The sequence below is a fragment of the Haliaeetus leucocephalus genome, unplaced genomic scaffold (assembly GCF_000737465.1).
Source record: "Haliaeetus leucocephalus isolate CR32 unplaced genomic scaffold, Haliaeetus_leucocephalus-4.0 Scaffold984, whole genome shotgun sequence".
Classification (NCBI taxonomy): domain Eukaryota; kingdom Metazoa; phylum Chordata; class Aves; order Accipitriformes; family Accipitridae; genus Haliaeetus; species Haliaeetus leucocephalus.
In genome coordinates, this window is record NW_010973420.1 from 180,829 (window position 1) to 320,579 (window position 139,751).

Consider the following 139,751-nt stretch of genomic DNA (forward strand, 5'->3'; position numbering starts at 1 on the left):
TTTATCTCCCCCCCCCCCCCCCCCCACTATGAGGGAAAACAGTGCGACATGTCATGAAAGGTGACTGTTTTCCTTTAAAGCTCTAGTTCCAGATTCAGATAGTTACTTATAGATCTCAGATTGCATTTTAAAGAAAAAAAAAGTAATTTGACTACAACTTCTTTTATGTCTTTGCTGGAGACATACAGTTTTTTAGTAGCTTTCTGAATGCTTTTTAGTAGCTTTTGGACAGTAGGTCATAAATAACTCGTTTCCTGGTTTTCAGTGAGGTAAGTCCATCAAATCCCCAGATGTGTTATGAGAGTCTTATGGCTCATCCTCTTCTAAACACCTGCACCTGATAGAGGTTTGTATGTCTATTATTTGCATCTCTGAGGTCATAGGTAAATATTATCTCAGCTTTGTTTATTTTCACTTCCCTAGTAAAATCTGCTCTAAGGAAAGGTTAGTTTCCGTGCAGTTCTGTGTCAATCCACCAGATGACACTTGATGCTTAAAGATGAAAAGATGAGTGGTCTTGCATTAAAAATTCTGTATTCCTTTGTTGATTTAGAAAAGGAGGAAAATTCAGAACATTTTATTTCCAAAATGTTTTCATATGGTACTTGTAAATTTTAAGGGTGTGTGTATCAGAAATGCTTATATGCTCTATTTGGGCTTTTCGTATGTACCCATAAGAAAAAAAAAATTGAGGGGAGATGTTTTTACAAAGGCTTTGAACAAAAGTGTGCAGAAGATAAAACCACAATCATCATTGCCTTCCGATGAACTGTTGTTAGAAATGATACTCTTGTTGAATGAGAGGTTAATGGTGGGAGCAAAGACACTCAGAGGAGTGTATTCTTACACTGTTAAGCTCATCTGAAGGGGAGTGTTTTTGTGATCCATTTGTGGCATGGAGTCCTGTTGCCTTTGCAGGCTTTACCACAACATTGACAGTAATTACAAATATGTAAATGGTTCAGACACAGCTTTGTCAATGCAAAATGTTCTTGAACACATACCTGTCTGTGCAAGCCAAGCTGTGATGTAAAACCAAGGGAAGGTTGTTCTGTTTTGTACCAAGGCAGAGCTGAACTCACTGTACAGCAATGGTGTGATAAACCAGAGGATTAAAGTCCGGTGTTAGCATACATCTCCTTTGTGTATTTTTGTGTGTCTAGAAAACAGAGTAGAAAAATGAGCCAGAAAATTTTGGTGTAGCAATATTTCTTTTCTTCAGTCATTAAAATAGTATGTTTTAAAGGGTTCTGGGTGATGTTTTTTATCAACCTGGACTCACAACATCAGATACCGAACTTGGGGTGAGCACCAGAAGGCTTGCAAGTGATAAGAGAAGTGGGGCTCGGTCCCTCTGCGGCAGAGCCTGGAGGCGTGTACATCTGCAGCTTCGCGGTTGTACCATATTTATCTCGGCAATACTTTTGTACACGTGTAACAGTTTCTCACTGCTGTTCATCCTAAGAAGCAATTCATAATTAGAGAGAGGGAAGTACAAGATGGGTCGCACTAACTGTTCCAGTTCAAACGGTGTGGTATTTGGCAGGCTTGTAGATGTGTAAAAAGGGTTGGTGGCTGGTTTGTGAGTAAAATGCATCATTTTATATGAAGTAATCCCCCTCTCGCCGAATAGCTTGCTTTGTTGCAGCTTTTGCTCTTTTCATGTCTTTTTCTTTACCCTCTGCTGAAGATACTAATAAGGTACTGTGCCTAAGCAATGTGATTAATTACACCACGATTTTGGAAGTAACGTGCCTCACTTGAGGCTTTACAGCTTTAAGATTAGTTTAACATTTTATTGATACTATCTTTGAAATAATACAACTTAAGTAGCTAGCACACGAACTATGTTTCTTCTCCCAATGGAAAACATAAATCCGCGGCTGTGCCTTACTTGTTTTCCAAGGTAACTTATTTGTATTTCCTTTTTTATTTATTAAGCAGCTGGTTTGCCTTGCTCAGCAAAGTGTCTGCTTTGAGGCCCTCAGTCCCGTGAAGCACTTTTGCTTTATGTGGCTGTGACCAGGCATTAGCGGTTCAAGTGACTTTCTCCCAGACACTTGACATTCTTGTCTCTTGATGCCATTCGTGGTGATTAAAGGAGCCACAGTGTGCACAGACATTTAACAGAGGCATTTTCAATCTGTCACATCGGGGTATGGTCCCAGGATTTGGGAATTGTACTGGATTGAATGAAGTGAAAACTGGGCATTTCCTGATGGATTCCTCCCCCGCCCCAGTTGGAAAATACCAAATCATGGCACCTGACATAATTCCTCCAAAATGCTTTGCACTTAAATGTGCTCAGCATCCAAGGTGCATGCAAGGGGGTGGTGGCAGCACCCATGGAGGTCTCTGCAGACCCACCAGGCAGGGTGACCTCCGGCACCCCCCGGCTGCTGGCTTCGCTGCTGGAGCTGGGAGAGTGCAGACTGCAGGATATCCTTGCAATCTTGAACACTCAGTGCTGGTTTTTGCTCTTTGAAATCGCCTTTTCTGATGAGCAGTATAAAGTCTGAAGAACTTAGTTTTATGGGGAAATTTTGAAATCTCAAATTCAGTGCCAATATTTTTGTTTGTTTTATTTTTTAGTAAAAATAAATCAACACCACCCCACCCCACACCCCCCCCACCTGATAAACCTAGTCTACCTTGTCTGTTTTAATACAATATAACCTATTACTCTCTCTCTGGACAACTAGTAAAGGGCAAGAAAATCTGTAGAACAGAAGTGAAGGGGAATGATATTTCATGCTGAAGACCTGGGAATCATCTGCCTAGCAGATGTTTAAAATAAGTCTTGCAACTATTCTGCTTATAGATGTGTGTGTGTGTGTAGCTCATGGATTTATGCACATTCTTGATATAATGACTGAGTTCCCCTGATAAAATCCGTGGTCAGTTAGTGACATTGCAGTATATATGTTGGCAAGTCCAGCTGTGTTTGAAATCTGTCCTAACATTAATCTTGGGAAAATTGGGAATGGGTCATTTTCATTAGTGGACCCTTGCTCAGGAATTTCGTTCAGTCTGCATAGTTGGAAAGATTGGGTTGCTTGTCTGTTCACGACTGCTAATTTTAAGGAGCTGCAGATTTATGCTACGTGGCCCACCCTGTAGGTTTCAACTGCCTCCCCCCCGCCCTTAAGTTGAAGAGAATACGGAGAAGGCTTGGAGAATTGCTTATGGATATTGAGCTGACCTAGTGATAGGTTTCTTTCTAAATGATTGTAGGGAAAAACAAAAAAAAAGGAGGAAGGACTGGACACATGGAACTGCAGGCACCTCCTGAGGGCAGACCAGAGTGGCAGGATGGGTGTCTTCTGGAGAGCTGCTTCTTAGAGCTGGATTAAGAGCTGCTGGAGCTGAAGGAAGGTGTGCATGGGTAGCAGCATTGTCTGTCAGCCTAGCAATTCCTTGAGCTAAGGTCCAGGTTTGTCATGTTCAATGTAAATGAACAATATTTTATTTATAGTGCAGGATTTAAGCTGACTTTTGCAAGTCTACAATTCTACATTTTTCAGGTGATATACATTGTCTTCAGCCCAGGCAGAAGTTCAAATGTTGTCTAATTCAGTCAAAGGGTCAATCTGGGATCAATTTGGAAATACAGTTAAGAACGGGTCACTTGTCACAGAGCTCTGTGACCTATCTGGGTGAGATGCTACAAGACCTGACTGTCAGGGTACCTCCATTTAGATGAGAAGTGGAAAGCCCTAAACACAGCTTGGAAAGCTCTTAAATGACAGGAGGAACATTAAATTTGTGTTTGGAGGGTTAGCAAAATTGAATTAAATGTTCGGTACCCTTTGTAATTTAAATCTGAGTTTCCCTTTGTCTTTTATCCTGTGCACAGACTAAAAACACATCCTCACCTCTTCCCGTTTTGCTTCCTCCACCACTCATACCTGGGTAGTACATTAAAATAGAGGAATTCCACATCTGACTGCACAAAAGCTCAGCTGGGATGAAATAGTTTACAGGCCATGGTATGCATTTGTCATGTTCCCTGCTGCCCTCCATCTTCCCTTTCCATCTGTTATCCAAATCCTTTGTTTTTCACTTTCACTCTTTTTTCCTTTCTTTTCTTGTAATGCTTATGATCAACTCTTTTGTTACTCTTTTCTTCAGTTTTGTCTCAAAACCCTATAAAAGAATTATACCAAAAACATAAAGCAGTAATTCTCAGAGAAGCCGAACTTCTAAACTGTGTGTTCAAAGGAGGTTTGAAATTAGGCAATAGGAGTTTATGCATCCCTAATTAGAAGCAAAGCTAAGCGAGCATGACAAATTTATTGATGATAAACCTCAGCTCTGATTAAACATCTGTTGAAGCTCAACTTAATAAATTACAGCAGATTATTGCTGCCTGAGATGCAGTTACTGGGTGTTTGTGGGGGTCTGGAGGAGCCACATCACAATGTGTTTGTGGGACCAGCAATGGCAATCCTGGAGTTCTGTCCACTGTGCAAGGCTTGCTGCAAGAGTTAAGAAAGTCCCTTGTCCTTCTTAAAATCAAAGCAACTTGTTTCACTTAAAAAAAACCCAAACAAACAAACACACACACACACACCCCCCCCCCCCCGAATCTTCTCAAGGTGTACTACTGAAGGGGACAAAAGATAGCGCACAAAACTTAATTTTATTTTTGATTAAAGAGGATCTGAACAGATCCTGAATGCAGGCAGAAGGCTGTAGAGTTCCAAGGGCAACAAATTGTTTAGCTTAATATGAACTTGATCTTACTTGTGTGGAAAATCATGTTTTACAGGTTGGAGAAGAGTACAGCGGGACAGCAGTCACAAGGTGGTTCAGTGAAGCTCTGGTTTAGTACCATTGGAAATAACCCAGGGGCATGGGTAATTTGTTTGACTCCACAGCACACACATTTTCTCACTGTGGGAAACCTGGGTATTTCTTGAATATGGTGTTTTGCCTTTCCTTGCTTCACTTGTGCCCTACTTTTTTTTTCCTGTAGTCCAACAGGTTCAAGTTGCATTTTGCTTTCTTTTGTAACCGGTACAGTAGTTTTCCACCTTTTCCATACAGGGATCCTCTTTTTTCATATTCATTTAGCAATATGGAAAGATATTTCCTTGAGAAAATGGGTTTCTTGAGCCAAGAATGCATTGCCAAATGTTTGTCTAAAGCGTGTCATTAGTATGGACGAAACAAACGATAACCAGCCCAAATCCAAACCTCTTGGCAGCAAGCTAGAACAAAGAACTCTTTCGACTGTCTTGTGCCAGACATTTAAACCCATGCAAGAGACACTGCGTAAAAGAACAACATTCAAAATAGAAACCCTGGGTGCCATAAAATAGGCAAGTTAGTGCAAGACAAGCGGGCCTGGTAATTTTACTCCTCAAGCCAGGATGTAGTTTCATGGCTATTCGAAAAATAAGAGAACAAAAGTAAATCCTTCTCCTGCAAATACTGAGCTTGTTCGGGGCCCAAAGCATCTCAGGCCAGGCTCTGGTCATGGAGCAGCACTCCTCCAAAAGTCGTGCTCAGCACCCCATAAGGATGCTGCAAGATAGCAGCTGACAAAAATTAAAGAATTCAGTCTGTTGATTTATATTTCATTGTCTGTTTCCCTTAAGCAAAAACCTGCTAAATCTCAGCTGGGAGGTGACTGAATTTCTGTAATTGATATATTATTCCATGTCAATAGAAATGTTACTTCATAAAGTGCTTTGGGATTTTTTTTTTTAAAAGTCTTTTGTATAATAAGATTATCATTAAACCTGATTAATTATGATTGAACGCATTCCAGAATCCAAGATGAAGGCTGTAGAAACTACAGGCTTGAGTTAATGGTAATTTTACAGATCTTTGTACAGACACTGATTTTTGATTGCTGCAATACAGAAATTAATAGGAATGCCCAGATTTTTATTTTTTTTAATTTGTGTCAATACAGTTTTAACTTTTCCCTTGGTGTAGCAAGATGCACTGATTTGCCATGCCAGGCAAGTGTGCTGCTGCTGGTTCCTGGCAAGGAAACTAGGTCATTTGTACCTCTTAAGCCTGGTAGAGAAATGAGCAATTGAGTGAATTGTAACCTTTCTTTTTACAGCAAAGGATAAAATGAAGGGGAAAATTAAAAAGACTTTTGCTTTGTTTTACATGAAAGCATACACATGTACAGATAATTGCAAAAGCTGCAGAATAAAGCTTTGAATGCAAAAGCTTTTTTCATACATCAGATGTAGAGTAATAGTCCATACTAAAATTTCTAATATAATCATGGTCTCTTTGTTACTGAGCAAATTTCCACAGAGTAATTTGTCTAACACCATTTTTGTTGTTCCTGAATCAGTTTGAAAACAGAGTAAGAGAAAGCAGAAGACCTCTGGGTCCGGTTGGGTATTTCATTAGAGGAAAGCAGTGTAATGTTCTGCCTGCCCCAGCAGGAGATGCTTGTGCCGAGCCTGAAACCAGCGCGGAGGAGAAGACTCTCCTATTGTGGGGTTCTGTCACCTTTACTAGTGAAAAATAGCTGTTAATTCAATTATTCAATTAAACCTTTCAATTTCTTTGGCTAAAACTGCTGTATTTTGGCATGTGGATGAGAATCGGTCCCTGTTTAGGGCATCCCATATTTACGTATAGATCCTTATAAAAATACGATATCTGTTCTGTATAATACTACTTTGATATAAATCTGTATATGAGCCCACCTGCCTCTTTCCATGTGCCAATGAATACCTTTAAAAGCAATTTTTAATAGAGTTGTGAAAGTAAATCCCGTGCGCTTCCACTTCTGGAGGACAAGACCTTTCAAATGTTAAATCTTGTAATGGCAGCTGCGGAATGACCCTGCTTCAGCGTAGCATGAAGAGGAAGCATGTTCTTTGCAAGACTTGGAAGTTTTGCTTGGAAGCACTAATTTAAATCTTTTAAGAGAATTATTTCTTTGCAAATATACTTACTGCTCAGTGCAAATGAATCTGTATGGTAGAATACTATGTTCTTTTTACTACTTCTTGCATGAAATGCTATTATGGTACTAACTTCTTTGCACGGTGTCTATTCTCTGCATGCCCCCTTTTTTTTTTTCTGCAGAATTGCATATTCTGTTTGCGTTGGACCGTGACTAATGTACGGATTTGCTTTCTGTAGTGCCAGTGATGTTCTGCCAGTGTTTTAGCAGGGGATTCCCACAAGAATTTCCCTGCCTCTCCTGTGTGCCAGTGAGAAGTTGCGTGCATCAAGAATACACGTACATCATTTATTTGCTTTGGGGAGTGGGAAAACAAAGGCTCCCATTTACTTTTTTTTTTTCCTGAAACGATACTACCAGCTCAATAGCTGGTGCTGGAGGGGGAGGCAATCCTGTCACGGGAGCCGGATAGGACGACCACTGGCCAGGAGTCCATGCTACAGTTCTGTTCCCGCTGTGAAACCTTGGCAACACTTTCCTTTTTCTTTTTCTTTTTCTTTTTTTTTATTTCTTTTTTTCTTTTTCTTTTTCTTTTTTTTTATTTCTTTTCTTTCATTTTCAAGCATTCTTTGTTTGGACTGTGAACAAAGACTGTTTTTAGTAAGTATTTGTACACTGCCTATCTCGCTGCACTCTGCTTTCCTTTGGGATTGTTAGGTGCTTTTGTAGTAATAATAAAATTAAAACTAGACACTGGTCAAACAAGCTGCTATCAAAGTGCTCTCACCAAGAGCAAGGGCTGCCATTCCCCATCCCAGATCTTCCAAAAAACATATGAAATCCACAGAAATGCAGACAACGGGTTACCTACACCATACATATACACATATTTAGCTAATGGCAGAGATGCGTTCTCCCCACTACCCCTTCCCTTCCTTCCCCTCCCCGCACCCTCCTGCACCCCTTGAAGCACATCCAGCACCGCATCCAGCTGCAGCGCTGCGAGGAGGAGACCAGCTGCCCACCAGTGCAGAAGGCTCAGGGGAGACTACCTCTGTGTTCTGTGGGTGGGGGGATATCTTCCTTTTTTTTTTCTGTGGGGAGGATGATATGCCCGTGAGATCCTGCAGGACCGACTGTGGCCAGGATTTGGCAGGAGGATGAGTAAAAGTAGCTTTAGAAAATGCAGCCTCTAATGAAGGTGTCTGGTTGCAGTTTGCCCCATGAGCTGTTTTGGGAAGGACCCATGGATTAACTACCCCTCTTCTTACTTGGCAAAATATGTAAATGTAAGTGTTTTTCAGCTTGTCTTTACTGCTGGACTTTTTTTCTAGTTCCAGGATGATTTCAGAACTTCACAGACCTGAGCACTAGCAGTGTGCTGCTGTCTTGCACTGTCTGCTATGGCAGTAGAGATTCAAGTTTTTGGAAGAAAATTGTTCATTGGTGTGTTTTTGCGAAAGTTTTATTCCTATTGCTCTTAAAGAGATGATGCATAAAATTAATCATGAAAAATTACTGTAACAGCAGTAAACTAAACTACCTCTTTGTAGTTATTAAAGGGAATGATTGTCAAGGTTTGTATATATATATAGACATATGTATAATATGTGCATGCATGTGTGTATATATATAAAATTAAGAATTATATATATAAAAATTTAAAAAGAATTGGCCTGGTTCATGCTCTTCCTAAAGCTGTTCAGTGTTACGCACCATTCAAAGTACACAACTGTGGTTCCTCTTGTACAAAGGCTATCTTTGTTTTTCCTGTGAAGTCATGATCTATTTAAACCTCTGTGTTTTAATAATTAATTTTGCTGGAAACTGGAGGAAATGAGTCCATGGGCTTTTGTCCTGATAAAAACCAAATTGGAAATTGCAAAGTCAACTGTGAATAAATATACATTTCATGTTTGACTGTTTCTGCTTTCCAGTTTTGTTCCTCTTTTCTAAATGTTTTGGAAGAAATTATGAAGCTCACATCAGTGACTTCATACAAGTAAGTTCTTACTTTCAAAGCATATGCTGACCATGGAAATAAAAGGAGAATGGAAAAAGACACTTCACATCTTTCGTATTTGTTTCTGATAGATTTCATTTAATTGTACTTCCAGGACTAACCACGCTCCCCCCTTTCCCCACTTCTTGCTGGCTCCGTTCTTGGTTTTCTCCTGACACTCCCTGACATGGCTCTAGAGTAGAGCGCTCTGGTGACATGCCGCCCTAGGCTTGAAGTCTGTCATAAGTGTTTGTTGCTTAAGGTAATTATTAGCATTGCCTGTCAGTTGTTGTTGATGATGATAATAATACAATAATAACTTATTACTAGTACAACGAAATTTAATACACTTATTGAATATGCGATGTGAAAGGGATGTATCAAACATTTCTTATATAAAGACCCGTTCATCTAGTTTTATTGCTGAATAATTTTTTTCATTGTAGAAGAAAGATTAGCAAACTTAAGTAGCTAAAGTTATTTGGGTATTTAACCTTGTTTTGACACCAGTTGCACCCTACAAGTGATTGAAACTTCTCTTTTTCTTTTTCCTGCAGGATCTTAAGGGGAAGTGTCTAAAATAAGTTGCAGAAATGCATATGGCCAGGGCAAAATTTTCTGTCTAGTTTGTTTAAGCCTAAAAAAGTAAAGATGCTGAGTTCTCAGAGGAATGTATTTTGGCAGCAGAGGTGACCGACAGCAAAGCTAGTTCCATTTTCTCAAAATGTATTCGGTTTTCAAAAATTTATCTTGCAACTGAACAGTGATAAAACCCCATTGCTGGCTTAATGCCACCAAGGAAACTGTAAGTGGATTGGAACAATCATGCTTTAAAGTTGCAATGCCCCTGTAGTAATTGCAGATTCAGGGAGGGAAAAAAAAGATAAACAATGTTTCATAATTATTTTTTTATTGACATTTTAAACCAGCCTTAGTTTTTACAGTAACGTCTGTAAGCCTTATTAGTGCATATGAGGAATTTTTCTGCTCTTGTATGAGAAGGAAATGCTGGCCATCAGCAGAGATGGGTTTTAAAATGTTGAAAACTTAAGGAGGGCTTTGAAAAGTAATCTTTTAAAAAATCACTTCAGCTTCCTTTTTAGTGACTTGGACTAGGTTAGAATATGTGGAAAACCTGTATGGTTCACAAAAAGTATCCTGAGTTGTCTGTCTGTCCACACAGTGAGCTTTACGCAGGAGAAAATTGTAAAAATACCTTCCGCAAATCCCTGTATATAACAGATACCTCTATAAATCTCCATTTTCATGAGCTGGTGTACCATTTCAGTTCTAGTTATTTCACTTGGGAAGCTGTAACGTATTCACACAGTAAGCTTGTGTAGCTCTTGGACAAATTAATAATTGTGTAAATTTTTTGTTGGTTGTTTAAAAGTTATTACTCCATTCAAAAAAATAGCTCTTTTGCATAGTGTTACCGTATGGCTTGAGTGATTAATTGCATCTGCTGGGGTTTTTGGTGATTTTTTTTGCTGCATGCAGCTATTGATACTATTAATACACAGCAGTTCAAGTGTCTGCATCAGATATATAGTGTAGCAGTTAGGTGAGCTGACTGTTTTCCTTCGTTTCATTCGCAGGTGAATGTAGTTGTCAGAGTATTAAGTGAAGGGTAAACAAATAACAGGTATCTCCTTGTTCCCCGTTTTGCTGTGTGCATGATTTGAAGTGTTAGTTTATCCTTAACGATGGCCTTTTTTTTTTTTTTTAATTATAACTCTATTTTCTTCTTCCAGCAAGAGGTTATCAGTAATCTAAAAGCTACCAGCAACCAAGAGATTAATTCTTCATTTCTTTGAGTGTGAACAATTCTAATAAAAAGCTTCAAGAAGATTACAGGAGGATCACATAGTAATAAATAGCCATTCACTTGCCATTTTTGTTCTATTTATTCTTTCTCAAGAAAAGACTGAAGTCTATTTTTTTCCTTCAGCTTAGCACATCTGATATCTTGCCTTGTTACTAGGAGACGTGGTATGATATGTATGTTGCTTTCCTCAAGCACAGTGGTGTTAGCCACTTAATCACAGGAATGCAGGCTGGTAAGGGTCTATTGCTATTTAGCTGTTAGAAAGTCTAAAACAGTAGTGCTTTTTTATTTGTTCAGGGAGTCTTTGAAGAAACCTCCTGGCTATGCTTTCCAGACATACCTGGATAAGTGTGATTTTTATATACATATAAAAACATATATATTCTTTTTGGTAATCAATATGTGCTATGCCTGCAATTTCTTGGCCTTCTGCTGTGCCTCAGTTGTTACCTTTGTCTCCCCCTGGCAGGCCACCTTTTAAACAAAAGAATAATACATCTGAGCTGCTCCCATGTGAATTCCCCTGATCTTGCTGAGCTTCCTTGGTAGTCAACAGTGTGGCTTTTTAATCTGGTTTCCTGAGGAAGTGAGGTTTATGCAATGGTGTTGTCTGTCCCTCGCTGCTCTTGAGACTACAGGCTCATTTCAGAGCAGGTTGATAAAAGGGGTAAAGAGCTCCAGAATAAATTTTTGATCTTCTTTTCCTTTCAGTTTTTCCAAAATTCATTAGCAAAATAGATCCCTAGAGAGGAGGAGACGAGCGGGCAAAACCGTGAGGTTGGCAGCTGCCAGCTGGGCAATGGGCACGTGGGTTGCTCCAGACTAGCCCCATCCTGCGCTGCTCTGTGCCTGCTGGGGCTGTGAGCGGGGCGCAGTGGAAAGCTGGCATCGCCGTAAGGGAACATGGCCAGAAACGTGTAAGACTAGGCTAGGTGAGCCGTGCAGAGCTGCTCCTTGGCTTTTGGCTGCAGCAGTAGCTGGGCTACTCTGGTTTCTGGCTGTTGGGATTTTTAAGCATTTTTAGCCCTTCCCCATTGCTTGTTGTAGCAGTTGGTGTTTTATGGTGTTTTGCTGTGTTTGCATTGGCAGATTTGGTTGTGCTCTTCCTCGAGTTTGCGTAGGAATTGGGATTTTGCTATTAGTGGTTATAAAGACGTGACGGTGGGGGCAGCTGTAGGAGCACAGGAAAGCACGTTGAATCACGGTCTGTGTAATCTGGGTACCATGTAATCAGCAAAACTTATTTTTGTTGTGATGCCATAAAATAAATAAGATTTGCATTTTATTTGTATTAGGCTTTTTGATTTGTGGCCTAGTAAAGAAACGTTGAAATCCTGTTTGGCTGGGGAGGAAAACAGGTAGAAATATGTGGATTAGGCTGTTTGCTCTCTGCTTCACAGGAAGATGGGACTACCTTCCCTCTGGGGTTTCTCCACTCCTGTACCAGCAGTATGTCTTCTAGGGGTGATGTATGTATAAATGTAATACTACTTCATCTTCCTGCTGCGAGATGTTGTTCGGGAAAACATTTGTTCATACTTTTTTTTTTCTTCTCTCAAAGAAGGGGTGCTCTTGCACAAGCTGCATATTGTCAACTCAAACTGAGGCAGAAATCGCTGCAAGTGAGAGAGGAGTCGGAAAGGGACCCCATTTAGGATATTGCTGTCACCAGTTCTCCCCTGGCCCCACACAGGTGGGATCTATCAGCCACCTCTTCAGCGGCGCTGGGACCCTGGTGGTGTCTCCTCGTCCCCCACGTGGGAAGCGGGGGGATGAGGAGGGGGCTCCAGGGAGAAGGCAGCTGCTGCTGGGGCTCCGGGAGCAGCTGTGGGAGCAGCCACCGCCGGGGTTTTCTGCAGAGAGACTCTTCGGCCGGACGGGTCTTGCCAGCCTTGTGCCCAGCTGGCTTGTAGCTGTTCTCACAGTGCTTTCACCTCAGCTTTACTCCATGTCTGTCCTTTTGTATGGCCCATAGCTCTGTTCCCTTCTCTCTTCTTGGCTTAACTTTTTAAACAAGCCTGCTGGAAATGATAAGTAAACATGTAGAATCTGGAGTGGACCGCCTTTAGCTGCGCTGCTTGCAAACCCAGAATGGTCTGTTGTGGAACGCAGGCTTCTTGGTGTCCTCTGAGGAGAGAGGAGGTCTGGCTAGTGTGCCAAGGTGGAGCTCTCTATTTAATAACTATTATTAAAAAACCTTTCGCAATTCCTGTGTGTTCAGAGACAGTGCATGGGGACTTTTTTCACATGCAACATTTAAATTCATTTAAATACATTAGCTGTAGTTAATGGTAAACTGATGACTGTGGAAGTTGCTGTTGCTTTGTGGCAAATACTGGACAGTGAATATTGTGCTTCGGTCAGAAGCATTGCATTAATGTCACTGTACCTAGCAGCTCTTGAATTGATGCAAACTAAATTTGTACCAAATTTAATCAGTTTGATGAAATTGTACTGGTCATCCTCAGCAGGATTTTGGTGCCAGGCTTCAGCCTACCGTGGATTATTTTGGTTGACTTTTAATGGGAAGTCTGACAAGACCCACGGAGGGGGAGCGCGGTGTTGGCGTGAAGTCAGGGTCTTGCTGGAGGAGCAGCCGTGGAGCAGTGTGTCGCAGTGCCCGCCCTGCTTTTGCTGATGGGCTTTTCTCAGTTCTGCAAACAACAGCAAAATCATTGAGGTGATGTGTTTCATACTATGCATAATTGTCCATAAGAGAAATGCTATCCTGCGTTTTAACAATAAGCTGATGCTCCTTATCAAGCCTTCCTGAAACTAGTCATCCTTGCTACAGCTTCAGCTGTGCAACAGGTTCATCCTTGTCAACCAATTTTTAATTGCAATTGAGCATTAATTCCCATCTGTGCAAATTCCAGTATGTAAATAAAGTTCCAGTTCTCCGGCTCCTCTTTGGAGGGCTCTTACAGCGCACTTGTTTGAAACAGCATCCCCCCAGTGTCTTGGAGAAGTTTAATGCTTTTCACCTATGTGAAATTTGGTGGAAATGAAAGTAAGTGCAGGTAAAATTAAAGTGGTAGTAGTAAACCCCTTTTCTTCTCCTGGTGTACAGTCCCGTGCAGCCTGGCTTTAAAGCATCTCCACTGAGTAGCAGCATTACCATCAGCGAAGCCCCCTCCCCTTCCCACATTTATTTCCATGGTAACCTGGGGAGGGCATTCTGCAGCCTCAAAACTACTTTTGCTCTTTCATCATGCAAGCTGGCATTGTCAAGGGCTGAGTGTATTCCTACAGCTTTGAATGAATATAAAAAAAAAAAGGAAAAAAAAAAAAGCTGAATTTGGATGGGCAGTTGTTATTTGGGAGGCCCTACAGCAGGAAAGAACGGGCAACCTTCAAGTGACCTAGTGTCCGTACGTTGCTATAGTAAGGAAAAAACAGTCTTGCTTCATTAATTGATTAACTTGGAGGGTGGGGGTTATCAGAATTATCCTTCTGTGAAGCGAATGTGGCGATTTCCTGAAACGGCTTCGAGGTGGGGGGGAAAGGGGCAGATGGCTGGCCAGGCTGTGCTGGCGAGCTGCTGGTAAGCTTGCATGCTGTGATCTGTTGCAAATCTTGCTTTCTTATGGAGTCTTTAATGTCTTTTCAGGTATCGTTTAGAAAATGGTGTCTTAACAGATGCCTGCTCTTTGACTGTATTATGCATTTGCCTTTTATTGGTGTAGAAGTGGGGATCTTTAGCGGCATTTGGCAATGCGTGCTCTGTGTGAGCAATTTAGAAGCTGGTAGTGAAGCGTTTGCTGTGTTTCCGGCCGTAATGAGCTGGATTGATTTTATGATCTCTACGGTGCATGCTTTCTAACATCCATATTTATGCAGCATTTGCGTGTAGATGTTGAGAGGATTTTATTATATTTGAGCAGGCTAAGGCTATTTGATTGCTATGTGTGATAAGAGTAGCATGTGGAACTGGTAGTACTTGGTAAAAGAAAACCAATTGCTTGCAAACCATATCTGCAGACGGGGAAGAATGAAATGATGTTGTAAGTAATTATTTTTTAAATATTCTGAAAGCAGAAACCTGTCTGATACAAGCATGGTCAGAAACGTTTCAAAGAGTATCCTCATCTTGTATGATAAATGGATTGGACAGATTATTATTTTTAATTTTCTGCTTATGTCTGTTTACATGTTGTCTGAGTACATGAATCACAGTGCAGTAATAGTATTGATTGAAATATTTCAGGGGTGCTGCCTGATCAAAGGATTGGATTGCCATTTGATTGGTTTGTGACAAGCTGACAGGATTTTTTTTTCCCCTTCCTTGCATTATTTGGTTGGGGAGGGGTAAAAATGTAGCTTGCTTCTAAATGTGTCTGAAGTACATAATGGCTGTGAAGTCACCATGACAACATTGGGACCTGGATCAGATTTTTCCCTCCTTCCCTTTTCTGTTTTGTTGTTTTCTAAATATTTGTTATTTATGCATTCTCTGAGATGTTTGAGGGAGTATCTTACACCTCCTGTTGGTACGGGACTTTTAATGATACCCAGCTCTTAAAGTAAATTATGTTTGCAGGGTTTTCTTTGATTAAGCACAGTCCAATGTATACAATTTGCTGTACAACTAAGGTGGGATCTAAACAAGGACATGAGCACCTCCAGCACGAGATAAGAGTCTACCTTCCCTGCGATTCTGGTGTTGCAGTCCTGAAAACTTCTGCTGAGCTCTTGCATGGTCCTGGGGATTCTTGTATTCTTGTGGCATTGCCTTGTGGGACGTGGAGCCTGGGGACTTCTGAAAGTTATGTATGAGCTAAGGTGTAACAGCATCTTCATTCAGGCATGGCTGGAGTTTGGGGCAAGCTTGGGGACAGCGAGAAAAAAGTCTGATCACGGTCAAGAAACAAGCAGTTCTTCTACCCTTCTTTGCTAAGGGGTGCTGAATGCACCTCCCAGGTAGGAAGACGGTGGAAGTTTTTGCAAGATATGGTGCTAGCCGTTCCTTCCCACTCATTGGGATTTACTAAAAACACACCACCTGGGGTGGATCAAGATCTGTGTTTAGTTCCCCTCTCGGTCTGAGGCACTCAAATCTCACCACTCACAAATTTTTCCAGACTGCCAAGGGTTAGACCATAGAGGGTGCTTCAAGCTCTTCTGAAATGCTGACACTGTTTAGAAGGGAATGAAAGACTCACCGGGTTAGAGAGGGTGTGCACGAAAGGCAGTGGCTGCAGCAGAGTGGTTAAGAGGCTTTGTTGGGAAGTGCTGGTGGGAGAGCATCTGGCTTTTGGTCTCCACTGCCACAGCTGCAGGCACGTGCATGGAGTTAGGCAGGTGCTTACTTTGTGGTTAGTGTCTTGGGGTGATCCGACTCAGGAATCTTCTAGGTGAGTATTTACTTTGGGGAGTAGACATCTTACCTGGAGATCTATCCCTAGTGCTATCTTCTGCCTCCTCTCCGCAAGGTTTGTAGCATGGTAGGGAAGGTGTTTGTTTCATACTTGTAACAGCAACCTGTGTAATTTATAGTGAACTTAGTGGAATAATGAGTAGTGTTAGATGTTCTGTGGAGGTGATGTTTCAATGTCAGCAGAGGAAGGTAATTACATACTTCTAAGTTATCATCATACTTCTTGACAGAAAAAAAGACACTGTAATTTGGGTAAGTGGAAGTAAAAATCATTGCAGTTGTCACTTGTGCCTGTGTAAACCTGGAGGAGAAGTGTAGTATCTGTGACATTTTCTGAGAACATATGGATTTACTTGCCCTTGTGGCAAAGTTGCGAGCATGTTTCAGTATTGAGGCAATTGAAAAGCAACTACAACATGACAGTGATTTTTGGTTTTGTCTTATTACCCTACATGCTTGACATGAGAAAGCAAAGAACCAGACATTTCCCTCTCCACTCCCATCAACCTGATGTTTTACTTGCTTCCACATGAATAATATAATGACTTCTTTTTAATTTGGAAAAGTGTTCAGTTCTGTCTAATGCTGGGGCTGAAGTTCCAAGTAATGTTTAACAGGAAATATCCAGAGCTGAGTAGGATTGTGTCCTTTGAAGAACCGCATGTCTACATGACAACAGCTATTTCCCCTTCTCCTTAATGTTACCTGATGTTATCATTTCGAATATAGCAACTGTGCAGAAAATCCAGTCCTTTGGAAATTCATGTCAGATATCCGAGAAAAGATTTCATTTGAGCCAGAGGCTCAAAACAATGAGATAAATCAGTGATGAGCATAACAAGTAAGAGCAAAAGTCTGACGGAGTTAGGTTATACAGATTTTTGTGGTTACATGCCTTGCTTTCAAGATCCTTAAAGTTAGGAAACATACCATAAATGCTAGAGGCAAAAACTTGAGAGTCATGAATTTAGGAGTAGTTAAAAAACCAAAACAAACCTAAACCCACCCCCCATGTGCTGGTTTTGGCTGGGATAGAGTTAATTTTCTTCATAGTAGCTTGTATGGGGCTATGTTTCGGATTTGTGCTGGAAACAGTGTTGATAGGGATGTTTTAGTTACAGCTGAGCAGTACTTATCCAGAGTCAGGGCCTTTTCTGCTGCTCCCCCCACCCCACCAGCGAGCAGGCTGGGGGGGCACAAGTTGCTGGGAGGGGACACAGCCAGGACAGCTGACCCCGACTGACCCAAGGGATATTCCAGACCATAGGATGTCATGCTCAGCATATACAGCTGGGGAAGAAGAAGGAATGGGGGGACATTTGGAGGATGGCGTTTGTCTTCCCAAGTCACCATTACACGTGCTGGAGCCCTGCTGTCCTGGAGATGGCTGAACACCCGCCTGCCCCTGGGAAGTGGGGAATGAACTCCTGGGTTTGCTTTGCTTGTGTGCACAGCTTTTGCTTTACCTATTAAACTGTCTTTATCTCAGCCCACAAGTTTTTCTCACTTTTACCCTTCTGATTCTCTCCCCCTTCCCACTATGAGGGAGGTGAGTGAACAGCTGCGTGGTGCTTATTTGCTGGCTGGGGTTAAACCACAACACCCCCAGAAAAACCCCAACCACAAACAAGAAAACAAACCCCCTCTTATTCCCAAGGTTTGGGCCAAGCTTGGTGCTGTAAGGAAATCCAAACCAAAAGAAGCCCCTGTAAAGGTATGAAGGTCCAATGGGGATAGGACAGACTGGCAGGGAAGATGGCATTTACAGTATTCTTGGTACTTAAGGATCCTGGAGACTGAAATTATGCACTTTACTCCATTTGATGCTAGCAGTAGTGCTTTAAGAGCCCACTGACACTCACCTGAAATCAAGACATTTGTATTTATTTTTTTCCTATTAATTTTGTCCATTTCTAAGTGGGGAAAGACTTGGTTTCAGTCCTACAGAATAGGATCACGTTCATTTGCAGTATTTTATTAGGAACCACCTGGTTTTGCTCGGTGTCAGAGACTGGCACTAGCTTGCAGTGTAATCCTTCTTCTTTGTCTTTCCAAGTCCATGGGGAGTGTTGGCGTATGGACCGCCATGAAGAACCGCATTCAAGGTCCAAAGGTTCTTTCCAACATATAGGGTCCCTTCCCCAACCCCTCCAAAAAGGTTCACTATAGTGGTTAAATTCATTGTTAAATTGAATCCTGTTTTTTACAGAGCTATTATTCTTTGCCTCCCCACAAAAAAAACCCAGAAGCTTCTGCATTTGCAAGTTCCAATGGGAAACCAAAATTGAGCATTTTCACTTAAGCATGGGTTCAGTTGAAGTTTCATTTCCCCTATAAATGCAGATGTGGCCACAAAAATGATAGAGGTCTGGAAAAAACGCTTCACTGAAAAAGCTAAAGATCTCAACCTCTTTGGTTATCAAAGACAAGCTGGTTTTAACTTGGGTTAAATTTATCGAATGACTGGCCAAAATGCCATGGTCTGAGAAGGTGGGAAGATGAAACTGTGGTTACTTTGCTTGTAAAGGTAACTTTGTTTTTAAGAAGAAAGAGAAGTATCAGGGTTTGGATTTGATTCCCAGTGAAACTATTTTGTTGCAGAACAAGAGGTTTCTATATTTTTTGCCATGCCATTAGGCAAAAATAATTGAGACCCAGTGCTTCTGCGTACTGGCCAGCTGAGTTGCTGTAAACCATCTCATTCCCAGGGTTCTGCAGAGCACAGGACCTGTGAGGATAGCTGCCCTGTCTGTTGTACCGTGGTAGGAGCCGTCTCGGAGGCCAGTTCCGCTTCCTGCTGCCTCTGATCTTGCTGGCTTCCACCCAAAGCGCAGCCTGCTTTCACACCACTTCCCCAGGCATGGGATGAGCTGAATCAATTCAGAGTTGGGTCAATTTATTGACCTGACAAAAGCCTTCTAACCAAGAATAATACAGTGTCTGTGGTTGAGGGAGCAGGGCCGGAGGACTCCTTCAGTTGGAGGAGGTTAAGTGTAGTATAAAACTGCACCATTAGTCCCACCATCTGTATCTTGCACCCGTGTTAAGTTCTGTCCTTCAGCACAGGATTTACCATTTCTTTCTGCTATTGAGTGTTTGGTCTGGTTTGCTAAAATGTCCTTTTTGGGAAATGTTGCTGTGAGAAGCAGAATGAATGGCAATGGCCGTTAACTTGATATACTAGCATGGAAATAGATATGACACACAGAGCTGATCCTGCGAGATGTTGAGTTTCCCTTCCAAAGGAGCTGCCCAGTGCTCTTGTCTTCCCTCTGAGCAGTCTGGATGGAGAAATACGAAGGGCTTCAGGACTGGGCCCTTAAAGAGTTAAATGCACAGAAGTACTAATCAGTGAACATTTAGGTCATGGAGGACTGAGACTGGAGAAAGACTGAACATTACTGACAGCTGGTGGTTTTTAAGTTGGTAACAGAGAGACTGGAGAATATCTTCTATCTAGTATTTTGAGTTTCTAATAGTACTTTCTGTTGCGTTTGTGTTCTTCGTTGCATTTCTGTTGCTTTGCAAGAGGTAAGGTGTGCAATGGGTCTCTAAATGGGTTTTCTAGAACCGTTACTTGTGTCTTTCATCATGTCTTACAGCCCTAGTTGGAGCTGACCTCCTAATAATAGTAGAAGTTTTGAAGATTTGTCATCTTTTCTGAGGCAATGCTTACAAAATTCAGTGTCTTACTGACTTTCTGCAGGGCTCTGACCCATAAACCACTTCTCAACCATATGGGTAGTCCCAGCTTTGAAAACTGTGGATGAGTGTTTGCACAGTATGTGTTGTAACTGTAGTCCTGTGCGCAGTCCCCCTGAAATCCATGGGGTTGCTCACACACCTGGCCATGTCCACATTCAGGCTTGAAAAACTTTAATTTAGCATCCTGGGTAAGGTCTGCACAAGTCAGGTCTGGTCCGTCGTGTCCTCTCCCTGCTCTGGGCCAGATGCACCCCAGAAGCTCGGTCTGACTGTGCTTGCCTGCAGCTGTACCTGTGTGAAGCAGTTCTTCTCAGGGAGACTGTCATCCAAGCACAGCTATGCTAATATGGCTGGAAAAGAAAAGAAGGTGGATTAGCACAGAATTTTTAATAGTGTTGTGAGAAGGGCTGGGTGTCAGTGGTTTGGAGAAGAATCCACTGAATGAAGCTTACTGAAAATGCTATGTTAATAGGACTTCTTTTCTGTTATGGTTGGTGTCTGTATTTACATGGGAAAAGGAGAGTGGGAATGAGTAAGGGAACACTGAAACACTTGCTGCTGTGGCAAAAAAGTGACCGTGTTTCCGAAAGGGTAAGACTTGGGTTTGGAAATAGGTTTATTTCATGCCTTTGGTCATGGTGCTAGAATTTGTAAATTCTCAGTCAGCGGAAATAACTCTCAGTAATTAATTTTTTTTTCTTATCACTGGACTTGGTGTTTCTGGTTGGTTTTTTGTCTGCTTTAGGAGTGGATTATCTGTATTTTGGAATGAATTGGGGTTTTTGCTTGGCATTGCTGAGAATTGCTCAAACTACACTATTATCAATGTTCGTAGGAAATGAAAAGCAACTTTGTTGTAGGTATAAACCTTGAGTAGCCCCCCACATCCCTGCACTCATGATATAAAGGTAACTTTAAAATGTCGAGGAAAGACAGGCAAACGTTCCCATTAATATGGTATTTTCTCCTTGTTTCTTTTCTTTCCAGGGAAGTGGAACTACATGTTTTTTTAAGATAAAAATAGATAGCATATACTTTGCTGTATGCAATGGAACTGTCATGTTTTCCTACTTTCATAATAATTTTGTTTGGCAATGATTTTTAGCATGGGTAGATCAAGGCAGGGACATTGCTGGTTAGATTAAATGGTAGCATCTTTGCAATTGAGAGAGACAAAATGTTCAAATGTAGCTGTATCTAGTGCTCTTGAAACAAAGAGATTTGAGAGAGTATCTGTAACCTTGATTTGAAAGATTGTTCTCTCTTTTACATGAAAATAAGTCATTTCTACCATATGCATCTTCTGAGCAGCAGTGTCTTGTACCTGTTCTGAGCAGGGTATTCTGATGGCAACGTTTCATTAACTTTTTCCTATTATTATTTAAAAAAAGTAGAAATTGAATCTGACAGTCTGGCACCCTGATGTATTCAGCTGACAGCTAAATTACCTAACTGATACATCATCATTTATTCCTGCACTTGTCCCATGTTGTGTGCCCAAAGTAGAGCAGTTTGGATGAATGTTCGTTTTTATGATGAGGTAAGGTGAGAGAAGACTTAAGAGAATATTTCAAAGGAGGGAAAATCCTGGGTTTTCTTCCTCATCCTTATGTACTTGGAAACCGACTGAAGAGCTCTCTCAAATAGTATGTGAATCTGTTTATTAAATTAATGTGAAATGGGTTTATTTCTAAGCCACTTAATTAAACCTAGGGGGACATGCAAGTCTTTCAGGCTACGCATTTGCTGCCAGTTTGAAGCATGCCCAGAGAGAAGGGATGAACTCTGTGGGGTCAGGCAGCAATGCGGTACGCTGGGTGGTTTGGGTCAGAGTGCTAGCAGGTAAGTGAGGGGGAGAAAGTTGTCTTGACCTTAAAGAAAAAAAATAATTGAAAAAGGTCAGAAGAAAAGTGTTGAAGAAAATGAAGCTATGCATACCAGGAACTTTCTACAGACACATTTTCTGCTTAAAACAGTGGTGTCCAACATTGGTTTACCTGTTACTGAATGGGGCAAATAGAGGAAAAACAGTACAATGTGGTTTCTTCATTGACTTCAGCTTCATTTAAAAAAAAATATTTTTTTACTACATCGTGTTGTCTCCATGGTGCTGCTTGTGGTTTTAAGGAATTATTAAGAATAAGTGACTGAGAACCTACATTTAAAGTTTCCATCCTTGCATAATTTGTATTGTGTTTATGGATCAAAAAACCACAGTTCCATGGACAGAAAGATAGTTGTGCTGTGCAAATTAACAGTTGTCCTGCTGAAAGCAATGGCAACTGCCCCTCCTACCCCCATTCCCATGATCTATGGCGTGTGCCCATATGGTGTGTTTGGAGCTCAACTTAGGAAAGCAGAGAAAAGGAAAGTGAGGACCAAGAACACAAGTTTAACATGTCACCGACTTATCAACATGGTATCAATGGCTTCAGCGGTGAGGCAAAAAGAAGACATTACATCTACTGGTGGGAGAACAATTCCTCTGATGGGTATGGACAGATCCATTGCTACATGTAAAGTAGCTCCCAGTAATACTGTAAATCAGTAATTAGGGGAAAAAATAGGAGTATATTCAATATGTGAAATGCGGTAGATGTGACCATCGTCTCTCTTTAATATAGAGGAAGTTTGCTATCAGCAAAAGGAGTATCTTAGACAGGAGCTGCAGTAGTTGAAGTGTTTTTCCACCAGCAGGGCTAGCTAGTAGTTATTACAGGGCTACTGGCTGCAAATTGCATGATTGCGTTAGCCCCAAACGGCTTCCGTGCTGCCAGATCTGCTGAGTTTATGGGTTAAAATTTTGACGAGGGAAGTCAAAACATAGGAGGAATTCAGATATATCTTTTGGAGAGATGAGTTAGAAATACCTTTGCTGCAGGTTTACTTGTAGTAATAATAATAACAATGAGAATTCAACTGATATGAGTGAATGGCCTAATGATAGCTACCTAAGGATACCAGATTTCATATAGTTTCATTAAGCCCTGGGGGATCCAGCTCCCTTCATAATCAGTTTTCCACGTTTCTCAACACAGCTATGCATAACGTAGGCAACTGGGTTTTGCAAATCAGTACTGTTGTTTCATGCAATGATAAAATATTGGTTTCTTGTTCCTCCTTCACTGATCATACCACTATTAATACTTTCTTTGGTAGTATAGATTACATTCCTTTCAAGCTTGGTAATTACATCATCTTCAATGTGCAGCAAAATTTAAGCCATTGTCCACCCAGTGTGGACTGTCTGCTGATGAATAGCTGCATTCTCTGGTACTCAAACTCGCTCCAATTCATCTGTGAAGAATTGGATTTTGGATGTTAATTATCCAGACAAATCAGCAATTGGTTTAAAGCATTGTTAAGGACAAAGCGAAGAATAAATAGCTTCTGCAAAATATGGCATTGTGAATGGTACTGATACTATCTGCTATAATTTGTCTGTCTACCTTTGAAAGCACTGTGCAGAAAGATGAGCTTAGCTTTTTGGGATAATTACCCATAGTGAATATGCATACTAGCCTATTTCTTCCTTGATATTAAAAGACAAAAGAAAAATTCATCATGTGCTTCTGTAAAAATAAACAAACAAAACCAAGCTAATTAAAACTTGGCCTGAATCTTGCAGTCCTTCTCAAAAGTGTCACTGATTTCAGTATTTGTGTTCATGGTTTTGTGCTATACAAGGAAATGTTGGCAAGGTGGGAAGTGGGTGCTCAGAACTGTGCTGAAGTAAACTCACGTTGGAACAAGTTTGGGAGTTGATTATGTCAGATTGGGGGGACGGCTGTGTATATATACGTATGCACACACAGTATTTAAGCTACAGTAACAACAGCAATGAATACAGCACACAGATTTATTCTGGCTGTGAGAAAGGACATGAATGCACATATAAAATAGGGGTTTGACCTTATAAATGCCATGCTTTGCTGCTTCATAGCTAATAAATAAAGTCTCACTTGAGACATTTTCTACATCATAAATTCAAAAGTTTGTTCATCTGGAAATGCATGTTGAACATTTGTGTGACACATGCAAGATCTTTCAACCAATTTTACCATTACCCTTTATTGTTTAATAGCCAAAGATCAGGCCCTGAATTACTTAGGAATACCTTTCTTTCAAGCCATCTTGCTGCCCACGTTGTCTTGCTTAATCTGATCTGCTCCCTTATCCAAGTACCTACAAAGTGAAGTGGATTTAGAAATAGTGAAGTGTTGATTCTCTTTTGATTGTGGATGAGTGCTGCTTGTGGGAGTTTTATTTTTCCTTAATGAGACTTCCCTCTGTTAAGTTCTTAAAAGAAATTCTCATTTTTATTGAAAAACAGAACATTTGAAAAATCTCCACGAATGACTTCCACCCCTCCCTCCCAATTTTAACTTCTTAGTCAAGTGAGGAAAGAGGATTAAAGGCGGCTTCTGCAGTGCAAGATACAGAATCCTTTTGTGCTGTTAGACCTTGGGTCTGTTCTCAGGTAGACTGAAAATGTTATTTGAATTGAAGTAGTTAAGGGAACAGTACTGGCCTTTGATATCCTCCTATTGAAGTTTGGGGGTTTTAGGGTTTGGGGGTTTTTTCTGTTCTTTTTTCATTTCTCCTCAATTAAGGAATGTGCTAAATCAGAATAAGAATTTTAACCTTTTAAGTATCCAGGAATGCAACTGTTTGTGATCAAATTATGACAGAATAGTAAGTTATGATCTATCAGCTCAGATCCTCAGTGGTTAAGGTGCGAGCTCTTAGCCTGCCCCAAGTTAGAGATAAAATGTGTCAGTTTGAGGTTTCTTGTTCTCTGTGATCACACAGGCGATGAGGGCAGGTCTTCTGAGGAGGCAGTAGTTAAGTTACTGCTAAGCGACAGTAGCTGGGGGCGCCGAGTTAATCTGTTATGCTGGTGCTGCGTCCCGCCCGCCTAGAGTCTGCGTCGGAGGGGGAAGGCAGACAGTTGTTTTTCTTGGTGTTAAATGTTTACAGGCATTTCTTCCCATTGCTTGCTGACTTCTGGAGTGCTTATTGCTGATCCATCTTATGATGCAATGTCGGATGGAATATGGATTTGAACCTAATGAAAATGTAATGAAAAAATTATCTTTACTGCTCAATAGCTGGTGCCACACTGGGGTGACTGTCTGCATCTCTGTGAAATGGTGCAAAGTGCCACCCATAGGCAAATTAAAATACTAATTTCTACAGCCATCTTGCAAGGGAAAATAAAGGCCATCAAGGAAGGTTAAACGGGAGCAGAGTATTTCATGTTGTTGCTGCTGCTTACCTATTAGTGCCCCTCAGTCACAAGTTGACTTTCCTTCTCCTCAATTTGATAACCTGTTATAACTTGCCATTATTAACTGTTTGACCTCGTGGCTGTCATTGTAGTGTCTGAGTGTTTCCAACGCATCATCTGCTTATTCCAGAGAGTTCCCAACTTTGTGGTCTCTTTCCTTCATCAAACAAGGAAAAATTAGACACGGGGAGGGGGGATTGACCTTCAATTCAAGGTAGAATAGATTTCTAGACCTCTTCACTCCAAATTCTCCTTGCCATTACTCCTGATCACAAGGAGGACCACGCAGCTGAGTGCTTTCTCTGAGGATCTGTTCTTGCCTCCCCAACACAGCCCAAGCTCTTTGTGTTGCACAGTGAGTCAAATACGGTAGGAATGAGTGTCCTGACTGTGTCCTCTCTGCTTGCTGCTGCAAATGTGCTGAAGGGATGGGTTGCAATGTGTACGTAGTGTGTTTGGGCTTGCTCAAAAAGGCTTATGCAAGTTCTGCTCATACAGCTTTGCTCTGTCCTAGCAGATTTTAATTCCCAAGGGCAGGGCTTTCCAGTTTTTTATCTGTCTGTAAAATGTCATTGAACATCTATGGTGTGGTATAAATAATAATGGTAATGATGGTCTTGCAATGTGGTATATTTCCCTGGGGAGAGCAGAGACTCCTGCCCCACTGTTCCTGGTCCCTGACGCCCAGATGGTGGTGACTCTTAATAGACTTGTTTGCATCCTCTTTGAACGCTGAAACTACTTGATTTGGCAGCCTTTGCCACTTCATGTGCAGTCATTATAGATGCTACAATCTGCCTTTCAGGTGATTTTTTTTTGTGTTTAAAAATGATTTTTGTTTTCAAATGCCAAAGCCCAGTAATTTTAATTTAATATTATTATCTGTATTTCCAACAGATCGCTGAGTGGATTGGAATTCTATGCTGTTAAATGTAATTACTATTTAAGTTCTGTGTTCAAAGAAACTAATGTATTGTTATGGCTCTAGCTTTTATATTTGTAATTCTGAAAGTATTTTGAAATAAAATATATCTTACTGTGTAGAAGAATGAGGAACCCCAGCATATAATATAGTGTAGAATATGTGATAAATTGAATTTTAGTTGATATGAAAAATTTCATATAGTTTTCATGGCTAGAATGAATTATTTGATTTAACTGTAATCTAACCATTGTAATTCCATTGTCAAATGTGAACTGAAATATTTGGGGAACATCTCCGGTTGGGTCACTTATTTTGAAAACTGCACGTACTTTGTGTATGCGATGCGCTCTGACATTCAAATATTATTTAATGGTTTTAAATGCCATGTGCAGAATTCTAAGATTAAAATACGTATTGGGTGTCCACTAAATTAAACTTGTCAATGCAAAAAGAACCAATCATTAACACACTTAATGTTTGTTACACTTAAGCCAGTCACGTTTTTCTTTTATCAGATGCATCTATTTGTTTCAGGAAATGGAAGATTAATGCAGTATTCCTCAGCTGTACATCTTGTGCTCCATGCCTTTGTTTTAACATAAACCTGTTGCAAGGCACATTGCCTTTTTGTGCATCTGAGATTCCAAAACTGGCCGCTTTGTGGGGAGGAAGAAGTATCTGTTCAGTCAAGGAATGCTTTTCCTAGATACCTGGTTAGGAAAATAAGGCCGTAGAAGTTGCATTCTCGTATCTAGCCAGGCGGAGAAGGTGCACCACAGTTAGAAAGAAGAAATCCGCTCTGATCTGCGACCAGGAAATCGGAGAGATTAACTAGAATTTTTTCCATTTGTCTTTAGGTTTATTCGGGTTGTTTTGTCTGCAGTCATGTACCTTGGAGTGAAAAAAATATAGGATTCTTCCTGATCATTAGGGCAAATGAGCTTTTAAATTAAAAACCACCTCTAAGCAATTATTTTGCTTGACAGTTATGGTTTTTCCTCTGGCACAGTCCATAATATCCAAAATCTGACCAGAGTTTTTTCCATTTTGAGAGCACAGCTTCAGCTAAGGGAACCCGGAGATGAGGGTTGGTCGCGCTGAGCTTGTTCGTTTCTGCAGCGTGTCCTCAGGACGGCCGAGGGATGGAGGCAGGAGCGCTGAGGAGGGACGGCCGAGTGGCACAGCGTCCCGGTGCCCTGGCAGAAGGAGCAGCAGCGGGGAGCGCTGGGCTGCGTGTGCTAGCAGTGCCTTGGCTTAACCCCAGAAAACGCCTGCGGCTGCAGTCTTCCTCTTGGGGTTTCTCCGAAGAGAGCTGTCACTGCCTAACGAGAGGTGGGAAGATGTGGCTAATGCACTTTGCATATATATGAATACCAGATTTGGATGGAGGGGGTGATGCCTAAGCTCTGAGTATCTCCTAATTAGCCCCAGTTTATTTATGAGCAGGGTAACGTGACTTAAAGCACCTTCTGAGCGCTGACTTTGTTTGGTATCATGTATTTGGGGGGGGTGGGGGTTGCTGATCGTATGCAAAAGCAGACCTGTAGTGCCACAAGTCAGTGGTGGGTAAGTGACTCTGCCTGGCGAGTCGATGTCAGTCACTTGCGAAGTGGAGCAAGGTGGGCTGGAGCAAGCAAAAGGGCATAATCAGACTTTATTGCAATTTGTGTATGCATGTGCTTTTTTTTTTTTTTTTTTTTTTTTTTTTGGAAGGGCTTGCAGTGCTTGCTGACACTGAGCAGTGTGCTGTCAAGGAAGCAGAAAGTGTACTAGGGAATCTGGAGATGTACTAGTACTGCTATTTTATTGTTTATTGACTGATGCTAACTCAGGTGCTCTCTTCAGGTGTAAAGGTATTGCTCTAAAAGGTGTCTCATTCTTCTCCTTGTGATGTGACATTTGCAACAGTTAAGGCTAGCTGAAGCCAATATGCAATAATAGATCTGAAAAAAATCAAACCAAACCAAAAATCATTTCTCCATAACCCATTCTACGAAACTGATACAATTGTGATGATATAAATTATACTTTCACCGTTGATGATTGTAAGAGCTCAGAATTATTAGTTCATTACAAGAGTCATGCATTATCTGAAATAATCTTGTAATGATCTTTTTTTTTTCCACTATTTTTCTTCTACAATGAAAATTCTTTGTATTTTTCTTAATAACGTCTAAATTTCTGTGGTCACTTTTATTTTTAAAACCCTCCATTATTTCCAGTCATCCTTTCTCCTTAATAATGCAGCTTTGCCAGCAAACATATACTGTATGCGTTAAGTATTCTCCATCAATAAAAGGACAATATGGAATAATGATGCAGAAATTTTATGAAAAACAGTAATTATTGAAACAGTGACTGCCAAACAGTACATGCCATTTTATGCAATATAATTTTAAACACAAATATTCAGATATGTCCTGTGCAAGTAACATGGTTTATTATTACCCTTATTAGCTATACATTTTTATTTTAAAATGCTAGTTGCCAGTTACGTTTCATGTAATGATAGACCAGACTCTTTCTTACTTTATTTCAGGATTGAAAGCTTGCACCTAAGCAAGAGAAAATGTATACTATTTTCAGGGTATTAATTCAACTACATATTTTGGGTTAATGATATGATTCTGAAATTGTTACCTGTTTATGTTCACCTTGAGCTTCAGATTTCTTCAAAATTTCTTTAAAGTCATTACTGGCAGAGTTGTAATGCAATTTTGAGATGAAGTATGATATGTTTTTTCTTTAGAATGAAGATTTAACAGTCAGTCACAAGGATTTTATTGTTTGTGATTTGTAACTGTTGTCCCAAATAACCACCTAGGTGCTTACAAAATGTCCTTGTTTTCACATCTTGTAGTCACTGATTTGATGAAAGTGCAATTATAGATAACAGGAGAGATTAAATGGTTGCTACAGATACAATAAATTAACTGGAGTTTTGTTGGGAAAACTAATAATAGTTCCTTTTGCTGCAGCTTTTTTCTGTGGTCTGTGTTACAGGCCTTTGAGCTGGTGTTACTTTCTTTGGAGCTTGCCAGGCTGAAATAAATATAAAGGATGCTTTATATTATCCTGCATCCGCTCTGGGATCCAAAATGCTGGAGCCGGTTCAGTAGTTTTCAGTCTCTTCTAATTTATTTATCTGTGCGTTGTTTCTGCAGAACACCTTTAACCTTTCCAGGTTCTTTTTCTTGTTCTCGCTTTAGTCCTTAGAGATTGTGGATCACAGAGTGAAGAAGCATTGATCTAGGCTAAGGAGATGTTAGTGCAAGGGAAACGATACTTTGCTCTCTGTTCCTTCATCTGCAAAGCATAGAATATGCTTGCGTATCCCCTCGGAGTTGGAAGCGTGGAGTTTGACATTGGGAGCACCAGGCGTAAAGCACCTGTGGAATAACCTGGCAGGTTTGTATCTGCTGCGTGAGTCCCTGGTGGAAGCAGTGTGCAGAGCCTGAGGCTGCGTAGACGGTGGTAAGGATTGTGTTTTCTAGTTAGCTGAGAAACCAGTACAGTGTAGCATGGACCTTTGGTCATCACTGTAGGCTGCCCAGAGGCTCCAAAAAGTGGTATCTGCGCTCTCAGTGGCTGGACCACTCTGAGGCTTCTGCTGCGATGGCTTTGCAGTAGCCATGTGGGATTGCTTTGTTAGAAGTAAAGGCATGAGGAAGTGGCATAGAACTAAGGATGCTTTTGCTTTTAGCCTCTCCGTGCTGTACAGGCTTTTAAAGGCTTGTCTAAGCTGCGATTATTGTTGTGGCCCCATGCGGCGCTCGGTCTTCCAGTATGCGGCAGAGCGTACCGCAGTGACCTGTCTGCCCGCTCCTCTCCAGTTCCTGCCCATGTTCAACCTCAGCAGACAGAAATAAACTGTTTTCTTCTAACTCCTTTCTCAATAAGGTGCTTCTTTATTGAGAAAGAACAATTTACGTTGTTCTTTCATTACTTTTGTATCAAATAGGAAAAAAAAGTTTTATCATTACAGATGTCATACCGTTCGTTATATGTGTGTCCATCCCTGGAGACAGTCAAACAAGATCCTGAGCAACCTGCTCTGCGTGACCCTGCTTTGAGCAGAGGGGTTGGACTGGACAATCGCCAGAAGCCCTCTCCACCCTCAAACACTCTGCAGCTTCATCATTTTCTGTAAAGGCAGTAAACTGCAAGGAGGGAGTTACCAAGCAGCACTAAGAGCTTTCTCCTTTAATGATTATTGTGAACTGCTGGAAATACGCTATTGTGAAATTGTTCTGTATTTTGCAATGTGCAGCTCTGCTACCAAAATAGTGCATCAGTGTAAAAACACTCATTACATTTTTCAATAATGTAGTTGAATTTTCTTAACTTCTGCAGTATGGAGTGACAGGACATTGTGGTAACACAGAAGCTAGTCCTCCCCTGCAAAACTCAGTTCCGTAGCAAAAAAAACCTGAGCTCAGTTTTACCTACTTTTATTTAGTACCTAAATAGACTTTTAAATGAGCAGAGGCTAATTATTGGTTTATTAAAACTAATAAAACAATTCAAGATTAGGAAAGAATGTCAGTTGTTGGGGATGCTGTTGGAGATGCATGGTATTGTCATAAAATCTTAAGCGAAGGATAATTTTTACTCTCCTTACTGGTTAAATGAGAGTTTACTCATTGTAGTATGTGCCATTAAGAAGATTCACAAACACATCAACTGAGCAGTGTGAGAGAGTCTTGCATGGTGCTTTTGTCATTACCAAACAAATTTAATAAGCTTCTAGTAAAAGGAGGAATGAAGCACATGAAGCCTTTTTTTATGACACAGTTTTAAATGAAAGCTGGAATCTTGCTTATAGGGACTAGCATCTGGCTGTTTCTCACCTTTGTGTAGAATAGTCTTTTAAATCACTGGAAGGTGGGCAATGTAATGCTTTTCCCTCTTTTTTTTTTTCTTTTTTTTTTTTCTTCACCTTTTTTTTCCCCTTCCCTTGCCACCATATAAACAATTCTGGGAATTGCAGATCTGCCATCTTCCTCTTTGTTCTTGGGAGAAAATCCCCAAGACAGTAAATCACCCAGATGCAGGTAATCTGAAAGGAACAAATTGAAATGGCTTTGGCTGGGATAATTTGTTTGTGTCTAACCGGTATAAAATCTCTTTAGGTTTTTACAGTAATGGATTGCTCTGGTGTTATGATTCCTGTGTTAAAGCAGTACAGATGTGAAGTCCCAGGAGTGTTATTAGCTTGAAATATGTTCTTTGATTTGCATAATCAGTGTAATTATAAATCAGAACTCTTTCATCATAATGAAAAACCTGTTACCTGTCAAGGGAAAAAAGAAAAAAAAAAAAAAAAGCAAGCTCTGCGCTTATCTAAGAGGAAAGTCTCAGGAATGCTGAATAATGGTTCTGCCTGCATCCCTTCATCGGGTCCAGCGTGTGCGTCTTCTCAGAGGAGAGGCCGCGCTGCAGGCGTCTGGCATCAGTGAGGGCTCTGAGGTTGTCCGATAGTCAAAATAATAGCTTTAACTTAGGAAATCTGTGGTGCAAATGCATTTTTAGTTGCAGCTATGTACTCTACTTCACCCTCAGTGGCCTTTCAGCTGGTATCTGAGGACACTGTATAGGAATCAAAGACAGTTTTGTACGAGGTGTTCCCTTCTGGGGGACCAGGGGTGGTCCCCGGGTAAGCATCCTCGTGTTGTGTAAGAAACATCCAGGCTAAATCTGGAGACCAGAGCTAAACTGAGTTAATAACCGGAAAGAGATGGGATGAGAAGCAAGTTTGGACTGTGAAGAGGAAGAGAGAGGGAAAGGTAAGTTGAAACACGGCTGCTCTGTGGCAGGACACCGCAGTGGTGGTATGCAGGACTCAACTCTGCGGCAGAGAAATGCCCCTTCTTGTCACCTTGCTAGAATGAGAAGTATGATGGTAAAATTATGATGAGAAATGCTTGTCTGTCAATAAGACTTCCTTATAAAGTGTTCTAGTCTGTATCAAGTGCTTACCTTAATTTTTTCTTCAGGCATGTTGTCTGCCCAATACTGTGTAATACCACTACACTTTTTTGTAATAAGAAATCAGGAATAAATTAAGGAGAAGGGAGCATTATCTTCCATCTTCAATTAATCTTTTTGCAAAAGAGAAAAACAAAGCAAAACAAGGTTTTATAAATTATTGAATTCTGGGTTTTGCTATAATTGTCGTGAAATATTTGAATGAATATCTAGTTCTTCTTCCCTCTTCTAAATTAGTTATCTGCAACAACTTAAGCTGGATTTTTGATATCTGGACCTTGCCTGCTGCAGGAATGTCCTGGTTTCAGCTGGGATAGAGTTAATTTTCTTCCTAGTAGCTGGTATAATGTTATGTTTTGGATTTAGTATGAGGAGAATGTTGATAACCCACTGATGTTTTTAGTTGTTGCTAAGTAGTGTTTATACCGAGTCAAGGATTTTTCAGCTGCTCATGCCCAGCCAGCGAGAAGGCTGGAGGGGCACAAGAAGTTGGGAGGGGACACAGCCAGGGCAGCTGACCCAAACTGGCCAAAGGGGTATTCCATACTGTGTGACGTCATGCCCAGTATATAAACTGCGGGGAGTTGGCTGGGGGGGATCACTGCTTGGGAACTAACTGGGCATCGGTCGGCGAGTGGTGAGCAATTGCGTGCATCACTTGTCTTTCTTGGGTTACATTTCACTCTCTTTTTGTTATCTTCATTATTATTATTATATTTTAATTTTTATTTCAATTATTAAACTGTTCTTACGTCAGCCCATGAGTTTTACTTGTTTTCGATTCTCCTTCCCATCCTGCCAGGGGCAGGGGGGAGGAGCGAGCAAGCGGCTGCGTGGTGCTTAGTTGCTGGCTGGGATTAAACCACAACAAGGAATTAAGTCTGAAATCTAGTGCTGAGGTTAAACAGGTTGCTTTGCACTTCCAAACGCAAAAACAAGGCAAGACTTGTATGCACCACAGAGATGCATCTGGCTGCTCTTCTCTTCTCGCCCACCTTTCTGTGGTAGAGGAATGCCGTTTAACATCCCTGCGTGATGGCCGAATCTCCTGATGTGCGCCGTGAGCAGTTACTGGCAGGCCTTTTGTCACCTGCAATGTCAGGCTGGCTGACATCTGCCCCAGGCTACTTCTCCTTTACTTTGTCACTCATTATGCCACAATCTTTATACATCATTTAACCTGCTTTCCTTACTAGATGGAAGAGTCTCGGGGTTTTTTTTTCTTCTACCTTTGATCTTGGTGCCACAGAAAGTTACTGTGCTTATTATTTTAGCCTAGACTAATTCTGTTATGCCATTTGGGGGGAAAAGTCAGCTAAATGCTTCCTCCAGAAGAATGAGTTTTTCATAGCCTGTCCACTTTACTTTGTTAAATCATAAAAGTTCATAACTCTGTCTTCCAGTGATGGAGATTCAATGTTCAGTAATCCCCCAACATTTACTCTCTGTATGCCTATATGAAAAGTAGGCTGAGTGTAAATTTCGAGAAAACTATAGCTAAGCTACATTCAAGAATTGACTTCCCTGTGAATAGTCTCCAACACTAGAGTGAGAGATTAAACATGTTTTTTTAAATTGAAAATCTGTTTCCTGCATCCCTTGCATGAATGTCACTGGAGGCTTGAAATTATATTGTCAAAGTCTGGGACCAGATCTGGTAAGACACATCCAGATTCTGAGATGTGATAGAAATGCTGTTGCATTGGAAAGGTTACTGGCGGGCACCCGTGTCGGAGTCAGCTGTGGAGATGAAAGCTAAGGGCAGACTGATGTTCCCTGGAGGGGTACAAAATACGAGCAAAATAAGGAAGAATTACTTTGGTACAGGTTTGTCAGAAAATAGCAAGAAAGAGCCTGAGAGTTGCTGTTTGGATAATGCAGAGAAGCACACATTGTAAGGTTGGCATCGGTCAGGTCATTGTGTAGTTCGTTGTTATAGCTCAGATAGCAGTGTTATGGGTACAGGAACAGAAATCAGAGCTAGAAATTAAAATATTTGTATGAAGCCACAAGAAACAGCACACATAACTACTTAAAAAAGGCCCCCAAATCCCCCAAAATCCATCAGCCCCCACCTAAACTCCAGCCGAGTTTAAATTAAATTCACTTAGAAGTTTATTAGCCAAGCAATAATTACATGTGGAGTTTTCCACTCTCGGGACTTGCATCCATCCAGTGCTTGGGTAGTGGTGGTGCACAGTTAGGAGCTGCTTCCTCACGGTCCCTCGTCCTCTGAATGAGATGGGGTGAGGCTGGATGGTGTCCCTGGGGTGCCAGCCTGGAAGAGCCAGGTGCCTTCCTATGGAGAGGTTTTGGTTCGACTCTGACGTTCAGGGCTAACTCTTGTGACCGAAGGGAGGTTGGGGCTGTGCAGCGCAGCCAGCCATGTCCTCAGTGTCCATGTGGATGTTAACAGAGGGCTCAGTTTGGTTTAAAAAGACAACAGCTTTTTTCTTCATGTCACTAATATCCTCAGGAGACTAAGGTAAGCGATTGCTGACTGCCATACCGCATCCTGTTTCACACAGGAAAAGAAAATATTTTTGTTTCCGGGCTTTAATGTGCCTATTGTTAGTTCTGATGGAGAATGTATTCTGTGGTGCTTTACTTTGGCTTCTTTCTCACTTTCCTTTTAAGTAAGCATATTTTTATTCTGTTCTCAGTATGGTTTTTCTGGTCGCTACTTCCACTCCTACAGCTCCCTTGGAATTGCCAGGGTCAGGAGCTGGTCCTTACTCCCTTTAGCTGCTGGTTTTTTTCCTTTGCCTCATTTTTGGCAAGAATTGGCTTGGCAGCCTGCTATAAATTAATAATAAAATAATAAATACCACTTTTTTGCTAGGGAAAAATGACCTTCCATACATTTAATGCTAGATTGTGCCTTTTGTCCTGGAAATTAGTTTACATTTTCTCTGTCGGTGGCGAGTTGTGTTGATCCTGTATTACACCTCAGCAGATACTGTCCTTCCCACTTTGGTGGGAATATGGAATATCTGAACGGTCTTTTAAGAGTCCTTCTTTGTGTTGCCTGTGGGTGGTGTGGTGGCCAGTTGTATTCGGAACGATGTAAAAAGCCTAAAACTGGAAGTGAGTGCCTGCTTGCTTTTTTGTCTCTTTTTCTTTTTTTCCTTGCCACAGTGACAGGTTGTGTGTAATGACTTTCTAGCAGCAGGATTTCTAAGACATGCTTGTGTTTCAGCCTTTTCTTTACCTTGTCATGTAATAAGTATAAAGATCTTTGCAGGAATTTGGTTTACACACTTATGTTGCGTAGTGCCGTAATACAGAATTACATGTGAAGCCCCTCATTTCTGTCGCTCAGAGACCTTCTCCTGACTGTTGTACATTACATAAATGTATATAAATTCTATACTTACAAATGTGGAGCAAACATTTAAGAATCACTTTTATAGCTGATTTTTTAATAGCAGTTTGCCAGCTAACCCATGTCTAAAGGAGAAGCCCTAGTGACCAAGCTGCACCCAGCGATCCTGGGAGGTAAGAGAGCCCGCGCTGACACCTGCAGTCCTGCCTGCTGCCTTGAACTAACACTAGCAGCAGTGTTTCTTACTGGACAGATGTGGGTCTGGAGTGTGAGTTTTTTTAATTTACATGCAGGACAGAAAATGAGGACTGTGCCATAGTACCCTGTCCAGGCAGCGCTGAGTGGGACAAGAAGTGCTTTAGTGTTGTGAGGAAGGGGCTGATGTAGGTCCGTTGAAAAGCTAACTCATCAAATGAAATTCAACCAGATTAAAAGAATCATTAAAATTCTCTAATGATTTCTTTAAAGCAGTTACGGAGTAATCCCAGGCTGTGTGATCAAGTGTGCAATGTCCCAGAGGCAGAGGAGGGTTTGAGTGGCATTGCACAGGCACCTGGATTAGATGCTGTTCTGGATAGGATGGGGCAATAAAAACAAGACTGTAACGAGAGATATGGAGACTGCACTGAAATGAGCATGTTAAAACAGAGAAGCACTAGAAAGAGTTACAGATCAACAGTGAAACCTCAGCCCCGTCTAAAGACAGTAGTGAAATAGTCGGTGGTCAGACAAATATCCTTCATTTCAGTGAAAGCTGTGTCGCTACCTCCGTTTGCAGCTCTCCAGCATGAGCGTGCGGTATGGCTGTACTTGGGAGCTCACTACTAGGAGCAATACTCAGTAGAGGGACTGGCCTTTAGGACTGGTTTCAAGAAGAACAGAAAAAGTCAGAGCTGAAAACTGATTTCTCAAGAATATGTCTGTTGTGATTCAGATGATGAGAGGCGTAAGGGGTGTACCAGTGCCAGTAAAGCATAGTCTTGAATTATTTGGATTAGCATGCAGGAACTTGCTTTTAAAGAATCTGATGAGGTTAAAGGTGGGAAACCTTGATGCAAGTTTATGGAAGATACTAGGGTAATGATGATCAACAGTGACCCTCAGGACACTATAGAAATGTCTGTTAAAGGAAGCATCATCACCAAAGGCATTTAAAGGTAGTCAGAACAGAATAAAAGTACAGCACATCCCCAAATCCCAAATCCTAGCACTACAGGTCTGGGGAAGCTACCGATCCTTCTTGTGCTTTATATGCACAAATTTGTCTATTTTAGCTATTTGGTTCTTTCTGTGAAAAATCATCTTTTATTCTGGATGTATTTCTGTGTTGCTGTTAAGTGTGTTAAACTGAATTTACCAAATTTCTCACAGCCCTCCTCAGACTGAACGGTTTGGCGTGATTTGCAGGCTTTGTGTTTTTGTCTTAAGGACATAAACCAGCAGCCCTTCTGCAGCTCCCCGGGGACAGTGCTTGCTCTGAAATGAAGCATTTTATTCAAAAATTTTACATTTTGTTTCTTCCTTTATCATTTCCCGTGGTAGGATTCTGCTGGGAGAACAGGAGGAGGGGGAGAGGGAGCATTGAAAATAATCAGGACTTTTGATGGAAATCTTTTAACCAGCTCCATTCCATGCCTGCTGAATTGCATGTCTTGTCACTTCTGCGGGTTGTTTCATAGCAGACTTGACGCCTTTACTTTCAGGAAGCTCTTTAGACACCCTGATCCAACCCTTTGGGGAAGAGTATGTGTGGTTGCACTGGGACCCTTCATTTCCCAGAGGAGCTGTGAAGCAGTCTGAGAGATTGAATGCTGAGAACTGGGATTTTTTTGGTTTCCATGGCATGTCACTGCTGTTACTGACCAGTCTTGCATTAATATTGAACTGTATCTAAGCAGAAAGTTTTTTTAAAGATATCTAGCTTTCTCTTCTACTTCAGAAAGATTCAGGCATCTAAATCATCTGCATCCTATGTATTGCATTTCAAATGCGTATGAAACTTAAAACCAAAGAGCTTTTTTCTGCAGACTCGCAGCAATCTCCTGTAACTTCTGCTCAGTAAAGCTCCTCCGCTCGTGTTTGCCACGTTTGTATTCTTTGAGTCACCTAACCGCACTGGTGGTAGGAAGTGGGATGGGGGAGGTCAGTTCCTGTGAGCATGGCATTTTAAGCCATGAAATGAGAGCTGCAGCAGGAGCTGGTCTCCCTTATTTTTGGTTGTCTGATAGCTTAAGCAAATAAGAAGAAATGTGGGGATCTCTGCTCGAACACAAGTAAGTGATACGCATCTGAGTTGCAATCCATGCCAGATTCTCTCTTGCTTTTGAACATAATGTTTTCTTGATTGTATCTGTTTCTGAAAGTTTATGGTGATAACTTTGCTGTCACTTTTTTTACTGAAGCTGACATTTTGGAATGCCAGAAGAATCGATGTCATGTGAAATAACTGTTGCCAGTGTCATTGAACTGGGTTTGATAGGAGGGCATGTGTACAGCCCCAGCGCACGCTGCTTTACACCCCTGCTAGGGGGTCTTATGGGCCATGGGCAGGAGGAAGAGGTGAGTTTTTAAGTGGGTTCGAGGAAAATGCTGGAGCTAATGAAGCAGTGTAAGAGGGAAAAGAAGGCTTTGCTCCCTCCTGCTCAGCAGGAGAGGGTCGGGAGCTAGTCTAGAGCAGGGCAACGTGTGAAATTGGAGAGATGAGGAGAAACACATGCTCTGGAGCTGCCAGTCGGGGACCACTCTAAGGGACGGTATTGGGTGCTTTGTAACTAACTGTAACAAGCAGGATAACGTTGTGCCATTACTAGAGCTGACACCATGAGATAAATTTCATTGCAGCGCGTGACAGGTAAGGCTATCGACACTGGGTTTTCCTACAGGGTAGTGAGTGCTGTAGCTTCTTTAAAGACGTCCTTACCCAGCTGTGTCTGTAACACAGCCTGAGCACGAAGGACAGGGTATTAGACCACTCGCCAGTTTCCTGCTGACACAAGGAAGACATAATCAGTGCCTTTTAATTTGTGTCAGAGTTCCTCCTAGCAGGGTTTTTTTTTTAAATTCAGATACATGTGTTAACTCTGCCCTTGAAACCCTTTGCTTTCTAGCAGTAGGTTTCTGCCTTAAGAGCAGCTTCTCCTCCTTGAAGGGCTTTTACTAAGGAGGAAGGGATGAAGAGAGAGAACTTCACAATCAGTGACAGCATTAGGGAATGCCCAAGTGGATGTTTCAGTTGAAAATACGGGGATGCTTGAACTGGGCATCACGAAACCTGTTAGCAGAGGTTAGAGGTACATGGCGCATGCTCAGTTTGTAGCCAGACTTTGGAAAGAGCTAAGTTCCTGTTAAGATGTTTATTAAGATGATTAGGCAAGGAAAAGTTTTCAAAATAAGCTTTACATGTTAACAGTTGAAGGTGGTGTTGGGGTTATTTTTAAATCTGGTCAGTTCTGGGCACGTGCTTAGCTGTCCAGACTCCTGTTAGCTGCAAAAATGTCTTTTACCATTGTATAGATTCTAGTTCATTTATCTTTGTGTATTTTCCTGCAGACAGGTTTTTAATCAGACTGGCGATGGTTGCTTATCCATTTGATGCGCATGATGCATATTTCAAACCAGCATTAGAAATGGAGACACCACTACTGGATGCATTTCTGGATGCAACAGCCAGTTTCCATCTGGAATAATTTCACTTTTAGATGCTTGAAGAAAGATTAGAGATTTTTACCCATGCTTAGAGTTGGACCTTGTGGGCCACATTACACTGAGTTGCCTTTTGGGGCTGTTGACTTCACTGATGTTGCAGAGAGCCTAAATCAGCAAAGAATTAGGAAACTGGAAGCTCCCTGAGCTTGTTTAACTTGTAGGCAACAGTAGTGGGTGGTAGCAGTGATGGCAGGAGTAGGAAAGCCCTTCCACTGGTCACTAAGTCTATTTTCTCTTCTCTGGAGGTAGCAGGAAAGGTTGCCCGGAGGAGGAGCAGTGGCGGGGCTCCATGGCTGGGGTTCTGCTGCCTGCGGGGCAGCCGGGAGCCCTGGGGAGAACCTCCCCTCTCCTGGGCGTCTCACATTTGGGCATGGCAAAGGGCTTGAGAATTGCCCCTGAGCAAGCCTCCCTTGAGCAGGCATTCAAAGTCATGGTTGTCATTCTGGATGGATGGAGAAATCCCGCAATGGTATTAATTCTCGGTGAAAGGAAACTTCTGAAGTAGGTGTTGCTTATTGATGCCTTTCCAGTGTGTCTAGACTGTAGAGCTTTTTTCTGCTAGCCCAGCATTTGTCATCCCTTTTACTCCTTGCAGCCTCTCCATGCCTCGTGTGGGGTGCGGGAAGTGGGCTGATGAAGTGTGGGCTTTCATCATTTCAGTGGAATACTGCAAAAATCTCTTCCTCTAAAAGAGGGCTGGGTGAGAAGTCCTTTTATCAGATCAGCAGATGTAAGATGTGCCAAACCAGTAGCTTATCATAACATTTTGGATTCCTGCTGCTGTCTATCACAGGCCTCCAAGATATTTTTTATTTTAAACTGGGATTATTTTTGAACCCTGCTACCTGGGGACTAGGTGCCAAGTGCAAAATCTGAATCTGGCTTGTGTGCTGGGAGAGAAGCCTGAGAACTGAAGTTCAGCTGATTGGGTTCAACTGGTCTCTTTACTACTATACTCAGGAAACCACCCAAAATCCTTACATTTTGTCTTAGTCTAATAGAAAAATACATCATAGCACTCAAATTTGTGACAGCGTCCAAGAGAAAATTTTCAAAAATATGGGCTTTCTTCTGGATGCAAACAGCTTAGTGAGGATAACAGGAGATACGTGAGAAATTTCTTTGTGCCGTGAAAGAGTTTCCCGGTGGCATTGAATTCTGTCAGAAGGACTGAAGTCATTTTTCCATTTTAGTGAAGATATAAGTTGTACATTATATTAGGCATTTTCAGAAGTTTTGTTTAAGTTTTACCTTAGTAGGAGCCTTAAATACATATTATCTTATTAACATAATGCAAAAAAATATCTCTGGAAAGCATCATCTTTGTTCTTTTCTGCTTGGATTGGTTTTGAACAGAGAAATTTTAAGCAGCATTGTTCATGTGAGTAGAATTACAAACAAGCCATGAAGTGCTTGAGCTTAAATACGTTAGAGACACAAGGACTGTGCATAGCAAAGCTGAGTTTTACAGCAGAGGTTTCTACGTTGGGAAGTGAACGCTCAGATTTTTAGAGCTCTGTCTGTTGTGCCTGCTTGGGAGGCGCTGGCACGCTCCACGTCCAGACAGGCTGTAACTTCCCACGTGGAGCTGTCGCAGGTAACCAGGGATCAGATGTGAAGTCAGTGTCAGCCAGGCTCTCTGGGAATAACAGTTTATTACTAGTAGCCTTTTATAAACTTTGGACACAAATAACCATTTTTTTGTCAATTCACACATACCAGTACACTTCCCAAGCGCTTCCGTGGCAGTTACAGCGAATCTGGTCGGGGGGGGGGTGCACAGTCCAGTGCTGGACTGGAGAGCAAAGAGGAGGTGGTTTCTGCGTTGGGTCCTGCAGGTTTGGTGGGTGTGGAAGGGCAGGCAATGGGGGGCTCATCACCCGCTCCCGTCTCTGGAAGCATCTGGCAGAACCACAGACCTCTTGTGGGTGGCTACCTGGGCTACGCCTGGACCTTCTGTTGTCCCTCTCGTTTGCCGTTCCCAGGAGCACCCTGGAGTGCACTCGGCAGACAGTGGGTTTTACTTTCAGAGAATTCCATGTGAAATAATCCAGTAAATCTTGTTTTCACAGATCATTTTATAGCACTTGAAAAAATATGTCAGGAAAGTGGATTTTTGTCTTGTGTGCAAAAAGCAGCCCTTAGGGGCCACATCAGAGATGAATAGAGAGAACCATCTTGGCTTAAATTAAATAAAAAAGAATGAAAGCCACTTCTGTGGTTTCACCCATGCATATTTTTGTTGATTTAGGGCCAGCACTACATTTGGTGTTTAAGGCACTTGTGGCTTTCCAAGTTCCTCTTCTTTCCAACTACTTATCAATTTTAGTTTCTGCTTTGTGCCCACTTGCTCTTTGGATGTACCATCAATAAACGCGTGGGTTAAGTGCGGGTAGTAGGTGGACAGCAATATATTTTCCAGCAGTAACCTATATATGCAACATACAAGATGATATAAAATACTTTATTTTTAGAGGACAGTAGTTTTTTTTATTTTTATTTTTTAATATCAGATCTTATTTAATGGGAAGTAGCATAAGGCTTTGCTAAGTATTTACTCTGCAAATGCATCTGAGCACAAGTCCTGGAGCTTGGAACCGAGTTCAGAGCTTGTTTCGGGCAAGATGGACACATTTATTGAGTATTTACCAGTGGAGGATCTTGTGCCTTTGATTGTTTGACAGGGTTTTCCAGTAGAAGAGAAAAACTTCTATGTGGATTTATAAAATAAGGGTCAAAGCACTTTAATTTTCAGTAACGCAAGCAGGTCTTAAAAGCTTTTAGCCTAGACATAAAAGAGGTGTCTGGTGGTGCCATGCACTTGAAAGCAAGCAAGTAACCACTAGCTCTTATTTTTATCAGTAAAGAAAGAAAGGTGGTCAGACCTGCTTTCACAACAATGAATCTCAGTAGGAAAGAAAAAGGATTTGGGTTTTATTTCCTTTTGAAACTTTACAAAATGGTACCAACAAGACAGTCCCTTTTTTGTGGCAGTGGTTGAAGAGGAATAGGGAATGCTTAGAGCAACTGGTACCTTATCCAGAATCAGCAGACGGATAGCCAGGCTCAGCTTAGGATGCCCAGCGGAGGATACCCCAGGGATGCAGTACCTGAGGACAGGAGGAGCTGTGGCTCTCCTCCTTCAGCCGCTGTGGGGGACTGTGGTCACATCCAGCATCTCCTGGGAGCTTCAGCGCTTGCCAGAGATGAGGCCGGTGCCATGCTTGTATGATCAGACGACATAGCGTGGTTAAAGGTGGTTTTGGAAAGCTGTTGTAGGTACAGAGATTTTTCCGCTAAGAATTGGATCATTGAAGTAATTTTTAGGAAAATGCAACACTGCTAGATTGCCTTCCAGTTGTGGGCACTGGTGAATACCTGGTGAAACACTGTCTTCTGTATGCTGCCCTTTTTATTTTCTTGAATTAGAACTCTTCCCTTGTGCAGTATTTTCATTTCTTGCTGTGCTGAGCTACTGCTAATAAGGAAGAAGTCCCAGTCCTTTCCCTAAAAAGCCGGCCTGTTGCAGCACTGCTGTTGCTGTCACAGGGAGCTCTCGGTACCCACAGCTGAGGCATCTGCGTAAGCTCTTTCTGTGATGATGTGTCTGCAATAATCTATTAATCTGCTCTAATAATCTACTCTACTTTCACTGCATTTTCCTGATAAGTGAAATTATATTTGAATAAAACCTAGTACTTATAAATTCCTGGTTTCAGCTGGAAGGATGTTTTAATAGCTGGGCTCAAATCTGCTGAAAAGCAGATTTTATGGTAGAAATGCTAATGAAGCTTCAACAGGAGCAACTGGCAGCCATACCAAGGAACTGTATATTTGGGTGGCAGAGATCAGTAAATAGATTTGTGCCATCTGAATCTTTTTTTTGTCAGCAAAATTGACTTTAATATTTTATGCTTATTTTTAAAAAAAAAATTTGTGTCGCTGTGAAAGTTTCTGCATTTTGAGGCCAGCTCTCAGCTAATCTTCCCAAGCAGTCTGTACGGCTCAGATTTCAAAGTCTTTATTCAAAAGGTCACATCCTTATTTAATACCATTAGTATAAACCCAGGATAATTTAGTTGATGTGGATAGAGGTGCTTGTTGTTTCAGTTTTTTGATCTTAATATAAATCTGGCCAAGAGTGGGTTGCATTTGTGAAGTTAGTGCCATGTTCTTGAACACATCACAGGAAGGCAAAGTTTGATTTTTCACATTTAGATTAATCCTTTCTACATGACGCAGGTCACCTCTTGCTCCAGTAAGATGCTGGTAATTTCAGCTAGTCTACTTTAAAACGGGAATATGGAAAGAATGTTTGTCATGTTTTCTTTGCCTTTTTTTTTTATGGATTAACGTTCAAATTTCTACATTTGATATGTTTTCAGCTTCTCAGTATTGCCGGAAGCATATATATTCATGTGTTCATATGCAGCAATTTTAAACCGCAGTCCTTTTTAAACTCTTTTTAATTTGCCTTCTTATGACACGCTAGTAAAGCTGGTGTGAGGATTTCATGTAGCTGTAGGCTTGCTACAAGTCCAAAAAAACCCCAAATCAAAAAATGCAGTATCCACTATGTGAAAGTGGATATATGGGTTTATTTCCACAGTGCCCACAAAAATGAATCAAGAATGTTACATTAAAAGACAAACAAACATATTAATCACTTCTTTCTCTGTTTTCCCACTGGATCATATCTTAATGGCATCTTCTAGACCAGAGCCTTTTGAAGGAATGTTAATATTTTATGTAAGAAGGAATAATAAATAGCAGTAAAATGCAGCTTGAATGATCAGATCTCCTGAAGGAATGGTGCTTGTACTGTTCCTCCCACGCAGGGGACATTTCTAATTCACCGTAACTTAGGTGTATTGTACCAAGTAACATGATGTTGTATCCTTAGGCACTTGCATTTCTGTTTGGAGAAATCCTTTTGAAATGGTTTTTATGTTTTATATTTACTCTTTTCAGTGTCCCTAGTAAAGAAGTAATTAATCAATTAAAGATGGGGTTACCAAAATTCCATCTGTCTTATCAGTCAGCTAGTTTGATGTGATTATTAAGGCTGGATATATTGGTTGTAATAACTTGTGAGTGAATGGCTCACCCCTCTTCTACCCCTCTCCCTTTCCTCTGGAACTTGGATGAGTGATATGCTTCTAGAAGTAGCAAACTTTTCTTCAGGATTAATAGAATGAAATGAATACTGACTTTTTTTCCCCTCCCTCAGGTTTCCCTTGTTCTCCTTTTCAAATCAAATGTCACATTGACTCAAATCCAGCGTTGGAAGCATGTGGGGAACTGCAGCACATCAGCCCGGCGCAATGTATCCATCAAGCTGGAAGGAAGCCCAAAACCAAAACTCCACTGGCCAAAATGCATCCTCTGCAGAAACCCCAAGGCAAGTAGCTTTGTCTTTCTAGCAATTGTACAAGCTTCTATCGCACATGAAGTGTAATATTTTTCAATGAATTGTTTTCATTTTATGTCACAGCAAAATAGTTATTTTTATGTTCTAAGGTTTAAGTACAGCTGGTAGGGTTTTATTATCTTCATTTTTTCCAATGTTAGATAACCTCTTAGGGCAGCCTTCAAGAAGGAATTGATTCAGGAATAACAGACTGCTTAACTTGTCAATTTATATTTCCTGTACTGTTGTTATACCTCATGCAGCTGTAAAGTGTAAGTTTAATTTAGCAATATTGTTTTCATTCTTTATTAATTATTTTGAAAAAAGTATTTAGGTAAGAATAGCTTATTGTTTAAACCTGGTCTGTGTTCCATTTATTGTAAGAACTCCGCATAGCAACAGGAAATGCCTGAATGGAATGAATGTATTTTAAAAATCAGAAATAGGAGCTAAACTGGTCACGTGCAAGCATAGCACGTGGGCTGTGGTAATTCCACAGACCTGCCAGACTCATAGTCAAATAGGTGGCAATCCCAAAGTATGGTAGAAGAGAAGCCATGAAGAAGCATGTTCCAGCTGGTCTCCAGGCAGGTCTTCTGGTCTCCCCAGGCTTTTCTTCCCTAAAACTTCTGGGTGCTAAAAAAGACTGCAGTAAATTTCTTGAAAGAGGATAAAGAGTTTTCATGTTTCGCCATCAGTGAAATGACATGTGGTCTCTCTTTGTAATGTCAAGTTGTCAAGCGCCTCCACTGCCACCACCCCCTGCTTTGTAGAGTTGGTTAAAATATTGTATATAATGCATGCTTGCCTTAAGGTAATCGCAGATGCAGAAAGCACGTAGTTTGAGAGGCGTTTGGAACAAGGGAAGGTGAGCCCAAAGAAGATACTAAGTTCATAAACCAAAATTTTTTTGAGAAGCATGCCCATGTGTTGGACAGTCACTGTCATCTGAGAAAAAGAGAAAAGATATTTTGGTCACGATTAGGGTGTGTTATACAAACTGAGCCCCTGCACCACCACCTCCTCCCAACTCAAGTGACTATACAAAAGTGTTTTGGGTTTGTGTGGCGGGGTTTTTGGTAGCGGGGGAGGGTCCGCAGGGGTGTCTCCTGTGAGAAGCTGCTCAAAGCTCCCCCGGCTCGGAGCCGGCCCCCCCTCTGGCCAAGGCCGAGCCCATCCATGACAGTGGTGGTGCCTCTGGGAGGACAGATTTCAGAAGGGGAACCAGTAGGAGGAGGGGGATTGGGATGTGAGAGGAACCCCTCTGCGGATACCGAGGTCAGTGAAGAAGGAGGGGGAGGAGGTGTGCTGGAGGAGGGGATGCCCCCGCAGCCCGTGGGGAGGCGGCAGGCTGTGTCCCCCCAGCCCGTGGAGGGGAGCGGAGGCCGCCCAAGATGGCCGCCACTCCATGGGAAAGCCCGTGCTGGAGCAGTTTGTGACTGAAGATCGGCCCTTGGAAAGGACCCACGCCAGGGAAGTTTGTGAGGAACTGCAGCCTGCGGGAAGGACCCACGCTGGAGAAGTTGGTGGAGGACTGTCTCCCGCAGGAGACACCCCACGGCAGAGCAGGGGCCGAGCGCGGAGTCCTCCTCCCCCTGAGGAGGAAGGAGCGGCAGAGACAAGGGGTGAGGAACCGACCCCAGCCCCCGTCCCCTGTTCCCCAGGGGGAAAGAACCGGGAGTGGGGCTGAGGCGGGAGGGCGGGTGTTCTCGGGCTGGGGTTTACTTCCTGATATCCTTGTTTTGATTTGATTGGTAGCAAATTAAATTGATTTTGTTTCTTCTCCAAGTTGAGCCTGTCTTTTGCCAGTGACCATAAGTGGTGAGTGATCCCTCCCAGTCATTGTCTCGACCCACGAGCTTTTCTTTATATTTTCTCCTCATCCCACCAGGGCCGGGGGGAGTGAGCGAGCCGCTGTGTGGTGTCTTGTTACCGGCTGGGCTGAAACCACAACACTATATGAAAGCAATTTTCTGATATGCATTTAGCCGTAAACAACTACCAAGAAAGTACTGTATTTTCTGATTCTGGAAGTAGACCTTAAATATTAAATTAGTATACTAGTTCATGCTTGAAACATCTCACGAGGTCTGTGTATTTATGGGGCTTTCACCTTCAGGTCTTGGTTGTGCAGGTTTCATTAGTGGGTGTTCCATGAATGTGGTTAATACTAACAATAAAAAGGAATAGCAGAAATGTCTGTTCAGTAAGTGGAATTAATTCAGCTGGTGTAGATCCTTTGCTGTTGTACTGATTGCACTGATTTCCAATCACTGAGGACATAGCCTGTTTTTTATATGTTAGTGTTTCAGAAAAGTTGGAGGGAGCCTACTTAGCTTGCTTCAAATCATGCTTAAAAGTTACCCAAGGAGATTAGTATAATCTGTTTCCATTATTGAGATAGGTACTACTTCTTTCTGCTGCTCACACACATCCAAGCGCTCTCTCCCATTACAGCCATAAGCTTAGAACCAAAGAAGTCAGTATATCTTACTGCCTGGTTAATGCTCTGAAAAGGATGGAAATTTGTTAATGAGGTGAAATAGACACCCAGAGGTAACACGCTTTCTTGACTAGTTACTCTTGCTAATACTTTTTTTGACAGAACTCGGTTGGGCTTCTTGATGTCACTGTAAAATAGTCCAAGAAGAAACAAGAGTCCCAGTGAAAAAATCCCATGGGAGACTGTTGCACGGTACCCAATACTCAAAAATCAGACCACCTAATGTTCCTTCAGACTGAGCCAGGTGTGGTGGGTTGACCCTGACTGGACGCCAAGTGCCCACCAAAGCCACTCTATCGCTCCCCTCCTTAGCTGGACAGGGGAGAGAAAAAATACCACAAAAGGCTCATGGGTTGAGATAAGGACAGGGAGATCACTCACCAGTTACCACCGTGGGCAAAACAGACTGAACTTGGGGAAATCAGTTTAATTTATTACCAATCAAATCAGAGTAGGGTAATGAGAAATAAAACCAAATCTTAAAACACCTTTCCCCTCCACCCCTCCCTTCTTCCCGGGCTTAGCTTCACTCCCAATTTCTCTACCTCCTCCACCTGAGCAGTGCAGGGGGATGGGGAGTGGAGGTTGCAGTCAGTTCATCACACGTTGTCTCTGCTGCTCCTTCCTCCTTAGGGGGACTCCTCCTCGCTCTTCTCCTGCTCCAGCGTGGGTCCCTTCCACAGGCTGCAGTCCTTCAGGAACAGACTGCTCCAGCGTGGGTCCCCCGCAGGGTCACAAGTGCTGCCAGAAAACCTTCTCCAGCGTGGGCTCCTCTCCACAGATCCACAGGTCCTGCCAGGAGCCTGCTCCAGTGGGGGTTCCCACGGGGTCACAGCCTCCTTCGGTTGCATCCCCCTGCTCCAGCGTGGGCTACTCTCTCCATGGGGCCACAGGTCCTGCCAGGAGCCTGCTCCAGTGCAGACTTCCCACGGGGTCACAGCCTCCTTTGGGCGTCCACCTGCTCTGGCGTGGGGTCCTCCCCAGGCTGCAGGTGGATATCTGCTCCACCATGGACCTCCCTGGGCTGCAGGGGGACAGCCTGCCTCACTGTGGTCTTCCCCACGGGCTGCAGGGGAATCCCTGCTCCGGCACCTGGGGCACTTCCTCTCCTCCTTCTTCACTGACCTTGGGGTCTGCAGGGTCGTTTCTCTCACACGTTCTCACTCCTCTCTCCTGGCTGCTGTTGTGCAGCAGTTTTTTTCCCCACTTCTTAAATATGCTATCGCAGAGGCGCTACCACTGTTGCTAATTGGGTTGGCCTTGGCCAGCGGTGGGTCTGTCTTGGCCAGCAGCGGGTCCATCTTGGAGCCAGCTGGCACTGGCTCTGTCAGACATAGGAGAAGTTTCTAGCAACTTCTCACAGAAGCCACCCCTGTAGCCCCCCCCCGCTGTCACTACCAAAACCTTCCCACACAAACCCAATAAACCAAATTACCCAAAGCTATAAATCAGTGTTACACGTGTTGGTCACGAATGTGCCAGTCATCTTCCTGAAAGATATTTCTTTGTCATAATTTTTAAATAACAGTTTTGTTATTTCATTTCACTTCTTTATAATAAAAGTACTTTGAAAAAGTATCTGCAATTAGCTTACATATATGACAGTAGAGAACAATACATAATGATACCTTGCAAGGAAGGGAAGATGGTACATGGGGTTTTTTTCTCTTTACTTTTATTGACTTTGTAAATTTGAAATGGCTTTTCTCTCTTGATAGTTCACTGGTCCCCTGTTACTGTATGGGTTGTATACCCAGTAAAGAAAGGAAAACACTTCATGTCTCTCCAGGAAAATGAAATCATCAAAATAAAAAAAAAAGAAAAAAACCTGTTTTTATTAAATTGACTGTATTCCAGTTGACATTTTTCCTGTAAGCCATCCTTGCTTGCTCTTGGTGGCCATGTCCAAAAAAAGTAGTTGTGACAATGTGGTGCATTTCCTTGCAGCAGTCATAAATCTTTCCTCATTTTTTTGTTGGTATTTTTATGCAAGAACCTTTCTTCCCAGGGCTTTCTCCCTAGAGCTAGATGCCTCATTAAGGTCTGTTTCTTGTTGATTTTTTGGGTGGGATATGCTGGCATCACCACCTGAGACTCTAGGAGCAGCTCTCTACCCCCACCCAAGGCTGTGCTGTTGGGTCATTTATTCTGTTTTTGAGTGTATTCACTCCCCAGGGGTTAGCCCTTTATGATCTGCTTCATCATGTATATTATTTTAGGTCTCTTCTTGTCAAGGAACCTTACCTGAAGTAAGTAAATCTGCAAGTGTGACACATGCCACTTGAATTTCTCTTTATTAGGTCTTCCCAGCTTTCCCAGCGAGTCACGACAGACCCACCACTGCTAGGATGATTGATGGGAATGCCTCCATCAAGTTGCTACAACATCAAGTGTGTTGACTGTTTGCATTACTGTAGAGGAGGCACTTGTGAGAGAAATTCATGGGCTGGGGGGGCTGAAGTAATGCAGAAGCTGAGGTGCTCATTTTGCAGTGAGGGAATGGTCCTTACTCCCTGCTATTTGACAGACCCAGGGCCAAGCCCAGGCTGTACCTTCTCCCACATATTTAACCTTACCTTTCCCTTTTCTAATTCTGTCCTGCTGCTTCTCATTATTTCACTTGTTCCTTCTGCAACAAGCATTTTGTGTCTTGGTTTCTGCCTCCTGCAAATAGCCGTGGGCCTCTATGTAAAACCTTCAGGAGGAGGAGGACTGGGGAAATACCATTCCAGCACATGGCTTCAGCCTTCAGGCACCACCTGAAACGTGCTCATTAATACTAATATCTCTTCCATGCAGCTGGCTTGCTTTCTTTTCTCCACCAGTTTATCTGTCTGTGTGCAGGATGGGCACTGGAAGCTGCTGCATCCAAGGTCGTGCTGCTTTGTGGCTGGGACCCAGAGCGAGAAAGTAGCAGCATTGGTTCCTCCGTGGGCTGGGACTCGTGAAAGGTGGCTTCAGAGCATGGGCAGGAGTTTTGCCTGGGCTCCCTCTATGACTCCTGCATCCCTACCTAAAAGCAGTACCTGCTTGTTTTCTGGGGCTGGCTGTGTTCATTTAGTACTGACAACAATGGTGCACGTACAGATGAGCTCATCTAGTGTTGTTTGGTTTTACTGTGCGGATCTTTCATTCACTCTTTTGTAGAAGTCTGAAATGGTTTTGAGTTTAAAAGTCTGTGTTGTGATATGTAACGCCACTTCCTTGTAAATTCTGAATGTAGGCTTTTTGTGTCAACTCGGGAGTAGGCATCTTGTGTGGTTTAAATTTCGCTTCGTAAGTAGTGCTTGAAAAGGTTAGTGGCTTTGCCTGCATGCTGACGTCTCCATTTCTCAAAATTATTTCAGTAAATAAAAATTCAGAACTAACAAAAGTGTTTTCCTCCTTCCTTTTTGCCCAGTGCAGAGTGTGTTGTCTCAGGTGATTCAGGTGGAGTCCACCAACAGGAAAGACATAAGATGTTTACATGGACAGCAGTGACACCCATTGCTATTAGTGTAAACGCTTTGGCAGTGAACTTCAGCTTTTGAGTGTTGTGGACCAGCTTGAAACTATGAAGGGCCTGATGGGGGATGTGGGGTAGGTTCTGGCCTGTCTGCCTGCTGCATTATGCACCTTCTGTAAAGAGCCTAGAGCTTGCCTTTTCTGGCTAGACAAGTCAGATGGCTGCTTGGATACTTTTTTTTAGGTTGTTTTGTTTTGTTATTACAAGGAGAAATGCGACTGGGCACTCACTGATCACATGGTGTGCAAGTGAAAACCTGGTGAACAAAACATAGAGCTCCACCATCCCATTTATATGCAAGATTATTTTCTTTTCTTGCTAACCTGTTACTCCTGCATGAGATAGGTTTTGTGGTAGTGTTTTCAAAATTGAGCTATGACACCTTTATTTTAAGACAGGAATTGCAGATGTTTTTGGAGACAGGGCAAATCAGTCCTTTTATAGGAAGTGGCCCATTAAAGCTCAAATCCTTAGAAGATTTGATTTTATTCTTTGGTGCTGAAACAAACTCAGTAATGTAGGCAGTTTAAAATCTGACCTATACTCAGAGCTCAAAAACTCTTTGACAGTCCTTCATCACTGACCTCAGACAATGACCATCCACAGCAGCTCCCCATCCGCTGTAGCAGGGAGGACATAGGGGCTGATTTGGAGCTGAGAACAGATGCAGAGCCTTCTGCAGGGTAGAGACAACAAGAATTGGCTTTTTGGGTGCATATGCCTCCATTTAGCCTCCTAAAGAAAGTAACCCTGAAATTACATTCAGAACATTTGCTAATTAAAGCTCCATGACAATGTTAATCACATTATGCTGATGTGCCATATGGACCATTTAAAAATTGGAAATGCTTGAAATAAATTGTTCTTGAAAATGTTGTTTAATAAAACATGTATTCAGAGTTTCCTTATTTAGTATGTTAACTCTCTGGATAGTCTAGACTGGAGGGGGGATACTTGGCAGCACCGTTCCAAGTACCATGCACTTTGGGAGTAATCGCACAATTGGTTTTCCTCTATTCTAGTGTCAGGTCTGCCTATGTGAGGTTGCTTTCACCATATGAAACTATAACAGCACGTGAACCTGTTGCCATGGGTTACTGCTTGCGTATTTCCAAAATCATTTACTCTGCAATCAATATAAGGTCTGAATAATTTTTTAAAAATTACATTACATATAAATTACATTGCATTTTTTTTAAATACTGTATTGAACTTTGTACCTTCGTCTCCTAGTGAATCCTTAAGCAGAATGTATATGTTCTTACAGCATGTGTTTTATTTATATCGTATATAACTCAATGTAGAACCAAAAGAGGAAGGAAATTTATGAAGGCTACACCACAGAAGAGTTGGGGGAGGGAGAATGAAAGGAAGAAAAGCTATTATCTTCTGCCTGTGGCGTTTTTGACCAAACAAATACAAGGCACTGAAATCCATGGTGGGATTGGGTTTTGGTGGTTTGTTTAGGGTTGGGGGCTTTTTTTCCCTCTTTTTTCTCAGTATAAGACATTCAATAGAGTGCCTGAGTTTTGAAAAGTCATGGGAGGGGAAACTCGTTAGTGTGATTGAGATGGTGAGCACGTTTGCAAAAACGAAGTGTGAGCTGTGCATCCTGTTTGGTAACAAGGAAGCGGTAAAGTTCTGCGAGCCACTTGCTTCGTTGACACGTCTGATACAGCTGTAGAAATACAAAATAGAAGCCCATCGTTTTTCATTAGTGTACACCAGCTTGCTTTGTTGTAAGAAATACTTTGGACTGCACCTGTGCGGTTTATAAAGGATGGTGAAAGAATGGATACCCCTCATTCTGCATTGAGCACTTGGATTTTGTTCCCAGTTTAGGATAAAGAAGATGGAGATTTATCCTCCTGTTTTTTCCCCTCTCTGTTACTAGTACCTCCTAAGCCTGTCCATCTCAAACCTGGGCAGGAAAGAATTCCTCCTGCACCTTCTCGGCCTTTGCCAGCTGATCCCAAGTCATCGAGGAGCTTAGCACCTGGAGAGGAGGAAATACCAATATCAGCAGGAGTCAACACGCTCATTGAGAAATTTGAAAGTATTAGGTAAATATGGCTTTGCGAGATCTGCTCTACTCTCCCTTTTCTGCATTTTTAATTTAGAATATAACAATAGAAAACATTAATTGTAATTGTCACGTTAGAAACTTCTCAGGATGTTTTCTACTGAAAGTGCAAAACTTGACTGACTACACAATGATATTTTTTTTTTTAATATAAAAGCATGTATTTAAGTGACTTTTAGTTTATAGCATACAGTTGTTCTTTAAGAGCTTAAGACCTGCTGAATTTGGTAAGTGTTCTACCAGAAACAAGTGGCGCAGAGTCTGCTTTCAGTAAGTTGATTTGATGTCGGGATTGGTTTTTGCATTATAGGAACTTGATTATTGTGATGTAAAATAATTGAGTTTTATGTCTAAGATTCAGTAAATGTCACAGATACTGTTAGCTTGCTTCTTGGAGGCAGGGGAGAGTTAAATCACAATGTACTGTGAAACAACACCATGTAGAACAGCATTTCCTCTGAAACTTTATATATGAGAGACATTAAATAGGATGAAATATGTGTATTTTGCTGTAAAACCAGCTTGTTTGTAAAACACATGAAAACTCTCTCTGAAGACCAAATCTGCCTGATGGAGCTAAGTGATTTCTTTAGTAAAGAGGAAGATGGAGACAGAGATGCCATACTGTGCCTTGGAGTGTTTTATCACCTGGGTGAATCTGGTAAAGTGTCTTTTGAAAAGAAAAAGTAGTACCTTCTTGTGCTTCAAAAACATCCTCTCTCTGGCAGAAAATGCCTTGCCCTAAAGGCTTTGTTCTGTTGAAGAACGTGAGTTCCTGTTCAATTGAACCCACAACCAAATGCTTCATTTAAAAGATGATTCCTCCCTCCCCAAACCTTCAGACCAAACTGTTTTTCAGGGCAACGTGGGGAGTATTAAAGGCCCAGGATTCTAGCGATGCCATTTCAATAAAACCTATGGCTAAGTGTGGTGTGTTTTTATCGGAAATTGTTGGGTGACTATTATTATAGCAATATGCACACACTTGCCTCCTAGGATTGTCAGGGGGTGCAAGAAATACAGCTTGAATCAAATGATAATCAGGCCCTCTCCTTTTTGGGGCAGTCTTGAAACCTCTGAATGTTAATATGAATGACTGTGGTGCTTTCTCTTCACCCGCAGGCAACCTGTACATATTCTTCAAAGAAACCAGCTAAATTTAGCTCTTAAGATGGAACCTGGCCTGGACTCATCCAAACAACTGAGCTCGTGTGACTGTGACATGGTGGCTTCCAGTGGCTCTTCCACAAATGAAAAAACTGAACCAGATGAAAATGAGCCAGACATATCATGCAGCGCGGATCTATCTAACACAGACATAATGAAAATTAAAGAGCTAAGCATAGGTGATAACAAAAGCCATGGAGACTGTACTGCTGTGACTGTGGGCAAAGAGCCCTCTGGAGAGCTTGGCAATAAAGACTTAACTGCAGAACTGAACGGTAATGGTAAAATTCCCAACAGAGACAGTGGCATTGACAGTCCTTCTTGTAGCGTTGCAGGGGAAACTTTCCCCAGTGAAGAAGGTGCAGAGCAGAAGAAGCCCAGCGTGGCTGGGAACCCAGGGGAGATGGAACCTGACAAAAAGGGCACCAAACCTTCCTCTGCAGAGCAGAAGAGAGACTCCACACAGGATGAAGACAGTGACATTGATGAAGGAAGCAGCGAGGAGCAAGAGACAGCAGAAGTGCCAAAGTTAGAGTATTTGGATGTCAACAAGGTAAGGTAGTTTGTTCGTTGCTATTAAGTGCTCTGAAACCAGTTCCTGACTCTGGCCGGAGAACCCTTGCATCACTTTCATACGTTGTTTGGGTTTTTTGTTTGTTTGGTTTTACGTCAAAGGATCATGACAGTCATTGTAATTTCCTGCTTGATGCAGGTCATAACTTGTTCCTGACCTAGATAGTATCTTTTAGAAAGGTTCCCAATCTTGGTTTAAAAGTTTTCATGTAAGATAATCCATCACAGCTAGAGGTAAGTTGTTAACAGTTAAGTGCTTTTGTAAAAGACTCACACCTTGTGTTTCTTGTTTAGGTTTGTCTAGGTTCAGCTTCTAGTTTTTAGATCACGTTGTTTTCAGTGGAGCTCCATGATATGTGGAGGGCTAATTGGATAGTGCTTCTTTCAGGGTCAGGGTCTTGCATCCTAGTAGGACATGGATGATGGAAATCTCTTCTAACAGTAACGTTGGATTGTGGGGTTTTGGGGTTGGGGTTTTTTGGGGGTTTTTTTCACAAAGCCTGTGCTTCTATTGGTGTGACTACTTCTTCAGTGCAAAGAAGTTGTTCTGAGGGTAGTTATATCAAATTACACTTCAGGAAACTGTAGCTAGAAGAGATTTTCCTTCAATCCAGAGTAATGTAGTCCAGGCTGTTGTGTATTTGCTGCAGCTGTATAAGATTAATGACAGATTCCTTTGATTAGTTGTTTATCAAGGCAGTTATTTTTAGAAATAGTGATGATAGAATGGGTTACATTTTTCCAGAAAAAGAAAACAGAAGATGCTTTGAGCAAAATGTCTGCAAAATATTCCACTTTTGGTTGGGTGGAGTTTTTTGTTTGTGTTTGGGGGTGTTTTGGTTTTTTTTCTTTTTTCCCTGCTCAGCCATCATGACAGTAAAGTTAATATACTGGATTTTTGTTTTTTTAAAGAATATGATGAGCACTAGCAACTAATGAATGGTAGCTAGTGAACTGCAGCATTCACACCTCAGTTTGTGCAAATCAGGTGGTTCTGTTGAAATCACCAACTATATCCCAGTTTATATATGTCAAGAGCGCTTGTCCCTTAGGAAACGTGGCAGTTAAAACTCATTCAGTAGCTTCTGGATCAAATCGGCCAGTGACTATTGAAGAGCGATAAAAATTGCATGCTGGTCTGTGGTGTGCAAGAAGTTCTGTCTCTCAGAGCTGGCAAATTTCAGAGTACAGTTAATGATCTGGGGTGTCTCCTTTTTTTCCAAGAATAGAAGACAGCCTGATGAGGCAAACATACCTACAGGAAGGTATGAAAAAGCCCCAGACTTTCTCTCATGAGTACCGTTCTTCCTGCTGCTTTATCTCAAGCTGGTGTGACTGGACTCGCCTTCCATTCAAGTCATTCAGATGCTGCCCTTGTAGTCTGGGACTCTCCAATACCTCATTGCCATGCTGCTCCTTCTGCAAATTCAGTGAATGTCAAACCTGCCAGGTGCTAGCGCGAGGTTAGTCAGAGGGAAGTGCAAAGGACCCAGCAGAGTAGGAAGCAGTAAGGGCTGCATGAACCAGGTCTGCTTCTGTAGATGGGGAGGATGTGATCTCATTTGCCTCTCTGCGAGCCTGCAGTCCCACCTGGCAGCTGGTGCAGATTCAGGAGGAGGAACCCGTTGGCCTGTCCCACCTCCACAAGGGCCAGGGAGGACACCTTTGCCTTGGCACTGCATACGTCAGATGTGACTGCCTGGGCATGGAAGGCTGCGGTGCAGATTGCCTTGGGCTTGCACAGGAGGCATGGCAGGACTGCAGGGTCTGTACTGCCAAAGGAGACCTCTGTCTTTCATCTTGTATGCAAGAATTTACTGTGGGGGTCCGCAGGAAACATCTTGGAGATAGAGACTCCAATTAACGTCTATCTATTAGCATCTATTAACACAACATCTAATGCATCCATTGACATCTGGTATCTCTTCAGCAGTCTGCAGTGAAAGCTTGTTTACATCTCACATGGGCAGTGTCACCATCACGGTGCAAGGCTTCTCGCCTGCTGCTGTTGGTTTTCCCTTGTGTGTGTTTATGCATACATATTATGCATACACGCTGTGAAATACTTTAATTATTTTGTATTCATAATATATATGTATATGCATGTGTGCAACTGAAATGTTTTTTAAAAGTTTGTTTATTAGTTGCAACATGCCAGCAAGAAAATAATGCATTAAATTAAAAAATCTTTAATCTGGTAATTAAATTTATTGTTTGGAGTAGGAATGCAGTATCAAACCAACTGTGGCAAACCCAAGTGGAAGACTTTACCATATGATTAAGGAGTGCTTTGCTGACAAATACCAATGTTTTGTAAGACATCAGAGTTTTGATGGCTGTTTTTAAGTCCTGTTCCTTAGGTTAAGTATCCATATAGTAGGAAATAATGCTGATAAAACACAGAGTTATGAGGTCATAGTTCTCTGTAGCATGCTTGGTGAATTTATAAGAGAGAGATCTCTAGAGGAAGATTTTTTTTTCTGTTTTCTTGTGTTACTCTTCTTCCTGAAGTGCATTTATGTGATGCACTTCAGGTTCTCCCTTGCATTTTGAGTTGATTTCACCTTCTAAAAGGCAGTTTTGATGCTGACCAAGCTACACTAAGTTAGCTTGGGCTTGCAGCCACATCCAGAGGGAAGGCTTAGAGAGATGCTGCCTCTTCTGTAGTGTAAGGATTGTGCCCTCTTCCGGAGATGTGGTGTGTGAAGCCAACTTGTGTGTTAGGTGACCACATCATCCTCCCACTCTCCCCTTTCATTCTGTTGCAGATTTGGGGCACTGTGGACTAAAGGTTAGGGTAAAGGGCCATAGCTTCCAGAAAGGAGAGCCAGTGCAATTCGAAGTTGACTTGTTCAGTGTTTATTCTTAGGCTGGAAGTTCACATCACCTTGACAAAACTGGTAATTTACCAGAAAACAAGGTACCTGCCCCACTGGAAGGAAGAAAGGAGAATTCAGTCGGCACCAGCTGGTGGCTTGATTGCGGGGGAGACCCCAACTCCTCCAGAAAGCTTTGTGTCGGGAGCCAGTGTCTTTTTCCTGCTTCCCCCTTCGTACCCTTAGTACCAGGCTTTGCAGCTGCAAGACAGAGGTAATCAGCACTCTCACTGAATATGCAAGTTTCCAGAAAGCTTTGTTATAGTTGGAGGAGGATGCGTAAGAAGTACAGCTGCAGGATGATTTAATGATGGCTCAGTAACTCCTAGGATATCAAGTTAAGTGAAGCTCATGAATAAACATAACTGGGGGGGGGGGGAGATATTTGCTTTTTTCTTATCTAATTTTCTACTTCAGATAGCTCTCCATCCACCACCCAAGCTTTCACACATCGCATGGCTGGTGAAGTAACATTGCCTGATATATGATTCGTATTGTTTTATTTAGTCTAGGTTTAGCTCTGCAGTGTGATGTGGCTTCCTTTGGGAGTCTGCAGCACAGCCTAACAGGCCTCACTATTAGCACAAAATTATTGGAATATGTTTTAAAATCTCAGGAGTGGCTTACTGGGATTTCCAGATATTCTTTATCAAAATGAAAATGAACAAGGGGAGCTTATTAGTTTTGATAATGTCTCAGAAAACATCAGGAGCTCCAGGAACTGAAGCATGTTAGCCTTGATGTTTACGAAAAAACGAAATTACATAAAAGTGAGACTGAGGGGCTGTCATGCTCTGTAGTCATATACCCAAGGCTTCTGCCAACTGCCTGGGAGCAACGGAGTAATGCTTCTAAGATGGGTAACACTACTTCATATCTTTTTGTTTAGATATTTTTCACTAAGAGTTATATGTGCTCATTAGTAATCACCAAAAAATGCCTTTCTCCATCTGTCCTGCTTCCTGCTGTGTAAAAGAGTAATAATGAAGTCCCACATGGGCCTCATACAGTCACTGACACACACTTCCATTCTGCCTGTACGTGGCTGGAGTTTCATTTCTGATTTCATTGTACAGTTTGTATTGGAAAATTTGGCCTGCAGTCCTGCAAGTCAGACCTTTGCATAAGATTATCTCCATGGATATTCTGAAAAAAATTTGCATAGGTCAATGTTTTAGTTACAATGGCGGTTAAGAAATATCAGATATGTTCTCATCATCTTTTGGGTTTTTTTTAATATTCTAAGGAAAGTGAGATCTCAATACAACAAAGAAGACGACCAAGCATAGGATAAGTTTTCCGTATTGTTTTCAGCATTTTTGAGTAGGAAGTTGTCTATAATCTTTCTGGGACTTTCTGTGTTCTTTGTAGGGGTGACTGGTGGGGTTTTAAAGCATAACCATATATGATTTTAACCTAAGCCACTCCCAGGAGCTTTCTTGCAAGATTGACTGAAAGCCCCTTGTGGTAGGGATGCTAACTGAATATGGTTGCGCGCAACCAGTTGTATGAAAAAGGGTTGCTGTGGGATATTGGCCAAGTTTTCTCATATCAAGCCTTTTTTTTGTTTTACTTTAAATTTTCATTTAAACAGTCTTTGCATCCGTGAATTTGTGGCCCAGGTGTGCTCAGCGGGTGCCCAGCTGGGTCAGTGAGTGGGTTCGCAGGAAGCAGTGATGCACTTGTGGCCACTTCATTGCACAGATCAGCTCAGCATGTGCTGTTCCCCAATTTGTATGTGTGATTGGGGCATTTGAGGTGCAAATGCATTCAGGCATGAATCTGACCTTTATGAGAAGCTGGTTCTGTTTGGTTTTAGGCTGGTGTTTCCTTTTTCTTTAATAAGTTTTATGGACAGTTACAGCTGGAAATGAATTTTTGAACCTTCCACAAAGAAGTGAAAGAGCATCATGTGACTGCTGCTTCAAGCACTGGAGTGAGCTTCCTGTGTCATGAAGTCAACACCTACTGCTTCTCTTTTCTCATCTTTCTTGTCACCCTGCCACCTGTGCTGTTTTAATGAGACTCTGCTGTAGATGTACGGTTGTAATGTATGACTGTGGAGGACAGTCGTAACATGCCCTGGCCACGCCAAGCAGTCAGTCAGCAAGCGCGTTGGGCAAAGCAAAATATAATCTGCATTTGAGTTTGCAAATTTGTTTTACTTTTCCTTTAGAAACATAGACCGTGAAATATCTCCTTCAAAGTGAAATGAAGTATGGCTCAGGCTGTGTTAGAGCTGTCCTGCCATGGGACGAAATAAGGTTAGAAGAACAGGACTGCCTCAAGTTTAATTAATCTACTGTTTCGTTTTAAATGTTACGTCCATTGAAAAGCAAATATGTTGCAAATTAGTCTGAAAAACATGCCTATCTGCCTGTAGCAGAGACAGCAACTGAAGATAGAGTTGCTCTTTAAAACTGAGCTCAAGCTGAGTCTGTTCAGCCGTTGTTTGGTATTTAAGCAGATGTCAGCAAGTTTTTTGGAAATATAAACTGAATTGCAGATGGTGAAGGTCAGGAGGTTAAAAAGTGCCTGCGCTATGTAAAGATTCACTTCTGAGAACAAATGTATTTGGTTGGAAATAATTATTTTTCAAATTCTGAATTCAAACAAATCAAAGGATGCTCTTTGGCAACTGGTGTGCCAGCCTATTGCGTCAGTGTCTTTCATTCAGGTGCTCTTCTGTGCCCAGCAAAACTGGCAGATAAATTCTTTCTCAGTGAGAGGTCCTCGTAGTTACTGGATTTGAATGGCCAGCAATGCATTTTGTTATAAGCTGTAATATGTTGTATTTGCTTGTAACAATTTCAACCTTTGTTGTGCTGTGATTTTTTTTTTCTCTTCCCCTAAATATTAATGTATATCACGTGAATGAATGGAGCAGGATGTTGTATAGCCTGTTAGAATAGCTTAAAAGAGTATTTGAGTAGTGGGGTAGGCAGAGTACATGTCAAAACTTTATTCATGGCATGGTTGCCCATCTCCAGGTTTGTGCCTAGAAAGAGAGGGATTGCTTTAAAGGAAGACTGATGCTGTTTCAAATCCAGAAAAGCTATTCACATTCCTTCAGTAAATACTTATATCACGGACCTGTGGGCACTTCATGCTATGTGGTACCTCATTTCATGTAGGATAACTGTGGGTCTGGTTTGTTTGAATTCATGGCTAGGTTTGAAAAGTCTCTGAGGTCTTTCAGCTGTATTGCAGTTTGCCTAAATGTGTGGGGGGGAGTTATTTAAATTTTTCTCGTCAACTTTGTTTGGAAACAAAATAAGGTAATGTTGAAGAAGCTTAAAGGAAGCATTTAATTGATGTTTTCTAACAATTTGATGGTGGCCCACAGGGTTATGTCTAGAAATGCCTGTCACAAATGCTAGCGAGCGCACAGAGATAGGCATTTGGGATGGAAAGCACTGTTGCTGGTGAGGGGCCCAAGTGCTTCTTGAACTGGAAACAGCCCTGCGTGTTTAATAGACTTCAGCTGGACTTTTACTCCATGGATTTGTCCGGTCCTTTTGTGAACCTGCGTGAAGGTTTACCGTCTGCAGTGACGTGTTGCTTGAGGAAGCAGCTCTTGGTCTTGAGGCAGCACCTCAGTAATTTTATTTGATGACCTTTAGTTTTCTTATGGAAGAAACAGTGAATGATTGCACCCAACTGATGCTCTCTGTTCTGTTAATCATTTAGACATCTCTCTAATTTCAGTTGTCTTTTTTTCCCTGGATCCAGCCCAGTAAAATTTCCCTACATTTGATCATCCTTGCTGCCCCTTTTGGACGTTTGTATTCCCAAACACAAAACAGCCAACCCTCAGTTCTGGACTGGTTTGGTTATATGTAAGCATGGTGTTTAAAGTCTAGACCCTTAACAAGGTATCTAGAGTTTGTCAGAAAGCTAAAGCCTGTATCCTAATAATTCAAGCATTTTTAAGCACTTAGAAAGCAAAGAGTCTATGTAGCTTTTGGCTAAACAGTAAATAAAGTCGGCACTTCATAAATGCATTCAGGTTTTTAATAAGTCCTTTCTCATTTTATGTTTTTTAAATGAGCTTAATGAAAGACTTCACTGAGTGACTTGGGTTATATTGCTGAAAATTCTTTCCAGGGAATTGGCTGGTGTTTAAAGCTGCACAGAAATCTTAGAAATATGCCATAGAGAGTAATGCTGTGCTGGCCAGGGAGAGAAATCTGTGGCCAAACAGGTCTGGTTTCTAGTTTTCTTTTTAGTCACAGGACCTGAATCCAAAAAGGAGAACAGTTGATTTACAGTCTAGTGCCTTAGTTAGCAAATAGACTAGACTTATTTCCAGATTTGCAGGATGTTTCTGGTTCTTTACAGAAAACCATAATGAACTAAAGTGATGTTCTGACCAGCCATTGACTGCATTACTGATTGCTCTTTCAGAAAATAGCTTTAAAAATGTCTCTGGAGCAAACTGATCCTTTGATGAGGGACGCGGAGCAGATTCTGAAATGTGTTAACCTCCTTCACTCCAGGCTTCTCTACTGGCAGGGAATTTGGCCCACTGAGAAAATGGAAAAGAGAACAGTTGATGCAACTTAGCTTTGTAGGTGCAGATGGATTGTATTATTTGTAACTTTTTTTTCAGTGTACAGAGCCCCAAAAGCTATTCAACATCGCAAATGAACTGCTCCATACAGAAGAAGCGTATGTTAAAAGACTCCATCTGTTGGACCAGGTAATTCGATTTTGCATAAACTCTGCTTTCTTTTCTGTGAGCAGCAGTGGTGTCTCCTGTTCATCCCCTAACCTATAGCCCAGTAGTGTGAAAACACTGTTTATTGGTGGGAGATAGAGTTTGCTTGCCAGGCTGTGTGTCATGGGTCCCAGAGGTGAGCTTTTGGCAAGAGGGTTCCCTGAGCTGGAACCCGAGGATTAGAATGTTGGAAAGAGGAACGGGAAAGCAGCGGCCCAAGATACAGACAGACACAATCAGCATTTGCTTCCTCCCTGAGTGTACGTGGAGAGGAAATCACAGGGACACTGAAGGCACTGAGAAATGATGAAATCTGTGATTGCTCTGTAATGTGCAAGAGGTTTGAGTTTTACTAAAATCAGGCCACATGGGTCAGCCCCATGTTCACAAGGGATTATTTTTTTTTACCCACTGTGTTTCGTAATTGTTGTCCATCATGTTTACACGTGGGGATAAAGTAGAACTGGTGTGATGAGTCTGGACTTTCTTCCACATTAACATTGAAGTGAGTCTACACAGTTCAGGCATTTCCATAGTTATCTCAAAGGAAAAAAAAACCATGAATGTGCAGGAAAGAAGTAAAAATGAGGATGAGTCACATTGCTAATGAAGTGCTTTTTAAAAACAAGGTGGGGGGAGACAATTGTCAGCTTGCTAGAAATCTTGTTAGAAGCTGTAACTTGCAGAGCCCTCTACCCTCCGACTCTAGGACCTCTTTGGAAGACTTTCCAATGTTTGCTTTGGATGAGCAGAGACTGTTTCAAGACCTTAGAAATCTAGGGTGTGTCTTTCCCTTTTGTTCAGTACAGTGTAACTTTTCCCACAGAGAAACAGAATAATCACATGGTTTATTTTGCTTCACATAAATAGGAGTAAGTGCTCTTCAGGGACTGGTTATTCTTTGCAACTTGCACTCCCAAATAAGAGATGTCTGATCTTCTCAGTAGTTTCAATCTTTTTTGACATACCCCTAAGATTTTTCTAATTTATGACTTTGGCCCATAGTCTTAAATCTAACCCTAACTGACAGTGGACTTGCGTTTTGGGAACCTCCTGAAAGACCCCAAGGACTGACTACAGGAAGTCAAAAATTGTAGCTCAGTTCTAAGGCAGTCAGCTTTGTAATACTGCAATCTAAAGCCAGTGTGTCTATGATTGTTTTTTGTAAATATATGTCGGTACTGTCTTATTGTCTTATGCAGGTTTTTTGCACTAAGTTGTCAGAAGCAGGTATTTCATCTGAAGTGATAACGGGCATCTTTTCAAATATTTCTTCCATCTATTGTTTCCATGGACAATTTCTTCTTCCTGAGCTCAAAACAAGAATTACACAAGAATGGTGGGTAACTGTCATTACAATTATTTTAAAAATACGTTTTCAAGAAACTAGAACAACCCTAAGGCCTAGTCTAATTCCAAATTTTTCATTGTTTAATACAGTAATTCACTTGTTATTAAATACATTAGTACGGAGTCTCTTAAGCATTTCTGACTACAGGAATAGACTTGAGCACTCAAAATTTCCAGAGTACATTGTGAGAATTTTTTCAGTCCAAAGTATTGCCAGAGCTGTTTTCCTTACTGTATTTCCACTCTCCTGTTATTGCAGTACTATGAAATTGCAGTACTAGAAAGGAAGGAAATTGCTTATTTTGGCCCAATAGATGAAGTATTTTGGCCCCATTGTGAAGTGTTACAAATACGCAGTGCTTCTCAAAGAAGGAAAATGCATCATCATGTCATAGTCTAGACTTTGCATGCCATGTTGGAGACTTCATGAGAAACATCCATTTTATATTTTCTTTAATGAATTTTGTTACGGTTATATAAAATGTAATTTAATGTTAAAATTAGCATTATAGCAGGCAACAAATGGAAAATCTAGACAGATAAGATAGATGACTTCCTATCTACAAATCTGCTTATGTCTGTTATGCAACCACTTCTGTTGTTGAGCACCACAGTGTTGCACAAGTTTTTACCCCAGAATTTTTTGGCCTTCTGTTCTAGGAGTTAATAAATATTATTAGCTATAGTGTATATGTACTTTCTTTAAGAAAATAAGTGTAGTTTTGGGGGCTTTGTTTTGTTTGGGTTTTTTTCAGTGAGTAATAAAGGTCAAATACCAATTAAAATTTGGCAGCTGTAATAAGTTGTAGATAAGGCAGAAATACTGCAATAGGTAGAAAGGTAAATTGTAAGGCAGATCTAGGAAACTTGATTTGAGATGACACACTGGCCACAAAGAGTGTCCTGCAGTGAAAAGCGCAGATAGTACTGACACTGCACCTTTCCAAGTACCCTAAATGACAAATACAAGACCAGAGTTCAAACCTCTCCTGGCTGAGTTCAGCCTTCACATAGTTCATCAATGATCAGAAGGAATAAATGAGTCTCAGCACCTTTGCACCTGACTTGCATTTTCAGGGACAGCTGTAATAAAAGGGGAGGAAGACTGGAGAGTCTGGAAGTCAGAAGAGGGCAGAAGCTTATTAAATGGCTAAAGAGGGTCTAGTGCAGTCAGACTGCAAGCCACGAGTTCAGCAGGAGAGAAACGCTGGGGGAAAAATGGCTGGCGCTCTGCCTGGCCATGAATTTGGAGGAGACAAAGATGCGTGGCTACTGCCTCTCCCAGCCTATGGGGGGGTCTCTAGGTGAATGTGTGCCTGGCCCCCTGGGAATACCCAGCTGAACTGAGTGATCCCTTTGCACTAAAGTGTCTTCAGATTTTTGGCTGTGGTGGAAAAGATGATTTTTAAAAAGTAAAAGTTTCCCATGAGACTTTGTGCTGGACGGCAGAGATATATAGATGTTTCTTTAACAATGTGTAGTCAGTTTGAATCTGATCTTCACTTAAGAGAGTGGCAGTGGGGGCAGAAATATTAGCCTTTGGACATCTAGATTAATGTTTAAGGTTTTATCTAGGGTACCGTATAGATTACTTTAAACTAAACTTAGCCTGAAATATCTTGATTGCTTATGCGTGTAAGTGCTTGTGCATGTGGGGGACAACTGTGAAAATCTTACAGTTGTGTTTTCTCCCTGAAGATAGTGTTGATTTCCAGAGATTTCAGTACTTACCTGTGTCTTTCCCATAGGAACATCAACCCACGGCTAGGAGATATCTTACAGAAACTTGCTCCTTTTCTGAAGATGTATGGAGAATATGTAAAGAACTTCGACAGGGCAATGGACATGGTGAACACATGTATGCAGAGGTCCTCTCCATTCAAAGATGTTGTTCAGAACATACAGGTATGTTGTTAATTGACATCATGTGGCTTGGAGATGCTAATTTATTTGTGTAACTTTATTTTTTTTCCAGTGCGTGACACACAGTGTTTAGCTACAAGATAATAGTGCTCTAATACTAAACATATACAATTTTAGTGGCAGTCCTTTCTTCTCTCTTGCTATGACACAGATTTTTCACATAGGTAGCTTTTTCTCCACTCATGTATTTAAGAGGAGTATCAGAAGTCACAGAATAAAGCTTTGCCACTGGCCCAGCAATTCTGACTGCAAACATGTCCATTTATAAACTTTTTGATTTCTCTTCCTCATTACTAATTTTAATTGCTTTTTAATAAATACATTTTCAGTCTGAGGTGGGTGTGTTTGAGTTTGGCCATGTCACTGGCAGCATCTGCTGTTGGTCTGATTTTTCTGAGGCTCACGAAGTGGCACGCAGCTCCCAAGGATCACAGCTCTGCAGGAGGATGCTCAGCATGGATTTTCATGTGTTTTCTCTTAATTATAGAAAAAGCTGTGTGAGGAGGGGGGAAGAGCTCTGCTTATGCTAGTGTATCAGTAAGACTTCTCTCTCCCCCTCAGGCCCTGGGCCAGCTAAAGGGATGCAGCAGGCTCCAGCACACTTGCAAGCATCCCTCCACTGGTGCTGGGAAAGCAGATACCATCCTTTGGGAGGGGAGAGCTGGCAGGGAGTGGGTTAAGCTGAGAAGGGAACTCAGCTGCCTGCCCTAAATGGGAGGATTGTGGCTGGGCCAGCTGTTGGAATCAAGTAATCCCCCAGCAAGCTGGGAAAGGAGAGGCCCTTTTCGGAGAGTCAGGGCTGCCGGCTGCCCAGTGACTCAGACAGAAGCTTGGAGAAACAGGAGCTGGGGAACGTCCTCTCCTACCAGGCTGTCACTCCACATGGCCTTTTCTTAACCTTTTTCTGTCTGAACCCAGCCTGCTCTCACCAAGGTTCTGTGCAGCAAGCACTGTAAAAAATAAGCACACAGGCGTTTTGCTGTCCTCAGTTTGTGCCAAGCCACTGACACGGACTTCTGAAGTGAAAATCAGTTTGTGACTGTTTTCCCTGCAGCACAGGCATCTGCCCACCCTAAAATTCATCTGTCTCTTCTCACCACCAAGCTACCAACACGAACAATTTGTGTTAGCTGTCAGTCTGCAAAACTGGTCTGCAGCTGTCCGAGACCATGAGTATTTCTGCTGAGCAGAACTTTGACAGGCACTATGAACACAGGCAATGCATATACAAGAATTCTGAAGTCTGTTGATAACAGTATTTCACTGTAGGTTATTTTAGCGGCAACATCACAGCACCTTTTGCTACTGTTGATGACCATAGCTGCAGTAGGCAAAGATTTGACCCAGTATACTTAGTCCACTCATCTGAGCTATCTCTGTGCTATCAAAAGCCACAGTTACTTTTCAAAACACCAGTCTGTTGTGATCCTGCAGTCACGCATTGTCCACCTAACAGCTGTTAATGGAATAGTTATATAGCTTAAGGCATTAACAATTATTAATTATGCTAAACTAGGGAAAACAGAAAACAAAAATCAAATGGTACTTATATGTGAATGACTGTGACTTACCAAGTTTACTTTAGCTGACCTTGAAGATCAACATACTTTCTGTTCAGTTCACATCCACCTACTGGGGCCAACATTTGATATCTGATGAGTTTATTAGGACTTTTCTTTTGTCAGCTTTCTCCTTATGCCATGACAGAAGTGCTTTTTAATATATATTTCTGTGGTTTGAATTGCCACATGAATTAAACACAGAATAAACATTTATCCATCCTCTAGTAATTTGAATTGCAGTGTAAACTCTGTAAACTTCTAAAATTGCATAACATTACATTTTCCCTATTTGGAACCATTTGTCACTGCTGACTTTTTAGAGAGGATACACTTGGCAAGTGAAGGTAACTTATGTGAGCCTTGAAGTGACTTCCTCCTCTGCTTCCCTGTTGCTGTTCAGTGTTAAGGTTCATCCTATTGCAGGAATAAAAAGACAATGGAGATGGTTATAATAAGTGGATTTGGGATTATAAACCAAGCACTAATATGCAGTAGTGTAGTTCTGTGCTCCTTTTAGTTCTTCCTGGAATGCCTGATTCTTTCCATCCCAGTTTTATTTTCTGGGAGATGTGGTGCTGTAAAACTCTGAAAGATAATAAATTCACTTCATCTCCTATAAACAGAAATATTGTTCACCCTGCTACACTGTGACAAGATATTTTTTAAAGCAAATTTATCTCTTTGAATTTCTGGAAGGATAGCTAATATTTTTCTATCAGACATTCATCTCATTATCTCCAGGCTTTGCTTTAGTAATCAGGTGAGTCAGCAGTGTGTGGTGGGCTGTAATAGTTATGAGGAAAATTTACAAGTACCTGAAACAAGCACCTTTCTCTGAGAAAAGCATACTGAAATTAATGTGGGTTTTGAGGGGTTGCTTACACTAGAACAGACCAAGATGTGGCATTGGTGAGCTGATGTAAAAATAATGCTACAGAGAAGAGCGTGTGTGTGTGTATATGTGGTTAACATGCTGATGTGGGGATTCAGGAGTCAGATTACATAGCTAACAGAAACTTCCTGTGTGCTTTAAAACAAGTTACTTAATCTTACTGTGTTTCTCATTTCTCCTCCCCTCTTTTAAATAGAAATATCCCTTCACTTCATAGGGATCCTATGAAAATAAGTACACTGCAACACTCAGTACCATTGCAAGCAGAGCAGATCGGTGCCTTTTTGGGTAATATTTACTGTAATCAGTCTCAAACCTACCCCCTTTCTTGGACAAGTAAAAAAAAAGAAGAGAATTTGAGGCAGCTCCTTCTTCAGAGGTGGTGTGTAGGCAGTGTATCTGCTGCTCATACAGTAAGCTCTAGCAAGCAATATATCCCTGTGGGGTTTCTGATTTTATGTAGTCTTTGGGGGGAAGCATGCTGCACAGGGACGTGGATGGGAAGATCTTTTCTGAGCCTGTGAAGAAACACACAAAATCTAAAAGAAGATTGCTGCGTATCTGCAGAAAATGTCAGACATGGGACAAAGGTTTAAGTGAAACCTGTCAGCTCCCATACCTGCTTGAGGGTAGGAAGGCTCTACAGAGGGATCTGGACAGGCTGGATTGACGGGCCGAGGCCAATTGTATGAGGGTCAACAAGGCCCAGTGCTGGGTCTTGCACTCGGGTCACAACAACCCCATGCAGCGCTACAGGCTTGGGGAAGAGTGGCTGGAAAGCTGCACGGCACAAAAGGACCTGGGGGTGTTGGTCAACAGCTGGCCGAATATGAGCCACCAGTGTGCCCAGGTGGGCAAGAAGGCCAACGGCATCCTGGCTTGTATCAGAGCTAGTGTGGCCAGCAGGACTAGGGCAGTGATCATCCCCCTGTACTCGGCGCTGGTGAGGTCGCACCTCGAGTCCTGTGTTCAGTTTTGGGCCCCTCACTACAGGAAAGAATTGAGGTGCTGGAGCATGTCCAGAGAAGGGCAAGGAAGCTGGTGAAGGGTCTAAAGAACAAGTCCTGTGAGGAGCGGCTGAGGGAACTGGGGTTGTTCAGCCTGGAGAAAAGGAGGCTGAGGGGACACCTTATCGCTCTCTACAACTACCTGAACGGAGGCTGTAGTGAGGTGGGTGTCAGTCTCTTCTCCCAAGTGACAGTGAGAGGCCTCAATTTGTGCCAGGGGAGGTTTAGATTGGATATTAGGAACAATTTCTTCACTGAAAGGGTTGTCAAAGCATTGGAACAGGCCGCCCAGAGAAGTGGTTGAGTCACCATCCCTGGAGGTATTTCAAAGATGTGTAGATATGGTGCTTAGCGACATGGTTTAGTGGTGGACTTGGCAGTGTTGGGTTTACAGTTGGACTCGATGATCCTAAGGGTCTTTTCCAACCTAAATGAGTCTATAATTCTGTGATAGCTTGAGAAGTTGTTTTATGCACCTCTAATTGTATGTGAATGCTCATTTTTCATTGCTCTTTAACACCAAAGGCAGGAACAAAACCAAACCCTTCTGTGCTTGTTTTCTCTCCATTATAGAAACAGGAGGTGTGTGGAAACCTGACATTACAGCATCACATGCTTGAACCAGTGCAAAGGATTCCTCGTTATGAGCTTCTCCTAAAGGACTATTTAAAGAAACTTCCAGAAGAGTCTCCAGACAGGAAAGATGCTGAAAGTACATGTAAACTCCTCTCTGTCTAATGAGCACAATAAGATCTTGAAGAGTTTTTTCTTCACATGTTCAGATACTTTCAACTAAGGCTATGGTAGAAATGGAGATTTGGATCAAATTATTGCATAGCACAAAGGGATTTTGAATGCTCTTAGAGTAGAGAAGAAAAGGGTTGATAGATCAGCTCTAGGAATGAAGAGAGCTTTGGCAAATGAACAATGGCAAAATGTTGAAGTTTGTAATGGTAGAACATCTGGCATTTTCATTTAATCCATTGTATGGCCAAGGACAAATACAGGAGGACATCCTTGCAATAGCCAGAGGAAGAAAGTAAGAATGGTCTTAAATGTACATGCTTCCCTAGGAAATCAGGTTAGGCTCTGTTAACACAAAGAAACAGGAGACATGGACTTCTGTTGGTTTCTAGGAGTTTGTGATCCTGACCAAAACTGGATTCATGTTACCATAAGTACACAAGCCCTGTTTTAGGAGAACACTGTTACAAACATGCTTGTGAAGGCTTAAGTGAGACTTAAGTTAACCTTTAGTAGGCTGATTTCTAGAAGGTGAGGGTTTTTGTCACTATGTGCTTTGACTCGCCTAGACTTTCAGGAGAGAAAGATTAAACATTTAGATGCCCATGGACCAGCTGAACATGCAGAAGTGATTGTGTCTATAACTGCTTATAAGCATTCCTTTTACTTTATGGAAGGAAAAAATACAGTCCTTTTGTTTGCAACAACAATTTTGCAGGAAAAACACTAATCAGGGAGGTGAAAAAAAACCCCAAAGTGCTATTAACAGATACAATCCAGAGAATGCATAACTGTTGCTACCTTTATTGCAGAATCACTGGAGCTCATATCTACAGCAGCAAACCATTCAAATGCAGCCATCCGAAAGATGGTGAGTAGAAATTGCATAATGGAATTGTAATCTGACTGAAACACTTGGTTGAACCAATGGTCCCCCATTGCAGTAGGCTCAGGAAAGTGGGCTGGGGAGAATTTTCAAATACAGTGAGTCAAGCTTTAAATATCAGTTGGATATCTGAGTTCTCTTTATCATAAATGATCCTATTGCAGTTACCATGGGTTGTTGGGCTTAAATTTCACTTTCCTTGTTCTTAAGGACCCAATGAGTTGAAAAAGGAGGTCTTCATAAAACTCATTATTTGCTTTTCACTGAAAATTGTTGAAAGTATTCCAATTAGGTCCATTCACAAGGGGTCCTTGCAGATTTTCACACTGTTTTTTAGTCCTACAGGTCTTTACCAGACTGGAGGTTGTTTTGGTTTGATTTTGGCTCATCTTAAATGCACATTTAGCATGTGTCAGTAGCTTTAGTAAGCTATACTTCTAAATCTGGGCAGTTGGAGACCATGCAGATTTTGAGCATTAGCACATGCTTTACATACAGAACAGCTAGTGCATTACCATTAAAGTAAATGGACTTTATAGTTACAGATGTTACCCCTTCTGTGCACCCAAGTCCCTCAGGAGCTTTTGTATCTAATAGATCTGAAATGCTGTGCATCCAGCTTAACACTCACTGACCATTTGCGGGCACAAGGTTTACGTCTCCTTCTGTATCAGACCCTTTCTTCCTTCTCCTGGCTGGTAGGGACACCATGAGACCATGCTTCCTGTGGCTGCTACAGGGAAGTAACCAACTGATGTCTGTGTATTTTCAGTATGTCTCAGTGAAAACCAGTTTTGAAACCATCTGTTTCTATTTGAGTCTAGTGTATTCTCTTGATAAGGATATATTTCAGTGGAAATCTTTCTGGTTTGGAGCCTTGAACAACTGTTTTGCTGGGGACTGTGTACAGTATCTCCACAGACAGCAGGAATATGAAGCCACCATCTAGTTGCTTTCTGTGTTGGGTGCTTTTTCTGTTGGTACACAACAACATATTAGAAAAGGTTGCTATAATAATTTTGCACCCACTGTTTATTGCTGATAAGAACCTGAAGCCTCTAATCAGGCCTTCTTATTGCACTGAATTCTTCTGTAATTAATAGGTTTTGCCTGAGCAGAGACTTGAAGGAAGAATATCCGAGTAAGAATTTCAGGTTTGACCTCGTGGTTTCCCAACTCAGACGTCCCAGCAGAAAGTGCCTTGGGTGTGCTGGGGCAGTCGGTGAGGGTCGGTGGGGAGCAATGCAGTGCGAGAGCAGCGCTGTCCTGCATGTGCGCCTCTGCAGAGCCCTGCGGGATGGCGCAAATGGCTGGGTGAGGTCAGAGCCAAGCTGAAAGAAAAGCAAGGGCTGTAGCAATATCTCCAAAAGTTAGTGGAGGTTTGAATGAATTGTTGGATGCTTCCTCCTGTTGTGGTGTAGTAGAAGAAATAGATGAGGCTTCCAAAGCTGGCTTTTCCTAGAAGTGCAGATGTCCCTCAGGTTTTGAATCTGCTCTTAGTGTTCTAGTTTCTCCACTAAAAAAAATTAGCTTGATGAGTTCACTGTTTTTTGTTTGTTTTTACATTAGTGGGACCTCTTGCTCATCTTCCCATTTGCTGGAAAAAAATCTGCTGCTTTTTGGGGCTTAGGTGATTTGCTCATTTATTTTTAGTCCACAGCCTGCTGCCTTCCATTTTGTTTTGCTGTGTGTTTATTTTAACCGTTTGGTTTTGTTTGGTTTTTTTTATTGGGGGTTTTTTCGTTGTTTGTTTAATCATTGGTCAGAAGAATAGATTAGGACAGGGACTGGTGTGATGTATATTTGTGGTGAAAATTCTCAGGTCAAATGGGGGTAAACAAAGTGTGTAAGGACGTGAAATTCCAGCTTAATCTATAGAAAGGTAGAGGTGTGATTTAGAGATGTGTTTGGACATATATTTGGGTGTAACTGCATAAATCTTTGTCCTCACTTTCTGACCCTTTGCTGACAGTGCCATTTGGAGCACATCAGTCCAGCTTGTGGTTGAAAGCCAAAGCTTTCCACATGCTATAACTCAGTAGCAAGATTTACACACCTTTCTTATTTTGACTAGTTAAAGCTGCTGCAATGCTTAATATAGCAGCTGCAAATGGGTGAACTAGTTACCTTTATCCATTTGAATACTTTGTAGAGGGACTTCTAATGTTTGGTTGACTTAATATAAAGTAGAAACAGTGCTTTGCTGAAAAGGAAAAAGTAATCCCTTCATAAAGAATTTTGACAAAGACATAAGGATGCCTGAATGACATTAAAACTATATTTTAAGCATTTTGTCCTGGTCTATTTCAGAGGTACTTTTTGCCATGGAGGCCCCTGCATAGGACTGCAGCATTCCCCATACATCTGAGGTTTTATATGTAGCTTAGAAATGCAGAATAGGACCATACTTCCTGATGGAGACCTATGTGCCATTTTATCAGCAACAATACAAGAGGCGAAACATCTCGGAAGCTGAGGAACGATCATAGTGCAGCAGAAATCTTAGTCTGAGTTGTGGGGTGGAAGCTGAGTTAATAAATTCAAACTTGGAAACAATTTGGTAACATACTAGTCTCCAACTTGGCCACTGATTTTACTGGACCTGATGCCATTGCTTCCAAAGATATGTATTTATTGTTGAATAGGAATATCTAAAAATATCAAATAGATTGATCTCAAAATGTCATTAAAATGGTACAATCCAGGTATGACTCATGAGTGACTAATACAGAGTGGGGAAGAATACTAAAGAGTATGGAACAGGTATTCATTAATTTTTGAAAATGCAAAGCTATAGCCAAAGTGAAAGGCTATATTCTTTCCTACTTATTTACACTTACCACAGAAATGATACTATGGGTAATAGACCAAGTGGAATAATTTTTTTTAATTAAACTGTTGGGGTTTCTGTACTTGCAGGAAAAGATGCACAAGCTTTTGGAAGTCTACGAGCGACTTGGTGGTGAAGAGGATATTGTTAACCCAGCCAATGAGCTCATTAAAGAAGGACATATTCAGAAACTTTCAGCAAAGAACGGCACAGCGCAGGATAGGTATTTATTCCTGGTGAGTTTTTTTGTTGCATGCTTATTTTGAGTTGTGCTATGAAATGGTGCACTTCCATCTTCCTAATCTCAAATACAAAAAGCATTCACCAACTGAGCCCAGCTACTCCTTCCTCTGAGCAGCAGTTTTCTCTTGACGCTTTTTACTTGAGGATTTCCTTCCTTGCACACTTGTACCTTTGCTGATGGCTTGTCAGGCCCAAAGGGGTCTTTCCCATCTCCCTCCTCAGAGGCTGCGTTTTTTGCAAAGTGCCTGAGGAGGTGTGTTTCCAGCTGTAGCACCTTGCTGCATAAGATGGCCAACTCTTGCTGACACTGAGAGAATAGCTCTCGTTTTCTTTCAAGGCAGTCAAATGGGTACTAGGGAGAGGGGGAGAAGGGGAAAGTGACTGGCTGACATGCTTCTGTCTGTCCACTTCTTTCAAGTATGGTATGTGAGCCTAGCTTGCTCTTTAAACCTCTTCTTGAGAACTGCATCTTAGAGTAAAACACACCAGAGTCCTAAACTGTCAAAATGCAGGCTTTGTCCGGTGTGTAATCCCTTAACCTAAAATATTCCCTTGTTACAGTTTAACAGCATGGTGCTATACTGTGTGCCAAAACTGAGGCTGATAGGCCAGAAGTTCAGTGTTCGAGAGAAGATGGACATTGCAGGACTGCAGGTTTGCCTCTCTTCTTTTCCCCCATTTTAATGCTTCCCCACTCGATAGCGTTAGACCCCCTCTGAATCAAAAAATGTAACAATAGATGTATGTAGAAATACAATAAAATTCTGAAATCTAGCTTTAGATCTTTTTTTTTGTAATTATTATGAAGTAATCATCCAAAGATGCGTAAGAAAAAGGTGACTCTGTACATGCTTTGATTGAAAGCCTTCCCTTGTCGCCTAGCTGACACAGGAGCCACCTTTTCCCCCTACTGCTCTAGGGGCTGGTTGGTGATAACAGATTCAGAAGTTTTGTAGCAACACGAGTAATTATGGAAACAATCCTTTGTTTTTTCTACCCTGTACTATATTCTGAGTGATCCTTTCAACTAAGTATTTCAAAGAATGAATATATTTGTAAGTCATTAAAAATGATTGAAAGACAATGGAGACTAGTAAGAAGATGACATGTTCTTTTTACAGGTCCAAGAAATTGCCAAGCAAAATGTGGCTCATACATTTTCAATAACAGGAAAAAAGAGATCGCTGGAACTACAAGCCAGGTATGGTGCTTGTTCTGTCTTTCGAGGTTTGTGAATATTTATGTAGAAATTTACCATCTAGGGGATATGGCTGTGCTAGTATGACATAGCTTTACACCAGGAGATGGGCATCAGAGATGTGTAACTTGCATATGCAGGAGAATATGTTGTTCCTAAGTCAGAGTGTGTTAAAGTGCTATGTTGATTTGCTTTATTGAATGCCAACACTGTTTATAGTAGTGCTTGTAGGTTCCACTGTATTAATAATTCAAACATTTTTGGCATTTGTTTGGTAATAACTGAGGTCAACAGTTATTAATAATGTTTATAAAATAGTGGATAGCAAAGCTAAAATCTACATGGATATAAAGCTGTAAAGATGTGAATCGAATTCACTGAAAATACTGCAAGTACATTTATGATGTTTTCCTTATTTTTCTTTTGTTTTAACAGGACAGAAGAGGAGAAGAGGGAATGGATTCAGGTTAATACAAAAGTGTTATGATACGGGTGGAAATCACAGTGCAGTCAGCACCTTCTGTTTTAAAATTATCTTTTTGGGTTTCTGAATGAATGAGGCTGTGTGAGGAAGCTGGGTAGTCCAGTCTGGCAAAGCTGCTTATGTGGAGTCCCAGTCAGGGTCCCACTGCTGACCCGCTGTGTCCAGGCAGTGGACGGGGGCTTTGAATGGGTTCCCATTTCCTGCAGTCCTCAAACCCAGTGAGAGAAGAGATTGAGGTGTCAGAGATTAGCCTTGTATATTCTTGCAGTCTGACTTGTACAGACACTGTCTGATAGCAGTCTTAGTTTTTAACTTAACAGACACCACCACTCATAGTTATTAAGGTATTTAAGTTTCCATTTCATTTATGCAAGTGTAAGGGTTTTTCACTAAAATGATAATCCTAACCATCTTCCTATGAGAGAATTTTGCCAAGGCTCTTTTTGTGACACTTCTCATCTTTGTTGGAATTTTTGTCTCAGGTCATTCAAGCAACAATTGAAAAGCACAAACAGAACAGTGAGACATTTAGAGCTTTCAATAGCTCTTTTTCTCAAGAGGAGGAGCATCTTCCTGATTCCTCAGTAAGTACTAGTGCTTAATTGTCCTTCTTTGCTCTAAGTTTTACCGACAGTTAAAGTAGACCTACGCAGCTAACTTTAAAATACTGTAGTCTTGTTCTTGATTTTTTTATTACATTATGGTACAGTCAGCTCCATTTCTCTGGCTCTCAAATGCATATCAGTCATAGTTACTCAACCATGGAGGTATGGAATAATTTACCCAGGGTAATTCAGTGCAAGAGACCTATCAGTCACGTTTTCCAGACTAGTGTCTCATTTAGCATAACAGGTGTAATTCCTCGATGTTATGAGTGGTTGGCTGTCTGGAATGATGTTTGTGTGCCTGGGAGATTTTCTTCGTTACCTTTCCCCATCTCCTCACAGATGCATTCTGTGATTATTTCTTTTTTCTTATTTATTATTATTTTAAAAGCTTTAAAGAGTTGAAAGGAAATTGATGCATTTTAAAATTTTCTTTAAAACACTGTCTTATAGATAATAAATATATTTCAGAAAGAATACTCTTCAGCTAAATATGCAAAATAGTCTTGAAAGTTTATTCTGTTTCTCTACAACTGCAGTACTCTATGTTGGTTTTGCTAGGAATTTTGGTTTGGAAGTATTCCCATGAGGATGATAATATCTCTTCATTAGACTTGATAATGATGGTGATAACCTTAGCCTCAGTCATTTGCTACAAGCTAAAGAGGAGAGGGCCTGGGAGAGGGAAATTTTTAGCAATTTTGTGCTGAGCTGCCAGTGTGTTGATGATGTTAGTGGTGATACATGATAGATCTTGGAGGTCCATCTGCAGAGAGAGGAGGTCCATCTGCAGAGACTAAACTTGGGGAACTTTTTATCTTCCCCCTCCCCTGCCCTCCTAAACGTTTTTTTTGGGGGGGGATACCTAACTATTTTTGACACCTCTCCTTTCCCATATCTGATTCAGTGACTCAATAATGCTGGATTTTTATCAGACTGATTTCCCAGGGGGCTCGGGCAAGATGTTAGGTATTCCTTTCATCCCAGCATTAATCAGTCTGACAGCAGAGATCTTTGCAAACCTTCACAGAGTCTAGGATCCTGTTGCTGATAGCAGGCAGCAATGAGCCATTTTCAGAATATGGCATAGCTTACCGATCATGAACTATTCATCAGCTAAAAATACTTGGAAAAAATTGGAAAATAATCAATTCATGCCTATATTTTTAAGTTAACTCATGGCTGCCTTCAGAACCAGGATGCTCTGATGGAAAAAAAATCTTTTGCTAATAAGTAAACTAATAAGCACACTTATTTCTATCCATTAAGACACAGTGTCTGTTCAACTTCATTATTATTATCATCTTGCTTTGTAATTTCCATTTTATTTTGCTTCTGTCTTAATGGTGTATCTACATGTTTATACTATACTGGTTCATAAAAGTCAAGCAGACCAGAAGTCTGGTTTATCTCCAGGCTGTGATATTAATGCAGTATCCACCTTAATTTTTATTATGCCAGAATGCTAACCTGCATTTTTAGGAGATTGGCTTATCTAGATAGTCAGCTTTGGAAAACTGATGTCACGGCTAAATGTAGCAGAAATTGCTGTCAGTTAAAAAGAGCTGAAGGTGGTTCTGTAAGGAAAACTGGACAAATACTGACAGCGTTCTTAGTAGCAATATGCTGCTGTAGGCAGCATCCACCATACATATCTGATTATCTTTATGGAATATTGGGCAGAATGCTTTAGAAGGAAAAATGACAATAATCTTCCTTTTTTGCTCTCATGAGTCAAGAAATAAATATGCAGTCGTGGATTTCGGGCTGGATCTCTAACAGCTACTAGAAATTGGACTCTGGTTCTAATAAGCCTGGAGAAAAACAGCCAAATTGCTTTTCTCCCATCCTTGGCCATACATTTGATATGTTACAGTGCTTATGATTGATTTTATTTGTGTGACCAGTGCATGCCTTTGCACACAATTCTTTACCATGCTCTTGTTTTTCCTGCTGACTTACATAAGCTCATACAAGCATTAAGAGTTGATCTTCAGCCTGTAATTTCCCTACAGAAGGGAATGTGGTTCCTTGGAGGTGCAGAGATCTGACATTTGACCTGACTCTTAAGATTATGCCTGTGCAATAATCTACAGCAATTAATAAACTCCCACCTGTCAGGAGGTGAATATTCAGAGTCATTGCCAGTCAGCCCCCTGCAGGGTGACTGTAGCAGTGGTCTTTTAAAGAAGTATTTTCAGAAAGCTGCAGGGTCCCTTTGTGGCTTAGTTCCTTCAGAAGGAGGACACTTGTTTCCCTGTTTACCATTTTCATCTGCAGCATTTCAGGGCTATGTGAAGTTTTTTCTTAAAGCCATCTAAAAATGTTCCCAAGGAAAAGGACCTCTTCTATTACGGCTTGATCTCGGAAGAGTTGGAGGCTCGTGATTTGGGGGAAGGACCCAGTTTCTGCATCATTAGAAGGCTGGCAAGGAAAAGTGCCACAAAGAGCTGAGCTCTGTGGAAGTGGCATCCCTAAGATTTGAGACCTGGGAGTGCTTCTCTGAGTTAAACTATGATTTTTAGATCCTGTTAAATCATCATTATTTCCCACCCCCATTTCTGTTCCTCCCCATAGCTCTGGGGTAGTTCTGACAAACACATGAATAACTGTCCTCCTCATACCAAATCTTACACGGTTTGAGTGGTAGTGGTAACAAAAGGGCGAGAAGCCCTTTTGAAATCTTTTCCAGGTTAAGTAAGAGTAGAGGGTACTTGATTTTTAGCACATTATTCCAAATAAATATTAAAAGAGCATGGGGATCAGAACAGGCAACTAGAGGAATTTATTCTTTTCCCTAAACTTGCTGGGGGTTTTCTCAATCTCTCCTTCAGACCCCATTTTTTTTTCCACATTTTCCATTTCCCTTCCCAAGTCCTGTTTCCCAGCACACAGATGTCCTTTTACTGGGCAGGGGGATCTAAACACAGGTTGATTAGGATTCCAGTGGAAAGAAGCCCCGTTCCACAGGACTGGGGAATAGATGATGTGAAGACCCTAGGGTTGCTGGTTTTTTGGGGGAGGCAGAAATAGTTGGCTGTAGTTGAGTACATGATGCTTCCCTTTAATTAAATTGCATTCCCCGAGGAAGTGCTCGGGCAGTGGCACAGCCCTAGCCCCAGGGGATCCATTTGCTTATTTGCTTGTTCTCAAGAGTCGATTGATTGTATTAGTATATAAATAGATACAACTAGGTATCAGAATGAATAGCTCTTCAATTGGGCCACTTACTCAAAGCTACAGTTCAGGTTGTTTCTAATAACAGAGATTAAATCTTTTTGCTTTCAAGTGGAATGAAGCTGGAGTGCAAAAATGCACTGGAGATTTGGATAACCTCAAAACATGAGAAGTTGTCTAATTGGCAAAGTATGATCTATGGGAATAACAGGAGAATTTATCATAAAAAGTCTTAATATTTTGAGAATCCCCTGTAAACTAGAAAACTCCCTGTAAATTAATGGCAGATGAGATGCTTTTCCTTTTAGGATGTAGCCTATGATTTTGGTGTACATAAGCTTGTTATTTGCCCTTTATATGTATTGAATATATAGAGATGCCAGTTTGCATTTATTAAGAGATGTATTGCAATTAAGAAAAACTTAACTGAGTACTATTTGAATGAAGCAAATATTCTTCCTCCTCAGAATCCACTGACTACACAAAGCACTTTCTTGTTTGGCTTGCAGGGCTCAAAGGGAGCGGTGTAATTCAAAACATGGCTGTTTGCTTTCTGCAGTGCTTATGGGCTAGGCACACGCTGCAGCGAAAAGCAGGCTTGGTAATTCAGTGCCATCTGTGAAGTCACCCAATTCATAGTCAACCCAGTATTTGAGGGTGGCTGAGCATGTGTGCAATTGAAGCGTATTCGCAAGCAAATAGCTAAGGGGCTAAAAGCAAATGATGCCACAATTTCTTTTTCAGTGCTTAATATGTTTTAGGAAGAATGACCATGTTGAAATTGTTCTGTGTCATTCTGTGCCCTTAGATAGCAAGCACCAGCTCGGTGGAATCAATGCCAGGAGCAGATAGTGGTGGTGCATTTGGAGGGGTAAGTAATTTGAAGCTAATATTTGGTAGAGCAAGGCAGGGGGCGGGGACTGGTTATATTTCTTTTGCAGCAGAAAAAAAATCAGAGATACTTCAGTATATCGGTTTATATTCTGCTGTCTGTTGCTGCAGCTGTGCTGTCCTTAGTTTCTTGGCTAAGTTACAGCCACAGCTACTTGTAGAGTTGCACCATCAGTGAATTTAAATCCTCCTGTTCCAGATACAGCTGCACATGTGTGTGAACCTAGTTATGGGGAACCTAGCTGGAGGGAAGTTGATTGTTACGTTTGTAGCACTGGGGGGGGTGTGGGGGGTGTTTTTTGTTTTTTTTTTTAAATTCTGATAGGGAGCGACACTGAATGCTTGGGGGGAGGGAGGCAAAGAGAGACAAGGAAATCTGGCTGGTTAATACTGTCATCTTGTGTAACTCAGGATTTCATCTCCAGAACCAAACTTTGCTTAACACTTCTTTCATAGTGTGCTTTTCATGTTTCCGCCAATAGAGGAGGAGATGGTAGTACTTTCATACGGCTCTGGCTTGTAAGTGATTGGCTGCTGCAAAAGCAAAGTATACTTTTAAAGGCATTTTTCATTTTGTTCTGTACAACGTTTGTGACTGCTGCTGAGTCAAACCAGAGGTTTTGAGTCCTTAATAAGGTCTATTTTTTAGCATTCTTATCTCTCCCTTCTAAAATGTCTTCTGAGAATAACAGACTTTCAGGAAATGCCTTAGGGTCAGCTGAGTTTACTGAAAAAAGCCCCAACAGAAAGAAACAACAACAACCAAAAAAACCCTTATCTGCTGAGACATACTATAGGATATTATGTATTAGCATGACCTCTTTAGTAACAAAGGAGCCACTTAGCAGGCTATGCCAGACCTCTGCCCAAACTTGTAGCCTACTGGTAAAGTTTAGAGAGTATCAATGAAAAGCTGTTAAACAAGCCAGCAGCCTGACCTATACAAGCAAGAGCCTGTTAAAAACAAGTGCTTGTAATTAGTGTACTCCTTGCTGTTTATTGTTTGTTCACACTTCGTTTTTTCCCTAAGCAATTTTTTATTTATATGTAGTCAGTTTTGCAATTACTGCCCCTGTTCCTTGAGTTACATGCAGATACTATAGTGAGCTAGCTACTTAATGAAAAAGATGTTTTATACAGTATTAAAAAACAAACAGGTAAAAATTTCTGTTGGTCTTAAGTTTCTTAGGGAAATGTAAATTTTAGTTGTAATTATATTTTTAAAAATTAGATCTTTTTAGTTAATTATATATAGTTGTCAGTGATTTGCATAGTATATCTTGACACATTAAGTAATTTTCCTGAAGTTGTGTATCTAAAGAAAAATTTAATTCCTGAGATAGAAATAAAAATGGAGTTGATAAAAACCACAAAGCTAAAGATATGCAAAATTGTGTAGTATTGATTCTGGGATCTCATTCTGCTGTATTGTAGCAAATGGATAACATCAGCATGAGCAATGAATTCAGATGTTAGCTGCAGCTTTAGAAAATATTAATATTTGATGATGACATCCCTTTAGAAACATCTCAGTGAGTGCATGAGCAAATAAATTCTGTGCTTAACAGCTTCCCCATGCAAACCACTTGGTGGTAGTGGTGGTCAGCAAACTACTGTCTCCTTCCTGTGGTTCTGCTGAGTCTACTGAAGAGTCTGCTGGGTTTTTCTTCAGTGTGACACATTAGCATAACCAGACAGTGAAAACCTACTGCAGGAAGTAAAATCTGCTTGCTGTACAGCATTGTGGTAACTGTTTGCTGCACTGCACTGCTAGCACAGTTTATGCTCAACCTTCTGCTTGCATGAGGAAAGTACAAGCCAGTGGAAGATTGTCTTGCATGTAACCTGGCATGTATGACATTGACATACAGAGAAACAAACTAAATAATTTTGCTGCGTTACAAAGTACAAAATATACAATATAATTTAAATTAATTTCTCACATATATTCAGCATTTCCAGAAGCACCTGCTGATGTTCTGCCCCATTGCGGGTGTCTCCAAAAATGTAATTTGTAAATGGAAAATATGCAGCTGTATAAGCATAATGAGAAGAAAAAGATTTGAAACCCCTATGTTGCTCATACTCTGCCCATATAAGCATCTCATCAAACTGTGTATATTGCATGTACAGCATTGAGACTTAACTAATACCTACTGGCCCAGACAGCATGAAATATATAGCAAGTAATAAATAACAGAACAACAGTCTCCTGAGCCCATTGGTTTTCATGCTGTTCCTACCAGCTCTTCAGTGTTTCTTCCCTGCTTTTCTGAAGCAAATGGAGGCTCCAGTAGTTCACAAATGATGTGATGTCTGCTTTCCTAAGCAGTCCAGCCACAGACCTTCACCTTGAAGTCACTTAGCTCTAGGCATGAGTTGTACCTCTTGCTGGGGTATACGCTCTTCTTCCACCAAAATTTTAAAGTTGGAGGAAACTGTCAAGATTTAGAGACTTAAATGCAGCTGTAGAGTAAAAGTAAATCAGTGGTCAAAACAGCCCAGTCTGAACGAAGTTATTGTAGATACTAGCTCTGAACAAATTTTATGCAAGTGTTTTTCCCTGTTGGACTCACCAGCTTCAAAACAGAGCTGGGTACACCAAGAAAGGTAAGAAATATGACAATTATTCAAGTGCATTAGTATCAAGATATTCCAGTTGAAGCTAGCCCAGCTTCATATTAGACTCCCTCTTAACATACATCAACAGTAAACAACGTAGCTTGTGTAATAAAGGATACAGTTGCAAAGTGACTGTTATTTATCTTGGATGAACAAGGTTTGTGAATTACAATGCACGTCCTTGTTTTCTACAAAACCCTCTCTGTTCAGATGGTGTACAGTTACGAGTATGTGGCGAGGTCAACTTCCTGAGCCATCGCTGGGTGGGATGGGGGGACTGCTCGTGCAGCAACGTCTCATGGCTTTCACAGGGATGGAAAGCAAAAGGCTTCTTAATTCTTTCCCAGTGTCAGCAGTTAAATAACATAACATTGAATAAGTCCTTCTTCTATAATTGCCCTTTGGAATTTGCCAAGTCGTAAAGAAAATACATTTTCATTTTTATTATCTTTTCTACAGCTGCAATAGCAATGTTTCAAACTCTTGTGTTCTCACTGTATTCTTATAATGTTGAGAAATATTATGAAACATGGCTGGTATTCATCAAACACTTAAGGACCTCTTTATACAGGGCCTTTTCTGGTTAGTGAAGTTAGTATTAAATGCTTGTTGTATGCTACAGCACAAGTTAAGATATAATGGTCTAAAATAAAAGCTCAGGCATAACTGTCATAACAAATCTTGCCCAATATAATAACCTTTCTGCTTCCTTTCTTTTGTCAAATATATGGGTCATGTATTTCTGAAAGTGAACACTGTCCAGACTGTTCACATTGAGGAGGAAGTCAAATATGAATCCATTAGAGGAAGTATTCAACTTGAGTCTTATCTGCGTTATAGAAACATGAATGTGGGTGATGATGGATATTCCTATTGAAGTACAAATCAAATTAACCGATCTCCACATGAAGCAGTCCATTCAATTCATGTTAGAGGAACTTCAGCATTTTTCCTATGCAGGCACGTGTAGGTATCAATTGAAAGCCAAAAACTGGTTTTGTTTAGCGTTCGTCAAGATTATCTTCCAGTCACATTTCACAACGCTAAATGGTGCCTTGATTTATGCTCTTGCCATTGCAGTAACACTAGTGAAATTGTTGTTAACATGAGAATCAAAAGGCTTGTTATGCTATATGCAAATTTTAACTATTAAGAAGAGAAAAATGAAATTGACCAGTGAGGAAATGTTCTGATCTAATGACTTAAGGGGAACCCATCCCTAGCCAGTGGAAGGAAAATCTGTCTCCTAAAAAATTAAATAGAATTAGCATCAAAATCAGAGTGAGAAATTGCTGACTTTAGCCAATACATGTGATACAAATAAAAAAGTTACTCTGTAGATTGCTGCTGATCAGTAAAAGCTTTTCGAATTGCCTTAATTGTATGCCTTACTTGGAGGGGTCTCATAGAGCCTGAAAGGAACATTTTTGCCAGTGATTCATCTGAGGCATTGTTCGGTTGGTGTAATTCAACGTCATACTGGTTACATCTGGTTCTTCACAAGAGAAGTGATTCTGCTTATGTGTGGGGGAGGACTTGAATTTGCAGACATTCTGTTTTGCTGAGCAATTAATATGTACATATATGGGGGTATAGTGATTTTCCTGAATGAACAAATCCATATGACTGTGCTTCACCAAGCTGAATTGCAAAATGTCCTATGTACTTGTATACAAGTTTGAAACATTGCTATTGCAACTATAGAAAAGATAATAAAAATTAGAAGATCCAATCCAATTAGAAGTAATTAGTTGTGGTTTTGTTGTGTAATGCCGATACAAGCCAGGGTGGTTTCAGTAGCTCTGCTGAAAGACAATGTGCCTTCCTCTGTAGCCAGGGAATGGCAGGGCAGAGACTCAAGGAGGCTGAAAGATGAAAGAGTGGTGTCAGCTTATAAAATCTGATTTTTATTTTTTTTTTAATTGGCCTGAAAACCTGTATTAGTGACTTCTGCAGGTTAGTCGCAACCTGCATGTTAGTCGTAAGCTGAAAGCTTAGGGCGAAAGGCAGGATTTCCCTAGTGCTGGTGACACCTGTCTGGTGATCCGTGGGCAGCCACTGCTAATTGTAATTGCTGCTGCCTTTCCTTCCATCCCCACATGCCCCCATCTTTGTGTTAAATAGAGGCTTTGAAGAAGGGGAAATTTGTTAAGCCAATTGTTCTCTCTCAAGTGGACTTAAGTTGTGACTTAGTAGGCACATGTGGTTTAAGAGGAAGGGGGGGTTGTCAAGGAGTCCAGAATCTGTGTAACCTACAACGGGCCTGGTCTTCACCTGGTTGATTTTCAGAAAAAATGTAAGATACCTCTGCTCTTTTGATTTAGAGGAAATGTTTCTTCTCCCAGTAGTTTGTTAAATGATTGTGTCAAGCAAACGAAAATGAAGAGAGATATCAAACCTCTTCTCATGAAAGAGTTGTGCTGGAGGAACATGATGCAAGCACATCCTTCGGGCTTGCATCTCCATGCAGATGCTGCCTGGCTGGGGGTGCCCGAGGCTTACCCCCAGGGAGCTGCTGTTCCCTTGCATATAGCCACCCTGACTAGGAGGGAGGAATAGTATTTATTAAAAAAGAAAACAAAACAGGGGGTCCACTTGAAGTTCTATGTGAAGCTGTATTTTGTGAACTGCACGTTGTCACGTTAATGCTCTTCCGTTTATCAGAAAATTGTACAATTGGGTTTACTTATACTGAGTGACTTTGTGTGCCAGCTTAGGTGCTTAGCTTAAGAGGCTAAACTTGCTTGGCTATCAAGACAGCTGATAGAAAGTGTCTTCTGCCAAGAGCAGTTGATAGCAGGTCCCTGGTGTAGGTGTCCCTGTCTTCCTGAGGAGCTTTATGTTTCATCATGGGCTGGGAGGGAGCCTAAGGAAACTCCTAAATTAAGGATTTGAAGTTGAGTGGTGCAAAAATCCACTGCTAGCACCGTTCACTTCTTCAGTCAAGCCATTTTTCCCAAAACCTTCTCATCTCCTCCCCACAAACCGAAGAGCTTACAACGCACTCATGAAGTCAACAACATTTACCTTAACCAAGAGACGTTACAGCAGGAAGGAGGAGATGAGTGCTAGAAGGAAAGCTCTTCTTGAGAAGCCCACGTTGCCAATTCTTCTTCCTCCTTGCCAACAAATGGTGAGATGAGGTCGCTCAGTGGCAGTAAGGGCACAAGTGGGCAGAGAGTGACTTGAGGAATTGACTTAGCAATCTCAGATCACATGATGCCACACCAGAAACACCCAGTGGCTGAGCCAGCCATCCAGCTATAGGTCATCAGCAGAGTTGATGTGAATTCTTTTCTAAAATGGTGTGAAACCCAAAGAGCATCTTTGTCAGTAGGAGAACTCCATGAATTGTTTTGCGATTTTTTTTTTTTTTTTTTAAATATCACATAATTGTACTTTTCATTTCAGAGTGATTCCTGTAGGAAATCTTCCAAATCTAAGCGAGACAAGGAGAAACAGGCTTGCAAGAGCTGCAGCGAAAGCTTTAACTCCATTACTAAAAGGCGGCACCACTGTAAGCAGTGTGGGGCAGTAAGTATCAGAATGTACTGAGCTTTTTCATTTCTTCTGCAGAGACCATTGAAGAGAATTTTTTATTTTTTCAGTGCAGGAACTAAAAGATGTTCTGGTTCATGGCAGATCATTGACAGAGCAGATCTTCCCACTTGCTTTACTCCCTGGGAATCGGGGGAAAAAAGAGCAAAACTGTGGTGCAAGGGGCCTAGTCTGTGCTGGTTTAAAGGCAAATACAGTGACTCAGTGGATGAAAAGAAAGGTAGTGCCTACCCTGGGGATGTGCATGTATCCGGGGAGGGAGTTGTCCCCTGTATTTTATTTGCAGAAACAGAATGGCCTTCTGGCAGCCTTACTTCACACAGCAGCTCTTTCCAGGATGAACAACTGAACGTGCTATATTAAAGATAGATGGGTTCTTCTTTCCCTAAAGCAGACGTCAAGAATTGCTTGTGCCAAAGTTGTTTCCTCCTGCTTGAAAAGTCAAAAAAAATCAGTCCTGGAGATTCAAGGCCGAGTTACTGAAGGCACTTAGCCACCCTTCCCCAGTGCCATTCAATGACAGCTTAATTCTCAGGGTTTTTTTCCGAAAATCACAACCACAGCCAAGATGAGATTGATGTCTGTAATATGACTTGAAACCTGCCTTCTGTGACTTGTGTTTCATGGTTCAGTGTTCCTAGTGTAACTAGGAGAGAATAATGTTATTTAAATACCATTATTCATTTGAAGTGGAGATAAATTTTCAGCTGAAGAGAGACCTAAATGTATAGTTAAGACATTTAAAGAAACCTCAGTCTCAGCAATTGAAATAAAATTACTGTGGAGGAGACACTTTTGCACTGGAGTTGGGGTTTTCAGCCTTCCGGGTTTGTTTTCATTAATAATTACTAAAATAATGAAATACATTTCTGGAGGTTTAAAATGTTCCATTGCAAAGCTCAGGATTATTAAAGAAATGAAATAATAGCTTTCCCCCATGCACAGAGAGATAACAACAATCACATTATTAATAATTTATTGTTAAACAGTTGTCAGTTATGTGATGTTTTGTGATGTGGCAATAGCATTCAAATTAAAGAAATCTCAAGGAAAGACTGTCATGTTTCTAAAAATGCTAGCTTGTTTTTTGTTTATATAGCTTGGCAGAATGGTGCTTCACTTGCTGAATTAAGGCAGTTACCTTCATACAGTAATTAACGTCTTGCAGTGAAGCATATGATAACATATACTTGTACCTGAAGGGTGTTTGTGGTGTATTATTGTAGAGTAAATACAGAATGGATGTTGAGTCGGGCTGACTGTCCCTGCCTTGCACCCCAGGGGACAGTTTCTCTCCCTGGAGCAGCTGTGCAACAGCAAGTGGTAGAGTCAGATTTTAAGTGTGAAAACAGGTTCCAGAGCTGCAGATCCATCACTCTTCACAAGCGCCGGTTTCATGGGACTGCCGTGTCATTGTGTGCTCCTGGCAGCTAAGGAAAGGAATCAAAAGTTGTTAATTTGGCAATTAGTTTTTAATGGATAATATATTGGACTATGGTCTTAAAATGGTCAGTGATTTTTTGATTCCTCAGTTCTATCATGCTGAACTGCCTAATTGATGAGGAAGCATCAGCCACCTTTACTGTGAAAATCAGACCTTCCTAGACTATTTTGTGATTGGCATTAAAAAGCACTAATTGCTTTGTCAGCCCAAGCCCTTTTTGACTCATAAAGGCTTATAAGAAAAGCAAACTTGCATGATGTTAATCATAAAGTATTTCCCAAAAGGCATATGTTTTCTTTAATTAGGTATATTGGTACACAGCATGGGATCACAAAAACATTAATAATTAATGAAGGTAAATAAAGTAAATATTATATTGGTCACTCTGTCTTACGCTTACATTAGTTTTCTGGATTTTACTTTAATAACAAGCGTTCTGTAAGTCACTCTTTGGAGAAGGGTTATGTTTTAATGATGGCTAATAAAGCACCGTCTTTCTGATACAGGTGATCTGTGCAAAATGCTCTGAGTTTAAACCACTTGCAGATAACAGCCGTCATAATCGAGTGTGTAAAGAGTGTTTTCTGCAGTTACCAGCAAGCCCATGCAGCCCTGGAGTGGAAGCAGTCGGAGAACAAAAGAAAAGACTAGCTGCAGAGGTACAGTATTTAGCTAAGAAACTTTTGGGGTGTTAGCTGCCATTGTGAGTCCTTTTTCTTTTTTTTTTTAAATGTATTTATTGAAAACAATTAAAATTGTTTAGTTACCTTTTTTCCCCCACCATGATATTTGACCCTCTGGCCTAAAACTTGTATTGAATGTGCATGCAGCCTGAATGCTGTTTGTAAATGGTGAGCGTTCATCGTAGGATGCTGATCATACAGGGATGCACACAGGTTTTGCAGCTAAGCTTCAGCTTTCAAAGTAACAAAAAAGAGGAAAAACCTCTGGTTTCTCTTTATTATGATGCATTTCCAGTCTTGAGTTGTGCACAGTAACTATTGACAAAACAAGATTTGTTTTTTCTCTTTTAACTCCATATAGAAGATACTTTTGCACTCCTTATTTCACATCCTGTCAAAATATCACTGAAACAAATTTTTTTCTTAGTTGATCATTCAAAAGCATGGCATCCTTCTGAAAGACTATCAGGATTCACTGAAACTTTCTCAAACCTGCTATAATGCAAACTCTTTTCTCCAAGATGTGACTTCCACAAATTATACTGTGTAAACTACTGCTTCACAATTGCCACAGATGTCACCAAGCTTTATACCATAATAGCGGCACATCCTACCCTTTTTTTTACAAGAACAAGAAACATGTTGGCAAACTGATTTGTTTTATCCTCACCCACAACAACTGAACCTTCTCTTGCCAATGCTTTTTTTAGACTATGGGCAGAGCTGTGAGTACCATTACATGCCATGCTTTTCATGGGCCACCTTGAAGAAAAGTTTTTTATTTATTTTACCTGTGAAATACAGCCAGAAGTCACTGCATATGTAAAAGAGGACATTCATCTCAATTGAAAGTGGACCCACAGGGACATCAGATTCTTGAAAGACGCACTAACACACTGAGAACTTAACTTCATTGAAAACCATCCTTCCCCCTGATATGCTGACCTACACCGTCCTGCTTTGAACACTGCATGGAAAATTGGGGAACAATTGCAGCCTATACTGGAAAACATCTTACCTTGAAAAACATCTTTCTGGAAGCCACCTCTCAGAGCCATCAGACTGCTTCCCAGCCTTGTTATACTCCTCATCAGAACCAAACTACATGGAAAAGAGCTAGACTCTGAGCAAGAAACATATCCAGAGCTCCTGTGACAAATGCTTCCTCAAATAGTAGTCTTAGATCCTGCCCCGCTCTGCTTCCCAGCATGTCATATTTCTTTCCAGGCTACTAAATGTAGCTACACAAGTAAAATTACACCAGCACAGTGTCCCAGAGTGAACTCTGCTGCTCAGGTTCTTTGTCAGCTTTGTACCCAAATGCATCCAGAGTCTCAGACATACAAAGTGGGGTAAAGCTACAAATGCACATTGCCCTTCCCTGAACTACCACACCTGCAGACCGCAGAGAAGATTCTGGATCCGGAGCTTGATACCATCAAAATCTTCAGATATACACTACAGCTATGCCTACAGATGATGAGCGCTTAATATGCATCAGTATAGTCTGTGGTATCTCATGATAAACTTTCTAGCACTGTTTCAGCAGAGCTGTTTGCCAGTAAAGTGAAAACCTACACCTACCCAGCCGAGAGCTCCATTAATCTGAAAAGCCAAAAAGCAAACCAGTGAAATGTGACCTATGGCTTTACTTTAGAAAGCAGATTACAGCAGAAAGCTGTAAAAACCCAAGGAAAAGAGTCATTTTTCCCTCATATGCTCAGGCTCCTAGCCTTCTGCTAAATCTTCAAAGAATCAGGTAAAATGCAAGAAAGTAGGTTTATAAAAAGATCGGAGCCAGTCTTTTTCTTTCCCTCCTATTTACATTAAACTTTCTTAACCAGCTTAGTAGCAGCTGAGGAGATTGCCACTTTACAGATGTTATTAGCAGATGCCAGAAAACCCCTGGAGACTTTGGTGCAAAGTCTAATGTGAACAGGAATTTTGTTTTTCTTTGCTTTCTATCAGAAGACTAAAATTTCTTTGAATCTTTTTTTGCCCTAGTGCTCTCTTGATCTGGCTCACATCTCTCTGCATCTGTGCACAAGAGTGTCTGTTAATACACCTTCTGCATTAATTTGAAATCATCTCCCAGCCTACTTTGCTAAGCAAGAAACTAGCTGCATCATCTTAATTACCATTCTCAATTTTTTTGGTGGAAGTGGAATTTAACTGCATGTCTGCTGGTAACAGTAGTTCAGCATCTGCCTCTATTACATGGAATTGTGCTATTTCTTGATGGTATATAATAATGATTAAACTTTTGTTCAGTTATGGGCTATCCAGCGTTTACCCTACAGTATTATTGGACTCTGGACAACTTATATTAAGTATGTTTTATACTTAATTCTAAGTATTTTGCTTGTGTAAGCATCAATGGAAACAGCTTTTTTTTTCTTTTTTTTTTTTTTCCTTCATCCAGAAGCAAAGCATCTTAGCAGCTGAAAACAGCCTCTTCAGCAGCTACCTCCAGTTCCTTGAAAAAGGGAAGACTTGGTACAAAATGTGGGTGACCATCCCCAAGACTGAACCTCTTGTTCTGTATCTGCAAGGAAGTAGCCAGGTAAAATGGCATTTATGAGGGTTAACACACCACAAAAAAAAGGAAAAAAAAAGCGTAAGTTTAAATATGTCAAGCTGAGAAATAGGTCAAAGGATTTGGCTTGGTTTCAACAACAAAAATGAACTTTGTCTTCTGAATATAGCACAAAGCCTCAGAGATTTCAGATTTCCTTGTTATCTGTAGTTACTGCTGATATGGTTCTGAGCAAATGTTTAAGCTCATAGCTTTTCTTTTCCATTTTTTAATGAAAAAAGACAAAACAAGGATAACTTCGTTATGTTTTGCTTTTTTTAGAGGTTTCAGACAGGTATATTCAAAGGTTTTTTTTACCCCGTCATTAGGGAAAACACTTCTTGTAAAATGTATAGAGCTGTGAAGCAGTCTGAATATTGCAATTGCTGGTTCAAGCGTTTAGGTTTTTTTAAACCTAGTTCTGGGTTGAGAGGGTGGAGAATTTGTAGAGATGTAGATGTTCTTCATGTCCAAAAATGGACTGTGTTTGGTAAAGCTCCTTGTCGTAGCATGTGATTTTATCTTTACTTGAAATAATTACTCTGGTAAGTTTTTGTTGGTTTTTTTTTAAGTGTGCTGTTGAAGCATTTGTGTGTAATGAAAGTCAAGTGATAGAAATATCTATATCCAAGATAGAATATCCAAAATAGAAATATCAGTTATGCTTCCGGAGTACTGAAGATAAAGAATGACAATTCTGAAATGACATCCCCTATGTCTGGTTTTGTACATGGCATTTGACACGTTTATATAGAGCTTTGTTTTATCTCCTGGGTGGAATGGAAGAAGAAGTGGGTCCAAATTCAGCCTGCTATTACCCTGCTATAATTGTAGTGGTATGAAGGGTTTGCTTTTTATTAGTGTCAGTTTGTACGGCTGTAGCTAGGAACAGTCTGGGAACTAAATATTACCTATGGTTTTATAAAGCTATTCAAAGTAAAGCTTACCCCATAGCAAATGTTCAATAAGAAGTACGTGTTGTCCTTAGAAGTGTGTTTGGTTTGCTGCTTGTCAGCAAGAACACCTCTGATTTTAAACAACTGTGTGTAATGTTTGAAGCATAGTGCTTGAGAGACTGAAAGCTTGAATTTGGAGCTCCAGACACAGCCCACTTGGCTTTGTCTGGGATTCAAACCCCACACTGGGTAAGCTTCCAATTCGTCCCACGGGCAGCTAGCTGCCTGGCTTCCCTCCTAGTCAACAGGAGATGCATGACTGAAATTACAAGTTCAAAAAGCAAACGGCCTCAGACAAAGCACTAAAATGAATGCAACAAACCCAATCTTTAGATCTCTCTGGAGCCAGAGTCTGGGAAAAGGAAAAAAGCTTTAAAAAGCAAAGCAGAAAGAATGGCTTCACTGCCTAATGTTTCAACTGATGTGAAAGCTGTGCCTCAGCGAAGGACCAGCACAAGCTGTGTATCCCATACAAACCAAGCCAGAGTGTCTCACACAGGCAAGCTTGGGGAAGGAGAGTGAGAATAGAGGGAGAGAGGTCTAAATTCTTTGGCCTTTCTCACCCAGGAGCAACATATGTCGCCTAAAAGATGAGTGGAATGAGGAGTTGAGAGGAAGCAACGTCCCTTACATGGTATGACCTAGAAAGAGAGTTTCTCCTAGTGCCCAACTGACTGTTGCAGAACAGCGCAAATACTAACTCATGGGACATAAATCAGCTGTATTTAGTGCACAGCAGAATGATGCTCTATTGTCCAGGCCCACTCCTGACAGTCGTGCAAAGCCAGGGTTGGGTTGGAAGCTGAAGGAGCTTCTGTGCTTCAGATGCTACGTTCTTTGCTCCATGCCCTGCCAAATTTGATCTTGAGCCTCTATTGATATCATTAGTAAGATCCTATTTTTTAGGGGAAAAGGGTGCCTTTGACACTGGTTGTCGATTTTATGACAGTTAAATTTAGTGATTAGTGTCCTCAACTATTTCAGGTGTGAGAGAAATCTCCAAATAAAGCGTAGAGAAAGCATACAGGACAAGGTTGATCTATCTTACATTCAATAACCAAGCCAGGATTTACTATCAGGAATCACCAGTTGCAGGCTGAGACTATAAACAACAGAAATGAGTCCCTTCTTCAAGGGCCTACCATTCCCACTCGTATATTTTCTTCAATTTGCATCCAACTGAAGGAAAAAATTACAAAGCAAATCCCATTCCTTGATATTAACCCAACTTTCTTGTTAGTTCTGGTTTACATAGTATACACTAGACTTCTGAGAAGAATCTTTTCCAGAGCTGCTTTCGTGGTGGCTGAGTGTCTGGAACCAGTTGGGAACCACTCACGTGCTTGAATGTTGTTTTCCCAGGTGTTGTTTCATTTTGTACAACAACCTCAATACACCTCACAAGCCTCTTTAAGCCTGCAAAGATGCATTTCAGTGCCTAAAAAAAGAGCTGCCATTTGGGAATAATATTGCCAACAGTGTTATTAAAGGTCTTGAAACACAGACCAAGTGAAGCATGACTGCAGGAGTTTGAAAGTTGGGGGATTATTTTTAAAAAGAACAGAAAGAATAGCTGCCTCTTGGGAAGAAGGAGTAAACCCAGCTGAATCTGGAGCTTCTGATACTTTAAAAGCCCTGACAGCTTTCGTCCTCTGCACCCCCAGCCCTCACACCGAAGAAGGGATGCCAGTGCAGATGGAAATACGACTCACAGGCTTTAAAATAGCAATAAAACTGCTCTTTTGCTTTAGATCCTTGTTCCGGGAGAATGAATTAATCCCCTGAGTGTTCACGGTTTAAGTCTTGCATGAGGTTTATGCATGAGGATAAAATTCACAGCTTACTTAGGTATGGAAATCATGCCAATTTTGTCTGTCCTCAAACTGAGACAGAATTTGTGCAGCTGTTTGTCATGTTTATCTGAGTGGAATTATAGGAGTTTACTTATAAGCAAAGACCACCTCAAGCTTAAGGATCAGCAGTTTTATAGAAATTATTAGTCTGTCTTTCCAAGGGCTCCACCTAGAGCTTCTGCCCCCATTGGCCTTGTAAAATGTGCAGCTACCTCCACAGCTCTGACATTAACATACACCTGATTAAGAAATACAGAATTAAGGAGTTCCAGCTAGCTGGAGAAGTATTGAGTTTTGGAGAAATACAGAGGGTAAATCTAGTGTAGTGAGAGCTAGTGTATATAATAATTACTAGGTTTGATCCAAGAGAAAATTTTGCTTTATAAATTCTGAAGAAAAATCTTTTATTCATCATGTAAATGCATTTTACTCCTAGAAAATAAGGGAGTAGCTGAGTTTGGAGTTGAGCTCAGGGTTTTAGAGAAGTACTTTTGTGGCTTGTCTGTTGACCCTGTTTGGGTGAAGCTTTAATTGGCTCTGCAGAAAACTCTGCCTGTCCCTTTTCATGGTCCTTGCATCTTGGCACTCCATCGTATCACGGGAGTCTCTCAATGGTTTGTGCAAGGTTGGGATTAGATCATAAGTGGGTAGAGAGTGGAGTTTGGGTGGAAAAAACAGGGATTTTCTAAGCCTACTCAAAAGTAGGAGGGGAAAATGATAGTGGTCCATCAGTGGGTAACTGTTCTTCTGTGTAATTGTGTAAGAGAGCTTGAACACTGCCAAGAGATGTGCAGTGCGAGAGAGATGTCTATATGGAGGGGTGCATGAAATAGAACTGCCTGTATGGTGGAACTGAGCTATCCGTTCCCAAATCTTAAACCCTGGGTGTGGTAATGGCTGTAATAGAGCAATAAATAAATGCTTCTGTAGTTACCTAGATAAATAATGCATTAGTATTATGCTGCTTAGAGTCAGGATGAGTGCGCAATGCTTGTGATTACTGACAGCATTACACATCCAGTAGACTTTTGTGTATCACTCACTATCTCACGGAAATGATTGAAATCAAGCAAACCTCTTCTCAGCACTGGGTAGTTTGGTTTGATAAACTGCTGATATCAAGCAACCCTAGTATGTTGCATACAGAAATATTTTAAAATACCAAACAGTTCAACCAGCCAAATCCAGTAGGCTCTTAAAAACAGAATATGAAATTTTTCTCTCTGTGAGGCCTGTAAATCCTACTTACGTGCGCAGTGTAGGGCCCAAATTCCTTGTGTGTGCGGAATAGGCCCTGGGTTTGCTGGACTCCAGGTAGGAGGGGAAGGGCTCAGTGGCAGAGGAAATGCAGAGATGCTCGTGGCCCCGCAGAACGATCCGCTTCTGGTGTGTGGTATGACTCGAGGATGAATGCTTCACCTTTATCTGTTAGTAGCACAGCTTTTCAGAGATAATTTAAATCCCTTCCTTTTGGATCAGGCAGGTACAGAGAAAGTGGCAAAGGCATCATATTAAGAAAAGGGAGGAAGCAAGACCAAAGGCAGTCTGCTTAATTTGCCTGTGTCTGCATATGTTGGGTAGGTGTAACATGTACAATTCAAACATCAATTTGCTCTTACGCTGCACTTCTTGGCTACAAACAATACCATTTTTCATTGTCATGGGCAGCCTCCAATTTTACATGTGACAAGTCTTAGTGTCTATTTTTCTAAAACAAGATCAGTGAAGCAGGCATGGTTGAACTTGCATGTGCTGTTGTGCATTTTGTGTTCATCAGTCCCATATTTGCTTGCTTTGGCACTGCCTCGTATGCAGGTCTAGAGCTACTCTGTACATGCCAGTTCAAACTTCTGCATGTGCAAGACCTCCCTGTTTATATGGATGTGGCTGTGGTGTCAGGATCTGGAAATTGTGTGCTGCTTTTAAGACAACTACTTACACTCATCAAATAGGAGCTGAATTCTTTAGTGTTTGACCTAAAGCTGCTGTAAATCTCCTTGAATAGTCCTTGGTCGTCTTGAGTAGTGCTGCATTTTTGCATAACAATAGCAAGTAGTAGATTAATAAATCAGGAAGCCTGTATTGATTTAGTAAACGTCTAGGCACATTTTTAACTGTGTATTTTTTGCCCCTTTAGTTAATGTATTTGTTTGCATTGATGTGAGGCACTTCTGAAACTTGAATTACTTTAGTCTAAGTGTTAGAAAAATAATTTTTTTGCCATTGTTCTCAGAGGCGCGGTCCCCTTGCAGATTTACTAAGTCATCTGCGTTCAGTATGCGGTGACAAAAGAATGACTTTGCCACGTCTTTGTAGGATGCCTTGTTAGCTTTGGTATGAGGCTGCTACACAAGTAGCTGCTACAAGAGGCAACAGCTTCTTACAGGTGCTCGATGCCTGTGTGGTTTAGACTTCAGTTTGAAGCCTTTGAAAATGCTTTGCTGGCACCAGTTGAAACGAGTTGCTTGGTCATGGCACACCCTGCCTTGCCAAAGTACACCTTTCCTGAGAGCTTAGTAGAGGAGTTGGTTGGTGCTCAAGATGTGACTGTTAGAGAGCTGTATCACTCCTTAGATGTGTGAATTAATCTGGCCTTCAAAGGATGTTCAAGAATCTGAGCTTTGACTTCCTTGACAACTCTGAAAGGCGTCATAAATAACCCAAGACCTTCTGAGAAGATTCACTGATAGATTTAAAGTCTGAAATTCTCTTTTATTTCAAAGTGGTCTTCCCTGGTAGTTAGTTATCTCAGTGCCCAGCTCTGCTTATTTGTCTGCTTTTAACCAATCTTACAAATATCCTGTGAGGTTCAAAAGAGGCTACACCAAACTGTTCTCAGCTGGATCTGATTGCCTGTACCTAATGCAAAGGGGTTTTTTGTAAAAGACAACATGCATTAAGTTATGTGAAATTATATGAAAATCCCCAGCCATGCCACTGCTGGATCTGTATTCTTACTGTGAAAGGGAATCTGTTGAAGAATAAAGCACCAATAAGTCATTGCCTTTTATTGTTTTAAGTTAAGCAGTCGATATTGCATCTTCTCTTTTTTCTATGCTACAGTACTGAATGAGGAGCCGAATGCACGTGTACTCCAGAACTGTGTTCATATGCTTATTTAAGAGTGTGCGTGTGTGCTTGCTCTGTGGGCAGGGATGGCAGGCTGTGTCTCTAGCACGGAGGGGTTGTCAGCCGGCAGCACACACTGAGACACTCCAGTTTGGTGGGAGTTGTGGCGTAGCTGCCTAGCCTGAGCGTGTGCCTGGTGACCACGTCTCGGGTGTAGGGTAATGCATCTCCAATCACATCTTACTACTTCAAAGTGAGTTTTAAACTCTTTGAAGCAGGCGTTTCTTTAATCCCACTGAGAGAAAATCTTTCTTCCCTACTCAGTATACCCCCACTCCTCCCATTTCAAATACCATTTGTTGCTGAATTTTTACATTTGTTCTTTCTTCTTTAGGATGGACGGAGCCCACGTCCTATTCCTCTACCTGGATATGAAGTCAGTTTACCAGGTTCTGGTGAGAAATTTGAAGTGAAGCATGTTTTTAAGCTTTGCCAGTCCCAGCAAACTCTATATTTCAGTGCAGAAGATGAAGAACTGCAGATGAAATGGATGGAAATTCTCACCAAAGCAGCCAAAGGGGAAACTGAAGATACAGCTGAAGGGCTCAGCAACCCATAGAGCAAGTTCCATTTAGTTTCTTTCCTACATGCTATAAATCATCACTTGAATTTGGTATTCATGGCACTTTGGAATCTGTATGGCTTTATATTTTCATGTGTCTGCATAGGAAATTCAGTGGTTTCTCTCCTTTTATTGTACATTTCTCACGTACAGTAGTTACCTGGCATATATTATGTTAAAGGAAAAGGTAGTTGTAGTTGGTGGTGGTGTCGATGCTGGTTTTAAAACAAAAGACAAGGAGAAAAGCATTAATTATAACAAAGGTAATGGAAAACCATTCGTCTCTTGTTTTCCTAAATGTATATTTTCCAGTCCTTTTGATTGCTGTTCAGTGCAGGATGTGTATAGTCTGTGATTAGTTCTATAAATGCTGCCTTTTAAGTTAAATGTTGTAAAGGCTTGTGCTGGCCACTGACATTCCATTCTCTGTCCTCTCCTTCCTGGTAAAAGGTCTTTGTGAAGTGTGAGCAATGTACTGAGTATTTTCCCTTTGCTAAAACTATGTCTCTGCTATTTTGAGATGACCTGTTCACAAGACAAATACTGTAGAAGGGACTTCTAAAAATGACTGCAAACTGTGCAGAAAATAACATTAAGAAGCCTCATTGATTTTAAACATTTATAATATTGTTTTGTTTTCTTTTGAAACCAATACCTTCCTTCCTTCTATTTGAACCCATTTTGATGTAAGTGAACAAATGTTTTATACTGCAAACTGGGTTATGATCAATAAACAAGAACATTTTTAGTACACACAGTACAAAAAGGTGACTTTTTTGTTGTATTGGTTAATTTAAAAGTGACCTAGGATTTATTTATATAATTTGTAAATAATGTTTCATAAGTATTTTAAGAATTTTTAAAGGATCTCAGCTAATTAACAGGATTTAGCACATAGATTAAGAGATATTTGTATGAACTGAATTTGTAATTTAATTTTCCTGTTCACCTGTATTTGTCTTATTTTCAAACTTAAGTGCTTATCTATTTAAATAAAAATTCATGCAGTTAACTCCTGAGCCAGATTTCCAAGGCACAGCAAGCTTTAGGTCAACATTTAATATAGGTTTTAAAAAAACAAACAAAAAAACAGAACAAACAAACAAAAAAAAGGCATGTCTGTTCCTAGTGGTAGTAAGCATGTAGTACTGATAAAAATGAAATAAAATCTGTCACAGTACTGTATTTTTAAATGGTTTGGTTTAACTTTTGTTTCCTCTTCAGCCTTCTACATTTTCTGATATTGGTAGAAAGAAAGAGCTACTCCATACAGCCAGAGTTTGTTAGGATTGTTGAAAATTAGTGATCTGCATCAGTGAGTATTTTTCTTACCTGCAGAAAAGGATTTGGTTTTTTCCTTGTTTGGGGTTTGTTGGGTTTTTTTACTTTGGTATAATAAATCATATACCTGAAGTCCATGATGCTAAAAATTAGAAGCCATGTATTTAAGCAGCTACTGGTAAAATTTCATGAGACTTGCATCTTCCCTCTTCTCCCTACCCACCCCCTCCAATCAGTTAGCATGAAAAAGGTTTCTTGCAGAGTAATTTTTATCAATAGTTCGTGAAAAGGAATTGTTTTCTGTACGTGTTATTTCCTCTCTCAAGCTTCCCTGAAAATGTGATTATGTAGAATGCTTGCCTTGAAAATTTACTTATTTTGTAATATTTCTGGTTTGGGGGTTTGGGTTTTTTGGTTGTGGGTTTGGGTTTTGGGTTTTTTTTTGGTTTGGGTTGTTTTTTCCTTTATTATTCCACTTGCTTCGTTCTTTTTCTTTGTTACCAAGAGAGTAATGGGAAGGGAGAATGGTAAACCAAAACAAAATCAATGCATCTTAATACATTTTTCATTTGCTATTTTTATTAACCAAGAAAAAAAATTTAGCACGTTTTTTGCAATTTTTCTCCCATTTTGTTCTTTTTTTATAACTAAGTATGTCAAAATACACATCTAATGATTTTATATTCCTCAGTTCACCTTCTTTAAAAAAAATAAAAAAATAAAAAATATTTGTAGTGTACCTGCAACGTTAACATCCCAGAGCTCTGCTCTTGTTTGATACACCGTGAAAATGCTCAGCCTAGAGACTAAAATGAAACAGCTGATGGTGTTACAGATTGGGATCTCATTCCCTCAGTCATCGTCAGCAATATGACTGTTGTCCAGATCAGTGGTACTTCTCCAATAGACAGTTATCTTCTTTCAAAGCCTGATTTAGCTCCTGGTGAAGCTGAAGGAACAGTCTCTGTGGACCACAGTTGAAGCTGCATTGTACTGGAGTGAGCTAACTCTCATCATTTTTGAGACATTATTCAGGCTTTGGATTATTCTTTCCTGTTCTTGGGACACATGTGTGTCATTTACATAAATGAACTCAGTGGTATGAAGGTTGAGAACATGATCCTGGGAGACGAATCTTTGAAAGCATCTGAATGCACATCTTTTAAGAATGCAGGGAATAATCACTCCAGACTTCCCTGAATACTGGTTAATTCATGTATCCTGCCACGTCAAGGAAATAAGCTGCTTTTTTCTTTTTTTCTTTTTTTCTTTTTTTCTTTTTTTCTTTTTTTTTTTTAACCTTATGAACACAAAAGGCGGCCTGAGGTGATGGCATCTAGTTCACATGATGATGAACAGACATGCCAAAATTGCAGTCAGCTAAGCCAAACAGGGGTCCCCGAGCTTCCAAAATCTGCATTCTCCCCATTTAGTTTTATAGCTGTGCAGTCAAATTCTAAACCTCAGTTTGTCCCTGGCTGGCAAATAGATGGGGCTTGGGAGTGCCCTGGGGAAAGCATCAGTAACTGTTCCCTCTCATGCAATGCTCTTCTCTGGGCACGTGGGTTTGATTACTGTCAGAATCAGGGTGCTGGTTACATGAAACTGTAGTCAGCCTCATTCTTATTTTCTGTTGATGAAACCAGAATATTTTATTTAAATGACCTGCTGAATGAAGAGTTGCTACTGAGAGACTCACGATATTGGTCAGTGGGATGAGGGAGATGGTGATCAGTCTTTAGTGTTGGAAAGCAAAAGATCCTGCAAAGACAGATACGTATGCTTAACTTGGTGGAATATCTCCATTGCTGTCTAGAGCACAATGTAAAGCATGTATAAAAACCTATGCAGTATTGGGACTAGCATAAGAAACAATTCAAATAAACTTTATAGGCATTTGGCTATATAGAGCTTACTTCTTAGTTTTAACCTTCACTTTTTGTACTATCATTTCTGTCTGTAATATCTTACAGATCTATTAGATGTGTACTTACTCCCACAAATAATTGCATATGTGAAAGAGGGGAAATTTTACTGTGTTTTAGCTATTGTATTCATATAGAACAGATTAATACAGTGCAGAAACCTCCCAACGCTTTCTCTGATCATTGCATGGGTTTTCTAGTGAATTTGCATAGTTTTTGAAAATAACATGTCAGTTCAGACCAACTTCTTCTACACAAATGGATTTTTCATGAACCCAGAGTTGTATCTAGCGTATTTGTCTCCAAGAGCCACAAGAAATATCAAGAAAGGTTTCTTATGTCTACGAAGTTTTGTTGCTCCAGTTGTCCTTCCAGTAAATCAGTTACTTGAATGGCTCAATCATATGTAACAGTAGCTCAGAGGAGGGCAAGATAAATGTCAGGATTTTTTTTGAATGGTTTAGGAAAGGAGAAGGAGACGATCTCTTGCTTCTTGTACAGGACACTGGATTTCCAGCATTTTGGCTGTTAATGGAAAAGAACTTATGTCAAATGATAAAGCTAAAAGTGTTACTTTATTCTGAAAAACTATGTTACATTGGTTTTCGATCCAGCTCCGAAATTACTAGAATATCTTCCTACATTTATTTGGTTTGTTCAAAAAAAAATAAGTCATCAGTTTAACAGGCATTTATAAAGGCACAAAGTGAGCTCCAAGACATGAAGAGATAAATATTACCTTTTAGTAGATCTTATTCGTACAAAAGGCAGCAATACTTGTTTCTTGTTCTTTGGGATGAGGAAACAAACGATTAGGGGTTTTCTTGCCTATTTTGCATCCTGGCATAGTTTCCCAGAAATGGCTGCCCACCAATACTGAAACTGTAGATTAAAGTTGGTGGTTAACCTATCTGACAGCCGCTTTGCTTCCCTCATTGTCTTTCACCAGCAGCATGGAACATTTAGCTGCTAAATATAAATGACTGCATATCCTGTAAACAAGCACCTTCCCTTTTTACATACCTACCATTTCTCTTTTTCTGTTCTTCAATCCATATGGGGCATGGCAAGGTTTTTCACTGGGCTTACACTTTTGTCTGGGTTTTCACTTGGCTGGGCACTCTACAGGCCCAGGGAAGCTTGGCGGAGTTGGGTGATTGCATTTTGCTGTAAAATGAAATAGTGATAAACCAGGCTTTTCAGAAAGCAGTTGCTGGCTGTCCTTGCAGATACTGTGTGATCTATGATCACCGGAGATTAGACTAGAGAAAGAATTCTGTTTGGTGTCTCTGAAATAGAGTTTTGGGGAGCTATAACCAGCTTATGTGGATGACTTGCTCAAATACAGCAAAATAAACAGCCTTCTTAGAATTGCTGCTAGCATCAACAGTGTAAAAGACTGTTACTTAGACATGTCTTATCAAAGTGGTTCAAAATTCAGACAACAAATCTTCACCTGGAATAAATTATATTAACTTCACCAATGCATTTAAATGAGCCTAGGATCTGGCCTGCAATGTTGATCTGGTTTTGACTGACAGTAGATTTCAGAAAAGCCTTCCCTCTTCTCAGTATTTTTGGCCCCCCTACACTGTCTACGCTGTCCCACCCTAAAGAAAGCTTGTTTAAAAGCTAGTTTCAGAGTAGCGTGTGCATGCACTGATCAATGATGAGTCACGTTCAGCTTGATAAGGAAAAGAATGGAAATCCCAGCAATTTAAAGAGACTCCATGTTCCTGTGTCTAGGCTACGCATGCTGCATTGGGAAGCTCTAATTTCCAAGTCCCAAAATTTGTTCGTCAGGTGCACCTGTTTTCCTTGCAATCTTGAATAACTTCCCTATGTTTCAGGAAGATGCTCTGCAGACATGGGAGTTTCTTAGTTCCCTAGTCAGATCAAAGGGATTTCATATGGTATGTAGCTAGTGTATTTAAGTCTGAAAAGGAATAATCAGTTATCCCAGCATTGCAGAGTGGGCAAGAATCTGGCAAGACTTTTACACTGTGATGTAAGAATTAGCCATTTGCTCTGTAAGGTCTTGCACCATAGTGGTCTGTAACTTGCAAGAAGAGCTTAAACTGGAAAATACAATGTTATCCGACTTCTAGTGCTGAAGATGCTTTCAAATTCCAAGCTGAAGATGGCAATGGTTGGTGTGAAACTGGTGACAGCAAGTACTAGCTGACTTCTAAATTGGGTAAGAATAATTAAACACTGTATATTGGCCTTGTACATGCATTATTAATTTCACTCACTGCATTGGGCAGCAAGCACATTTTTGGTTTGATAAAGGGCCCAGTATTGTCTCAGATTATACTGAAGCTGTAAAGGGATCTCAGGAAGTTTTAATTTTCAGTACTTTGAAGTTGCCTGTGGTACTAAGTTATAGTAGTCTGGGTGCTTTGGGCAAATCTGGAAGTGTTGGGATGTGTCCACAGGCAGCCATGGATAGGAAGGTGTCTTAGGAGCTCCAGTGCCATTGTGCTGTTCATAGGGTGGACAGTCCATTTAATTTTTTCACAGGGAAAATTGTGTATGGGGTTTTTAAAAGGCTTTTTTAATTACAATAAATGCTGTTGAAACCACATCATGGAGAAAGGGAACAACTCAGCAACAGAATTAAAATAAGAAAAACTTTGTACTGAAAACAACGTGAAAGGGAAATAAATTCAATGCGTGTGTCATATAACTCCTAGAGCTAGGTAGGACTTCAGGGGTATCAACAGGTGGGGAGAGGGAGCAAAAATGTACTAGTTTGGGTAGTAAAATTGTGTATTCCAGGAGAGAAAATCTGAAGCCTATTCCTTAAGCTGTGCCAGAGACACCCATTGCTAAAATAATGCCTGGTCCTGCACACATCCAATTCATCTAGAAAGAGCTAGACCTATTTGCAGAACTTGTGTGCCCAGAGAGAGGGTATGGACCACATGCTCGTCAGTTCATCTGAGGAAATCCCTTTTGATAATCAAGCTCCAAATCCCTCTGTTAACGAGTGTCAAGAAGATCAAATTTTTGGAGTTCCTTGGCAAAAGGTCTCCTTGAAGTCATGTTAAGTGATGGTGTGAGATTGGATTGATTTAATCAACCATAACAGGCGTGTCTGTTTGGGTTTGTCAGTAGCGTATGACATACTGCTGTGTCCATGTGTGCCGTTGTGTATCAATAGGGAGAGGACTTGCCATACTGCTCTTGTTCATAAAAGCAATGCTTAAAGGTAAGTGGATGGTGCTCTCCTGTGAGGAAGTGAGGCGGGGGGACTTCAGACTGCATTTTATACAAAAGAAATCGGTCTGTGTTGTCTCTGTTAATGGAAAGGTTTCTGGCAAAAGGGAGATAGGGCATACCTGTAATCATCTTATAGTCATTGCACAAAATGAGACAGTGGAGAATAACTTCATCAGTTATGTGGATCTGAAACTTCCCTGGAGCAGTTTCATCCTGCACACTGAGTATGTATTGCAATGCTTGTGGAGAAGGGGATCAAATTAAACATCTGCAGACAATGGATATTCTGAACATGGCCCAATTTTTAAGTCTTTAGTTTTGCAGTGTAATGTTTTTCAAGTAATTTCGGGAGAGGGGGAGAGGGTTGAATGGGTTTTGCTTAAAAAGGTAATTTCATTTTAAAAAAAAAAAAAAGTATGGTCTTGCTCCCACTTCGGTTATCTAAAGAGTTACAACAGCAAAGATTTCTGCCGTAACCTAATAAAATGGAATCATTATAGGACGTTATCAAATACATTACAGGTAGGAATTTGAGAGGGGGGAGTAGTGCAAGTGCTTTTGCTGAATTAATGGTTGTGTACTTGTGCGTGACTCTGGAACCGAGGAGTGGTTGGGCCCTGGTAACACACAGACTGTGGAGGAATTCCCAAATTCATGCCTGTGCAGGACCATAGCTACAATTCATAGGGCACAAGCAGTAGGGTTGCTTTGATAACTCTGCACTAGCAGCCCTCCTTCTCCTGTCCTTACTTTTTCCAGTTGTCATGCTGTGTCCAGAGCTATTGCAGTAGCTGGTGACTCTATCAACAGACAGCCAGAAGGGAAGAGCCCTCCCGGAGCCGTTGTGTCCATAGTGAGGGCTTCAGGCAGTCAAAGGAGGGAGAGCACTAGAGCTGGTGATAACGCATGACCCCAGATACACGTTTTAGCCTAACATTAGGGAATATATTGCAAGGTAAGAAACCACAACGTGACTATTGTTTTCTGTAGTCTGGTGATCATCCGCAATTACTAGAAGCTTGCATGATTATTTTTTTTAAAGCAGCAAGTCCCGGGGGATGTGAAAGGAAGGTCAATAAATAATACAAAGAGAAATGGCTAGGGAAGAGCTGCTGTTAAGTTAAACAGAAAAAAAAAGAAGAGATCCTGAGGACAGATGCTTACTGAAAAAAAAACAACAGTGTATTTGCCTTTGTGAAGAAGCCTTTCCCCTTTGTTCCAGCCATTGAAAAGAGCCATTTCAGCCCAGTCGTGCCCTGGGGGGAGGTGGGTAATTCTGGCCCCAAGCAAGTTGTAAATCTCAGAGCAATTTCATAAGAAGGTGTGTTTTACTAGCTGTTTTCATGCAGGGGGCACTAAGGTGGTAGGCACCAATTAATGTAGTAGAAGGTTAATTAGAACACAAAACCATTTAGAGGAACATGGCACTTCCTGAAGAATTTCCATTTTCATGCCACCTGCTTTCCTGTCCTATCCTTTGGATGTACCTAATAGCTTTTGTGTTTTTCAAGCTCATCCTTTTTCCTATGTCTGTGGATCACCTTTCCTCCCTTCAAAATTCTACTTTAAAGGAAATATGTTGTATAGCCTTATCTGCATGTTTGGTTGAAGGGAAAAATACCAGCTGGAAGCGGGAGCAGGACATACTTACTCTGAGCTGGGGCTAAATATAAGTCTTCAGAAGCATACCACATTAAAACACTCATTTTCTTACAAAGTAGCATTTGATGTGCAGTGGGTACACAAAGTCCCATTAAAGTGTGCTTAGGCTCTGTGACTGCAGTATCATGCAGGGAGCTGCAACCTGTCTTCTGGTGAGGCAGCATAATTTTAATCAACTCATTAAATACAGTGCAATTGTCTCAGGTGTGTTTTGCAGCTGGTCCTACGATCTGTTTGATTCCTATGCCTAGGGGCCAAGTTTCAGGGACCAGTGCTCCCTGGGTTCCTCAAAAGCAGCCTCTGATCTTGCTCCCTTCTTCACCTTTCCCCATCTGCCTTTTCTTGTTCATCCTTTGCCGTCCTTTGCTATTGTTGCTTAAATAGGGGCCACATCTGGTGATGGTGACTGACTTTTAAAACTCTTTCTAAATATAAAAAGAAGACAAAAGAGGAAGATGGTGCCTTGCTGAGCTAAGAGCTGGAGCCCTCCCTGAGAAGGGAAAGATTTTCTGGGCAGGGACTGATAAAACCATGGTGCTCCCCTAGGCAAAACTTGGTTCCTTTAAAAATAAGTAAGTCCCAGCAATCTGAACAAATATGAAAAAATGTAAATTTGCTGATGAGACAAATCTAGAAACAAAGATGATGACAGAGGTCTCTAAAACATGCCACATTCTTGCTAGGCTGCCAAGTAGGGAAGAAAATGGCATTCTAGCAACAAAACAGTGGAGAACATGCAATAAACATCTTCAGGATAAGCAGGAGCACACAGAAGAATGCTTCCATCCCATTTGGGCCACCCACTTTTCTTTCTTTGCTTTTATTTTCCCTCTGCTTCGTCTTAGTTCTTTCCCCCATCACAGCGAACGGTTTACTTCCCAAACCTCCTTTCTTGTCATTTGCCCTGTCCCTGTCCCTGTCCTGTGCTTGCTGACAAGTGAATGTCCTCACAGGTCTTCCAAAGCTCCCTTCCACCAGGTAGTGTTTGCTCCTCAGGTTGACTGATTCAAGTGATATGTGGTGCTGGTTTAGAGTCTATTAAGAAATGAGCCCCTGTTCATTAAACATGCCCTGTCATTGCTAATGAGGTCTCAAATCAACATCTTGGTGACAAATACCTGATGCTGGTCCCTGCCTCATGCCAACACAAGTGCTTAACTACACTGTGAAACAGGAACCCTTCCTGCTGAAAAATAACTTTTTTCTCTTTTAACCTTTACTTTATGCCTGATGCTGCCACCGAGTATTCTTCTATTTACTCCTACTCTCCCAGCAACACTAAGTAGGAAAGAGGAATATATGGCTGACTTCTGCAGGGTGTTAATATTTTATGGGCTATAATCAGCTGAGCTTTTGTGGCTCACAGTGCAATGTCTTAAAGTTTTACTTTCCAGCAGAGGACTATTAACCACCTTGTAGCCACAGTGATGCAAAAGCCAGTAGTTCAGATAAAACCTGCACCCATCCCTGCTCCAGCTGAGGCACTGCACTTTGTAGACACTGGCTGAAATGAGGGCAGAATGGTTTGGGGTTTGTATTTGGGGGCTTTTTTCCCTACTCCCCTGAAGAGGCTGTGGAGATGGTAACCTTCCACTCTGATGGGCAATTGCACTAACTTCATCCACCTGCATCATCAACTGCAACCATATGCACCTTCCTGAGGTCTAGGTCTCTGGAGACTTAAATTCAATGCCGGTTCCCTTCCCACATCTTTTGTGTCTATGCGCACAAAATTATGGCTTGCAAATTAGCGTGAGCTTGGTAATGAGCTCACCCTGGAAGGCTGAGCTGCTGAGCAGCACCTGGCTGAAGGAAGAGCCTCGACAGTGCTGTGACTTGAGTGCCTGTGGCCAAAAGCAAGATGTGCTCACAAAGCTGGCAGCTTCTAACTGATGCTAACTGGTACTCTCCATCTCAGTACTGTGATATTCACACCCATAATTACAATAACTCTGAATAATTTCCACTGGATGCCTATAAATCATTTATTATTCAGCAGTGTCATCCTTGAAAATGAGTAGTTGCTGGATTTTGGGGTTTGTGTTTCGACAGTGGATTTATTTTTTCAAATTTATGGATTTACCCTACTTTGATCTAGTGAGAACCAACAACATCTTGTTTGGATATTAATCACAACCAGCCCACCGTGCAAACTGTGACAGGCTGTTTAATCTCAATCTCTTTTATTTTTATGTTTCAATCACCAAAGTCTATAAAAATATATCAGAGGCATGCCAGTTCTGCATAGTAAAGCTGAAAGTAACTGGCTGCAGTTCAGGCTCCTGGTGGGGGCTCAAGGGACCATGAATGAAGAGAAAATGAGAAGCCCTGGCTGCAACTGGGAATAGTGTGGGAGACAAATGAGATGTGTAGGGGTGCGGGTGCGCATCTCCCTTGTCTGCCTGGAGCGTTTCCTGTGGCTCCTGCGAATTCACATGCCTGATCAGTGACATTTACCTAACACTGTTTATTTACGCCCACTCACCTCAGCTTGTGTCCTAAAACTGTATCCAATTTGGTCCGCTAATTAAACCTGCATTTGATGCAGCCTGTGATGCTGTGGCTGGGTACCAAGAGCACCGCCGGCGGAGAGTGGCCCAAGCTGGGGAGGTTGCGTGGCCGTCCTTGCCTTGTCCCTCGGCCACCACTTCTGTCCTGTTGGCTAGAGAGGGTCATAGAGCAACTGTGCTCCCTCAACAGGGGTTTTGATGCTCACCTTCAGCGTGCTGTTCCAGGGAAAGGAGAATCATCACAAAAGTGAGTAATAAATGAAAAAGTGTAGGATTTCCAGCCTATTGCTCATTTATGAGTCCTAGAGTTGTTTCAGGTGCTGGTATTTTCTTTGTTTTGCACCAGACTATGTTCTTGAATGTTGCTCTGTCATGAGCTCACTGATCATGGTATCTCGGTCCAGGAATTGCCAATAATCTAAACAAGTGATTTCTAGTAACTGTCAACAATCTTTAGGTTTAATTACAGCTATTAGCACTTTCTTTAATGGCAGACTTAGTAGAGCGTTCTGCACAAGTATCGGATAAATTGAAAAGAAAAGAAAGAAAAGAAAAGGAGCTGGCAGTGAGAAGGATAATAGCTATAATTAAAAAGTGTGAAGCTTTGTTTTGCATTCTCTTTCTAAAAGAGTTGTCTGTATACACTGTACATTATGAAACACTAATTCAGAATGCAATTTAGGTTGAATTTATTTCCAGTGGACTAGAAGAAATGAATACCATCTTTTCATAAACAGAGCTAGACTTCAGTCTGTAGTTTAGCCTCACCAGTTTTGTAGCAGTTTTGCATTTACACAAAGAACATGCTAAGCCTGTCCACAGTAAGTCCTTGAATTTGGTACTCCAGTGGCTCTCTTCAAGCTTCCCTTTGTGCATCAAGGTTGTTGCAGAGAGTTTTTTGGTTTGGGTGGATTAACTCACATCTACAGTAAAGTTCGAATAAGATCTATAAAGGCTGCTTTAATCACAAACAATCTGTATCCTTCTGGAGAATGCTGCAAAATGTTTAATAACATTTTTAATAGACCCAGTTGCCCATTATTGAGAAATGCATCAATGTAATGCTGCTTTTGGTTAATGCACAATGCAGGGAGTAGTGCAGGCTGCTCACAGTGATAACAGACTGGACTAGGAGAGGAAACACTTGTTCTGAACCCTGTGGTTCAGGTTAAAATAATGGGTTTGTTTTCTGAAATAGGGGGAAGTATCTCCATTTCCCTTACTTATGTTTTCACAGTTTGAAACCATATCCCGGCTGCTTAGAAATCCAGCAGCAAAATTCCCATTGACCTCTCTTCAGACCTGTTTTTCCTTTGTCAAATACAATTTTTTTCCTCACTAGATTTGTAGAGTTGGGTTTTGGGGGTTATTTTTGCATATTATTCATTGCACCTTTTAAATTCCCCAGCCTAGCAAAGTGAACACTTAACTCTAAGGATAAATATTCTCAGTCAATAGAATTACTAGCCTGCATAGGGTTAAACACACACTTCAGAGTAACTGTGGAGAAGTCCAAGTGCCAGTGTTGCCTATGAGCAAGCCTTAAGAGCAGCCCAAACCTCTCTCTGCCCTTTTCAATCCCTCATATGACTTTGGACTAAATTCCGTATTTACTTGTTTCCTTGCAAGCCCAGTGAATTGGCATGGGGTGAGCAAATGCAGCGTGCTCAGTCCCCCGGCTGCTCCTGCCACCTTCCCTGGCCCCAGGGAGTGAGGGGAGAGTCTGCTTGGGGATGGTCAGAGCCAGGTGGAGGAGTGAAGTGTGGTTTAAATAAATCAAAAAACTCCAAATAGCTCTCCCTCTTCTTCATTTCCGAATTTCTGTTCTGATGGGATAAGCTGGGAGCACTTCTTTTTTTTTTTTTTTTTTTTTTTTTTTTTTTGCTGTTAAAAAGATAAAAAACACCTCACTTTCCTCATTGGCAAGTTCTGGTGGTTTTTCTCCCCACTGGGGAAACTAAAAACATAAAAGCTAGTAGATGTTTTCCCAGACAGTCTTTCAGAGCCTGAAAAGAAGTGTAGAGCCAGCCACATACTCAGCTGGTTGCCTACAATTCTAGAAAATTCACAGTTGCAGTAAGAGCAGCCCAAATAATCCTGCAAATTCTGTACATGCCTGTAATAAGCTGCGAGGTGTATGAAATTTAGTCTGAGGTTGAAGCTGAGCTCCTTGGACAATTTCTCTTTCAAGTTCCTTTCACATATAAAGCAAGAGCCCTGATCTGAGCATTGTATATCCCACAGATTTACACCACCCTTAGGGATGGAATTTATTACCAGTTAAACAAAAATACAGAAACAAGAACTCGGAGATATTCTCTCTCCAGTGCCTGTCTAGCAGCCCCTCATTGCAGCTGTCTGCAGGAGACACCCAGCCGCCCCTTTCCCTCTTACCTCTGCTGGAAATAACAAGGCGCATTCACAGGAGCGAGGCCGTCGGCGTTACGGGATCAGAGTGACCTGACAGCAGACCCTGCAGTCGTGAAGCAGGGTAGGAGCCGGCGTACGTCTTTCATGCCTTCATCTGGTACAGCTCTGGGACATGTCATCTGGGTTTGGATCAGCAGCCTTCCTCAGCACACGGCCTGCCAAGTGTGCTTTTGAGTTGCTCAGTAAGGAAGAAAGTCCTTTTTTTTCCCTGGGGAATATAAGTTTAGTCTACTGAACAAGCCCAAGGGGAAGCATATGATCAAAAGGAGAAAAAATGCTAAGGGTAAATGAATAATATAATTCATTGTTTTACAAAGATGCTTCTGTGCAACTCTTGACTTAAAACTCTGAAATTACCAGTAAGAACTTATCACCAGTGTCTTTCTGTAAGTGTGTGGGTTTTATGGATTTTAGGTTTTTATTTCTAATTCCCTGCAGCACAAAAATGGGCATTTTGTCACCTCCTCACCAGCACTCGCAGTAGATGTTTGCTGGCCAGGTTTGTTCGAATGATAATGCCAGTTTTTTTCAGGAACAAAAGTGGGTCAGCCAGTTCTAGAAAAACGCACGGAAATAAACCTTGTCAACTCTCTGCCTCTCTGTGTTGTACACGACAGCCTTGTGCCAGCAATGCCTACCTTGCTTGCCTTGTTGTGCAGCGTCATCCCACCGTGGAGGTGCAGAAAGTCCTGCGAACTGCCTGCCAGAGGTTGCCCCTGGTATGTGTATTACTTGGCTCGAACCCTATGAACCTTCTCCTTCAAGTACCTCTGGAGGGGTTTTTGAGGTTCCTCACACCCGCTCAGGTGGCGAGTTGCAGAGCACCACAGCACGATCTCTGCCCGAATTCGCCCTGCCTCTCTTTCCAGTACAACCAAGCAATGGGAATGGTGCTTCCTCATCCAGTCTACGTGGCAAACCAGACTTGATGAACAGCTTGATTAACTCATCACACATCTCAGACCTTCAGCAGCTGAGCAGATGTTGTAGTGGAGGGCACAACAAAAGTTGGGTTCTTTTTCATGTCATTTTTCTTTCCTTGACAGTGCAGCTGTGCTCTGAAAAATGAAGGGTTGAGGGGGGAGTTGCCCCCTCTTGCTCAGTAGGTCTGCTCCCCGTGTGTGAACCCAAACCTCTGGCTTTAGCAACTCAAATACAATTTTACTGCATGTATTCCTCATTCCCTCTCCTCAGCAGAGCCGGTGCTGCAGCGCTGGCAGGAGGGGGCTGCGGCACAGCAGAGCTCTGGGGGGATCCAGTCCTCCCACCTGTATGTGCCGCTTGGTAACACTCTCTCTCTTTCTTTATATTAATTTTTGTTTCAACACCACTGCAGAAGGAAGATCTTTCTCTGTCCTCTAGCCAAGCAAAGACCAGTTCCTCCTAACAGCATCTGCTACATTTAGACATGCAGGAAAACCCAGATTCATCTACAATTTGCACTATGTGCAAGTGTGGAAGACTGTGAAGTGATTACGTTAGGACAAATATGATAGGAACAATATTGCTGAGGTTTTCTTCACATAAATACAAGTTCTAGACTGCAGAACTCTTACAAATACTTTATTTGTATTTTTTTATGACTGTTTTATTTTTATAGCTGGCTCTAAGCAGACATCTACATTTAAAATTACAGGATTAAAGCAATTCTTTTCCTTGGGGTAAACTTGAACTGAAGCAATGCATTCATATTTAAAATAAATACTAAATATTCAGAACCTTGTGGCAAACTGTTAGACAAGAGATTTGGTTTCCCTTATGTTATTATCTTCACCACTGTTAATAATGCCTCTTCTTATCTCTTCTCAAAGCCACACTACTGAAATTGAATTGTATTGCCAAATATATCTGATGTCAGTATGAGTCAAGCTAGGAAGCACAGGCAGTGCCTTTTTCATTAAGCTTTCCTATAATCTACTACATTGTTGGGTCTTTTTTTTGTAAGGGTAGTTGTATCTTTTCAGAAAACTACTCCAAAGAAAGCAGATGAGTTTCACCAGTTTTCACAGGAGTTGACTAAGGTAGAGCATTATTTGTGCTGCTTTGCTGACACAGAAAACCCATTCATTTTTATAATTACAAGCTAGAAGAAACAGCTTTTTTGATATGTAGATTTTTCACTTATTCCAAGTATTCAAAGCATTTTGGAGATGGAAGTGCTTGATTATGAGTTAACTTTGGTTTAGTCAATGTCTCTGGAAACAAATCATTCTGGGAAATCATCATGAAGGCTTAAGGTGGGTCTAAGCAGGTCTTTGCTCAACTGGAGGGTTGGCGTGGTGTGGTGGAGTATGTTGGAGAAAGAGGCCAGAGAGTGCCAGTTTCTCTACCTGTTTCCAGCCTGCTCAGTGACTTGTGACAACTCTTCTGGTCTTTGCTTACTCTTCTTCCTTTTACGTCTTTGTTTTTGAACACGGACCCTCTGGTTTGCCTCTGTCTCTAGGTTGTCTACCGTTATGTGCCTCAACAGCACCAAGCATGAATGGTCTAGGATCTTGGTTGGAGTTTTTCGGTGCTATTGCATGTAAATTCAAATCTAGCCACAAATCCAAGTTAGGTCATTAACATTAACATAGGGGATGTCTAATACACTAGATTTCCTACTGAGTGCTGACAGTCCGTTTAAAGGTGGGAGAAAAGCTTTGTTTTATGTTTACAGAAAGAAGACTGAGAATTGCCTGCTTATCTGATTGAAGAACTGTGGAAACCATGTCAGTTCACTCTGAAAATATCCAAATGACAAACCTTACTTTACAAAAACCTTTTATGGCTTCTTTTGTTTTTCTTTTAATCTTATAATGAACTTCTCCCATTGCTTGCTAGTAGGCAAAACCTATTCCCTATGAGGTTTCCTTGCTCAGTGTTCCTGTTATTGCGACCAAATGCACTGAAAAATGCAGCAGGAGACCTGGATCTCATTTACTGTGACTTCATTAATGAAATCCTTTGGGGAGGTGCATTCTAAACAAATTGAGGGAAATACGCTTAATGAAAATGAACATATTAACAAAGCAACATACAATAATGCAATAGCAAAGCACCCTCAGGGAAAGGACACAAGCTACGCTTTTGTAGTAGAGTCTATCTTGGTCTGCATTGATATCCTGTACCAAAGAAACCAGCACAAGGAGCCCAGAGGACAGTGCTGCCTTCTTCTGAGAACATCACTGCAGTTCTCTGGAGGCTTGTCATAAACCTACAGCAGCATCTAATTTTGTCCAGATAAAAGGGTGTAGGGTCAGGACCTTAGTTTCATTCTTTCTTCATCTTCTGTCATTTGGAAGGAAGTGGGAGCTTCCAAAGCTGAAGAAATAGGAGTCACTGGCAGTATTTGCCATAAAATCTGTAAGCTTAAGACTTTCCTTTGTCCTAAAATCTGTTCTTCTGAGAACAGCTTGCTTCTGTGCAGAGGGCTAGCACAGGGATTAAGCATCACATAAGTCCCACTTATGCCTTCATATTAGTGCATAAATAAGAGTTAAGCTGCTAATAGCCCCTTTCCAGCTCTCTGCATAGAGCTGAATTTTATATTCTGGCCATGATAGGACAAGAGAAAAAATATAGTTGTGGCAGCAGCAGTCAAGTTTAAACAGGGGACTGAATTTAAATGAAGTGGGGATTAAAAAGTGCGATAGCCATAGCTGAGATGTCCTGACATCAAGTATGTTTCAGAAATGATGCCGAAAACAGGCAATAAGTCAACAACCTTCTGTGTGTGTGAGGTACATGGTCTGCTGAGCTGCACCAACAAACCATTTCCACTTTGCTGGTTACAACTGTGAAGTAAAATACATCAGGTCTTTGTGATAAGGGCTGACAGATCAAGGCCATCAGGCCCTACCTGCCTCAGAGTCACAAAATACCTTTTCTGAGCGTGGTTGGTGCAGAATTAAACCAAGCCGTGGTATTCTGAGTGCTCAAGTACTGCTGGATCCCAAAATACTGCTGTGCCTGGGAGCTAAACATCTTGGATTTGTGATGGCTTGCTCAGTTCTTCCCAGCAGCGGTTAGGTGAGGCTCTCCTTTGACTAGCTGCTTATCCAGGAGTTGCTGTCTCTTTCTGAGGTGCCCATCATCCCCCTTCTGCACTTAATTAAACTGATGTCGGTCATTTTTTTTTCTATTTTTTTTTTTTAATTGAGAATCACAGATTAAGGGGTTGGAACAAAACCGGTTTTGTTTCAGGAGGCATTCATTAACAAATCAATTAGGTTTACTTAATATCATTCCAGTGCAATTTTCAGTCTGAGTGCTTTTCTATTAATTTTCCTATTCTGCTAAAATGAAGTGTTATGCCGGCAGAAAGAAGAGTTGGCAAAGGCAAAAACACAAACAAGGGAGCTGCCAAGTGCAAGGGGAGAAGGAAGTGATAATGCAAGCAGACATGGTGAGTCTTCAATTATTTATTCCCTTCCCTAGACGCGGGACGGACTTTGGCAGGTGTCTAATTCAGGACATGATGACAAGCACAGTGATGAGCCTCAAGAGTAACATGCACTCATGGCTCGGAGAGTCAACAGCACTCCAGGAATGAGCCAGCTCCAACTGGATTCTCTCTTCTCCACCTGCATTTGGGCCTTTAGTACTGTGCAAGTGATAACCTAGCTCTTCATACCCATGCTGTGATCTCTGTGGCTTGGACAAGACCTGCTGTCAGCACCGACACTGCAGAAAATCAAATCAGTCACTGAAGAGGTTTTTTTTCCAAATCACTGTCACCACTTAAAATGATGAAGGAGGAATGAGAAATGGTCAGTGCAGAAGTTACTTTTTTGCTAAATGGCCTTTGCTAAGTGACCTTTTAATACCTCTGGCCCCCAATTACTTGAGGGTATCCACACGATCTGATATAGTGTGTGCAGGGTCCAGCGGGGCTTGGGCAGGTACAAATCTTACAAGAAATAGGAAACAGTAAGATGGATGGTCCTTATCTGCTGTGCCCCCTGGGGACCTTCAGCATGGGGTAATCTGGGCCAGGTTTTGATAGAGGCCAATGGGACTCATCCATTCAGCTGGATTATTTAGTATTCACCTTAATCTGTTACAAAATGCCTGGATTTCAGTGTGCTCATTTGGTTTATTCGTTCTCCAGCCTCTGTGTTGGCTACTAGGGGGGTACACAAGGCTCATTTGACTTTTTTTTTCAAAAAGAGAAGAACAAATCTGAGGTTTTAGGAGAACTAGTGCCACCATTTCAGAGCTTCCTTGTGAGGGAGTGTGGGCTTCTGCTAAATCTGAGCAACACAAGGCCCCACGAGGTGAGCACAATCATGTCACTGTAATAGCCCCTGTATGTAACACTGCTTCTAAAGACAGCGTGTGGCGGGGGGGGAAGTGAGTCCCAAATCTTTTTTCCTGTGCTCACAAATTGCCTTGTTACCGATGGATGCTTACAGCTGCTTCAGAGAGGAAGACGACAAAGCTCTGAATTTCTTGTTTGATGCTGAGGCTGTTTGGAGAGGGAAAATACAGTAGGGCAGTGAAAACAAGGAACATGTCTTTATTTTCATTATAAACATCTTTACAGATGGAACAAAGTAATTACTGTACAGGAGCACACTGGTGCTGTGTTTGTGCCAGTCCCCCTTCTCTGACAGTAACGTGCAGATGAATCCCGTGGATTTGAGAGGCAAGCGCTGGTATCAGCCCCGGGCGCAAAGCGCAGCCAGGCGAGGAACCTGTCTCCAGCTGTGGCCAAGAGCAGATGTGAAGGAGCATCTAGGGATGTGCTGTAGTGCAACTGCAGCCGCCTGACGCTCAAAGACATCCCATGCTAGAGGTTGTACCTGGCCTCTAGTAGCCCCTTAGAGCATTTTTGTCCTAGAACCTAGCCGATAGGTTTTTTTCATGGTATAATTGTAATTTTTTTTATAAGCACAATATCCTGTGTCAAAGAATCTTACAGCTAAACTCCACTTTAGGTAGAACATACTTCCTTCTTCTTGAGGTGCCCACTGGCACCTTCTAGGCCTTGCCTGGGGAGCAGCACTGAGCAGCACCCCCTTAACCTTCCCCAGCCCCCAGGGTTGTACGGAGCTCCCTTGGGACGTCCCGTGTGTCTCTCGTTGGGGCTGAAGAGCCTGGCCTGCTTACTCATCCCTTGCTGGGAAGCTCTGACCACATTTGCTTCCTCTCTTCGAATCTCCTTTCTTTGAAGCTGCTGCAGTTGAACAGTGTTCTTTTTGGAACCACGTGGGGCAGGGGCCGGGGCAGGGGCCGGGGCAGGGGCTGGGGCTGCCACATGTTGTTGCAGGCGGCTCATCACTGGTTTATACTGTGGCGTGATGCCCGTTTCTGGGTTTTCTCCTCCTTTCCAGGGGATTTCTTGTATCCTATTTGTAAATATAACCTCCCCAACATTTGTTAACATTTCCAGTCTGACCTCAGTTACTCCATTTAAAACGGGCACCAGTGTTTGTCGGGGGGGGTGGAGGGGGAAATGTGCGTATACCTTGGTGACCCCTGCATGCAGCCTGCTGGCTGAGAGCTCAGGGGGTACAACAGTCTGTTGATATGAGGAAAAAGAGTAAAAAAAAAAATCGCTCCTTTTGATGTTCTGCAGTCTATGAAGTGTGGGAAGTATTTTAAAAGTCACAGGCTGACTGCTGCGATGGCCTGGGTGACTTTCTATTTTTGCTTTTCTGTCCCAGACTGCTTGTGTCTGGGGCAAAGAATATTTTCCCTCTTCAGCGTCTTGTGCCATTTTGACTGTCTTGATCAATAGTGATATCTCAGCACTTTGCTGGTTGGCGTTATTTCCTTTGTTCAGTCCCTTTAACAAGCTACAAGAAGAAATATTAACTATTATGAGCTTCAGGCTTTTTTGAAGTTGATACTAGGCTTCTGCTTGTGTATCCTTCAAGTGCTGCCCTTTGCTAAATGAACAAATTGAAGATGTTGCAAAGCATCTGTGCAATTATATTTGAATACACCACTTAGAGGCTGTGACAAATCCATTGCATGAAGTGAAAAGGGCAAAAGGTTAAAATAAAAATCGCTTAATAAAATGAATCATTGCAATAATCCATTTAAAACTGCAGAATGGGAAATGCAGCACTGCGAAAAACACTGAGCATTCACCATAAAAGAAAAATCTTTATTTGTAAAAATGGACAGTGGGCAGCTCCTTGGCTGGTACAAATAGATGGATTTAGTTACAACTCCATCTGTTAAATTAGCTGAGGATCTGACCATATACTTTTGTTTGATCTTTAAGCATGAGATCATTTCTGCCTTCTGCCAAGCTTTAGATAATCAGGGATTTACATCACGGCTTTTGCTGTCCCTAGATGTACAGGAGACTTGTGCAGTTGCTCAGTTTCATGATACTGTTTCCCTAAGTGAAGCTTATGAGGCTTTATAATTTCAGATTTATTTTTTTTTTCCCCCTGAAAACAAATGTGAAACTCCTCCCACACTTCTGGCTACAGGCAAGCCTGCTTTCTGAGAGAGGCTGGGGGTGAGCAGGTACGAGCGGCTCAGAGCAGGGACCCCGGCTGGGGCCCGTCATTGCTGGAGTCAGCAGGCATGCACAGCTTGAAGCAGGGCTTTGTCCCGCTCTGTACGACCTCTGAGTTGGACAGTCGTATTCCCACCAGCTTCAGTTCAAAGCACACCGCTGCAGTCGTGCTGTGGGCTGTGTCTCAGTATCCCAAACCCTGTGCCCTGTGCCTTCCAGCAGCAGAGAGGCGGTGAGCTGGCTCCGTGGCGGGCAGAGGAGGCAGGTGGGTTGCTGCTGAGGTCAGCCTCGTCATGGACTAAGGAGAACGGGGTGGGTGGGATGCGCTCTTTGGGTTCGTCTTCTCAGCCCCCGGGATTGTCTTTGAAGAACAAAAATAAAATACTCATCTATGTTGCCAAATGCAGCTACCAACACTGAAGACTTCCAAGCTGGGGCTCAAAATTTTGTCCTTGTTCTTTTGTTCATAAGTAGCCGTGAAGCGACTGCTGTGCTGGCACCTGCACTGCCTGCAGCGTCGGCATGAGCTGCGCTTGGGCAGCCGGGGCCGGGGCCCTGCTGGTCCCTCAGCCCCTGTGATGGCCATGGGAGGATGGGAGGCTGAGCCTGCCCACTGCCAGGTGGAAAATCAGAGAAAGGGGCCTTCCAACGGAAAAAAACCCAACTATGTAATCTAATAGAAATTGCTAGCTGATGTGATAGTTTTGCATATTTTTAATCTATATGGATGTTGGTTTTCTCTTGCTCAGACTCATGCCTGCCAAATTATCGTAAGGCAAGGGAAGAGTGTGTTACATACCCTATACAGTGAAATCATGGCTATTTGCATTTCACTTCTTGTGTTGAGGGCAATGGTGTGCTAAGTAAAGCTTTGAGTGGAAGCGATAGTATCTGGGTACAAATAAAAATATATTTTAAAAAATTATTACTTCACTGAATTTTTTTTTAAAGGTTAGTGATTGATTTGTGGTATTTGTGGCAGTCATATCAGAAAGATGTAGTTAAAAAAGAAATGATGCTCTGGTTGTCAGGTCATTAGATACTGGTAAAGGCTCGAGAGAACTGCCTTGCTGTGACTGGGTGTGAATGTGAATTAGACTATTCACAGCATGTGCAGCCCAGGAAGGTGGCAAAAAATGTTGCCAAGAAAAGAATTGTTTTAGTTCAAGTTGGCACCTGGGACAGGAGAAGTCATTATTTCTCTTCAGTTAAGTTTGAGGACTGCCAGAATGAGAAACTGAGGCAGCTTCAGGGTCTGTCACCAATTTCAGATAAAAGCGTGTTAAGGACGTGATTACCCACAGGAGGATGTCATTCAGCCAGCTGACTGAGTCCTTAGAAGTGGAGCTTTTGGGACTAAGCCGAGCTGAAGTCAAGCTGAGCTTAAACACTGCAGCAATGTGCTTGTAGGGCTGAGTGAATTTTGTAGCTGCAGCAACAAAAAAAGCCAGCCTTGTGATTGAGTTGTTCATCTTCTCAAAGAGACCTTTAGTTTTACATTGGGAATAATAATTGAAAAGAAAAATATACTTGTGGCCCGTAGGGTTTTCACTGGGTGGAGACAAGGGGTCACTTCAGTTGTGTCTTACTCTCCAAACGGGAGAAGGCACATGGAACCTGGATGTGGAGGTGCCCCCCAGGCAGGAGCAGACGTCCCCCCTCTTCCCAGCCTCCTCGGCACAGGGGGGACTTCCAGCAGCCACAGCTGCCCCTCAGGAAGGGGGATGCCCAGTCCCCATGGAGTCATTTGGAGACCAAGTGCCATCAGATTTCCATTGGTCTTTGCCTGCAAATAGCTCTTCAGTTAATTTTCTTCCTCTTCAGTGAATTTTCCCCGATTTCCATTAGCACAGAGACAACCAGACACTACAGTACTATTGCAATAGCTGCTATTTTTTTTTTTTTTTTTGCCTGAGGCATCATTTTTGTGTCAAATTTGTGGCATATTAGCACTTCTTCCCTGATTTCCAAAGTAAGCACTAGGCTTAGGTTAATAATGCATTACTATAAGTCTGTAATGGAGCCATCACTTAGGAACAGTACACTAATGCTTTACTCATTTCTTGCAGATTACTTCCTGTTGCTGTTTTGAAGGGATAAAGCAAATCCAATGCGCATCGCATGAAAGTTTCTAAAGCAGGCGCTGGTATCACATGGGTTCAATCCTCTTCTGAGTTACGCAGATCAAAATCCCCAGGACTCATTTGACCTAGGGACTTGGCAGTTGCACATGTGCCAGCTTCGCTACACAAACGTTACCCCGATGCCATGGTTTGGGACAGATTTGGCCAGAAATGAAGCACTAAGTGAATGGCATTTCTTTGAATTCAGGATGACTTACCTGATATTGGAGCAAGTTGCCCATGTGTCATCTTTGGCTCCCCCAAAAACCTCCCCAAAGCAGAGTAAAATTTGTAAAAAATTAATGATTCTTACATAAAAGACAGGATGTAAAAAAAATCTGGTTTCTGTATCCTAACATTGGAACAATACGTCAGTTAAGAATTTCTGAGACTAGTTTTCACCCAGAGGAGAAACTTCAGCCAGACACTGTAGTTGGACAAGTTTTAGGTAGATAAAACCAGAGTCTAACAACAGCAAGTGTCAGGGCCAGTAACCTTTGCCTGCAAGAGCCAAAGCATAGACTCGGGCAGTAAATGCCGTGGCTCTTCCAAAGTAAGATGCTCTGAAGTTTTTTTCCATAAGTATGAACAAGATATGGTGACTCTTGGAGACTTTCACTGACCCAGGCCAAGAATGAGCTTAGTGGGAGTGAAGTGGAAATGTCAGCATGTGGAGGCAATATGACACTATCATAAATTTAGCTTTTTTTTCCTTATGGCCAATCCATCCAATTATTATATGTAGAAACTCAGGCTGGATATACAAAATTTTAGGTGCATTTGTCCAAGAGACAAGATAGCCAATCTATTCTAAAAATAATAATAAAAAAAATTTAACATTTCTTGTCAGCCAGTGTCAAAATGGTTTTTAAAGTGATGGACCATGGCTCTTGAGATGATAAGATGACAGCTTGCCTATATATTACCATTATAAAAGTGCTCTGCAACTGAATTTCAAGTGGAAGACTGAGGTTGCCTGAGGTTATCTGCATTTGCTCTAGCAATATAGTACTGTTTTAAAAGGTGCCTGCATTAATATGAAGGCTGCATTTATGGAGGAGAATATTGTCACCATACTGTTAAGGGTTCATGGTGTCCTCATTCCTTATTCAAGGCAACGCAAAAAGCTATTTTCGATTTTAGTAGCAAACATATATGAAAACTGACATTAATGCTTTTAAAGTGGTACTCAAAACCCATAGAAATTGGAATCTAGGAAAGCAAACAATGAATAATATGGTTTAGCAAGGTAGCAGTGACCTATGTCACAGCACTGCAGGACCATAGCAGCAGGCAACTGTAAATATCTCAGTCGGGGTATGAGCACCCCAGCCCAGTTAGCCCGGGGCAGGATCGATATTCCCAAAAAAATGCTGAGCAAGAGAGAGAAGTGATTATTTTAGTAGTAAAACTGTAACACCTAGGTGACCATTTGTGTAAGGATTCTCCTGGACTATGTTTAAAACCGTAAGTCTCCAGCTCTTTCAGTGCCGTCGCCATCGTCACAATGTCATTTATATGGAGTGTTTTAAATAGAGAAATACAGAAGCGTGGTCTCACAGTTTTATAAGGCTGGAAGGGAGAATTATTGTCATCTGCTTAGGCAGACACTAACATCACTAGACTTCCCTTAGTTAATTTCTTTTAGGAAACATCCACTGCTGATGAAAAGATTGCTAGGGGTTGCAAATTCACAGTCACATTTGGCAAACCCTCACTTGATGGGCCCCATCGCCGAGGACACGTGCGCAGGCTTGCTAACATCCCTCCATGTGAGCTCAGCTTGGGCCGTGCTATGATGTAGTTTGTTAGACCAACGAGCCAAATATAAATGTTTTGTCCCTGACCTTAGGTATTTATAACCATCCATGAAGTAATCCCCTTACTCTTCCCTCCAGCAAATCTATGAGATCTTATTTTTTTCTGGTATTCCTGCTGCACTGCCCTGAGTCCTTTCCAAACCGGCCGTCTGCCTCTCACATTGACACCAGCACTAGGCACGATACTTCAGAAGCTGGCAAACTTGTGCCAGTTACAGAAATAGGATTTTCTGTCCTTCTGTCATTCCTTCCAGTCATAGGCAGTGTTGATCTTTTGGGCCGAACGCAGTGCTGGGCACACAAGGTCAGGCGTTTCTTGTTTGGATGCTCCACCTGCCTCCAGCCACGGCTTCCCAGAGTCCCCATCCTGCGATGCTCTTCGGTCACAGAGGTGACACTCCACATTTTGTTGGTTTAAAATGCGTGTTGTTAGCCTACATCCAACTTACTTAACAAACGAACTGGATTTCTCTGCACCTCTTCCATGTTTTCTTCTATCTTCGTACCATTAGCAAACTTAACCATGATGATTTTGTATTTTGTCATCAATAAAATTATTAAATGGTTCCGAGTCTGGCATGACAGGAATGCACTGGCAATAATGATGTGACACCGATGATGCCTCCGTTGCGGTTGCATTTTGAGGGCTGTCCATCTGCCAGTCGTTAATCCATGTTAATCCTCCTGAAAGGAGGATTGCGATTCAGGAGTAGTGCTCGCTCTGAGAGGGGTCACATGGGAATTCAGCGTGCTTTCACTTCTGCACCCTGACTTCATGCCTTTAATGGGTTTGTCTTCGGTTTTGAGTGTCCCTACAGAAGTGGACTCCTCTGTGAAATATCCTCTTTCTGGGGTGGCTGGGATAGACTGAGTCTTAGAGGCCAAACTGGGGCGGGGGGGATGAATGAAGCTGAACAGAGGGGTGTTTGGATAAACTTTTGCTTTTGCCTTTGTTTCTGTTTAACTAGTGAAGCACTGGATTAACTCTAAAGGATTGATTTTCCAGTAAAACTAAGCTTATACAAAATTAACTATACTTTCCAGAAGTACCGTTACCCCTGTTTCACAGATGGAGAGGTGTAAAGCTCAAATATTCAATCCCAGATTTGTGGAGGTGTTTGCATATGTAGCTCCTATGTAATAAGTGTTAGATACTTAAATAGGAATAAGGCATCCAAATACCTCTGTAGAGCTAAGCCAAAATTCTCGCCCTTGACTAGAGAAGGAAGGCTTTAGAATGATAAAAAGTCAAACCTGTCTGTTCCCATATCCTGAGCTGTTATCCCAATCATTCGATCTATGCTATGGACTCTTCAGAGTCAGACTATTACTGATATGAGACACTGTCACACTGACTTACAACAAGAGCTCAAAGAGTTTAAAACTAAAAACAAAAAAAGAAAAAAAAAAAGAAAAAAGAAGACAATCTATAATCAACAAATCTTTCTGATGTTTAAAAATGAACCCTAGAACTGCATCGCATAGCTAATTAGAAAAGACTAAAGAATGGATCTCTCATTTTCTTTTTTTTCTTTTTTTTTTTTTCATTTAATGTTGTTTTTTACATAATCTCAAACTCCCGGAAGCATTATGTCTTCGTGTTGACTTCAGTGGCATTTAGGAGCTACTGAGTTCTCTGTGCTGGGGTACCAGCTGTAGCGTGGCACACTTCTTTGATTTCTAACTTCTTCACTTGACCAGAAATCTGAGTTTTGTTTGAGGTGAAATGTGAAACTTTAATATTTGGACCATATACCAACCCTTGAGTGTTTCTGGGACCCACCCGGTGCCTCTTAAATATTGTCCTGAAAGATCTCTGCCTTAGTGAAATATTTAGGATGTGTTACAGATGTAGTTCACTGCCCACTCATTTGCCCACATTAACTGAAAAGATTGTTTCAGCTTACGTGAAAAGTATTGCCTTCTCACAAGGGGAAAAAAAGTGCATATGTATGTGTGTATATATATAAAAAAAAATATATATACACATAAATACATATACATATATATACACACATATATACACATAAAAATATATACATATGTATGTATGTGTCTGGTGCTCTGTGTGTGCATATATATTATATATAATACATATTATATATATAAGTGTGTATATGATGTGTGTATATATATATAAAATACATATGCACAAACTCACAGAGCACCAGATAGAGCTGACGCGCTAAAGTGTTTTTGAAAGATTAGCAAGCTCCTGAGCACGGTGCTCTAATGTCCAGTATAAATCAACCCTGTGCTGAGCAGATGCAGCCATCTAGAAAAAAAAAAAAGGAGTTAAATTGTTCAGCATCTATTGGGAGGGAAGGGAACCTGAAAGGTTCCAGTTCTCATCTGAACTCCCTTATGTTCTCCAAGCGCATGGAGGATGGAGATTTGTAAAATGGAAACTGGTTTTAAAATGCATTACGAGGTAGTTCCGGTCTTTTATGAGCCCTTTTCCAAATTCCTGCGTTAAAAACACAAATGCAAAAGTCAATAACCCCCACGATGCCATGTTGTATAATACAAATATATTAGGGAAACGTCTGTAGGCATGAGTTAGGGTCCCACTGTATTACACACTGTGTGGGAATGCAGAGCCTATGCCTGGAAGGGTTTGTATTCTACATACAGACAAGCTAGCGAATGAGAAGCCGAATGGGGACAAAAGAAAGCACATTAGTCTTTGTCTCTGCCATTTCCCTGATATTACCACGATATTTAAGGCCTGGAAGCCATTGGAGCATCTGTAGCTCCATTTGACTGGTACTTTACCAAGTGATCCTGCTTCTTGCAGCTCTGAGGGCAACGCACTTCGGGTTAGGCAGGGGCTTCTGACTGAGTCAGAGGTGTCTCGAGAAGAACATTTTCCTGCTGGCCCAGGTAAAAACCTGGAGTTTGAGGCAAGTGAAAATGTAAAGTACAACAGTACATGCATATACACTATAGCTATATAAACCCTGATTTTTTTTTCTTTTTTTTTTTTAAGAAAAAAAGTCTTCTTTTTTAAAGAAAAATGTTTGTTTTTTTAAAAAAGTCCCCAAATGAAGGTTTGTTTGAGATGCATGCAGGCCAGTCCTTAGCTGAATGATCTCTTTGCTCCGGCTTTGCCTTATCACTTGTGTTTGGTGCAGACTGCACCCAGATCTGAAAGCATTGCACATTGTGTGCTCTATTAGGGAAGATAAGATAAGCCAAGCCACACTCAAGCACTTCTCCAATAGTCAATGTATTAATGGACGAGTGGACTTCCTAACTCCTGCTATTAAAAGCCAACCATATGGGGCCCAGGGAAGGTGCCTGGTTTCCAAGCCTCCATCACAAGGACCTTGAAGCATGTCTGACCTGGGGAGGGGACCCAGAGGGGTCCCTGCTACCTGAACGTCCGCAGCGCGAGGCCCCTGTGAGTTTCCCATGGGTTCTTGCTCTTCCATGGGGGATACAGAGCCATCCCTAAGAAGAACAGAGGGGGTGGATTGGAGGAGATGACAACAGGACACTTTTATTTATAGTTTAACTAAAGCAGTGAGAAGGAGCTGCTTGGTGTGTGAAAGGGGAGTGAAATCGCACTCCCCCTCCTCAGCCCCTTCTTGCAGAGCAGTTGTAACTCAGGTTTGGCTCTGCAGAACTTACCTGTCACCTTAACCGCTCCTGATTGCCTTAGGAGACAGTTCCTACAATTCTTCCAAGGAAAACACACAGCCAAGCCCCATGCCTTGCTTAAAAAGTGCAATTTTCTCCTTCAGCCTGCTACTTGCACTGGGTTTGTTTTTTTTATTCTCATCCTCACCCTGCCTGCCAATTGTGTTTTATTGCAGCGATTTGGAAATGGAGTCCTTAATCTTTCACATTGTTAAGAGAATGATGGTAACTTCACTTCCCACTTCACAGAGAGCAAGGGGAAAATGATTATCGCACTATAATGTGATACTTGCTAAATAGGGACCAGCTCAAACCCCTGTCAGCTCACACTTCTCTTTGAGCTGAGGGGGTTGGGGAGACCTAGGCTTTCTGAGCTGCTTTGTTACTTTCTGATCAGATTGCTAATACCTAAAACTATCACTGGTAAAATGCTCAGAGTAAAAACCACAGATTACGATTGCTATTCATAAGGTGACCCAGTATACAGAGCAACCAGTGCATAAAGAAAACCTGTATCTGCTGATGGACTATACAGAGCTCCTCAAGAAAAGTGGCATAAAATTTAAATAATTGGATCCCCTGTAATTCAGATATATCAGTTGCTGGAGTGGTGACATACCCAGTTGTAAGGAAAGGTAGTGATTTTGTAAGATACAAGAAAAATGCCCTCACTTACTTCTTCTCTCCACCTCCAACTTAATCTACTGCCAATTGAGATTCCTGAACTGGAACTATAGATAGGTTCCCCAATAATTATCTCTGGTAGTAGGGGAATAGAGATGAATCTTAAGCAACTAATAAGGGCAAATGACATGTTTAGGAGGAAATTTTGTCATTAGTATTTTCATCCCATGTAGCTGGAAGTAGCTGAGTGCATCTTGATGCTCTTGTGGATATTATTCTCTTTGGGAGGCAGTCAAATGCCTGCCTTCATCATCAGTAATTTCTTTTGTTGTTTTCTCAGGGATCTGCTGGAGCACATAAGCACCTCCATAGTGTGGTTTCAGATTCATTACCAGAGTCAAAACAAGGCTGCCTTTTAGGGCAGAGATGAGGTGCATGACTGTGTGAGACCAGGAAAAAAGTAGGGCCGTTTACACCAGTTGCAAGCACTCTGGCTGTGGGATGTATTGGTGAAATGATGCTGGTTTTAGCAGCTGTAGTATGTGATACTTAAGGTTTGGATTGGTTGCATTTCTCCTGGCTTCTGTATGTCCTTGCACTCTTCTTAGTTTTCTGTAGCACCTCATCCAGGTTTGGATGAAGGGAGCATCAGGGAGATGCTGATGAACGGAAGCAAGGCCACTGGAGGACAAACGAGATGGCAAGGAAATTAGAAGAGGCAGCCGAGGGAACTGGACTTGCTTAGAGGGGACCCGATATCCACTTTCTGGCACCAATGAGGAAGAGCCAGGCTACTGAGGTGCACAGCAGAAGAATAAGAGACAGTGACCTCAAATTGAAGCAAAGGACCAGCAATAAGGAAAAATAGTTTTCATTTAGAGGATAATTAATCACAGGAGCAGAAGCCCACAGCACTCCAAAGACATCACTGACCTTGGAGGTCTTCAGCTCTCGTCTGGACAAAGCGCTGAGGAACATGGTCTGAAATCAGTGTTCGCCCTGCTCTGAAAGCAGGAGGACTGGAGATCTCTCAAGGCTTCTTGCAAGCTGAAAGAGTTGCTGGTTCTACAATGGTTTATATTTAAACTTGGCTCTGTTCAGCACCACTCAGGTTTAATTAGGACTGGTGTCAGAGTTAGAGCAGAAGGGAAGGCTGCTTCGTGCTGCTTCATGCTGGATCTCCTAGGGCTTGGATTGTTAGGTATAGGTTGTTTTTTGATGCTAGTATTATGTGTCTGCCAAAATAAGACAACTTAGGCCACTTTGCTTTAAAAACCTTATGTGGGAGAGCCCCTAGCTGAGGTTCCCACATCAGAATCATCATCTTTGTTTTGCTAGTGGGTAACTGAAATGGCAGGATGGAAATGTCATTGCTGACTGCAAGCAAAGTTGTCTTGTTTTTAGAATAATAATGCAAATGAAAACCTACATATGAAATGTAGAATCAAGATAACACACTGTGGGAGGAGCAGGATCAGTCTGGTGAGTTGTCTTGGCAGAATTTATCTGAATCTCTCAATGGAAGTAAAGAAGCTGGCAAAGTTTACCTGCAGCAATTTGGACAGAAGGCCTACTCCTGACCTTGCAACCGTTTTGCTAAGTAAGAGGCTTGGGTTATTCCCACAGAGCCACACTGCCAGCTTCAGGAACAGCAATGTGCAGAAACAAGCTCTAGTTTGGGACTTCATCTTTTTATTTCCTATCTTCTCCAAGGGTGAGAGTCTCTTTCCCATGAACTCAGGGGAGGAAAGTAAGTTTCCCTTCTCATCGATTTAATTAAGGAATAAGAAGCAGGTCCTGTATGTAGCTAGAGCTCAGATCTCTTCTGTAACATGCCGTACTACATACCTCATCAATATTACCTATGTCAAAGTTTGATTTCTAAAATACCAGATCTAGAAGAGATTTTATGACCACAAAAGCTGGAGTTGACTGTAGTCAACAGAGAAACTTATGTTTACGGTACCTAATACTGCTGGAAAATCCTCAGACTTTGGGACATGGCAGGGAATGGTTCCTGCAGGACTGAATCCGTACCTGTGTAGAAAACAGTGCTCCGGGATATTGCCCTGAGGGAATTCTCTGCAAAAAGCACTCTAGAGCAGGATCATATGGAGTCTCCTTTAAATCCCATTTCTTTTAATTTTTCAAGTAAATACAGTAAACGAGTGCTGCGGAGCTGCGTTGGTGTATGCAGAGGGCCTGCAGTGCTCTTCCCTTCTGCAAGCAAGGAAAATGATACTAAACATCCTGCTTTGTTCTTGCATCTTCCAGATGTGCTATCCTGCCGTTCCTGGGGCTCTGGAGAAACTCTGCCGGATATAAAAAGCTCCCACAGAACTCGCTTTAACATACTCCTTTCTTTTACTGTAGTGGATTAGTTAAAATCAAGAGAGCTCTTCTGGGGGAAATGCTCATTTTATGTTCTACTTGGTTTTAAAATAAAATATGAATTCATCTCTTAGTTCCCTCCAGTTTATTGTTTCTTACAGGTATAGAACAGTGTCTTAGAGAACATTCATGCCAGAGTGAGAGGGAATTTGCTTTTACGCTATCTACAAACCTATCAAGCACAAACTGCCACCACACTTACACGCTTCATCTAGATGTGAAGTTTATATATGAGGATGCTTTGTGAAAATGTATTTGTGTCTATGTGTGTGCATCTATCTTTATAGAGAATTAATACTTATCCATTTATAATTTTAGTAGTTCAAGCATACAGGAGTGAAACTGATATAAAAGTTAAAATTACAAAAAAGAAACAGCCTGCTTAGATTTGGGATATAGATTGAACCTCCTGGTCTAGAGAGACTTTGCTGATAAGGACTCTGATTTTGCTGTTACAGAACCAACACGATTTCTAGCCCAGGCTGACAGTCTGGTACAGTGAGCAAAGACTCTCTGTTTCTGTCTATAAGGAGAACCTAAGGTTTGTAATTTGGACATTTTTGCTGCACTAAATTTTATGCCAAATATTGAATAGGTTAAAACTACGGCAGAAAATCCTAGGGACAGCATTATTGTCAGACACAAGGAGACAGACCGGCTGCAGGCTGGAGGCAGCCTGGTTCTGTTGAAATGTTTGCGAAGTCAGTCTCCTGCTTGTACTCAGTACTCCAGCGTTTGCAGACGGTGGTGAAGCTGTATCATCTTGAAGGTTAAATGCTTCACTGGCCAATAAAACGTCAATATTTCCAGAGTTCATTTACAGCCATCGATCATTTGTGTAATTGTCTCAGACATTAAGGTGCTTGGGTGGCAGCAATGGGTGACAAATGCACCTGTACAGTATAAGAAAATGAATATATTCTCATGTTTTCTTGGGAATACTGTCAGTCCCTTCTCTACCTTATTTTAGCTATGATTCCCTACAAAGGCAGACCTCTCTGACTTCTGATTTGAGAAGTCAAGTTTCTGATTTGAAATGAGCACTGTGAGGGCTCATTTCTTCTCAGCTGTTTTCAGGCATTGTACTCCCCAGTGCTGCCAGCTCTGGCCTGCTGGTGTTGAGGAGCTGAAGACTTCGGTGACAGCTCTGCACAAACCACGGCTATTAAGGGCTGCGTACATTGAGGTGGCTGAAGTTTCTGTTACGGCTGAAGGAGGTCTTTCAGAGAAAACAATGACAAAAAAACCAAAACATTTGCCCAAGGCATAAATGAATAAAGGTTTCTTCCATCACTTTTTCAATACAAGGAGGAGAGATGCTCTGCAAATCCTCTGTGGACTTTCTCATTTGGTAAAATGTTCCCTTCCCTGATTTTTTTATTTGATCATATGTATCCTCTCTATTTTTAGGTTATGTTTTACTTTCATTACTCTGCATATCCCCATCTTTTCTTTTCCTAAATTGGAAAGCTAATTTAAAAGAATGAGGCATCATTAAACTCCATCGGGTCTAGAATTTTGGTCAAGTAATTTTGGATTTGTAGGGAATAATGTTCTCAGCTTTAACTTGCTAAGTTCAGTGACAGCAACAAGTCAATACTTCTCACAGCTCTTCAGATTATGTTTATTCCCTTTTATGCAGTTATTTTAAAGATAAGCTAATTTAGCAGATAGGGATCTCAGCCTGTGATCATAATCCAGCCGAAGACAAAGCCACTGTGTCAGTCAGTAGTTCTTTCCCTTCCAATTTTTGTTGGGCCAGCACCTGAGGAGATAACATATGGTAGCATGAGGTACCCTCTATTTTGCTGGCTAAAGAATACACAGGGTTTTTTTCTGTGTCCAGCAGCTACAACACAATTTTCCTTCCAGCTGCGTTGGTCATGTGATAGTCCATTGTGGTACTTGTGGCAAAGGTGTTATGATGGGACACCACGGTGAACTAACTCCTACACAGATCAATGCACATGGGGGTAATTTTTAGCAGAACACAACCCACAGTACAACACAACTTAGTAAACAGATGCAGAAATTAGAAAGTGGGCTTTGGATTCTCAAAGATTTGTGATCTTGGCATCAGCAATTTTAGGCACTATTTTTTGGATTTAAGTCCTCATTCTCTACTGATTTGGAGTCAGGTTTCCGAATTCCGGCAGGCTTGATTATTTATAATATTTTTTCCAGCTTATTACTTGCTAGATTCCTCATTTAGGAGAATCATGATTTATGGTTCTCCCGTGTGAACCCAAATGATTAATTTCTAGGAAAGTATGAACACGTATGGTGTTTCCACATATACTTCGCTGCCATAATGGCTCAGTCTATAGACAGCAAGTACTCGGTGACAAGAAACTCTGGCTGCGGTGGGAATTGTGCCATCGCCTTTACTGAGTGCAGGATCTCAGTACATAAAACTTCAGCTTTGTCATTCTTGTGTCTGCAGAAGGAAAGAAAGACGAATGTGCTACTTCAGCTGTACATGGCTTTTAAATGGAAAGTTTATCGTTTTGACAGGTAGCCTGAAATGTGTCCAGTTCATGGTATTTTTAGGACATATTCACTTACTGCTCAGCTGTGAACACAGTCTCCAAAGATGTGACAGAATTGTATTGCTTTTTCACTTAATGCTGGATATTAAATACTAAAGCAAAACAGACAACCAAGAAATGATGTGTTCTAGTAACCAGATAGCTGACTGTGCTTAGAAAGCTCTCTTGCAGTTTTAATATATCATAGGGTAAAAGCTATTTGTAATTAATTTAAACTGATGTAAGTAATTTCCATTAAAGATCACAAATTGTACATGGGCATGTTTCTCTCCCTTTCTCATCTTTTTCTCCCTCCTTTCAAGAGTTACTAGAGCTAGTCTCGTTAGTTGCTAATAAGATACCCTTTTTGTCAGTTAAGCTGCAATGACTGTTAATGGCATACTCTGGATTACAATTTTTACTGGAAAAGCTTTTGTACAACTTCAAGAACACTGCGCATATTTACAGGCACCGTCACAAAGCTCTGCTGTCTGGGGAAACCCTCGCCATCAGGAGTAGGAGCATTCTGCATGCTTTGGCCAGCTGAAGTCTGTGCTCTTCATATTCAGGTAAATATTTTTATATTTGTTTGTGTACTTTGTAACTCAACCAGCTCCAGCTGGCATTGACGTCTGTAGCAGAGTGTGGTTGGCCTGACCCCAGTGTAGGAAAGGAAATGGCAAACCGTGCATAATTTCACATCTTCATTTCTCCTTTTCTCTGTCTTTGTGGCCAAGTGACCGGGATCCTCCACTCTATGGGGCTGGAGCCGTTTTACACATCTGTGTACTAGACAGCTATGTTGTCTGTTTTCCTTAATTACTGTGGAGCACTGTGCTCAGTAACTTGTGCATTGACACTCATTTTCTTCATTACTGCTGTCATCTGAAATTAAACTTTTCCCCCTTCCTGCCAATTCTGTCATTTTGACAACAGCAGCATTATTTCTTAACCATTTCAGAGCCCTGAGAGATGCCCAGCTGGAATTAGTCATTCCTTCTGGCTAACCAGTTTAACAGGAAGGCCTGGCTGCCTTTTGGGGGGAAAGAAGTTCAGCACACGAGTTCAGTTTTCATTTTATTATTTGATTTTCTTAACTTACTTTTTATGTATTATCTACTTCTGTTCACTCTTTTCTCTCTCATGTGCTGCTATCCTTCCAATGTTTAGGTTGGAAGCATCTGAGATCATGCGGGTGTCTGGCAGGGGACTGCAGCCACAAAGACCACACTGGATAAAGGTGAGTCTTCTAACACTGCTTCCTTTGAAACTCAAGAACAATCTCCTGGAGGCTATGGGCAAGTTTTTCCAGAGGCCTTTTTTTCCTTTTTCAGCTTTTAACATTTCATTCATGCCTGTGATATCACTTGCAGATCCACTCTTGGTATTGCTCTGGTATTAGCCTGTTCCTGTCTGACTGTTGGGGTAGCAGAGATCGGTTTCGTCAGCTGTGATCAGAGGGCAAAAGGACCCAGCTGACCATGCACAGGGAGTCTTGTGGTGCTGCTAAGGAGTGAATAACTTGAGTTGTCTCCTCTCAAACAGGTTAGATCTCCTAGCAGTGCCTCCACACACATGTGAGAATGGCGCTGTTGGAGGGCTGCAGCCAAAGCCCAGCCATTCTCCGTAAGCTCAAGTAAGCCATGATCACTTGCAGCATGAAACATTTTCTGTAAACTGCACACCTGGCAGACTTGGGTCAGAAAGACTGCTGTTCTTCTTGTCTTTTTTATTAGGGGGAAGTTATTTCTTGCTTGAATCAGATGGTCTTGAGACCACCTCACTTAATAGCCCTTGTTAATATAATTCAATATGCAGGTAATTCTAACAACAATGCACATCAGTAATAGCACAGGTTTCTGCTTCAGGCCAAATATTTAAGCTATAGTTCTTCTGTTCATGCTATTACAGGGTAGTCTCTAACAAACAGTTATTACAGAAAACTGCCTGCATAAAGCGTAACTATTTTATACAGCGTAATAAACAGAGCGCAAGTAGATCCACTTGACTTACTCTAGCCACCACCAAATGTATAGCTTGCACTTTCAGAAGTTGCTGATGTCTCTCTTCATAACTCCTGTCAGGAATATATTTTCTCCATTGCTGTACTCATTAAAAATAAGCACCTGAGGTTTCACGGAGACTCAAGGTACAAAGACTGAGTGGATACAATGAAGTAAAAGGTACTAATTACGGGAGGGAAGTCAGCGGGGTTTGGAGTGCTGCCAGATCACACAATGTGTTTTGGATGACTGTAACTCCAGGGGTTAGTTTGTGGTGGGAAAATAAAATTAACATAAATATCCTAATAATTACTTTCCTTGTCTGTGAAATCAGATTGACAAGTCCTGTGAGGGGAAATAACTCCTTTAACGAGCCTTTGCAGAGGTGATGACCGCTGTGCTTGTTCTTGTTGGTATAAATTGGAACTTTCGGGAGTACATTGTGTCTGTCCTGGCTACTTCTTGTTTTCAAGAGAAAAAACAGGACATAGAAGTGTGCATTTATTTTCAGTTTAAGCAAAACAAGTACATTCAGGAATATACTTCATGCCTTTGCTCAGAATCCATCTCAGTGGAAAATGTCACACATGGGTAAGATGCACAGCCTCAAACTCAACTGCAGTCGGAACCCAAGCTCTTGCTGGCTTCAGTATTTTTTCATTCATGCGTGATAGGAATGAACTTTGCCCATCTCCTTGGGGATAATTTAAAAATTATCACTTGAACCTCGAGTTTATTTGTGGACCTGTCAGCATTCTCCTCTTTATATGCTTTAAAACAGGCTGTCCCACTGCTGCTGATAACATTATGAACCTATATAAATCCTGTCTGTGGCATCGGACTCAGTATCCTGTCACCCTCACGTAATGTGTCCCATAACTCCTCCACCTGAAACTCTCTACGTTTGCCCACATTGTCGCAGCCCTGAGGCTGGACTTGCAGCTCTGAGGAAGAAGGGCCCTGGTGATGGGGGCTGAAAATGCAGAAACCCAAGCTCAATTCTGAATGCTGAGTACAAGGTGTCATTGAGCGTGGTCACTGTGATTTTTCTGCCTCTTTTTGGGTAGTCCACAAGGAAGGAAGGGTCGTCCTCTCTGAGAAACTAATTCCTCCCCTCCCAACATGGTGAATTCTGCTACTTGTTGATAATGCCCGGAGACATGCTTCTGCAGAAAGCTGCTTCTGTCTAAAACCAGTGGAGCTCTGATTTTCGCAGCACATCTGCTTTCCAAGAGCTCTAGGTGTTAAGCGGAGAGGAAAGTCCCCCTGCTTACTCACATTTTTAATCTGCCATACAGTCCCTATACTTAATGCCTCACAGCATCTTTTCTTTGAAAGTGGCTCCTGATTTTTGGAACTGTTTTCACATTCAGATCTTAACTATAAGAGTAAAAAAAAAAGAACAACCACCTTATTTGTTAGAGCAAGGCTCAGTCTGAACAGCACCCCAATAGCTGAATGTCTCATATTTGGGGGCGTTCATATCAAGGACACCTAATGTGGACCTAGCTCAGTTCCAAATTCTGCGGGAACACAGTTTTCTGCTTTGAAATGTCCATCTTCCAGGGGGTGGGAGAACCTGAAATTTATCCTTTTCTTCTTCAGGTTCTCTCTGCTGGATTCCTCCCCGGCCTTGGTGTCCCTGGGTCTCCTCTCTATTCTCCAGGTATTGCCCTCCTCAGCTTTGCGGTTTAGCTCTTCCTCAGATAACGGCCATCAGCTCCCAGCAGGCGTAACCCACTGGTTGGGAGCCTTTGCTGTTTTCTTATCCCTCGTTGAGGCACCATCCCATCCCCTGCAACCTGCTGTCAGACACTTTTTCATGGACTGTCCTCTGACTTCTCTGTCCTTCTGGAAGCCTGGAAGTGTCACACATGCACACTTTTTACTTTTTTTTTTTTTTTAATGAGCCACTTGCTTTCTGTCTCTCCTTTCCCAGTTCCTCCCATCATTCTTTATTACTTTTTTCCCGTTAGTTTATGTGTATTAATTCTGATACTGTGCCTCTTAAAAACATCTCTACCAGCTCAAAAGCTGGTATTTGAGCTTAAACGGGGATTGCGAAAGCTCAGCAAACCCGAGGCTGCTTTGCAGCATGCTCTCGCGCATTTGTAGCAGGGCCCAGGGCTGTCAAACCCCATGGTGCGATGCAGTATGCATGTTTGTAATGTAGGGATTTGCATGTTTTTACCATTTATTTTGTTTTCTTATTCCTACAATCAGCACAAACAATTTAAATGGGGAAACAGAATTATCATTATTTGCTTTCCATTACAATGCTAAGAAATTAAGCTGGAGAAGGAAGTGTGACATATGCCAGATTACCACAGGCACCAAATCCCAAACCAAACATGAATTTGTAAGGCCATGTCTGCTTAACTGTAACTGTGCTGATTAGCTCCGAACAATGCTGGAGGAGATAGTTTGCGTGTGAGTGTACACAGCAACACTTTATCTTGTATTGAAGACATAAATGGTTGTTCTCAGAATGTTTGTTTTTCCAAGCTATTGGCAAAATGGTATGTATATTGATGCCACTTGGCCTGTCGCACTGTATTTATTCATTTCTATTACAGAGGGAACAAAAGTGTTCCCACTTCAAATTAGCTTAACATTTTCAGACTCTGATGGGATAAACATAGCTGCGTCTTGCTGTATTTTTCTATATTGTGGCACTGCACTATACTTAATAGTAGTACAAGAAAATAGTTCCTGAGCTATGACCCCATGCTGAATCCACCACCTCCCTAACATCTGGCCACATCTCTTGGGGGAAAAAGTGTAGGGTCACTAGACAAAAGGAAAATACACTGGGTTTTTTGCAGCACGTGAGCAGGTCACTTGTTATCAGCCACGAGCTGTCACTGCATGAGCACAGCAGAGCTCTGTGTCGTTGATAGCCCAAGAGAGCTGGTGGAGGAGCCGAAATGGAGTTTGGCATGGGCATGCAGTTTGCCCCTGGCAGAAATGACTCTCCGGGTCCCTGTGTGCAGTATTCCTCACACCAGACCAGACGATCGGTTTCCCCCACTCTGTGGAGTCCCCATCATCGCTCCTCTCTGCTGCGCAAAGCAGCCCTTTATTCCCACCTTTAATCACTTTTTTTCGTTTGTGCAAGGTCCTTTCCTGTTGTGCCATAGCTGTTCAAGATCTTTTGAGAAGAGATTTTGCTGAAAGCCCTTTTATGAAAAGTCACGTAGAAAATACCAACTAGATTCTCCCTATCTTCTGGCCTGTTGACTCCTTTAAACATATCCAGAGGATTTTTGATATAACTTACTTCTGTTCATAAAACCCATGTTGACTTTTCCCTAGTATGTTAAATGTATTAATGTGTTCACTGACATTATTTGCTAAAACATTTTCTGTTAGCGTGGCTGGTACACATTTCAGGCTTACCAACCAGTAGTTTCTGAGGTCTCATCTGAAAGAAATCCTTTTAAAAGAGCTGGTGTCACATTTCCTCTATTTCAGACCTTGGGTAATCAAGAATATTTTACATGAGAGGTTATGCACCATCATTAAAAATTAATTTGGTGATTTCTTCTTGAGTTTCTTTTGCACTTTTGCTGAATGCCACCTGCTCTTGTTCTTTGTCTGCATGTTCCCCAGCATCCTCTACCAACACACAGACCATCTTGTGCATCCCCTCAAAGAGGGACTCTGGCTTTCCTGTCTACTTTCCTCCAGGGTAAGCAAAGAATTAAATTAGCCTTTCCGATATGACCTTATCTTCTCTAAGTGTTTCTTTCAGATCCTGATCAAGGACCCCAGCGGTTCTCTGACAGACAGGCTTCCTGCCTGTAGGGCATCCAAAGACAAATTCACGGTTTGTTTTGATGCTTTTTGCAAACTGCTCTTTCACTCTTCACCCTGCTTCTTGTGCCTTTCACGTTTAATCTGCCAGATTTTCTACTTTCCTCATTTGGGCACATCTTCAGATTATTTTCAGAGGGATACATGCTTCTAACAACCTTTTCTCTCTGCCGCTCGGTCCCGCCAGCTTTTCCCTTCTGATCCTTCTCAAGTCCTCGCTGACAAGCAGGTGTGTCCTGTGCCTCCAGCCCGCTGGCCACCAACAGTCTCTGGTCTATCTGGGAGGATTTGACTCTCTCGGCTCTTCCTTGGGGGCTGTTTTCTAACACGGTTCTTTTACCTGGTTCCCCTTTCTGAGGTCAGTACAACGGTGCTGAATTGTCTGGCTCTTGCTGCTCTTGCAAAGAGGTTGAATCTAGAGTATGTCTGTAACCCAGAGGCTCAAAGGTGACGGTCTGAGGCCGATGGGGTGCTCTGGGCCACTTCTCCTCTGGAAGGTTCCTTCAACAGCTGCTCCATGCAGCAGTCCTTGACTGCCGCTGAAAACGCCGTCTCCCAGGCGGACCTTGAGCCACACGGGTGGCTGAATCCGTCAGTAACCGTTGTAGCTGAAAGAAAAGGTGAGGAAGGCTTCAGGCTGCAGTTTCACAAAGCCGGGGTCGGGCTAACAGGCTGCTGCCAAGGCAAGAGGAAAGAGGCCGCTTGCCCCCTCCGGTTTTGCTGGGTTAGGAGGTTTTGCTGGCACACTTTGCTGTCAGAGCCAGGCACTGATGTCGGAGAAGGGCGGGGTGAAACCTATAGCTGGGAGGGGGATGAGGAGAAGCTGGGGGGCAGAGTGAAACCACCTCCTTTGGGCAGCAGCACAGCATTGATTCAGGAGCATCCTGGGGACGGGAACAGTTTCTTAAAACCCAACAGGTTATTTCACTGTCACTTCTAAGGGTCTAGTTTTTCTTCCAGGAATCTAATTGCTGAGCCTGAGGACTTTTAGCAATAGCACCTATGCATGTGTTATCTGATTAAACAGAAACCTGTGGCTGAGAGCTCCGATCCTTCTTCTCAAGAGTTGTTAATAAACAACACGGCCCGCTCAAGGCTTCTAGGCGATGTAGGCAAAAGCAAGTTTCGCTGCCTGATGCTCAGCGGGAGCCAGAGAGCTCCTGCAGCTCAAGGGGAGAAGGGGGGTAAGGAGGAGGTGGCGGCAGGGCTGGCTGCGGGGAGGGAGAGGGCCAGAGATCAGCTTGCTGCTGCCGGGGGCTGGAAAGCTGCCACGGCCGCTCGGGAGCGTGTCCCTGCCCTGCAGCCAGCCCGCTGAGCAGGCGGCACTGCCACGGGGACGGCCGCTTCAGCAGTCTTGTGCCCTTGGCATGCCTTGAGCCAGCCCTAATAGCTGGGATTAGAAGAAAGACGGTGCCTTAGGGCAGCTTAGCGAAATCCAACAGTTAAACAGTCCCTACACAAAAGGCAACAAGCGTCTAGGTGGGGTTGCACAGCTTCCCCTGATGCTGAAGGTGAAATAAGGGGTCCAGCAGGGGAAAACTGGGCTGCAGCATGGAAACTTTCATCATTTTTCAGATGCACTCTCCGTTCTCTCCCTTCTCTCTCAACTTTTTTTCCTTGTGTTTGTTCCCACTATACAGATACGATTTTTTTTTACTAAATTCAAAGCGTATTTGTGTGGGAGGGAGGGGTGGCTTTAAAAACGAAATCATGTCGCCACTGCTTATGATGGCAGCTGACAGCATCTTACCTGGGTAAAGTTCCCTTTTATTACAGCTGGATTTTAAGTAAGGATTGTAGCCTTTGGGTGAATGGAATTGGCCACCTTCTCCATTACAATCATCAGGCAGACTTCCACAGCACTAAGCCATCCCCACAGCTTCCCCACACAAGCACACACCCTGAAGCCAGGGAGATGAGTTACCCCTGGGAGGTTACAGCCAGCGCCAGGGCTGCCCTTTGCCCGTGGTGCTCCAGGGCAGGCTAAGCGAAACCACCTCTGTCCGGTTGTGCTTCCCATTACAAAGAAAAACTAAATGTTGACAAGAAGTGAGTGGGATTCAGATGCTGCTTCTGAACTTGCTTCTGTAAGTGCCTGTAAGAAGAGATTTGGCTTGCAACACAGTTGTGTTCAACTTTAATTGTATAATAACGGTTGCAGTAACAATGGCTTAAGGAAAAAAAATCACTTATCTGTCTTTGGTATTCCTCTGGCTTCACAGACATGAGGGACTTGATTGCGGGAGCTATAGTTCCTCATTGACTTAAATTAGATTTGTGAGTATTTGGCATTACTGGAAATACAGACCTAATTTGTAAGCTGCAGCATTTTCAAAAATGCCGTTCTTTTGCTCTAATGTGACCAAGTATTATTTTTAAATTGTGTTTTAGTTGTAGGGATGGAAATCGCAGTCGTTTATATCTGCACTATTTCTATGGACTCCCTGCCAAATAAGCTCACAGGAAAGAGTGCTACGTCCAGCAGCACAGAGTAGCTGTGTCACCACTACCCATGGGTGCCACCCTGCTCCATTTGATGTTGCCAGAAGAGCCTTAGGAGATTTTTTTCGGTTTATTTGACTTTGGCGCATCTTGGAATTTCATCCCTCCAATCTGCTCCTGCAGCCTTTTTTTCTTCTAGTTCCATATGAAAAAAATAATGAGGGGGTAAAACAAGCAGAGTGAGTGTTAATAGCCGCAGTGCTTAGTGTGGGCCCCAGCCCATATGCTCAGCACCAACAAGCAGAGCTCCTTCAGAAGAGCCTGCTGTTCCTCCTCTTGCTTTTCCTGGACACACAGTGCAAACCACTGAAGTACTTTTCTGAACCTACCGCCAGTGTCAGCAAATCAATGATCTCACCGAACACCGCTGAGACCCAAACTCATTCGTTTGAGGTAATGCTGGTAGGGGAGTAAGCGACCGTGGGTGATACGGCCGGGATGTTGTAGGCACAATATTACACTCGAACTGCGAGTAAGGCGCTTGGGTTTCACGGAATAGCCCGTGCGGGTTGGTGTGTGCCATCCAGCTCCCAGGTAGGAAGGTGATGGATCTCGGCACTCTCCAGTGAGTTTCGTTTCAGTTCCCAGTGAAAATAAACGCGACTTCGAAGACCGTAACGCTGCATGTGCACGCGAGATGCGGCTCCGGGCAATAATGGCACGGTGAGCAGCAGGCAGCGTGTTTGGGATGAGAACCCCAGACCCGTGAGACCAGCCCGCCCCACCGGCGGCTCTCCGGGCTGCCAGCGGCAGGCGGGGCGGGCAGCG

At 41.7% G+C, this 139,751-nt stretch overlaps 1 protein-coding gene across 1 annotated transcript; it reads left to right on the forward strand.

Annotated features, from left to right (window-relative positions):
• Window positions 1-37,577: 37,577 nt before the first annotated feature.
• On the forward strand, window positions 37,578-97,798 carry FGD3 (FYVE, RhoGEF and PH domain containing 3). Its single transcript, XM_010584382.1, has 19 exons — window positions 37,578-37,599; window positions 44,262-44,432; window positions 52,344-52,512; window positions 53,655-54,252; window positions 61,761-61,850; window positions 63,071-63,207; window positions 64,967-65,123; window positions 69,176-69,314; window positions 70,159-70,217; window positions 73,152-73,298; window positions 73,867-73,959; window positions 74,427-74,506; window positions 74,939-74,969; window positions 75,470-75,571; window positions 79,578-79,640; window positions 85,694-85,816; window positions 87,791-87,943; window positions 90,390-90,530; window positions 96,815-97,798. Exons 2-19 carry the CDS (start codon window positions 44,408-44,410, stop codon window positions 97,037-97,039), a joined length of 2,532 nt encoding a protein of 843 aa, XP_010582684.1. The 5' UTR covers window positions 37,578-37,599; window positions 44,262-44,407; the 3' UTR covers window positions 97,040-97,798.
• The last annotated feature ends 41,953 nt before the right edge of the window (window positions 97,799-139,751 follow it).

Coding starts and splice junctions, on each gene's coding strand:
- FGD3 (XM_010584382.1), top strand. CDS start 44,408: ATGCATCCTCTGCAGAAACCCCAAG. Junction 44,433..52,343: donor TCCTCTGCAGAAACCCCAAG/GCAAGTAGCTTT, acceptor CTCTGTTACTAG/TACCTCCTAAGCCTGTCCAT. Junction 69,315..70,158: donor AGACAGGAAAGATGCTGAAA/GTACATGTAAAC, acceptor CCTTTATTGCAG/AATCACTGGAGCTCATATCT.